Here is a 126,737-nt window from a genome sequence, read left to right on the forward strand (position 1 = left end):
ACATTAATATTCAGCAGCAGGTCGGAAAATGTGCACGAACAGAGTGAAGTTTTAACTTTTATGTTTGAACAGAAACACAGTTTGAGTTTAATATCAAAAAGTTATTAATTGGCAGCTAACAGACTTTAGTCTTATACTTTATACTTTATGGTTAAACTGGAGAATTCAATTATCCTCTACCACTATTTATATTATTGAGAAAGTATCTTACTTTTAACCTTTTGGTTGATGTGAAATGTAGTTTATCCACAGATATAAAGTGAGTTAAGTTAGTAAATCTCAAGAGGAAACATAAGACAGAGCTGTACAGTCCTGTCATCTTACCTGTCATCTCTGAAGTTGATCAACAGAAGTTGGAGCTCATTAAATGAAGTTATATTGTTTTGTTTAATCATGGAGGTTAACATCAGTATATCCACCTGATACTGGTCCTCACACCCTTTGAGCACACGTTTACGTATTTTGTCACATTAAAAGGTTTAGGGTATTTTAAAGCACCGTTTAAAGGAGATTTTACAGTTTAAATATAATATAATAATATTACTTTACACCGTGGACATTTTGCAGACGTCTATAATTTGTATTGGAGGACCCCTGATATGAAGCCTTTATCCCGACTTGCCCTTTTCTACAGATGTGTATGAGACAAAGCCTTCAAAAGCCACATTATCACATTAAAAATGTCTCCAGTCTTTAATCTGATCTTTGATCTTCTGTGCGCTGGGTGTTGGCTTGTTAAGCTTTTTTAGGGTCTGCAGATGTTTCCCATGGGAAGAGCCTCTGCTGACACGTGAGGTGGCTCCGAACTGTGTCGACTGAGAGGGAAAACATCAACTGGATATGAGCACTGCACTGTGAGGGGAACTAATCAAGACAGAGGCCTAAAAGTAAAGATGTGTTTGTCTGAGGTTTTTATGAGTAATTGATTTGTTATTATACACAGATTAAACACTTGACTTAAAATATTCAAAGTAAATCTTTACTAACAATATCCACATTTGTTATCATATAAAATATTATACAGACTGTTGCATTTATCTTTTTCATGCTGTTTATTATTATATACTACATTTACACTATGTGTTAAATAGACTAAAAGTACAGTAGCATGTAGCAGCACACTAAGACTAATGTAGTCCGACAGCACCTGAATGCAGCATGATGTTGTGGGCGGGGCCTCACGGTGCCTCTCTGTGTAGAATATAAAAAGCTGAACTGAACCTTTAAATCTTAATTCTTAGTGACAGGTGGAGACAGAGCAGCAGGTAAACGGTGCTGACAGGTGTTAAGGTGCTTTTCCCAGTGCGCATGTTCAACAGGAGTCCGATCAGAGCTCATGAGGCCACTTTAGAACAGGGTTCAGATCTGAACCACTGTTTTGGGTTTTTATGCTGTTTGAGGGACCACGACTTTTATTTTATCTTTCCCTCAGGTATAATTTAGCACATTTCTAGGAAACTTCTTTCTGTTTTTCTTTCGTGATTCTTACACAAGCTGAAGCCTCTTTTAACTCTGGTGAGACCAAGTTAATAATATTAGTATGAATGTAGTGAAAACACATCTGAAGAGGCTGAATTTAAAAGAAGATGAATGGAAACCTGCAGCAGTGTCTGTTTGCTTTTTATTCCCTGTAGTTTTGCTGTAGCTGTATGTTATACTGTCCTCTTATGACAGAACACAGTAACAGCAGGTGTGACGTGTAGGGATGAATACACTGCCCCTCCAAAATAAAAGTCGCCACCTGGATTTAACTAAGATAATAGGTTAGAGCCTCCCACTGGATAATTACTGCATGGATGATTATTTTTCAGTTATTAAACCCTAGATGAGTCCGTAAGTAGCTTCTTAATTCTTAAACAACCATGTCTAAAGACTCATCCTGTGGTCGTGAAAAAGATCTTAATCTGTGTCAGAAGAGTCGAATTATTGACATGAATCAAAAAAAACATCTGAGGAGATGAAACTACTAAAACTGGGTTAAGAACAGTCCAATGGAAGAAGGTCATGTGGTCTGATGAGTCCAGATTTACCCTGTTCCAGAGTGATGTGAGCATCAGTGTAAGAAGAGAGGAGGTGAAGTGATGCACCCATCATGTCTAGTGTCTGCTGTACCAGCCTGTGGGGGCAGTGCTATGATCTGGGGCTGCTGCAGTTGGTCTGGTCTAGGTTCAGCAACATGATGTGTCCAAAGAATGAGGTCAGTGACTACCTGAATATACTGAACGACCAGGTTATTCCATCAGTGGATTTATTTATTATCTGATGTCACCTCATGTTATTCAAAGACGACAATTTCAGGATCCATTGGGTACAAATTGTGAAGGAGTGGTTCAGGGAGCAGAACACATCATTTTCACACATGGCTTGTTCCACCACAGAGTCCAGACCTTAACCCACTGAGAATCTTTGATCTGTGCAGCCGTCTCTCCGTCTCTCCATCATCAAAACAAGATCTCAGTGAAAAATGAATGCATCTCTGGACGAGAATAAATGTTGAGACATAGCAGAAGCTTTTTGAAATGATGCCATGGTGAATGTGTGCTATAATCAAAGCTAAAGACGATCCAACAAAATATTAGAGTGTGGGACATGGGACATTTTAGACGGGCAGTGTAAATTAACTGTTGGTAAAGAAAAGGATTAGAGACGTTCATTTTAAGTGCACTTTATTGTGTATAGTGACACACACCTGTTTATGTAAAGTCACATCAGGACAGAAAACAATTAAAAAGTCCAAGACGCTCTCAGTAGACCTCCACAATCACATTTTGTGGTCTGTAGAGAGTCATTTCTAAAGTAAGATATGAGTGTTTCCAGGAGCTTGGTGGCCTCAGTCATTGTCTGGAAGTCTTCCCAGAGTCCATCATCCAACTACAAGAAGGACAAGAAGAGTTTTGGTCAGGGAGGTGACCAAGAACCCAATGGTTACTCAACAGAGCTTCAGAGGAGAACTTGGCACCAATCTGGCTTTTATGGTATGGGAGCCACATTCTGTTTGAAGTCTGCAAAATGACATTTAAAGGACTCTATGAGTTTTCTTTGGACAAATCCTAGATCTATGTGTGGTGCACGGCAGGTAAGTTAAGAAATAAATGAATAAATGAGGTCAGAAATGAACAAAGTTCATATATTGTTAGATACAGAAAAATAAATGTCAATAAATTCATGCACTCAGTAAATAATCTCAGCACATTACATTAGTTTTCCTGTGACCATAGAACTTGTCTTAACTTGTCTTGTATTTGGTATTAAAAGGTCTTAAATTATAAATTAAGGGATGAATGCAGCGTTGATATCTTTTATGCTTTAGGTGCCAAAACATAAAGTTGCAATAAAAGTGCAATAATCTGTGTATTAAGCAGAAAGTTTCCATTTCCAAACAGCATCAGGACATTTCCTGTGTGAATGTTCTGGTTTCTGTCACTAGAGGGTGGTGGTTGCAAACAAATCCCGTTCATTCTTGGCCTGTCCCACACAAAGAATTCTCTGTAATTAGTGTTCAAGGATTAATGACTTAAAACAACACACTGTCTTAAACTTGTGCAGATGTTAATAAGCACATCCAGTTATGAACTTTGCTGATTCAGTGTTACAGAAAAAAAACCTCCCAGAATATGAAAGTTTCATCTGGCAAATAGTTCATGTTCATCTTCACTATAAGTCTTGGGCTGGGTTCTTCTCTGTTGTCTGTTTTGATTTAACTCAGTGAACAAGGAGACAGCCCCAGGCCTGTTGTGCTATCAGTCCACACCCACCACCCAGATTATTTAACACTTTAAAGTAACCAGAGGAGCTGAACTCAGTGTAATCCAACAGTGGATCTGATCAACAAGACGTCAGATCCACTGTTGCTGTGGTTTTATTCCTATTTAGGGGAAATTTACCTGCAGGTGCAAGTGGAGACTTGAACACTCTAAGGAGCAGCTAATGACCACCAGGGGGCGCTGAAAACAACTGAAAACTTGGATTCTACATTTCTGTCACATTCAAATTTTCTTATTTTGCTTATTTGTTAAATGAGACAAATTCTAGACTATAACTAATAATCTAATTATTTATTGATCCCGTGGGGAAGTTGCTACTTCGGGGTTTCAGTGTCCTCTCCACATACACCTCCACATGTGTCCAGGAGGATCCAGGATCCAAACCACCAACCCTGAGGTTCATGGACAACTTTCCTACAAAGTTTTGGTTTGGAGTTGCACCTGTAACAGAATTCTGGGTAGCTGCTTAAAAACCATGTTAAATACTACAAGGTTTATTTTCACTTGACTTAGTTTGACAGCCTCAGATTTGCTGGTGTTCAAGTTTCTTTAGTTTTTCTTTGTAAACCAGCTTTTGAGGAGCAGATTAAACAAACTGTGGGATTCTTATAAAAATCCTAAAAGGGTCAGAGGTCAGAGGTGCTACAACTTGTTTTAAGAATAATTTAAGATACTTTAGCAAATCCAGATCTGTGACCACGACAATTTCCTGCCAAACAATTGGATGATACCAAACTTTATGATTTACAATAACAGTCATTGAGCATATGTCCAAGCTGTAATCATGTATACTTTGTACTTTTCTCATATTGTTGGTGAACTGATGCTTATTTTGTTTCTAAAATCCAGCTGAGCATCCCACAAACCTCTGTTCCGTCCCTGAGAACTGGAACGATGCATTAAAAAGGAAAAGTCTGACTGAGATTTAGTTTACTAGACTGTGTAATATTTTCCCATTGATTCACGCATGGATGGGGTCTGAAAGCGTCTGACCCCCCCTTCCGGAAAGCAGATCTGCGCTGCTGTCTCCTTGCGGCCGAGACGCACAGGAGCCCTCCATCACAGGAAAGGAATGCAGAAAGCTATGTAAAAGTTTCCGAGTGTATGTTTGCGCGCGTGTCTGTGTGTGTGCGTGCGTCTCCCAGCACTTTGAGAGGTTACACATCATTTTTTGCTGCGGCTGGATGTCGTAAGAGCCTGCGGCGGGGCAGGCAGAGTTGGGAGCAGCCCCCCTGTTAAGTAGCAGATTGAGTGGAGAGTCTTTCCACTTGGAAAGAGGCTCGCCGACGCGTCTGGGAACCAAAACCCGTTGAGCTCCGTGACACCGGACCATCTCACCCTCCCTTTTCTCAGACTGGAGGTCTACAAAAGAGATTTAATTTGATTTATTTTTTATTTCTTGAACAAAACTAAAGAGTTCCTACAGTCTCCTCTATAGGTCAGTGATGCATGATTCTTGCGGTTTTAAGTAAATTGTTTGGACCTCACATTGATATTGATGATTGATAATTAATTTAATTATGTACAATGCTGCGTTATTTCTACACTGTCCTGTCTTTAATACAATCACACTTTATTTGCAATATTAAAAAAAAAACTTCTTGGCATAAGCGGTGCGTAATTGCGCACGGTGCCAAGACTAGATGCTCGGTTATTGTGACCTGTGGAGAGATTTGGTCTCTGCTAGTGAGGGAGTAATGTCTGCAGCGATATTAGATATTGGACTGGACGCACTGCTGTGAAAATGCAAAGAATTAATCTACAACAAAAAACATAGAAAGATGAATCTATTGCACAGAGAGAAGAGACTCATTTGTCTTTCGGTGCCTTTATTGTCGCAGCGGTTCCATTAAGTTTTAATTCGATCTTAAATATTAATGTTTTTGGACCTTATCCATCACATATGAAGCATTTTTACCATTGAAATGATTGAGGAAAGTTCTAAAATCCAGCTGAGCTGAGTAGATATAAATGCTAATAGCTTTACAGTCAGCGGATGACTGAGGTGTGAGGGTCACACTCAGGTAACAGAATGGTCTTGTGTAGCCCCGAGGCTGCTGCGGGGCTGCGGGGGCTGATGTTGAAGGTTTAACCTCCTCCTCCGCTCCTCTCGCAGCTTCATTCATGTGCTGCTGAGCCAGAGAAGCTGAAGATGAAGAGCAGACTGTGTCTGGCGGCGGCTGCCATCCTGGCACTGCTGCTGTCCTCCTCTCAGGCCCAGAACCAAGGTAAAGCCGCTCCTCCTCCTCCTCCTCTTCCTCCTCCTCCTTCTCCTCCTTCTCCTCCTTCTTCTCCACTCTGTGATCCAACACATCTGAATTCAGCTCCTCTCACTTCTGCCTTTTCTCTTCTTTCTCTGACAAAGTGTAGCTGCATATTTAGTCTGAATAAAAAAAATCACATAGCTAAAGCAACTCTGTGTTTGTGACTTGATTTGTTTGACATGATTTGCCTTTTCAGCCTCTGTCTAACCTTTGATTGATGACAGTCCAATAAATCCCGTTTCCAGCAGGAATTGGCAGGATCTCCTCTTGAGGAGAAAAACAGTCTCCGCTTCAAATATCTGCTTTGAATTTATGAATATGTTTTTTTTTTAATTCTGAACCTCGAGCCACTAATTTATGAATGTAACTTGCTCAGAGGAGCGAATCTAGCTGGTCACATATGACCTCCAGTTAATTAATAAAGAAGAAAAAAAGCTTATTTGATAAGAGTAAGCTAATTATTTTTGTAACTAGCTTTTTATCTCTCAGATGCTTCATTTATGTCATGGGAGACACTAAACTATTGTGAAAATCATCCTAAAAAATGAACTACAGGCCAGTATTTCTAGCTATAGATTAAAATATGTGTTTGAAGTCCTCATACAGATGTAGATCAAGCATTTTTACACCAGGAGGGGCCCTTGCTCAAACTCTCCCTCCGTCTACATTACTGCAGTCGACATTTCACCAGTTTCAAGAGAAAAGAAAAACCCCAGACGGCACGTGGCCAAGTTTCCTCCCTACGTCTTTTCTCCTGATGGAACGGAAAGACAAAATATGAGTTTCACATTATTTTCCAGAGGTTAGGAGAGGAAAGAAGCTGCTTCTCTGGACCTCTGCATTTTCTCTAAGAATAAAAAGAAGAAGAAGGTGCAGTAAAAACTTATTGGATCATTAGGGAAGAATTCTCTTCTCTCTGACCTCCTGTGAACTCTGGACCTTTCCTGGAGTCACAGTTGGGTCATTTATATTCTACCTTGTGGAATAATTTGACAGTTAAAGGCTCAAACATCCTTGAGATAACACAGCAGGATGAATTCCCCTCTAAAGTGTCACATTCGAGGTGAAAAATGACTAAATAAAAACAGTTTATAGAGCTAACGATGATGAAGAAACCTACAAAGAGAAGCTCTAAAGCCTGGATGTGAGTGTGGATGATGTGGATGTCTGTGTGTGCTCCTCTGGAATAAGAGTTGGAGTTTTTGAGGTAGTTTCTAGCTGCATAGACCCATTTGGAACAGAAGCATCAGCCCGTGGCCCTTGATTTGAAGCACCAGGTTGGTGGTTCCTCCATTTTTGACGTCTTGTAACACCTCCCGGTCAAGCCTTGACCTTGAGTCTTGGCTTTACAACAATATTTTTCAATGATATTCTTCACTCCCACACTAACAGATAAACTGGTTGGTGGTCTAGAAAAAAGTCTTTGATATCGTAATCTGTAAACTGTAGCTAGAATATCTGTGGTATCATCTATATTCTGCTTGTTTTGTACTGTGTCTGTTTCTCTGCAGCACTTTAGAAGAATCTGTGCAGCTGCAAAGTTTAATTAAGTGAACACAGACTGTAGAGCTCATTTTACCTGCTGCAGACATGTGTTGTTCCAGCATGAAAAGATTAACAATTAGACACACAGGCTCCACCTGTTTCTCAGATTAAATCAGGAAATCCGAAGTGCTTGGTTTAATTGATTTTGCAAGAACCCTCTCCAGCACAGGGGTGGTCAAACTCTGATTGATGAAGCCTTGTAAGCCTGTTGGAATAAACAGGATTATAGTAGTAGCAGTACTTCTCAGTATGATGTTAGTTATTAGTCTAATCTGTAGTTAGAAACACTTACATCGAGTATAGCCAGTGTGGTTGCATTAAAAGCAATGTACATTATAGCAAGCTAGATTTTCAGGTAGGCGATCCACGATCTGTTTTGCACCCCAACCTGAAGAATATCACTTTAAAATATTAATTTAAAAATTAATCTATCGTCCCTCGTGTACATGGAAATATTTTGTCTATTGCTCCAAGTTGTTGAAAACAACTTTTCATGTACACGTGCATGATCCTGTTTGTCCGTGATCACTATTCAAAACTTCAGTGTGTGTGCACTTTGACCTTGTTTGTTGGTTAACATCACAAAAACCAGTGGTTCTTAAATTATTAATGTCCAGTACATATTCTGTACATTTTAAATACATCAGCCTCGATCTTAAATAGTTTAAGAACCTCTGGTGCTGATTTTTGGAAACATGAGCAGAAAAGATGAACACGTGTCTTCGCTGACACTGTGTCTTCTTTTATTAGGTTTGCAATGGAGATGATGAAAGCAATCAATCAGCTCTTTATCCATTGTATAATCAATACTGGACCGGTTTGTGTCTTTTTGTTGTTTGTCAGTTCGACACCATGAGTCCATGTTGAAGTTTGTTGACAGGGTGGGAAGCTTCACGTCTTTCTTAGGTAGCTGGTGATTTCCAAATTTTACCACAACATTACCATTTGGATACACATTTTTTCTATCCAAAAATATTTGGATACAAAAAATGTGTTAGGTATCTGTCAAAGTCACTTGTATGGAAGCAAAGAAAGACCACAACAATTTAAATTTTATAAGCAACTATGTATAAATGAAAACCACTAGAAAATACTTCAACGTTCAAATGTAAACACTATTCAGTTCCATCCAGATTTATTTATTTCTGCCAGAAGCTTAAATCTTTAAAATGTTTATCTGGTTCAACTAATCACTTCTGGCTCTAAACCTAATATTCACGTAGGGTCTGATCTGTCATCCTGATCTGAGAAGTTTCTTTTTTGTTTTTTCATTCAATAAATTAGATATTTAAAAAATTGGACACTTTCTTTCAGGCTTCGAATGATTAAATCAGAAATACTTTTCTTTTTTTTGCTACAAACCCAGTGTTAGTCAGTAGAGATTACAGTTAAATACTAAACATAATCTGGTATCGGTTGTTCGTAAAATTCAAATTGACGTTTCTTTGCTTCCGTAGACCGGCTCCCAGCAAGTTCATCCTCCTGCCCTGTTCAGTTTTATTCTTCCATGTCCTAAACTGTAGGACGGTATTGGTTTGTTGGTGTGTTTTGTTTGTTTGTTGTCTCACTGTGTTGTTGCCGAACATGGTCGGACGGCTCAAACAGGCCCTTTTTCTCCAAAATGGCTTCTCTCACATGTGTAGTTTAGTTTGTCCTGTGTTTGTTCCAACAGTGAACTTGTTGTACTTCACCCTGGAAGTGTTGACTGTTGGGAAAACCTCTTTATGTTCAACATTTCAATACATTAGCTCCTAAAACTGCAGGATTAACTCTATCAATGCTTTCTCTCCACAGTCAACCCCCCAACAGATCTGAGGTTTAAGATTTTAAATGAGAAAACAGTGCAAATGATCTGGACGCGACCCCAGTCGAGGATACAGGGCTACAGAATACGAGTGAGCTCAGACACAGGTGGGTGCTCATTAAACCTGCCAGTTTGATCCTGTCTAGCTTCTGACGTTCTCCTACAATTATCTCTGCAGACAGATGTTTGGCTCTGGAAACTAATGATAAAAAAAGAAAAACATTATAGCTCATAGGAATAAGAGTAATGATCAGCTGGCTGTTGGACAGATGAACAGCTAGAGTCCTGTCAGCTGACTACAGGGTTAAATGGTGAGTTTATAGTATACAGACTAACATCCACATGATAATGACGATGAAATGAAGATACATCTTGATGCTACAGTATTTAATAATATTAAGACATCAATGTGCTTCAAGTTTCGATTATAAGAAAACAACAAGTTCTAACACATTAGTCTCTAATTAATCTACTGCTAATAATTCAAGCAGTTAGCATGTGTACCTTCAGTAAGGTGTAGTAGTTACTTTTAACACCACTAATGTTAGCTTGCACACATTCACAAACTGCAGTGTGCAACAAACTGACCAAAGTAATGTTAAACTTCATTACCCAACTTTAACTGTTGTATATTGTTAGTTAAGTGAACTAGCTCACTAACACATGCATGATAACAGCCAGCTGTTAGCTAAGTCCTAGCTAACTGACAGCGCTAATGTTAGCTTGAGTTCACGTTTGGATCTGTGTCATTTGAATCATACACATGATGATGGGGGTGCAGGTGACGGAGGGGTTTGATTTCGAACATCTAAAGAGGCTAAAAAAACATTTGTGCTGTGTCAAAACATTTTTACATTGTTCGTGATGTTTAAATCATGAATATTTGCCATTAACTGCCCAAATAAACGTATATTATGATGTCAGACTCCCCTAAAGCGGACCGTACCATGTTCTCTTCCTGACGTGGCAGCTGTCACTCAGTGCTGACTCAGCTTCCGTCAGCTGAGCTGAACATGACTAACCAGAGCGTGTGGGAGGTAATTTAGTTTTAGTTTTAGTCTTAGTCTTAGTCTTAGTTTGAGTTTTAGTTTGAGTTTTAGTTTGAGTTTTAGTCTTAGTCTTAGTTTTAGTTTTAGTCTTAGTCTTAGTTTGAGTTTTAGTTTGAGTTTTAGTTTGAGTTTTAGTCTTAGTCTTAGTTTTAGTTTTAGTCTTAGTCTTAGTTTGAGTTTTAGTTTTAGTTTTAGTTTTAGTTTGAGTTTTAGTTTTATCACGGCTCTGTCACTGTTTACATGGGTTCTTTCATGCACCTGTCTGATAATTGTTCGTGTCACTTACTGGAGAGCAGGGTCCAGCTTGTTAAATGACAAATTAATCAGAAAACAAATTAACAATAGTTATCCAGTTAGCTAGCACCATTACTGTTAGCATGTAACTTTATATCTAAATAAAAAACTACTGCGTGCAACTGTTAAATTGAACCTGGACAACTAAACTAGCTGGTTAACGTTAACGTTAGTGTGCATATTTCAATTCAGTTCGTTAAAGTTAGCTGCAAACTGTTAGCTAGCGTTAACTGCTAGCAAGCTAATTGACACCAACAAGGTTTGCTCGCATTATTAAAAGTTGGTAGACATGGTTAACTGTTAGAAACAGTAAGTTAATGTTAGATAACTCAACTATTTAAATTATTAGCTGACAAAATTAACTGTTAGCTTGCGTGTTTATATTTTGTAGCTGGCAGGTGCAACTGTAAGAAAGTGAAGTAGCTAACTGCTAAAAGTGTTAGCTGGCTAACATTTAGATTAAGATTAAAAACCATATGAGATAATGTAAAATAATTATAATATAATGGGAAATACAATAGATAGAGCTGATTTAACATTAGATTCTAAACTGGGAAGACTTTAAAATCACTACAAAGAACGGCAGTGTGTTTCATTAGATCATTATGTCAGATAAATTGGACTAATTGATCAAATACTTCAGCTGTTTTCTGTCTTCTTTAATAGTTTTTAATGGTTTATTAAAGGAAAAGTCTGACTTTTAACCAGAAAAGCAATTGTATCTCACAATCAAATTTAAGTTTGTACCAGTAAACAGATGTTTACTGGACTTTGTATATAGTAGAGTCAACATATCAACATACAAATAAATGGCTCATAAACCCTGACAATTAGCACCAAGACATTTTAAATAAATAATTACACTTAGGGGAAGATTTGACGGTATTGTTTTGATTCATAGTAATACGGAAAGTTGTCATTAAATTGAATCATACTGTTGTGTGTTTACACAGCTCTTCCACTCCTCAGGTCAATAGTTGGAATCAGGTTTTTCTGAATCCCTGTTTTGACTCTTGGAGAAATGAAGTAATGCAATAGTTTCCTAATGGCTTCCCTGTGACTCTGTGCATTCGTGTAGAAGAACCAACAAAGGAATTTACTCTGCCTGCGTCTGCGACTAAGACCTCCATATCAGACCTGACTCCAGATGTGGATTATGTTGTAACAATATCAGCATATGCAGGACCAGAGGAGAGTCTGCCCATCTCCGGCCAGATCACACGTGAGTCACTGTGTCCCTGAGTGTCTAAATCAGCACCAGACATCAACTGAATCCGGCTGATGTTTGTCTGCAACTGGTCAGTGTTGGCAGGAAATTAGAATGGCAGTCTTCAGTGCTACAGTCTACAAAGCAAACTGACTAGTAAAACACCTAAAGGCCCCATAAAAGTCCCGGAACATGTGGAAATGTAATATAGTCTATCATCTGTACTTCTTTTGTTTTCATGAATTTTCTTTTTAAATAGAGCAAAGAATGAGGGTGACACACCTGAACCTGTTTTTAACTATATGTTGTTAAGTTGAAAAATAAATTATACTTCAGAGTTCATTTAGGAACTGTTGTGGAGCTTTTGATCATATCTCATAGATCATCAGCAGATGGAGTTTGTAGACTTGTTATGCAATTGTAAATGCTCGAAATTCTCAGTTTTTTTTTCTTATCCCAATGTTCTGTTTGTAATTTTATTCTTAACCTTAGAAAAAAAGGTATTTTGCCACAATCCCCAGCCAAAATAGGTTAACCCAGAATTTAGGTATGCAAGGCTGTAGTCTGAAAGTCTGAAAAGTCTGAAAGCCCACCTGGACAGTTGGAAGAACATCCAGCTGTGAAGCTTCAGTCTGACACTGTAAGACCAAAACAAATCTATTGGTTTAGATTTAATCAGTGCAGTTTAATCAGTGTTAAATAAAGTAATTATAAGACTTATTTTGTTGTGTAAAATCTTTTTGGATACAAAGCCAGAATTAATGTCTTTAAAGTTCTAAAATAGAAATTCAATCTTCTGCAATCCTTGACAAAAGGATAAACTCCATCTGCCAATGAGATCATGTAAAACCTCAAAAGTTACTCAATGATCCAAGTAATGAGACTGTTTCTCAACTAGTGTTTTCAAGGCAAACAGCAACATTAAAGCAGTTGGCACATGAAACACAAGACACAAAACTTGATTTCAAATTTTACGTTTATTTTTTAATAAAAGGGGTAAGATGCACTGTCTGCAAAATATTATGCTTAGTTCTTTCATTTTCCTTTCTGTTGCATTATTACATTGAGGCCTCTGAAAATCCTTCATATTTAGAAAAGTAATTATTTGGTTGAACCTTTAACTTTTATGTCATAGAACAGTTTGAGACGAAGGATTACAAATCGAAAGCGTTTCATTTGAAAGGGTTTAAGCTGCAAAAGATGGGATCCACTGATTTTAGTTGCTGGAAAAAAAAAACATTCATTATTCCAACTTAAACATAAGTGCAGTTGCAGTATGAACAAGTCTAGTACAAGTCTCATTTAACTTGAATGAGTCATAAAACAAGTAGCAGTTCAGATTTCCATTATTGAGTGAAATATTTGCTCAATGTCATGGCAGCAGTTTGGTGGCCGACGCCTGCTTTGCAATTCTGCACACATCAACGACACCCTCCGGGCACTGGAGATTCCCTGGAAATCTGTCAGAAACCATGACATCAACCTGTTAATTTCATCTTTTGGGAGCTCATTTTGCATGTTCACCTTATGTACAAAGAATTGTTGCAACAGAAACCCTCAGATCAGAGAACTAATCTCATATATGGAAACAAAAAGAGGACCTTTGGTCCAATGTTGTTGAAAAAAGAAAAAGGTAAACATTACTGACAGGAAATTATTGATAACGTGATATTATGTGATTATTTATTGAGGACACTTTCAACAGATTATATTATTTCACTTTATTTGATATTTTATAATTATATGGTTGTGTCATTGTCTTTCAGTTGAATCAAGCAGCAGAGGCCCTTCCAGAAAGCCAGACCCCTCAGATTCAGTCAGTAAGTCCTATTTTTTAATTTATTTTAAACCTTAATTTAATGTGGGGCCTAGCTTTTCTTTTTTTTGTTTTTTTTTTTTGGTGTGTGCTCAACTTGCTGTTGTACCTTCTTGACTTTTCCACTTTTTACTCTTCACTGTTGGGCGTTGTCCATCAGCATGAGCTCAGCACCAAAGGAAGGGTCTGACCACACAGCATCCCATTGTAAAGCTGTAATCAAAATTAGGCCCACATAAATCTCTGAAGTATTTGGTCATCAGCTTGGTCCCCTGCCGGCCAATTATGCCAATGTGAAGGAAGCTGCACATGCTCAGTGCAGGGGTCGTAGGTGGAGTTGGAGGCTGCTGTAGGAGCTAAGGGAGCGAACTGAGAGGGGCCCAGCCCTGAAGTGCTGAGAGAAGTGGAAACCATTACAGATGCTGATTTACAAGAGTGCTGCTGCTGCTGGTTCCCTGGCCCTCTTACCCTAACGATGACGAACGTATGCTGATTTTTTTGTTTTTTTCCCCTTCTTTTCATGAGAGGAAAGTCATGAAGAAAGTAGGAAAAGGAAGAAAGCCTCTACCTAACACTAAATTTAGATTGTTTTTTTAAAAAGCAAATGTGAACTATCTGCTTTTTAAACAATAAAGGGAATCCAAAAATCCATTAACTAATAAGGTCTAAACCCAGATCCACTTTGGGTAAAATTGGCGATAGTTGTTTTGGGTAGGACAGCTACTAATGACACAACAATCTGTCATTCCACCATTTTCCAGCAGATAACTATTGCCTCAGACTTGGAGGTGTTGATTTTTTATCTCCACCACCTCCAGTGCTGTGTGACAGAAACACAACATCCACAAGTAGCAGAGAAGTGACTCTGAGGTCCCCAAACTGGACACACTCCCCCCCTTGGGTGAACTTTTGTGACAAGAGACAAACCTGGCTGAAAATGTCTTTGATTTCTTGTTAAAAACCTAACCTGTAACAATTCTTCACTCCTAAACTTTTTCCCAGAATGCCCTGTGAGTGCCATTGCAGACATGGTGTTCCTTGTGGACGGCTCCTGGAGTGTGGGCAGGTCAAACTTCAAATACATTCGCAACTTCATCCTTGCGGTGGCTGGCGCCTTTCAGATTGGTGAAGAAAAAACCAGAGTGGGTGTGGTTCAGTACAGCAGCGACAGTCGGACTGAATTCAACCTGAACGAGCATCTGACGCGTCCAGCGCTGCTGCGGGCCATCAGCTCCCTGCCGTACAAAGGAGGCGACACCAAGACAGGTACGTCACGGTCTGTTTATACCTTCAGTCTAGCTTATTAGTTATTGATTATATTTCAGTATTGTTTTATTTTAAACATATTTATTAGAGAAATGTATGTAAATTATGTACCATACTAAATGTAGGTGTGTAACATCCGCCTCCCATACTGGGTTTCAAATCCAGCTATGGCTACCTGTAGGGGTTAGCAAGAACGCTGCCACTGCTACCTTGTAACTGTAATGACTTGGTCGTTTGATAAAGCGTCTGCTAATACTGAATGTAATGTAGTAATTAGCGTGCCCTCAACTACCTCCTGAAAAACACTTTCACTGAGGCGCGGGAGCCGGAGGGTCCTTCCTAACATTGGGCGCACTAGGCAATCGTAGGAAAGTTTCGAGAGCTACTCCAAAACAGCTCGAGTAACAGAGGTGAGATCTTTGTCCTTGGTATGTAGCCAGAACAAGTTTATTGCATTCCACTTCTTACATTTTCCATCAGTATTTAATGCTTTTACCTGCTGTGATGATGTAATAACAGAACAAGGTTAAATTCCTGCATCATTAACATTACAAGCGAGTGATAGCAGGTTTTATGTGTGTTTATGCTCAGTCTTCACTGTCAGACTTTCCACAGAATTAGATGAAGGAAGAGAAGTGGACTGTTGCTATGATGTTGCAGAGGGCTGGTAGTTAAGTAGTAACAGCTGCATACATACATTCTGGTAATAGGTTTATATTTTTTATGTTATAAAACTGTTTTCAGCTAAAAAATAAATAAAGATTTGTAGCATAATACGCAATACGTTATAATTAAATCTAAGCATGTAGGTATTGTTCAATTAATTTAAAACAATTCAATTAGTTGAAAAAAATTCAACTGTTACTGGACCTTATTGCCAGAGGGCATTGTGCTCTCAGCAATTTAAAGACACCACTGACCTGCACTGTGTATTGGCATTAGTGATTTAGCGGTAAATAAAATTGCAACTGTGCTCATGCAAGTGCCAATACTTACCAATGTAAGTATGTGTAACCAATGTGTCTTTTGACAGCACTAGGCTATCTGCAATACTTAATTATCTCAGTCATATTTAATATTAATCACTTTATAAGCAAAAGTATTACAATGAGTCCTATATTCATCTGAAATGTAGACATGGAAATACCAGAGTAAAGCAAAGTGGCCTAAAATAAACTATATTCTGTAAGGGGACACAGCTCTTCTAACAGTATCACACAGAAGATTACAGAATTGTAAAATTCACCACTTTTACAATTGTGCCCGACCACTTTCTTATTTATTGCCCATGCTGTCAGAGTTTCCAGCCAGAGTAGTTGAGTCTTGGCGTTTATGTGTTGTCAATGTTGGTGGTGGGGAATCCAGCTGGAGAACTGTTAATATGCTAAACCTGGAAAACAAATGTTTCCTTCATGTCTTCATGGATTGCTCATTTTGTCCAGTATTTACAGAGTTGGACCAAATGCACTCGTTACCCTGATAGAATAATCCTGACATGATGCCAGTGACTTTACAAGGATGGCGAGGAATTCAGTGGTGTCACCTCTTAGCTCAGAATGAGAAAATGTCCCCTCACTTTAAGTATTATGTAATGTACATTTACAGAAACATATGGTATATTTTATTATTTTTTTATGTTTTTAGGTGTCCAACAGGCAGATGAAGAGGAGATGAAGCTGATGGCCTCCACTTCTTACCAAACTCACGTCTATAGTGTTGCCAACTTTGACGTGATCAAGAATGTTCAGAAAGAGCTCATTACTCAGGTGTGCGCTGGTGTCGATGATCAGCTCAACTCATTTGTCAGCGGAGAAGAAGGTGAGATGGGGCGGAAACCTTTTTTTTACCTTCCATCCTTTGTCCCTGATCTTAAAACAATAATCGTTAGGTAACCGTTTTTATAAAGGCAGTTATTGAAGAATTGGTTGTAACACTGATGTTTGTGTTTCTGTTTGTCAAAGTTGTTTAAAGCATGTATGATTATGTTTTTTCAGTTCAATCAATATCAAGCTATAGGAACACTCTGCACACTAAGTTTCAGATAATCCTATAATTCTGATTCAGACTTTTGTATTTGCAGTTGTTGAGCCAGCCTTTAACATCCAAGTCCTGGAAGTGGCCTCCAAGACTATGCGGATCACCTGGGACGCCTCCATCGGGGATATTTCTGGATACAAGTTGCAGATGATTCCCATGATGACCGGCAGCAAGCGGCAGGAGCTGTATTTGAGCCCGACTCAGACATCAGTGGTGGTCAGAGACCTTTCTCCAGATACAGAGTACCAGATCAGCCTGTTTGCTCTGAAGGGCCTGACACCAAGCGAGCCCATCGTTGCCATGCAGAAGACGGAGCCAGTTAAAGTATCACTGGGTAAGTATGAAATAGTGATTTTTTAAATATATTTTTTAAAAATAACATTACACTCCTTACAAACTTATTTTGACAAGGCACAGATACTAAATCAATTTCTTCCCCTTAACCCAAACATATCAATACCACTATCATCTAAGTAGGGCCAGGAAGTGATGAAGCTCAGGTTAATACAAACATAAATGTATAGTAATCAAAATGCATATTCCAAACTGCATGCATCTTTTTTATGCCTATGGCTCAGTTTTCATTTTACACCCATAAGACCATGCACAGCACTACATGTACTCTCACAGAACCTGTTCTGCAACTATACAGCCATATTTTATTGTCTGATAAAGTGCACACTTGCAAACTGTAAGGAAGTTAACAGTCAGTTACAACTTTTACATTATGTTTTTGCATTTCCCATCTAGAATGCTCTCTTGGTGTGGATGTCCAAGCTGATGTTGTCCTCCTGGTGGATGGTTCCTACAGCATTGGTCTGGCCAACTTTGCTAAAGTGAGGGCTTTCCTGGAGGTGCTGGTGAACAGTTTTGACATTGGGCCTGATAAGGTTCAGATCAGCTTGGTCCAGTACAGCAGGGATCCTCACACCGAGTTCTACCTGAACACTCACCACGACCTTAGCGCCGTGGTCAAAGCTGTGAGGAGTTTCCCGTACAGAGGTGGTTCTACCAACACCGGAAGGGCCATGACCTACGTGAGGGAGAAGATCTTCCAGTCTAACCGAGGTGCTCGCACCAATGTTCCCCGTGTCACCATCCTCATCACTGATGGGAAGTCGTCCGACGCGTTCCAGGAGCCTGCCACTAGACTGAGAAACGCTGACGTGGAGATCTTTGCTGTGGGCGTTAAGGATGCTGTACGAACTGAGCTTGAGGCCATTGCCAATACACCTGCAGAGACCCATGTGTACACTGTGGAGGACTTCGATGCCTTTCAGAGAATTTCCAAAGAACTCACACAGTCCATCTGCCTGAGGATTGAGCAGGAACTTCGCAACATCTTCCAGAGACGTAAGACTGTTTTAATCCTCTATCTATGCTGATGACGGTCTGCTTGGTTTGTAGCAATCTTCTGTTATTTGATTCTGGTTCTTAGAGAAATACCGGTTGTCTTTGTCATCAACTACCTTTTAATTTCACTATATTCCAGTTTGATATTCAGTCGTTGGTTGCTGTTCTTGGTAAAAATATAAATGGATTGCTGTCACTTTCCTTATTGTTAAATGTAAATTGTGGAAATTATGAATCACTTTAAATAGTTTTGAATAGTTTAATTTGTGCATACATAACTTCTGCCATAGGAGTTTGCAGTCAGATGATGAATAAAGGAGGACACAGCAGTATCCTTAAACTACCAGCTGTGTTTTTGATAAAGGGTTTGAACAAGTATGGCAGTAAATATTTTTTTCTCTTACTCAGCCAAAGGAATGTATTTGTGTTAAAGCTACGCTAGCTGTCCCTGCTGCATTTGAAAAAATGACTTACTTTGTCAGGAAACTTAGACACGATCCTACAATTCTGAAACATCTGGTTCGTATCTCAGTTGTGCAACAGCAGATATTTTGCCTTGATGATCAGGATCTGATGCCACAGATCACTATATATGCTTGCAGCTGCACACATTACTCAATACAAATGTTAATTTGCATTATTCATTTGGTAGTTTTCTGATTGGTGGGGGGGGTGATATTGGAGCCAATCAGAGCATGTGAATCATTAAAATTCTAATTTTATGTAAGTAGTTTCCACAACATCTGCTGTATGACAGGGAAATCTGGACTGTTTGGAAAGATGGACTTTTAACAACTTGAAATTTAAATAATTAATTTTTATTTTATATATATATATATATATATATATATATATATATATATATATATATATATATATATATATATATATATATATATATATTAGTAGCAGCTCTATATATTAAGCTGAATTACCCATACTATAATATTGAGTTGTGTAGTGATGAGAATGTGGTTTTCATTTGCAGGGTTGCTGCTATGACTTCCATGAGTTTAAGCAGTGGCTGGTTTGAATTGTTTCATTCAATACTAAGCTAGTCCTACAGTATATAAGCACTGTTTGGAACATCTGTAGCGATCAAAACAACATTTTAACAATTAATTACTACAGCATTGAGATGTAACTCTACCACCCAGTGCAAAACGGTACCAACAGTTGTCCACATGCAGACAATTACTTTCATGTCACTTTTCCAAGCATGTCTTTTTCAGCTGAACCCTCTTTTACTTAAATGTGTGAAACACATGTCCACCTTTTGATCTTTCAAGGGCAGGCAGAGTTCCTGCATGTGGAAACATTAGAACTGGGTCAGAAAGCGTTTGGTCTTTGCATTTGTTTAAACTTGGTTGGGGAACCAGATGACTCCCCTATTATCACATCAGAACAATCCAGACTGTCAGGTGTTTTGTCCGTCATGTATCCATAAACAAATCCTAACTGAAAGGCATTCTTGGTACTGAAATCATCAAACCCACTAAACATCTGGCAGTTTTAAAAAGTGAAGAGTTACTTTCAAATGCTGTTTCAGCCACTTGAAACTAAAAATTAATCACTCTTCGTTACTTTGCCAAGGAACTTCCAGGTTTGCCAGCGCAGAATCTGACTCACCAGCTTTGATTGCCGATTATATAATTCTTATATAATAATGACTTTATGTCAACAAGGAGAGCTGCACAGGAGCCTGACTGAGTAGCCCAGTCACAGCTTCCATCCCATATAATGACTTAAAGAGATCTCATAGTGGGGCGTTTCACAGCAGCCAGCCTTCTGATGTTGTTAAATGACAGAAATGTAAGATGGTTATAGATTTAACCTCTGTATTAGGTGATGCATGTCAGCTCTTTCTGTTGTCATTATTCTTTTGTTCTATAGCATCCCTCTTTAGTTATCTTTATTTTTCTGTCATTCACCTTTAAAGTTCTCTGAATAACATCCTGTGTGTAGAGAGTGGCTTAAAACTGTGTTAAATCTACATACATTTTGGGCTTTCCTCTGAAATGTTAACTGTTAGCCATTATTTTGTTCGTTTGTTTGCTGGTCTGAAAAACAATAACTGAGAGAGAAGTTGCAGACTTCTAGAAGTAAATTAGTGGAAGTATGTGTGGTTAATGTCTAATGACAAATGACTGCTGGAAAACATCTTATCACACCTAGATTGTCATAATTCTAACTTTGCGGATGCTGAAAACGGTATAGAAATAAGTTACTTTATTATCCTATCTTCATAAATAGGAGAAGTTGTTAAACTTCTTAGGTTTTGAGATATTCCACATTTCAAAGCATCTGCTTGTGTTTGACTAAAATTGACTTTTACTTTCCACTCTCTCCAGAACTGATCCAGCCTAAGGACCTTACTTTCTCAGAGGTCGGGCCCAGGAGCTTCAGAGCGATGTGGGAAATCGATGCTGCCAACATAGAGTCATTTTTGGTTCAGTTCAAGCCCGCCGATGACACAGATGGACATTACGTGTCCCTGTCTGTGCCTGGGGATACCCTCACTGCTGTCCTTCCCCACCTCACCCCACTCACCCTTTACGAAGTCAGCATTTATGCTCAGTATGAGAAAGGGGAAAGCTTGCCTTTGAAAGGCTATGAGACCACTTTAGAAGGTAATAATGCTGAGTCATGTTAGGATATTCAGCTTTAGTTTGTACGCTGTTAGATAGCTGGAGTATGACCCTAACACATTCTCATTTATTGCAGAACAAGGCCCAGTGCGCAACCTCAGAGTATCTGAAGAGACAACAGACAGCTTCAGAGTATCATGGCAGCCAGCTCCAGGAGCTGTTGTGCGCTACCGGTTGACCTACGAACCTTTTGGGGATGAAAGATCAAGGTTGGAGGCAACCACTGTCGGCAGTGAGACAACAATTGTGCTCCAAGAGCTTCAGCCTCAAACCACCTACCGTGTCTCTGTCACACCCGAGTACCAGTCCGGTCCTGGAGTGTCACAGCAGACAGATGGAACCACCAAAGAAGGTAACTGGAGCTTCACTTTGTTAGAAATATAAACAACGCTTTTCTTTTTACTTCCTTAGTGCCATACCTAAAGATTTAACATGGTGCAGGTTTTAAAATTGCACAGAGTATTATGAAAAATAAACAGCCTTTTTAAGACTTCATGACGATATATCACCTCCTGTTTGCATAAGCCAGATGATGGGAAATGTAGTGCCAGCAATCAAAGTATCATCAGCACAATCAGTGCTTTATTAAATTAGATACAGAAACACAATGGCTGTGCCAGAATCCATATATTTCAATACAATCTTTTTTTTTCATTGGAACACCTAAATGTCACTTTCCATTTATTTTCAAATATGTGCTGTGCAAATGTGAATTTAATACATACAGTGAACCATTTCACACAGATATTTAAAATGGCATATTATAGCATTCTTCCAACGCATGGTAACAGCAAAAAGCCACGTAATGAGAGACGAGAGCAGCTTTCTTTTGACAAACTCTGCATGAGCTGTTTACCGCCACTTTCATGCAGTGTCAACTATGCTGCTGTGCCGACAAGATACACCAAGGGGCTAGTATTTGCACTGAAAGACTAAGTACAAGAGCATGTAGAGTTGGTACTGTGCCATCAAAAACGTTGTCATATGTAGGATTTTCAAGGACACTTCTAAATAGCTTGACTTTGTTTTTTGGCAATAAGTTGAAACTTTACTGTGATGTTTTCAGTAATGTCAGTGAAGTCATCATCTGCCATTTGGTGTTCACTTGTTGTCTGGGAGTCCACACATTTTTGACCCCAGTGGAAAATGAACTCCCAGCCCTGCAGTATAACGTACAACGTGCCACCCAACAAGCTCCTCATCAGAGCTGTGCAGCCTTACAGGGAAAGGAATGAGAAACAGACAGAAGCATAGACAGATGGGAAATAGAAGTGGGTCAGGATGTACTCAAAGGTGATACAAAGAAGAATAATTTTATTTTTCCTGAGTTAACAACTTTCCAGACTCGGGACAATGCAGTTGCAGTGTCTTTCTTTTAGGGGGGCGGTGGGAATATTAAATTGTCGAGAAACTTCCAGCAAGGGTTGTTGGGTTTAGCACTTTTAGGAAGGGATTACGTATCTTCCAAAGACACTTAAGATTATTGACCTGGACCCAAAATGCAATTGGAAGTAAAAAACAAATTCTATTCATCTCTGCCATCGTAACGCCATTCGTTAACAAGTCAGTCTGTACTGTTCACCTTTTTCCAATGCTACAGCTGCTTGTTGTATTTTGGTGGTTTATGAAAAACAAAAACTGGATTATTCTCAGCTTTTACCTCTTTGACTTGAAACACCCAGCTGGCTCTCAGATGAATTTATGTTTTTCTCCCTCCATATGCCTTAGAACATTTTTCCCATTATGATGTTTATTGCGCCATGACTTTATCTCAGAGCTATGAATTGATGCAATGCCGTGAGGTTTGTGTATGGACTGACCTTGTGCATGTTGTGTTTCCTACCAAGTCCGGCATTTGTGTAGGCGAATTGTACATAATACAGCTTGTACATTTTATACATTTCACTCACAGGTGTTAAGCAGGGTACATGAGTCACTGCTTTATTTAACATTTATTTTTCTAACAACTGTGATTGTAATTGTTCACATACTGTTTACTGCCAAGTTTCCTATTGTGAAGTTTTGCTGCAGAAACCAGGACTTCAGTGTCTTAGTCAAGGGACATTTCAGTGTTTCTCATTAAGTTCTTATGCCATCAAGGACACAAGAGAGGAATAATGGGCCACAAGCTAACTTTAAGGAACCACAAGGCCACTGTTAGATTGGTACCTGTTTGTGTCAAATACTCTCCTCAGCAGCACATAGCCCCATTTGTGATTGTCATGTAATATGCTGACATCCAAGTTACAGAGATAAGCATTAGTATTTCAGAAAACCCAATATGGCACATTGCCGTCTTTGAAATATTTACATATATTGCTTGGTAAAATAATATACTGTAATACTGTATTACGCTTAATTTCTGTGATTCCCCTACACATTTATGGTCAAACTATTTCAACACCCCTGGCACTCTCTGCCCCCTCTCTCTACGAGGGTATGAGCCTCCTCTGCTGTTGCAGCACGTCTCGCAAAGGTACAGTCCGGTTTCAGTGGTAAGAGCTCACAGTGATGAGCAATAGGAAAGAGGAGAGAAAAATAAGAGACAAAAATTAATGGTTAATTTGGAGATGAGCAGCAAAATGCAGCAAGTAACACTGGGGGTCTGTGCATCTTAGAAAGTGGAGTTGTAGTAGTTGTTTTTAAGCCACATGCCAAAATGGTAACAGTGGACACAGCAGCCAGCCACATGCTGAGAGTTAAGATGAGAAATGGCAAGACTGGGCAGGAATGTAACCCAGCTCAGAGCAGGGCTGGAAGGTGAGGAGGAGCAGGGAAGACTGACTCATTCCTGTCTTTTGTCTTCCTCTCTGTTTATGTATCTGTCTCCATGTATCTTCGTTTCTTGCTGCCTCTCTTTCTCACCATTTGTTTCTGCATTTCCTAATAACCCCCCTCCCATTTCTCATTAATTCAGTTTACTCTTTTTGTCTCTATGTCCATTTCCTTCCAGCTCTATTTTGCATTCTTGATCTTTCTGTTTTCCCCCATTCTGTCTTTTTATTTCTTGTTTTCATATCACCTTGTGGGGGCTTGTCTGGTATTTAACAGTGCTGTCCACAGTTCCTGTGTTTGGTCTGCACAATCTCCAGACTCCTCCCTGGTCACGGTGCTATGCAGGTTACACAGCTTTTTCCCTCTTTTTGTTAGTGATGTATCAGGTTGCTGTGCCAGACACACACTGGCACAGCCTGGCACATTTCTTCCACCACGTTGCATTTATGGCCTGGTTCAGTGTCAGGATGTGCACTGGTAAGGCCTGCAGAAAATCCTTGGTCTTGGTCCACATCAGAGGCAGCTGGCAGGAGGTTCTGCTCTTTCATTTTCTTCCACATGCAGGAACAAACCTGCTCAGATCTGCAGTGGAAAACTCAGCTGCAGTTGCACTGAAAGCCTTAAGCTTACGCTTTATTTTTTAAATGCTCTTAGCTTCAGTGCAGTACACATGACATTTATGTTTATGACCAAATGGGAGTTAGACCGGAAAGCCTCTCCTAATGCCAAAATCAGCAAGTGACAATGTTTTGTCATTTTAGGTTGTTTTGTTCTATTGCCATGTTTGTATTAGTTTAAACAATGACACAGTAGATCCCCTGACAAATTAAAAAACCTTTGTATAAATGTGGTTTGTCTCACTCTGTCTGTTCTTCAGTGTTAACGTTCCTTGAGGCTTTTTATTTTTTTGGGACATCCTTTACTTTTAAACATCCATTTGGAAGAACCCCCAAACGTTGACATTATCCAGCATTAACCATCCAGATTCTAGGAGCAGTAAAGGGTGACGCCGTTGTGAGATGGAAAAACTTTTAGAACTGTAGACAGAAGAGGCTACGCTTGATGTCAGATTGATTACTGTGCAGTTCTTACATTATGTAATTAATTTCCATAGACTTTCCATAGGACTCTGGAATAAAATGATGCTGTCCTAAACAGTGAAGAGTTAATTTAAACCTCATGACAATATAGAATTTATTGTCAATCCTAGAACCATAACTGTTTGTCTTTATTCTTTAAAAGTTTAGGTTTTTAACGTTCAAGTTTTAGAGGCCCATTTTAGATTGTTTTCAGTGATTTTAGTTATTGTTATTATCAGTCTTTAAATTCTAAAAGTGGCCCCAGCAGTCATCAGACAATTCATCCTTTTCAGATTTAACCAGTTTTGGTGTTAAGGACTGCTTTAGTTGGTGCAGGTGAAGTAGAGGTTTGCTTAAAGATGTTAGACCTGTACGAATGACTCAGTATTCCTGTGGTGAGTTCAGCTGACAACATTCTCCAAGTTTGGTTGCCAGTTTAGAATTGTGATGGAACAAAATCAATTTTATATCGTCAAAATCTTTATTTGCATGAAGTTGATGAAGTGAAATTTAAACTGGCTGTGAGTAATATTTCCCTGTGGACCTCAGTACGGATTAATAAAAGCTCTGGAACCACTAATCAGAAGAATCTGCTGAAATACTTAGAACAAATTTCTTGTTAGTTTTCCCAAATAATATCTGATGGAAGAAATTTTAATCAATACATCACATCTTCTGTTCACAGGTGTAAAAAGTTACTACTCACTGTATAGAATGCCGTTCAAATACTGTTTTCACTCTGTGCTGTCACAAAGCTTTTATGTGCCACTTTATAAATGTCTACTGGTAATAGAAATTAGATTAAAAGACTGATGGGCAGGCAAAAGGAGACAAATCATGACACTTTGTTCTGCAAGGTATTGTTCACACATGTTAAAAGATAAACGTGTTCTAAATGTCTGCGATTGAAGGTGGAGTAAAAAGCCTGCTATTGTAGCCTCCTGACTGCATTCCACTGCTTCCCTTCATTTTTTCCAAGAACTTGTAGAAAATGCACTTTGAGGCAATATCCTTGAAGGCACTTAGTTGAGCACAAAGTTCAGACCTCATTTTCTTTCACATCTCTACTCTACTCGCCGGGTTTGATTGTTGGATTGTCCGTTTTGGAAAGGTATCTACGTTTTTACATGTTTCAGGGTGTTAGACCAACAAGATCTGACAAGCTCTTTGATTACTTGTGTTAGTTTTTTATCCTGCTGTTGAGTTTGAGAGCTACACAGGGAATAGGAACCATCCACTCTGGCAGTAATACTGGCTTTGTTCGTGCAATAGGATCAAGCCAGAGTGCTTTTTCTTTCCCTCCACCTGGGCAACCATTACAAAAATTGCAGTCACACTCTGCCTTTCTAGGTACTTCAAATGGCTGAAGGTAGATGGAACATGTCACACAGCCAAGTTCATACAAAGTAATAACCCAGTAGACTTTCCACCAGCTGTAAGGCTCAATCTCCTCAAACTTTGTGTCAAAGAGACTCAATCTTAGACACACCACTAAACCTTTTATAAAAAGCAAACAGAAGTACCTGATTGGCATTATAATCATGTGCCCCTAGGCGGGAGAACTCAAGGGATTGGATTTTTAGTTGTGTAATTATTATTATGTGTTCAGGACATCTGTATGTGTTGTAGATCAATCCCCTGAGGTTTAATTCAACTAGTTGGGTCATTTCTGTCTTCTGAGACATGTTTGTATAACTCTGTCAATCATTCTTCTCAGCAGATGAATCCATAATAAAGAATTTTAAACAGTTCCCATATAGGTTATACACATTGACTCCTCTGACTCTTTGGTGGAAATATCTTCAAATGTGCATTAAATCTCCTGTGTCTGTTTTGTTCAGACTTACTTTGTGATGGACTGTGGAAAATAGGTCTGAGTGTTTCAAACAGCATCTGCAGAGTGCCAGATATTCCACACTCCATTCTCCATCTGATGGCTGTCTGTGGTTGTTATTTTCAAAAGCCTCCAGATTCAACTTCCAGCTTTGAGAGACAGCATTCCTTGAAGCAGATTTAAAAAAAAAATGGCTGCAGTCATGGAAAGCTTCCAGCTCTCTGCTAATGGTGTCTGCTGAGCGATGAACACTGAGTGACAGAGTCTGAGCAGCACTTATGAAATAACAGATAATATTAAAATAATAGTAATTGAAAGCCTTGTCAGTCAGTCTGCAACCTTCAAGGTATTTTCTCTGTCACTGAGAAAACATTTTAATTTAAAATCACTATCTTTAATATTATATACTTTTGTCCGGCCACAGAAAGATTAATAGGACAAAATGAAATTTCCGGTATTCCTCTGAAGGAGCAGAAATGGCCTCAGTGACTTATTTTTGAGTGCAGACAGAGAGGCACATATATTTTAAAATGTTGGTGCACTGTCTACAGAGAAAATTTTTAAACTGTCTTGATTCTTGTTGTTCTGAATTAAACCCAGAAACAAATTTTCTGACTGTAAATATTTAGAAAACGTGGTGTTTTAATTCTTATCCCCTTCCTCCAAAGATTTGTAACAACTGGCAGAAATGAAAAGAATATAATTTGTTTCGTGCTGCCTCCCCTGATTATATAGCTGGAGCTGATATTTTGTGATAATTATCACAGTGAGGAAACTTGGCTCCTCAATCTTTCCAGTGCCTCCTCTGGTCATGCTGTCATCCAAATTGAACGATTATAATTTGATATTCACCCTCCTCCTTCTTTCTTTTCCATCATTCACAAATATTTCCAGTGGTCTGCTCTGTGTATAGGAAAGTGAGCATATGTCTGCTTGCAGCAACACAAACCACTGCTTTGGTGTAAATTAGATTTGATCTCAGTCGGTTAAACAAATCAACAAGGGTTTTGGCTTCTGTGTGATTCAGCAGTCAGAAAGTTGAGTTTAGGTCATGAAACCTCCAAGAACACTTTAATACTGTAGTTGGATGATGTTATTGATCTATGATCTGGACTAGTTTCAGAGTAACATCATGTTAAGTGATGTCCTTTAGTCACTCCATCACTTCTGCCATAGTTAAATGTGGGGTTTATGTTGATTGGTTAACAGTAGTATTAACGGTACTGCATCCACAAGGGAGTTATTTCAGTCCCTGCATCCGCTGGACCTGCACATCTATGTTTATGGCTTTGCAATTTGAATTCAGACTCTCAAAGGCTGTAAGAATTTCACAGTATGTTTAGAGGTTCTTATGTTTTTTGGCAGTAACATAATCTCTGTTCAAAACAAACTCTCTCAAAGGGAAATTCACAATCAAAAGCAATAAACTGGTGTCTTATGACCAGATGTGTTACAGAAGTCACAATGGAATTGTTTTATTCGTTTTTTGTTTTACTGGGGGGGCGTTTTCCTTAAAAATTGTTTACTGTGCCTGCACCCGGCCAAGCTGGAGGGGAGATCAGAATCTAAATTCCTTCAAGTAGCTCCTACAGGCTTCAGTGTTCATTACACTCCAAAATGTAAAAATGTTGGATAGGACGTGCAGTGTAATCTCTGTATTTACAGGCTTTAAGAAGTAGCCTGGCTAACTTGGCAACCTGGTGACAACTTGAAAACAGATTACATTGACAAGTAGTACTTTCAGTTCTGATTTACAGTATTACACATATTTATATTGGTAGTTTTGATTTATATCTATTTGTTTGACAGGGATAGTGCTCATTAATCAACAGGAAATTGGGTAATAGACTTACAGGTGGACCAAATATTAAAATCTTATAGTAATTGCATATGCTGTCCCCTCCAAAACTATTGCAATGACAAAGCTGATTCATTAGTTTTTATTTCCTTTAAATTGAAGTAAGGAAGATCACAATTACCCTACCAAAGTAGATAGAAAGGCAAAAGTGTGGAAGGAAAGGATCTCCTCATGATCCAAACCTATGAACCTTGGTGCAGGTAGTGTCATGACTTGGTCTTGCATGGTTGCTACTGGAACAGGCTCACTAGTCTTTATTGATGACATAACTCATGACAGCAGCAGAAGGAATTCAGAGGTGTATAAAAACATTTTGTCTGTCAAATTATAGAAAACTTATTGGTAGGTGCTTCATCATGCATGTAATGATGACAAACACTTCCAGCTCCACATACATTAGAGGTCCACTGGAGGGGATCAGTACAATTATCAAACATTAATAACAAACTGACTCCTGGTTAAAATAAAACGATAGTTAAAGCTACAAAAGTAAGACTAAGATGTAAAAAGACACTTTTCTTTTAAGCTTGGGGGTCATTGGGATTTTTAAGGTTCATAAAACCCTCAAGAAACAGACAGTATGGCACCCAAATGTTTAACTGGAGACTAGCTAGCTAATGCCATGTTTTAGCATGGAGAAGGACTGTGGTAATCATTAGATGAAATAAAGATGTTCAATAAAATACTGTCGAGACTTTCTCTCTGTGCTGTCCCCTTGGCTCAGTAGACACTTTGAGTTCATCTGGTTCCTGAAATGTTTTATGTCTTCCCTCTCCCTTGTCTCATGTTTCCCAATGCTCAGTACTCACTAATGAAGAGGTTATGTCTTAAAATATCCTCAGAAATGTATAAAACCATTCATCCTGGCCTCTCACGTGTTTCTCCGGCCCTTTATAGCTGTGGTGAGCTGTCCACACGATGGCCTTTTAATCGTTCCATTTTAAAAAAATCTGCCAGTAGATCCAAATGGCTGCTTTGTTTTAGAGGCAAGATATAATATGAAAACCTGACAAATACTGGAAACAACATGTGAGCTACCCAGTGACTATGACTTCATACTAACATCATTAGAGTTAAAACACAGGTTTGTGTTGAGATCTGTGCACTTATTGATTCTTCTCTTGGAAATGGTACTTCTACTTTTAGTGAAGTACTTTTTACTTGACTACTGATAGTGTACATCTGCCAGCTCTAGTTAATTGTAGATTTAATCAAATGGACTACAGTAACAAATTATCTTTATAATTTTTTGTTTAGATGTGGGCCCTCCTAAAAACCTGGTCACTAGTGATGTGACAGACACCAGCTTCGCGGCGTCATGGACAGCAGCACCAGGCAATGTGAAGATGTACCGGGTTCGATGGAAGTCCCTGTTTTCTGAAGAAACTGGACAAAAAACGGTGCCTGGGCACATTACGAACACTGTGCTGGAAGGTCTGACTCCAGAGACGCTTTACCAGGTGTCTGTGGTTGCTGCGTACAGTCACAAAGACAGCAGCCCACTCACTGGGGCAGAAACCACTGATGGTAAGAAATGTTCAGTCACAAATAATCACATTGGTTGAGTTCAACTTTGATTAAACTAAATATATCAAAACCAGCCTCACTGTTAAAAGCTTGTTAAGTTAAAGCATGTTTACCTCAATGGTTCAGGGATTTTAGATGACCTCTGCAACCTGGGTAGGGTCAGTACATTTCTTTAACTGTCAGAGGAACTTTTTTATAGCATTCCCAGTGTTAGACATTTGGCAGATCATCTTATGTTTTCATTACAAGTAAAAAGTGTGGCACAAATATGAGCCAAAGTAGATTCAAAATTTCCCTTTATCAGGAAAAACAAAACACAGTGCTGGGCTTGCTCAATCTTACAGTTGGCGTTCTATAAAGATTTTCTGTCTTTCTACTATTTGGAAATATTTGAAAATTAAATTAAGATCTTCATTTTTGATGCTGTTCAAACAGTGATTTAGTAGTGAAACGCCAACCTGATGACAGTTTTCGTGAGTTATAAACTTAGAAATAACACAACTCGTGGATGAGGGGAGTATTGGTACGTGTGTGTCCTGTGAGTGACGCACTGTGAACTGCCTACTGACATATCCCATCAAAGACAAGACACACTCCAAAAAAGTCAATGATGCAAATGGACCTAACAGGCCACCCAAAGCCGAGCAACATGTCGATATACTAACACATCGAGCCATTCTCCTGCAGACCTATTTGTTTAAACCTATCAACATGTTAAAAAGTTGGATGTCGTGTTTCTTTCCTTCCAATAAACCCCCCCAGAGTGAAATCAAGTTGTTTGAAAAACTTTCCTTGGGATCATTAAAAATACACATTATTGCCTTGTCTTGTTTTTTTAAATCAGTTGCAGAATCATCAGAATAAGTTAATTTAATTTTTATACAGCTTTAGTTGTTTCAGAGAGAAAAGGAAAATGTGGTTAGCATTTCCCAATTTATCAATTATGGTTAAATACCTGATTCATAACCAATTAGTTTTGCCATAAAGCTGATGTTATTACTTAACATTTATGCCTGCAGTGATGAATACATCACAGAGACACCACACTTGGCCAGAAAATAGAGATGATTACATGATAGTTTCTAAGTTTCATATGAAACTGAAGATGATTTGTGGTTTTTAAGTGAGCACTAGAAGTCACACTGAAAAAGAAGTATAAAGGGTAGGGGAGAAGGAATAGTGCAGTTCATTGTTTAATCAGTGATTCTGGTGGAGAGGATCTTTTTTATCCTAACAGCTGGACACATGTTTTGTTTATGTCAAACATTTGTTTCCAAACAAAAAAACCCATCTCAAATGTTGAAATGCTGTTTTTGGCTTTGGCCACTGTTTGGTTTTCCAATGTACTGTTTGCTGCAAACTAATATTTAGCCACCATCATCCGGCCAGTGGCATCCATCCCTAGCATGATGAATATGATACAGCCTGTTTAATTACTGGAAATGATGGAAACTGAAGTTGTTTTCAAGTAATGTTTTCCACTTTTGTCTAACTCCTGTTGCTGTCACATCACAAATAAAACTGACAGTAGGAATGTCAGTTTCATTGGAAAGCAATGTTTTATAACATCCAGGGCTTTATTGCTCCTGCAACTGCAGCAACCCCAGATCATAGCATTGCCCCCACAGGCTTGTACGGTAGACACTGGGCATGATGGGAGCATCACTTCACCCTCCTCTCTTCTTACCCTGATGCTCCCATCACTCAGGTTTCATCAATCTCCTTAGATGTTATCTTTGATTGATTAATTCCAATAATTTCACCCTTCTGAAACAGATGAACATCTTTTCCACAACCACAGGATGTGTCTTCAGACATGTTTTTTAGGAAATGAGAAGCTACTCACTGACTCAGTTAGGGTTCAATAACTTGATACAGCTGAAACAGAATCATCCATGCAGTAATTATCCAGTGGGAGGCTCTTACCTATTTGCTTAGTCAAATCCAGGTGGTGACTTTTATTTTGGACGGGCAGTGTATTTCTTTCATGAATTCTGTTTTGAAGATTTACTTTTGTTTTCAGCCTCCGCTGCTGGTAAAAGACTGACTGTGTCTGATGAGACTGAGCGAACCATGAAAGTCAGGTGGACACCAGCACCGGGCAATGTGGTCAACTACCGTCTGAAGTATGTCCCAAGCAGTGGAGGCAGAGAGGTGGCCCTGAAGATCCCCAGCACGTCCACTTCCACCATCATGAAACGTCTGCACCCCTTGACAACGTACAACATCACCGTTCACCCCATCTACAAGCGCGGGGAAGGAAAAGCAAGGCAAGGAGTAGGAACGACACGTACGTTGGTCCATAATTCAACCCTCTGACAGACAGTTCACTGCAGAAACATATCCATCTTAACTAGACGTTTAAACCTGAGTTCATTCTTAAAGTTCTCACTGGTGGCATACATTGTAAAAATACGCTGGTCAGTTAATTGGGCCTTTTTATGAATTGAGTAGGAGTCATAGGGTGTCCTGTAAAAAGTTTCCAGTACTAATGTTGTAATTTCTGTAGAACATTAATTATCTGGGTCAGGTAAAGCTCTTATGAATAAGAATCTGTTAGTTAACATAGCTGCCTGATGCCATAGACGTCCAGAGATGGTGCTCATCAAAGCTCATCTTCTTCTCAACAGGACATCTGAATCTGACGTTAAGTAGGAAATGTTAAAATTCTTCCCCAAACCAAACTATCACTTTAAGACTAGGATAAAGATATGTTGACATCTATCATAAATGACTTCCCAGATGTTCTCCAATTAAATGTCACTGTTGCCAAGCGAATGGAGGAAAATGGCTTGTTTGACAATTGTGTCAGTTGTATCAGGAGAAATGTTAACACAAGTCAAGCTGCACTGGAAACAAATGAGACTCTCGCATCCAGGTTTTTTCTATTGCTCCATCAAAAATAAGGAGTTTAAACAACTTGTTAAGATGAGTATTTCTCACACTTAAAGGTGCTGCTGTGCTGCAAAAAAAGCAGTGTCTTTTCACCACAACATTAAAATCACAGTTAAACACATGTTCAATCACATGCTAATATTACTAACACACAGCATGACACTGGGCTTTTGGCACCAGGTTCAAGGATTTGTATTATGGACTAATGAGAAACTGGCTTCAATATAGTGTGGCTGTTCTTTAAAACCTTTGCCAAGAGTTGAAGTTGTGTCTAAGTAGCTTTAGTGCAAATTTTTCCTGAAGTTCTTGCTTGGTTCTTCTATTTCAGTGTCACAGTACAAGCCTCCCAGGAACCTTCAGACCTCAGAGCCGACCAAGGACAGTTTCAGAGTCTCCTGGGATCCAGCACCTGGGCAAGTTAGGGGCTATAAAGTGACCTTTCACCCCACTGATGATGATGTTGATCTGGGAGAATTACTTGTCGGCCCCTTTGATAACACGGTTGTTCTAGAGGAACTCAGGTAAACAGATATTTACCATCTGGGGACTTACTTACATCTCAAGTATAGTACACATGTTCCAAAGCCACACGAGCCAACAATTTCTTTAACTTATCATCTTAGCAACCATCTACCATCATAGTTTCTTTGTTATTTGTTGGAGCTCTAACAGCAGGTTCTACCTATTTCAAACTGTAATAATCACCTGCACTCGTAAGAGTCTAGAAAAAGTTGTCTTTGGCCTTTACAAGTTCAGCACAGGAGCCTTTTGTAGGGGACATCTCATTTTGTAATGAAGATTGTGAAACACTGATGGTTTTTTACTACTGTTTCCCTAAGGGCACAAACAAAGTACTCTGTGGCCGTGTTTGGGATGTTTGATGGAGGGGAAAGTTTGCCTTTGGCAGGAGAGGAGATGACAACGCTCATGGATGGTCCTGATCCGCCTCCTCTAGATTCTTCTGGTAAAAGCTGATAAATCCATCACACTACAACCCACCCTGCGCTCCATTAGCAGTCCTAAAGAGCAGGCCTGCAGACCAGACGCACTCCGATTCAACTCCCTTCATAACAGAAGTGGTCTAACTTCGAAGTGCCGCCAGATTTGTGCCAGAACATTGAGTTATTTGTTGTCGAGGGGAATTAATGTCAATGTTGAGCTGGAATCGCAGACCGAACATCAATGCAGATGATTCTGATTAGTATAAAATTCTGAGGGGTTGGCTTGCATTTCCTCACTCCCCTCATATCTCATTGGCGTGTGATCTATAACAAATGACACGATATTTAACAGACGTGTGCTGAAGTGTTGACACCAACATTTATAAATTGCCCAGATGGACTTTGTCCAGTTGTTGTGGAGATGCATGTTTTTGTCACACAAGCTCAGTTGCAGCTGTTGTATTAGTCGTATAGTTTTTTTATATGCTGTGGAACTTGAGTTTGGAATTTAAACTTCTACTTCAAAAGTCAAGTATGTGCTTAGATTAGCAGTTCTGTAAGCTTAAGTTCTGTACGTCTACAGTTGTTGGTACATACCACCTGCAAAATTATTTATATCCACTTTTTTAACAAAGCTTATCTTCACCTTTTTTTTATTTTATTCAGAGGTTTCAGGCATTGTCAACTTCTGCCCTGAGCACAAAACAAGTAAAAATTTAGAATTGTTGCAAGTTGTTATTTGCTGAGACTCACACACTGGATCCAGCAGTCGTCTGTGGCATATTAGCTGCATCTTAAAGCTGCCTCTGTTTATGACATCTGTTTTTATTAATGAATGTCAGAGGGACACATGAGCATGTTGTTTACCAGAGGTGGAATAATTCAAACAGACTGTGGCCAAGCAGCCGTCTCGTAGAATCGAGCATCTGTTTCTGCAGCCTGCTGAGAAAGTACTGAGAAATTGAATTGATTGTCTCCTAACCAGTTTTCAATTGCACACACTTTGAAACTGCTCCTTGTCTGCTCTCGTCCTAGAGAAGCGGGCGAGCAGCTATTTTTCACCCCTACAGGTGCCTGGAGCAGAAATGTGCAGTAACTCTGTGGAACAGGAGGCCTCATATATCACCGTGTCACAGTGGCTGACTCCTGCTGGAGGGGACATTCTCACTGTCAGCCAGAAAAGACACAAGCTGAGTCTCCACTGGATATAGAAACCCAAACGACTCGCTGGGCTGGAGGGAGAGAGAGCAAAAGGAGAAAAAAATGGCCCAGAAGAGAGACCAGTTAATCCAGAAATGACAGCTGTTATACAATGTGTTACGAGTGTGAATTATTTGTCTTACATAATGCTGTGTAAAGAACTCCGCTGTATGAACATCCTGCATTTGTGATTGTGAGAAGTTTGTGATATTCTCCTGCTCCCCATCTTTTTCTCTTCCCTGATTTATCCCACAAGAGTTTCCTCTTAACTTTTTTCACCCTTTCTTACACACATTTGTCTGAAATAGGTAAAACTGAATGGGCACTGGTGGTTACTGTCTCTCTTTTACTGTCTCTCTGTAGACACTCAGTGTAAGACCACAGCGAAGGCTGACATTGTGCTGCTGGTCGATGGCTCCTGGAGCATCGGCCGCATCAACTTCAAAACCATCCGCAACTTCATTGCTCGCATGGTCAGCGTCTTCGATATCAACCCCAACCGGGTGCAGATTGGTAATACTAATGATAATGTTATTCCTATTCTGAGACACTGTTTTAGCTGCAACTAGCTATTGAAAATCACTGAAACTCCTAACACTACCATGACTACTACTGCTCTCTATAATGCCTCCAGCACTGTATTATAAATAATGGAAAAGTGCATCAAACCTGTCTAAAAATGCTTTATCATAAATAAAAATTCAGCATTTAAAATCTTCGGCAGGTCTGGCTCAGTACAGTGGAGACCCAAAGACAGAGTGGCACCTCAATGCCCACCCGACCAAGGAATCCCTGCTGAATGCTGTCAGCAACCTGCCATACAAAGGAGGAAACACTATGACAGGTGATTTAACAATGTATTTAGTTTCCTTATTTGGTTCTATTAGTATAACTTATCTTTTTGAGAGTTTAAAGGGTCTGGGGCATTTACCTCGAAGTACCCATCCCTACTGCCTGAATTTTTTATAATGCCTCTCTTTTACATGCAGGATTGGCTCTGAACTACATCCTCCAAAACAACTTCATACCCAGCGTCGGACAGCGACCTGATGCTCGCAAAATCGGTGTTCTGATCACTGACGGAAAGTCTCAAGATGAAATTATTGTCAACTCGCAGAGACTGAGAGACAGCGACATCGAGCTCTACGCCATTGGTGAGTGATTTTCAGGGTGATAATGGCATGAATTAAAATATTTAGTAAGATTGCTGATGATGCTACATCATTGCTTTCACACAATTCAGATGTTTAAGCAACATATTCCAAATCTTTTATATTGATTTCTTAGATTATGAGTACTCAGAAATATTCTGCCACGGAATGAGACGATCAGTTTATGAAATTTCAATGATTTGAAAAATGAAGTAAATATATTTCTAAAACGTAGAATAGTTAAGTTTAGGTAACTAATTAATTTTAGGACTTTATCCAGTCGATTAGTTGGTTGCCATTTGTTCAAATTTAGCCTTTTTTTTATAATCTAGTAAAAAATTGTGGTCTCAGCTTTTAGCTACAGATCTAATGATTGACATTTTTCTCTTAGGTGTGAAGAACGCTGATGAGAATGAGCTGAGGTCCATTGCCTCTGACCCCGATGATATTCACATGTACAATGTCAACGACTTCCAGTTCCTGTTGGACATTGTTGACGACCTCACCGTCAACCTCTGTAACAGCGTCAAAGGTGGTTTAGGTAAGAAAGGAGTAAAATGTAAAATATAAGCACATTTATATCTACAAATAAGCTTGTGGGTCATGATAATCCAACCCATAATGCAAATTCCTGGTTCTAGACCAGAGTTGTGGGATGAGAAAAAAGTTTCATATTTTGAAAAAGTTTAGTCATGAACTAGTTCAAAAAAAGTTCAGATGGAGCTCGTTTGTAGCTCCCTCTCTAAATACCACTTGTTCAGATTTACACCTTCTAGCAATTACTGTTGTTTGAGTTCAGAAAGTTAGACTTTTTCTTAAGAGTGACAACCATGCAATATTTATATTTTACCACAGGCTTTTAGGTGGTTAAAAAGACTCTGGAGCGTGAGAAGTTTCTGTGCTCGTGAAGGCTGACATAAACCTTTAGACTAAGTAAAGGCATGAACGTCAGCAAATCACTTTTCCTTAGTTCAGCTGCTTTTACTCTTTCTAAGTGATGAAGCTAATGACTGTTGACAAGCAGAGTAGAAATAATGCAGTCATTGTAAACAAATCAATTCTACTCATAAATAGAAAAGGAGAAAATCACCATGACTTGGCTGAAAAGATGAAAGCAAAATGCAGAGATGTATTTGCTGATGAATTTGACCTGACAATCTTGATTATTTCAGACCATCATAGGATGTTCCACAGAGATCCAAGCATCTGATGGTAACTTTCAAACTGGAAGTACTTTTTGTGCATAAATCAAATTTTCAGAGGAAATAGAAAAATGAGTTACAGCACAGCAGTGGAAAAACATTTCTGAAGAAAGACTTTGTCGGAGGAGCAGAAATATACAGCGGCCAACAGATTTGTGGCAGCAGGGCTCACACTGTGAAATACTTCACGTCGGATCATATTCCAGCTCTTCTTTGCCCCATTTCAGGAGGTGAACTGGAGTCGCCCACCAACCTGGTGACTTCTGAGGTGACACACCACTCCTTCCGAGCCACCTGGACAGCGCCCGGTGGCCCTGTGGACCAGTATCGCGTCACATACATGACTGTGGCAGGAGGACCTGAACAGGAGGTGAGATAAAACTTCTCAGTCTATGCTGGTGCTGCTGGGATTTCAAGACCTGCAGATGAACACAAGATTTTACCTCATGATCACTTGACATTGGTGGTTTAGTGGGGGGGCGGGGGGGCCGTAGCTGCTTCCTTGATGCTGAAGCCTCATTGTAGATGATGATTGTTAAACAAAACTATTCTAACCTTTTTGCACTGGATGGAATTAAAGGTTTGGGCACTAAGGCATTAGTCTAATGGAAAATCAGGAAAACACAATTAAAATATTCTTTCTTTTTATGTATTAATATTGGAGCATCACTGAGGCAGCAGCGTGACCCACTCAGCACCAGTTCTTTAGGACCTTGACTGGTCCGACAAGTTTATCAGGGAGATACGTGTCTTTGTGGACCGTCACGTATGTGGTGACAACCTTAATGACAATTTAATATTTTATATTTTGACTCATAGTGACCAGTTTCTCTACATAATCTCTAAGTAATCAACAATAGCTTTCTACCACTCTCTGTGACCTAGCATCCTGTTGACATGTCTGTTTGTCACTTTGTCTCATGACTGAATACAACTGAAAGGAATTTTTATAAAGAACATTGACACATATTTACAGTGATTTAAAGTTTAACACAGTTTGAGCTTTTAAGTGGAGAGTGCTATTGTTCTAGATACAAATGGTTATAAATGATCGCTCAGATAATTGGTCTGTTTCATAGAACTTCATTAGAAAAATCTGCTGTGATTCCTTTGTTTACCATTTGTTAGTACTGGACACAATCCTAAATATCAAATACCATCTTGTTTGCTTGTTAATTCCCTTTGGCTCCCATTAGATCTGGTTTAAACTCTAACAGATAAGTCTTCTGTTTGCTTTATTCTGTGAACCAATTATTACTTGATTTACTACTTCCTGTGAATTTTTAGATAATGAGATATTGCCATTTGTGAAAAACAGAATAATTGACACTTAAATCATTTTCCATTGTTTAATAGTCCGGTATGTTTCATCTTTTGTGGTAATTCTCACAAGGCAGGTTAAAAACTGTCTCTTGGAAGTGTCTCCACATACCCAGGTCTGGCCTCTATTCAAGGCCCTGTTTACTTGGCCCTTAGGAACTGAAATCTGGATCCCAGTTGCTTTGATGAACCTGCATCTAGTTTACACTTAACTTCCTGTCTGCCTCATCTTTAAAAACAGAGCACTGAGTCTTTTCCATCCTTTGTGTTTTTTACTGGCCCTGGTCAGATGGAGCCTGTGCGATTTTAATCATGGATCCTTTTAGTTTAACATTATAGACCTCACACTTGGTTGAGCCACCTCCTCCCTTTTCAGCGTGTCTACATAGGACTGCAGTTCCTCTATGAATAAATTGCACGAGGGATCAAGGTTGAGTCTGTGGTATTCTGCCAAGTCCCAAATAAGTCTCAGGACTTGGCTTTGAAATCCAGAGTCACATCTTTTATAAACTGATGCTAAATTTACTGCTATTTTAATCTTTAAACAGGGAACAGTTGATTTAATTTACAGAAATAGAAAATGTTAAATAAATGTATTGCTTTCAGATACACTAAATGATCAGGTTTGCCTCAGTTTCTGTTCTTTGTTCTCAATGTTCCTATCTCTTGTTGGTTTTTTCACCATGATGGAGTGTTGAACTTTTAATATAATAATCTTTCTGTCTGCTTGGCTTCATGGACACCAAACCCCTTTTTTATTTGTGTTCACACAACATGATTGGCTCCAGCCAGACTGATTCAAAGTATACTGTCAGGGACTAATTAAGAGTTTTCTCTCAAGTCGTCCAAGTGAAGTCATGAGTCATTTTAACTTTGTCTGAAGTCATCAGATTCACACTCAGTCAAGGTCATGTGACCCAAATCCAAACCGCCTTAGGTCACTGACAGCAGTTTCTCAGGCTCAGTGAATTTGTTTATTTGCCATTTTCAAAGGTTTGGACATAACGTACATAGGAAATGTTCCACGGTTCCCTTAGTGGGTTTTTACAAGAGAAAAGTGATCTTTGAGTGCTTTCTGGTTTCACTCTAAAACTCAACATGTAGTGGACGAAGTGCATAATTCATCCCGGTGGACTTTACTTTTACAAAAAATACAGCTTTTACATTTTAATTTAATATAATTTTGGTTATCCTGCTGATGTAGCAGCCTTTATATCTGGGGTTGTCCCATCCCTGTTTGTTTTTCACATTTTCCTGCCTTACCCAGTGTTGTGAGGGTGCTGTGCTGCATACGATCAGGACAGGACCGGGCCCTTGAGGGCCAGGAGGAGATCCTTGCTCTAGAACACACCTTTTCTTGATTAGCCAATGATTGAGGCAGGTCCCTCCACTATAATCAAATAAAACCAAACTAGATTTAAGAAGATACTTGATTTGCAATTGGAAACAGATTGAAGTGAAAAAATTACAGACATTACTTGATAAGACGGAGATGTTTTCGCAGATCATACAAAACAATAGCTTGTGAAGTTACAACCGCTGTTTGTAATTTCTCCTCTGGGTTTGATCTTAAGAGCTTAGCTGTCAAGTTGACTGTTCCCACCAGCACATGAACACACCAGGATAGTTTTTCTTCACTTATAACCAAGTGTTAGCAATCAGGACAAAAATGTGTCTGGAACTACAAAAACAGAGCCCTTGACATGCAGGTACCACATGCTAATTCTTCAAAATTTGCCTATAAACATTATTACTATGGTACCGTATATAGTAACATACAGCACTGTTCTCCACCGCAACTTACTGAAGTCAAAGAAACTGAGCCCATTTTAACCCATGGTCTGGACGTAAGGTTTTCATGTGTGAGCAGCCATTTTAGGAAAGTCGCAGTAAATGTTCATCTTGTTCTCTTTATAAGTAGTTAAATACTTTTGGCTCTGAATGACAGAAACGTTCACTTCCAGGACTTCTTTTTTTACCCTGTGTATCTTAACTTACATTACTGTTTTTGACGCAAAATGTGATCAGCTCTTAAAGGTGGCAAATGTGTTATTTGTGTGATTACTGAAAAGGAACATTATATTTTAACCTGCCATACCTTATCTCCTTTACTACGTTGATGATTGGAAACTTTAGACTGGATAATTATCACAACTAGTTTTCAACAGCAGTAATTTTGTGCTATATAGTTTTCAGCTGCTCAAAAATAAAAATGACATTTTTCAGTGAGAGTAGGTACCTTGGGTTCATTTTTGTTTGCATGTCGCATTCCTACAGCTTAGGCAGTGGATTAGTTTAGTACTATTACACAAATCTTGTGTAATAGAAATATTAAATTAGAAATTTTATGATTTATTTTTGGCGATAACTCTTTAAATTTATATGAAAAACAGGGAAAAACAGTATTGTAGGCAAGTTGGTGAATTATAGCCACATCTGTAACTTTTCAGAGTTCCTGCTGGGATGAGTAACTTAAAACGCCTCAGTATCTTCTACCAGTTGATTTGCAAATTAAATTTTAAGCTGTACAAAAAGAATAGTTTTTGATTCCTTACTTTCATAAATATGATCTATTTCTATACAAAGCCCTCTCACATATTCAAATGTGAAATTTCATCCAAAAAGATAAATGTTTCTTTATCATACAATTCTAAACTGGCAAATTTTAAAATTAATATCTGGAACTACCCTTACAGATTCATTGGACTCAGATTTTTGTGTTTTCTGTTATTGAGACTTGTGTTTTGCTACCCCAACAAGATGGAGGTGAAGGAAATTCCATTTTGAGGTTTTTAAAGTGCTGAATAGATGTTTCTCAACAGCAGCTTCTCTTTAAAGAAACGAGGACTGTATTACTTTTGGAAAAGTTGCCCTAACTGTCAACAATTTTCCTTGGAACAGATTTACTACTAAGGCAAAACGTATGGAAACTGTCCACAACATAGTCTTTAGACCAATATAAACATGAAGACATCAATTTGTTTTTTTAATTAATAAGCAGAATTTGGAATCGTAGAGAATTTGGAAACTGCGACACACACACGTCCCACCCATTACTGTTTTTTCATTATTAAAGATTCAGTTTTGTAGTCGGACACTGGCTTCTCACATACTTATATTTACCAATCTATGGGGTTGGGGAGTTGATAGGGAAAAGATTGGGAGGTTTTAACAAATTATATTTTGTGAAACTTAGCATTTTTAAAGATTTCTGGACATGTTATAGACCAAAAGACTAATTACATATTCAGTGACATGCAGTAATATTTGCAGCAGTTCTGCCTCTACAAATATTTCACCGGTTGTGATGGTCCATGGTATCATGAATAAAAGGAATAGAGTGTTAGAAGTGACCGATTTATAGTTTAAAGTGACTGGCTACAGAATGATAAGTAGTTTTTTATCGTTCCAGGTGATGGTTGACGGGTCAGTGACGACTGTAGTGCTGCAGAACCTGACCCCCCTGACTGAATACCTCGTCAATGTTTACGCCATCGCCAGTGAGCAGAGCAGTGAGCCACTGAAGGGCACTGAGACCACCTGTAAGTGGATTTTGTCTTCACCTGTTTGCCTTCATCTTCCTCCTCTTAGGCCACTTACTAGTTTCTGTGCCCAGTGGATTTTTCACAAGACACTGGTTGTTCCTAAGTGTCGGCATTAAGCCTTCAATTTGTTCCTTTTTAGTAAGTGAGATAAATAAATGGGTTTAAGATTTCATTCTCCTGTTGCTTTTATTTGCTAATTATTCCTTTAACGTTTGCTTTATTTGTTCTTAAATGTGCGACTGATTTTACAAAGAACTGCTTCCCTCTGTCACAAAACAATAACCGATTGTTCTCTTGTCCTGTCTCCTGAAAGTGCAGTCTGCAATCTGTCTGAATGGCTGAAAACTAGCCTTTAAAGCTGGAGGCAGTTTGTTTGGCTAGGGGTGTCCATGATTGGTCTGACAGAGCTCAAATACTTGGGAAATACAACTTGTTCTGCAAAATCTTGATTTTAAAAGGCAAAACATCCCATATTTTCTTTGTTAAAGCAAATGTTCGTGTGCTCAGAAAAGTACATCTTTTTGTCAAGTCTGTTAAATTTGGATTTGGTCACTCTGTGCGTGTTTACACTGACCTTGGGAATTGTAGATGATTGTGTGTCTACCATTAGTGTCTGTAAACTAACCGTCCTGCAGTCTACCAAAGGACATTCAACTGAATGTGACACAGGTTACACTGAGCCACTCCTTGTATTTTTGTTCATCAGTGCCGCTTTCAGCAGTGACGAACATGAACGTTTATGACGAGGATGTAACCACCATGAGGGTGAGCTGGGAGGAGGCGGACGGTGCCACGGGCTACATGCTGCTGTACAAGTCCATCAATGCCACTGAGCCTCAGGATGAGAAAGAGGTAAAATGACCTTAAAATGCAATTTGTGAAGTTTCATTTTTAAATTTTAGAAATAGTTTCAAGTTTATTATTAATGTTGAAATAGATTAACTCAGATGTTAGTGTAGTACCTGTCCTTTTTACAGAAGAGATGTAAACTGGACATATTTTGTTTTAAATTTTGCAGTACTTCTTCAGAGAGCAATTCATTTACTGTCCCCTAGTGTGGGAGATAGTGGGTATAGTGATTGTAACCTTCTTGGCGTGGTACCTTTTTATAGTACATGGCTTGTAGATAATAATAATAATAATAATAGTGATAACAACAACAGGGAAACGAATATCAAGGCCTCAGATTTCACAGCTGTTCTGAATTGTGACTCACAAAAACATCTTTAACAACAATTCCATATGACATAAACATGGTATAAGTCCTGAGCTTTGTGCTCCATAAACTAGAGTTTGGTTGCTTGTAGCACAGTTTTACTAATGCTGGATGTGTGGTTGGTTCTTACTGCGACCTTTTACCTCTTTGGTTTAACCCTTGCCCTTTAACTACAACCCAAGTAGTGTTAACAGTAACATTTAAAGGTTTAACTGTAGGCATCAAATGTGAGTCACTGTAATGTGACCACCACAACACTCATGATACTAACACTTAAACAATGGAAGCAGGCACATGGATTCTCAGAGTCCACATCTTAATTCATGTGCTCAGCATTTCCACATCCACTTTATAAGATTTTGCTTCTGCTTGCACCACCTTACTGCTTCCAGATGGCGAAATGACTTTGCAGAGCAGGAAGTGGTAGCTCAGGCCTACAAAAAGCAGAGCCCACTGACACAGTGGGTAATGGGAAAAATTAGCTCATGGCCTGAAGTCATTGGGATGATATAAACGCAGCAGATGCTATATGGATGAAACTGAAAGTCTGTGGTGTTAACCTAAATGTGCAATTATAGAGCACCCTCAGTTTTCTAATAATAACATTAGTGCAGTTGAGACCAGAGTGTGTTTCCAGAGCCACCTCTCACAGGAAGTTCTATCTCTCCCGCTGTCTGTCCTGATCCTCCCTCTCTACATACATCCCACACCCTCTCTCTGTTTTGTTTTTATTTCCTCTAACTCTTCCCAGGTCCGTGTTGGAGGAGATGTAACTAACGTCCAGCTGGTACAGCTGATACCCAACACAGCTTACTCCATCATACTTTATGCCCTGCATGGTGAAGCTGCCAGTGATCCTCTGGAGAGAAGAGGGGTCACATGTATGTAACACTAAACTAATTCTATACTGTACATTACGTTAGATCTTCTTCAGTTGATTAAAACTGTAAATGGCAAAGCAATAGACCTGATGCTCAGTTAGAAATGAGTGGTTAGAGATTTTCATGCTAGAATTATGTCACAGTTGCCGTAGAAACTGCCTAAAACACTTCTGCCTCATGGTACTCGCTCCATTGTCCAGATGAGCAGCAGATGAATGGAATTAACAGTCAAAATGTCATTGATCAAGAACATGTTTGCTTTGTAGCTAATGTGCCCCCTTTATCTACCTGACAAACATGAACTCATCTTATCCAGCACATTTGCCAAGTGTGTGACAAATAAGTACAAACTCCACTGCTAAAGTCACTTTAACAGCTGCAGAACCATTTAGCTGGACACCTGCAGCACATTAAAGAGCACCTGCACGCTCATGTTGTCCTTAGTTTTCCACTGCCAACAGCACACTGTTAGCCACGTGCAATTTATCAAACAAAAATACAAATATTCTCTATTTCCAACTACTTAAATGTGAGAGTGTATGTCAGGGAAAACAAATTTATACATGTAAAGGACGTCAATTTTTCAACCTTTCTACAGTCAATAACGAACATACGGAATTTAACTTAGTTGCAGCTCTAGAATCAACATGAAGCTACACATTATAACAGTAATGACTGTTGAACAGCTTCAGAACTCCTTGTGAGTCACTAAACCTTGTTATTTCAAAGTTATTTCCTCCACAGAATAGATGTGGAGTAGCACATTGTACAGAGGACTCTTCACACTCTACACTACTTCACATTTAATGAGGCCTTGTGTCCTTTATGGAAGCGTCTTCCTCTATAATAAAAACAAAGTTGAGTCATTCTCAACTTCTGAATGCCACCCACAAATCTGCAACATTCATAGATTCATGGGTATTGAGTAAGAAATGGCAAATCTTCAATCTTTGATTGCTCTTAGTAAAAAGTGCCAACAACATTAGGACAAATAAAACAAATCAACCCTCCTCTAGGCTGAGTGAGTGATGTGAGGCTGATCTCAAGTCTTATATCAAGTCCAATGATGAATTCTCTCTTCAGATCACGCTAAAACAGAATTGGTGATAATCAAGAAATATTAGAGAGTATGTGAATACATCCTCTCACACATTAGATTCACTGCATAATGTTTACAAGTTACCAGAACTTCGATAATTTAAAATGTCAAATTTTTCTTTGAAAAGGGATTTTGGAAGTCGAACAGAATTTAAGAGAGTTTCATTTTCATGTCAGAGGCTATTTTATTAGAGCTGGATCACATCTCCCACATGCAGGGGTTTATATTTTGGATTGAAACTTACACAGTAGATAGAAAACAGATGCAGTGAAAACCAGAATATCCAAAGCAGCAGCTGTTAAATGAGCTGCAGTCTGTTTTTCAGCTATTCACTAAGTTTTGGCCCCAACATGTCAGTCAGTATTTTAAGTCTTCACAGAAATGTTGATGGTGACGTTCAGAAATGGTTTCATACTTCAGTTAGGATGGATTAAGGTTTAATGCATGTCCTTCTCCTGTCCTCCCTCAGTGCCCAGGCCTCCTGCTGGAGTCCTGAGGATCTCTGATGTTACTCACAGTGCCATGAGGCTCAAATGGGATGCTGCTCCTGGAGCTGTCCGCAAGTACTTGATCACCTACAAACCAGAGGAAGGAGAAGTGAAAGAGGTGAGTAAGAGGATTTGTTGTCCAGTGCTAAATAAAAAGATGATTTAGATCACTGCGTCGATGAGAGATCCCTTTCATTACAGACTTAAGAAGATGAGAATCCTTTAGATAAAAGTATGTATCCCTACTTCTTTCATTAGTAGTTATGAACAAACTACAGATGCAGGAATAGTAAAATAAATACATTTAGCTTTTAAAGTTTAGGGCTGTCGAAATTAACCAAAAATGATATTTGAATATTTGTTTTCATCCCTTAAAAGGGGCAAACCAATACAAAGAGAGATATGGCTACCTCATATACTTGGGTTAGTGTTATAGAAGAAGTGCTGTGATCGACATGAAACAAAAATGTATTTTGATTAAAATAATAGATTATGAAAATAACCATTGTTCACAGCCCTACAATAACCTTTAACTATTAGAAATGGACAGGGTACAATGATTCACTTAAGACTTACACAGCTCACAAGCTTCACTCTCATCGTCATTATGTCGCCTTTCTTTGATTAAGTGGGTACCTGAAGAGCACTGGTTTCCTGTTTGAATGATACTATGGTTATTGTGTTGGTTTGTTTAGGAAAAGAAAATGTGAATCTCTAACAGCATCCTCATGTGTCCTGGTCGTCCCGTTCAGGCGCTCCTCTGCTTTTGCACTCATAGCTGTGAACTTTTTGCATCGGCAGGTCTCAGTTTTTACTCCCCCACTACAGCTGCAAAAAGTTGTTTGTAAGGTCACTGAAATGTGGCTCTAAAGAATAAAACATCAGAGAACTTGATAAGGGTAAAGCATTAGTCAGCGACGATAAAGTGACCAAGCCGAGAGTTACGGCCGACCTCTCGCTAGCAGCAGTTCCACGTTGTTGGCGGATCTTTATGAGTAAAGGCAGTCTGCTGGAGCGGAGCGCTGGATCAGGCTGTCAGCCCAGCCTGACTAGATCACAGTACGGCTCCGTACTCATTATTTCTTACTTGGATGTCAGCGGACGACAAACGGTCTGGGACAGTGGTGCTGTTGGTGGATACCTGCAAGACGTTTCCAGAAAGTTCTGATGGATGAGACACAGCAGCTCAGCTCCTCTTAAAGTTTCCTGCTGAAGACTTTCTGCTGAAACCCGCACACTGGATCTATACCTGCTGAGAGCAGAGAGTTTGTCTTTTATTCGGCTCTCCCCAGAAACGGAAAAACATGACTAAGATAACAACTCTCAATGTTTTATATGTCAGATTTTAGCCATGATTTGTTTTTCAGCCTGATATTTCCTGGAGCTAGACATATAATTTTATTTACCTTTTTTTTTTGTTTGTTTTTTGCCTGAATGAAAATATTTTAATTCCAGACTAAACAGTTAACAGAAAGATGAGTGTTTGAATAGATTTTAAATACATTAAATACATTTTGTCTAGTTTTTATATTATATTTTTTATATTTGTCCATATAAATTTGAAGCCGTTGTTCTTGTCTAATAACGTTAGTGGAAAATTTGCCCTTTACACTTGTTTATAATCAACTGTAATGATTGTTACAGTGTCTGTGTCACTCAGGTCTGAAGTAATGGAACAACAACAAATTCTTTAACCTGGCAAACAAGCAAGATGTCAAACTGTGCAGAGTTCTGTATTTTCCAGAAATATTCTGGCACCACCTTTGAACACTTTGCAGGTATTGATAATTTAATTTGCCCCGCAGGCCGAAGTCAACGGTGACATCACTACCCTGTTCCTGACCAACCTCATATCTCAGACCGAGTACGATGTAGCTGTCACCCCGATCTACGATGAGGGACCTGGCACCACGATGATTGGAAGCGCCATTACAGGTTTAATCAACTTTTCTTTTTTTGGCTTAATTCAGTGATTTAATTTTTTTGTTAAATGCTTTACACTGGAAATTTTCCACGTCTTTAATTTTTTCAGTTGTTTCCGTTTGTCCCTTCCAGTGATTAGCTGGAAGTACTGTAAACAGCGACTATAATGTTACTAACGAACACCAATATTAAAAATATGAATGTAAATAAGAGCCCCTTATCTTTCATCACCTGGATGACCACAAGAAATCAGTTTAAAAATACCAAGGGACTGAAGAATGGAAGGCCCATCTTTGATGTTATGCATTTCTTTGCCCCTAATGAACTAATAATTACAGTGAGGAGTAGGTTTATTCTCAGCAGTCACTATTTCTTAAAGCAGGAATATTTATGGCAGAGTGGTGGATTGATATATAATATATAATGTATTCACAAGACATGCAAACAAACTGCACACAGCTCAAACACTTATCCAAACACAGTGCACTTTCAAACATTTGTAACTCATGGACTTCAACACCTGTACAAACACAAAGATGCACAGCTTGGCCAACAAAGAGCAGTCAGCTACACACCTGCAGCCACACTAAACAGTCTGCACATGATGTTGCTTCATCTCTCAGACCTCATAAAAACATGCGTTCATTGTCTTCTTCCTCTCTGTGCTGACAGATGTTGTCCCTGCCCCCAAGAACCTGCAGTTCTCTCAGGTGACCCAATCCTCGTTCAGAGCAACGTGGGAGCACGGTGCCCCAGATGTGGCCCTTTACCGCATTGGCTGGGCTAAGCAAGGGGAAACCAACTACCAGTTTGTAAGTCAGCAAGTCTCAGACTGGACTGCTTTCTTAATGCTGTTTGGCAGCGACAGTCTGCACTTACAACGCACATTAATTACACCTATACAACTGAATGTAAACCGTCACAGCGCTGCTGTAACATCTGTCTTCATCAGGGCTGCACGATTCCTTATTTTGATTTAAACTCAGCTCAGATACAGCTGTGAGTTGTAGCAGTGAAGATTTAGGCACACTTTCAGGTTATGGAGTTCACTGCTCAGATTTTTTGCTCTAGTCCAGATTTAAACCAAAAGATGTCCCGTAACGGTCTTGCCTCCCGAACATAGGGGTTTCTTTCCAATTAGCATCGATTAAGCTTTGATTTTCAAACTGAAGATGGTATTGTTCAACCTATTGTACTGTAGAGCTGGGATGTAAGATATTTCTTGTTAGTGAAGTAAAACAGATCCATTGTGGTTTCACTGGTCCCTTAAAACTGCCACGCCTCACAAAACTTAGTTATTCTGTGTTCCAAGACTTTAGTAAAAACAGCCAGTTTAATTCAGCACCACAATACTACTTTGTTCTCATCGTGTTATACTTTGGCCCTGCAGTTGTTTGTGGACTCACTTCTGTCTCCGAACACAACAAAGCTTTACTTAACAATCTGTGAATGAAAATTATACCGTTATTACAGTAACAGAAGAGACCTTTAACTCACCTCTTCCTGTCTCTCTATCTGTTTCCAGGCGATCCTGAATAGCGACGAGAACTCCCACGTTCTGCAGAACTTGGACCCCGACACGGACTACTCAGTCACTGTCACAGCCATCTACCCAGACGAGTCAGAGAGTGAGGACCTGATGGGAAACCAGCGCACATGTAAGTTAGACACTGCACCCTGATCCACTCCCCAGCTGCCAAAACACATCAACCATGTTTTATACTCTCAGATCTGAAATAACATTGTTGTTTTCTCTTTCTAGTGTTAAAGGATCCTGACGGTATGTCATGAGAAGGACTGGTTCCCTTTTAATTGTAATGTTCATGAGTTTGTTTGGGACGGTAGTGTGGATGATAAGGGACATTCATTTCTAACTTGACTTCATTAATGTGCATTTTAGTGCCTCAGTGTTAAAACCAGTGAGGCACTGAAATGTGAAGATCGTGGTGTGAATATTTAAATTCAAACCTTTAGAAGAACAAAGTTTGAAAATTGGCCAATAACACGCCATCCTTCACATCTTTTTAATTCCATTTAGTTTTTAGCCATCATTTTATCAGTGTAACACTTCTACTGTGACATTCATCTCATATTTTAACTTCATTTTGTCATCCTCCATTTGATCAATCTCAGTCATCACATGTTGTTTGCATGTTGTTGCATTGTTATGAGTGTTTCTGTTGTAGGGTTGGGGTTCACTTCTAATTCAACTCAATATGCAATAACAATTATGCTATAATCTAAAACAATGTTAGAATCCTACCAGAACTGTATGTTATAAACCTAGAAATTTGTTAAAGGGACAAAAGTAAATGTATATGCACAGACTGAACCCCTGCCCTGCACTGAACAGCTTCATCCTCCTCATCCTCGTGCTTTCATGCTAATATTGACCCTTCCAGCACCATGACCTATGGGATTGTAGGAGCATCACCATCACTGCCATCACCATCCTCACCATCATCATCTCTCATCCAACACATTATGTCCTCATGTGTTGATTGTTTTTCTCACTGGATTTCTCTCTGTCCTCCCAGTGCCTTCCGGGCCTCCTAGAAACTTAAAGGTTTTCAACGCCACCACCTCATCACTCACAGTGACGTGGGACCCGGCCCCTGGCACAGTCCAGAACTACAGAATCACCTACAGACTTGTTGCTGGAGGAGAGCCTCTCTCGGTACGATTATTTCCCATTTTACTGCATTTGAAATATTTTATTTCCTTTGCTAACACACACAGTTAGTAACAGAGTTAGTATTTATATGAAAAATGCAGATGTCATGGAATTTTCAGTTTCCCTCAACATACCACAGATATGTCCTGGTTACACAAAATTAAATTATGAGGAGTTTTTACCTTTTACTTTAGTTTTAAATCAGAATCTGTTACAGTTGTTTTTTATCTATGTGTGTATAAGGGGCCGCAACCTGCGAGCAAGCTCCTCTGCAGTTATTCAACCACTGTCTGACACTGTGGTGGGGGCTGTGAACTAATCTACAGCAGCACACATTAAGGCTGCTGTAGAAGCAGGAAAAGCCTCCTATGATGGTTCTGTGTTAACAAAAATAATAATTTACAAAGGAATTAACATTATAGTCATGTCACATTGTTCTAATGAATAAATACAGAGGTCTTACAGTTTAGGCAATTTTAGAGATTAGAAAAATGAAACTTCAGAACATTTCTATAACCTCTGTGTGACATCTTCAGTCACTGCTGTATTTTTCTGCAGTTGGTGTGGTGAATCTGCACCAAGTGGCAGAATTCACATAGAGTTCGGTTGTCCTAAAACACATACATAATCACTTGGCACTTTATTTTATCAAGAGACAATAGCTGGAGCTGCTCCACTGACACTGAACAATAGTGAGTGACGTCTGAAATGTTTATTTAAGTTTTTACAACCAAATTGCTTCAGTTCATGCATTCATTTTGTAATTTTGAGTTTTACCAGAAACACAGTGGTGGTTCCCAGCTGTGCTGCGCTTTGACCACTGGGAGCATTTCTAGTCTGCTTCAGCTCCTCGATGACAAATCGATGAATATCTCAATATGATGGAGAGCTTTAAATCTGTCAGTGCAGTTTGGAAATGTTAGATGTGATGGGAAGTTTTCTCTTCCTCTAGAGATACTTCCAGGATGTCTGAAATGAGGAAAGACAGATAATTCATCAGGGAAATAAGCTTAAATCACAATTTCTATTCATTTTGATAAAATAGGTAATTTAAAGTAAGTTATCCTGCAGATGTGTGCAAAATATATAATGAATCCGGTTGTAACAAGGTCAAAAAATGTGTGCTCACATTTCTTGTATCTACTGCATTGATTGCACAGCATGGCAGATAAAGAACACTAGTTCTTCAGTACGAAATCAAAACCTAGAATAACTGAAGTACAAACTGTCTTACTGTTGTTTGACAACTGTCCTCAGCTGTAAATAATGTTAATGTTAGTGTGTATTTTGTTAATTATATTTATTTTCAAAAGTTAAACTCAGTGAAGAAGTGCACTTTAACATCAATCCACAAAAAATATCCTGTAGCTATGAATGAACCAAAATTTACAATTAAAAACTACCCAAAGCTGTCGAATTTTCAATAAAAGTTGTATCTTGTTTCCAAATCTCCTCTCCCATCCGGGATGATCTCAGTACAACTGTGATGACTTTGAGAGAAGCTGATGATTCACAGCTCCTTCAGCATATTTTTATATTTGCTTCATGACAGCGTCCTTCAGCGTGACTGTGTAGTTTGAAGAAACATGAAAAGAAAATGTCCTGCCTTTGGCCTCAATGCTCGCATTCCTGTACAATGACCTAACAAGCGATTAGCACTTGAAATAACTTGAAAGGAAACTGTGGGCTGTACGAAAAGAATTTCAGCCTGTTACGCATTTTATTGTGTCTCTGAGATGTTATGACAGTGCTCCCCCAAACAACATGTCAGGGTCGAATCGAATGATGTCAGCATCTGCCTAATGGATCTCTGATCCCCTCGCTACGTCAGATGTGTATATCAGAAGACTGAGAGCATCTGGTGTCATCAGTCATATGATACAAGACGACGGGATGTGCTCAAGGTTCCTTCTTTGTTCTGAGACAGGCAGAAAAATAGAACAAGTCTAGTTGGGGCTTGTGGTAAAAAATAAAAAAATATATGTGGGTCTGTTTCTGTGCTACTACGACAAAAACACAACAAGATCTAAATGCACTTTTTTACTGTGAACACAGTGTAGTTGGCTTTATAAAACGACTTGAACACTCAATTGTTAAGTATCTGTAAACGGTGACGTTCACAGTAGACATCACAAAGACATTTTTATAGTGGAGAAGTAGAAGTGGTGTTGAAAAGTGTTTGAATTGTGATCAGAACAGTTTGATTCTCCCACACAACGAAAAATTGCTGCGCTTGCTGCAGCAATGGAAAAAAGATTACCACAGTTTACAGTAAATGGTTTTACTGTTTACAGGACACACAATGCTTCTGAATATAAAAACTTCAGACAAAAATAAGGAGAAAACCAAAAGAAGCTACACATTATAAACCAAAGTCTCCCTGAGCTCTTAAATCTTTAATTAAGAAAACAAACTTTCAAATGTTCCCTTGAAAGTGGTTTGAACAAACGTGTGTTTTGATATTTGAAATAAAAAGATAGCGTTCTGATTTAATACTGTAGCTTCTGTTTGGTACATGCGAAGCGTCTGATTGTCTTGTGAGCAGGAAAATGAGTCAGATGAAGTCGGACTGATGTAGATGTCTTTTTTTTTTTCTTAGCTACTAGGCAGTTGTTTAAACCATCTATGAATGTGTTTCCAGTGTTGTATCCATTTCATGATATACTGCAGAGTTGTTTGCTCGGGATTTTCCCAACAGCTGACTTAGATTCTCTTACAGAGAAATAATTACTCCTATAAATGTAAATAGTCAGAAAAGGCGAATCGGTGTCCAAAACATGTCAAACTGTGCATTTTAGCAATTACACATTTAGTAAGATAAACTTATCGTTAACTATCTGGTTGCTCACACCACATTCCTAACCCTAACACATACACAAACTACACCATCATTATGTACGTATACATTGGCAAAAACGGCAAGTAAACCCCTGAACTTAGAGGCATCATCATCCTTTATATTTTGAAAACGCAGCATCTATATTTAATTTTTTTTAAACTTGTTCTTCTCGGTCATGTTCATTTGTCAGCTACTGGAATAAATGGCTGTGTTGCAGTGAAACTGAAAATATTTCTGCCAAATGAGTATTATTGCTCACATGTTTCCTGAGAACAGAAGGAGATCGGAGGGAAGAGGACGAGCATCATCCTGCAGAAGCTTGAATCAGACTCTCCGTACGCCATCACAGTCGCGGCTTTATATCCCAATGGCGTCAGCAAAGACATCTCTGGACAAGGAAGAACCAGTAAGTGAAGAAAAGAAAGGAGCCTTTAAAAACAAAGGGTTGGGGGGGGAAATGGCAATAAAGGTTCACACACATTACGTCACATTAGTGATGTGTTATGTCAAATAATCTTTATATAGTGTAGAAAAAAGTACAACATTCAAAGATCTAATGTAAAATGACAAAACATCTCACATTATATTAATGTTAAGAGCTGGAGGGAAAGTAGAGAGTGACCATCTGTAACACCTGTATTTTCCCTCAGAGCCTCTGGGTGGAGTGAGGAACCTCCAGGTGTTAAACCCGACCATGACCACCTTGAACGTGCGCTGGGAGCCTGCCGAGGGTCGAGTGAAGGAGTACAAAGTCATTTATGTTCCTGCCGCCGGTGGAGCTGAGAGCATGGTAGGACTGGTAGGACAACAACCACTTGCAACCACTTGCGCTGCCCGACAACTGTCGGGCAGCGCTGCGCTAACCCCAAAGTGACTTCACTCAGCTGCGTCTCTGGACTCATTTGTTGCTTTTAAATCTTCTAAGGGTGCTTTCACACTTACAGGCTTTAGTTCGTTTAAATCAAAGTCAAGTTTGTTTTATCTCTTGGTGCGGTTCGTTCGGTCTGAACATTGGAATCACACGACTACACCGAGACCTCTAAAAGAGGTGGTCTTCATCTGTATCATCTCCGGTGCTATCCTCCTGGTGAGACAGCTTACGAAACTAAAACGGGACCAAACACTACGAATCGCATGATTTGGGAGGTTTGGGTAAAGTGTAGATTTCCATTTCTTTGTCTGATCAATCGCAGACAAACGTGGAGACGTGAGGAGGTGTCTCACATGCACCAGGTCTGCTGTAACATAATAAACAATAATAAACAAGATGACCAACCTGCCTTAACATTAATTATGACATCATCTCTCTCCTGTCATACAAACACACAGTAGTCTACTACACTTTTCCTTCTTCCTGTATTTACTTTTCTGTTCCCGCAGCAGACACTCTGACCAATGAGCGGAGAGAACGTTGTCGCGTGATTTGACGTGACACATTTTAGTTCATTTGTATTTTTGTGTGAAAAGAAACTGAACCAAGAGGAAAACGCTCCAAGTTTACAAACTCACCCACTGATTCGGACCACAGCAAACACACTGAGGTGTGAAAACACCTTAAGTCAGTGTCTACTCAAAAATGTCGTCCTAGGGACGAAGTTGGGATGAGGAAGCGGCCAATTTGTGTAATTTATCTATTTTTTTCTGATTTCAGGAAACCGTATCAGCAGGTACAACCAACACCATCCTGCGAGGCCTGCAGCCTGACACCCTCTACTCTGTCTCTCTGGTGCCAGTGTACGCTGATGGAGATGGAAAGAGAATGTCTGAAAATGGAAAGACAAGTAAGAGCATTGAAATACGTTAAAGTTTGTAGATGTTAATGTGCATTCTGGTGCTTAAAAAAAGAGAGAGAGAGAGAGAGAGAGAGAGATATCCTTAATAGTAGAAAATGTATTATTGCACTTTGTTAGTGAGTCAATTCCAGTGTTGGATTCACGATAGCCCTAAGAAGGATCTTGAGATCATGGATCTAAATAACACATGTTGGTATATACAGTACAAATTGTTTTTTTGTTTTTTCAGGAGCTCTGGGAGGAGTGAAGAACATGAGGGTGACTAACCCCACCATGACCTCCCTCACTGTGGATTGGGAACCAGCTGACGGTGCTGTCCGCCTCTATAAGGTCTTCTTTGTGCCAGCGGCTGGTGGACGAGAAGATATGGTGAGTCGTTCGCACCTTAATCTCAGCACACACAGACAAAGACAGTTATAAGAATAAATAAGAAACTTTTTTTTCCATGCTATACAGGAGCAAGTTCCTGCAGGCACCACCTCCATCGTCCTGAGGAACTTGACACCCGACACGCTGTACACGGTGTCGGTGTTACCAGTGTACCCTGCCAGGGAGGGAAAACGCCAGTCTGACAACGGAAAGACATGTAAATCACTCTGTTTCTGCAGCTTTACATTAGTCTTTGAATACAACACATTCTCACAACAATCTTTGCTTCAGTGGAAGTTTTTTTTGGGATTTTGACAAAGTTAAGACAATTTGCATTCACTGGTTTAACAACAATCATTCCATCCTCCCAGTGCCTTTGGGTGGAGTGGGCAACATGAAAGTGACCAACCCAACCATCACCACACTAACAGTAACCTGGAATCCTGCCGATGGCAACGTTCAGGGCTACAAAGTGATTTATGTCCCTGTAGATGGAGGAATGGAAATTGTGGTAAGATCCTTTCACTCTTCGTAGCAAATTAAAATAAAACTTGGTACTTAAATGCTAGTTGTGAGGAAGAAAACTCAGGAAAACGAAATACTTTTACTGTAACAGCTCACATGATAAATCTGTTTTACAGAAATTACAGTAGTTTTCACTAATTAACTAACTCAGTAACAAACAGCAGTAAAGAATAAATTATCAGGCAACACATCAGCAAACTTGTAACTAAAATATAATCAAATATAAAACATGAGTTTAGTGAAGTTGACCAGAGTTAAGTTCAGTTAACCTGCAGTGAGCTGAGTAAACTGGGCCTAACTTGAGCTTCAATTAAATTAACATGGGTAAACTTGATTGTAAAGGTAACTTCAAATTACGACAAGTAAACTTGATTTGAGTAGAGACCTGTTAAGTTTGATTGAATTAACCTAAGCTGAGTCGAGTTAATCTGAGCTGAGTTAACTAAAACTGAGCTTAAACGTTGAGTTATTGGAGCTGACTAGACATGAGTTGGATTAATCGAGTTAACTAAAGTGGAGTTAACTTTGAGAGGAGTCCAGGTGAGTTCATTACAGTAACTGAATCTGAGATGAATTCAGTTAGTTGAGTTGGAATAAATAAACTTAACTTGAGTTGAGCTTAAGCTGAGTTGATTTAAGTAAACCTAAGTGCAGTCGATCTAACTTAGGCTGAGTTAGTTTCAGATGACTTTGTAAACTGATCTGTAAAATATTTTGCTCTGACAAAACCTCTACTTGTCTATTTCTTTCTTACTTTCAAACTCGAACAATCCTGGACCAACAATTGCTCAGTTTTGAAATGCCTCTGGTTCTGTTGCAGAAGTTAATAAAAACCTGTCAGACTGTGTTTGAACCGCTTTTCCTCAAAAGAAACGGAACGGTCAAAGCCCTCAATGGGGATTTAGTGATGTCATGCTTTTTGACAGCATAATCCCATCGTGCAGTTTCCACACAATAGCATCTAAATCCTTTTGGCAGAGTGGATCCCTCATCGTTGCACGACTTGTTTGTGGTGTTTTTATTTCTGGAATGCAGCTTGCAGAGCATTATGTGTAAATCCTGCTAATTAGACGCCTGCCGTCAGCATTCGATGAGCTTCAGAACGTCGTTGGCTGCTACTATTACCCCCAATTACTATGTCATAATACATTTTACTGTACAGAGGGATATTTAACTCCTGTGCCAGAGGATTCTGAAACCTCTTCATGTGGTTTCATATATTGCTTCTTCAGTTAAGAATGAAAATGGCAGAAATAACTGGAATAGTTGGTCTGATACAGTACAAGGACTCACTGTATGACACTGGTGTTGTAAGAGAGTTTTCCAACCTAAAAGGTTCTTTTAATTTTAGTTATTTAAGTTCAAATTTAGATGTTTGGAATATTGTTTCAAAGTATTCTGAACTTCATCTCAGTTCTAAGTAGTTAAATGGTAAATAGTAGTAGTATAGTGGGTTTTTTTACCTGCTATTTCCTTAGGGGTAAGTTTGAGCTTTTCAGGTCAAGTCAGGGCTGGTGCTGCTCGTTTTAGTAAAGGGCAGATCTATGGTCTGTAGAGTTCACCATGTTTGTTTTTGTAGGAGCAAGTATCAGAGAGCACCACCACAACGGTCCTGGATAAACTACTACCTGACACCCGCTACACCATCACTGTGGTCCCCGTCTACGCCGAGGGAGACGGACCCAGCCTGACCGACAACGGCAAGACAAGTGAGTAACTGTGGCTGTGTGTTCACATGCTGTTTGTAGTGTCCTGGTAAAGTTCAAGTGATTCCATGAACCTTGAAAAGCCTCCAAAAAAACATAAAGCAGATCATTTCCTCTCTGGCTGAAACAGAGCGGCTTTAGGAGTGATTCAGCAGGAACAGTGGTGAAGAGAAAGAAGATAAAGAGAGAAACAGAGAGAAGTTATAATAAAGTATACAGAAAAATATGTTTTACTCCATGACTTTTATTTTGATTCCTCTGTCTCTAGAGAATTAGCTATTGGTTTGATTTTGTATTTTAGTAGCTGTTGTTTCCCAGTAGTGTTCATTGTTTTCTAATTTTTAGTTTATAAATGTAGTGAAGTGTGAAATTAAAAAATTAAAGAAGTTAGTTGTTTTTAATTTTGACTAATTATATAGTCAACGCTGCTTTTTATTAATTACTTCGAAATTTGTGGGTCAATAGATCTAAAATAAAATAAGCCAGAAAACAACACTTTCTTGGCACTCGTCATCTGAACACTCTTTTCCCTGGACACCAGTAATCTCTGACTAGACAGCAGCTGTGTGTCTCTGATCCAAGAGCTCAGTGTGTCTTCCGGTTCTGTGTCTCTGCTCAGAGCCACTGGGTTTTGCGAGGAACCTGAAGGTGACCGATCCCACCACCAGCACCCTGAATGTACGCTGGGACCCTGCTGAGGGAAACGTCCGTGAATACATCGTGACCTGGGTGCCGGTTGCTGGAGGGGACCCGGATGTGGTAAGACTGTCTGAGAGAAAGTATATGGGAGAATAGCTGGGTTTACATAACTGTCAAAAGTTGCCAGTTCCAGATGTTGGATTTTGCCCAGAAGCTGGGAACTTCATCCATGCCCCATTACCATTTTGGTTTTCATAACAGCTCAAAATGTAAAGTAAGACATGTTTGTTTTATATTCAAACCACTTTTACCTACCATGAAGTCAAAATGATTCTTCAGTGGCTGCTGAAGGTTTTAAACTTTATTTAAACCGACCAGACTATAGATAGAAAACTTGCTGCTGCTGCTGCTGCTGCTTCTTCTTCTGTTTGTCTTGTATGACTGTAAAGAATTTACATGCTTTTAGCGAGTGAGTGAAGTTTTGTTCTGCAGGACGGAAACTGCAAGAAGTCAGTACAAATGTTATGTTTTAACTAAGAGCAGTTACTGTACTGTGTGAGTAACAACATCGTGGTTTTAGCTTCACATTCAAAATGTGGAGAAAATGCCAGTGGAATGATGGATGACTGCACTTATTTTTGAAGCAATTTCATGAACAACTGTTTTCTCATGTTCTAAAAAGTGAAATATGGAGATATGAGATGGAAATCGCTGAATAATGCTGTTGCATTGAAAATCTACATACACTTAAAACTAATGGGAAAACACTTGACAGTGATGTGCGGCAAACGTCTTTCCAAGTCAGTTTGAACTGTTTTCTATAAAGCGGTGACAATATCTCAAGGGGGTCCGTTTCATTGGCCTGTGTCATGAAAAAGGATGATTTGATTTGGAAACATCTGAAATTATCTCAGCCTACTGGCAGCGGAAAGGACACAATATTAGATTAAATGGACAAAAAGCAGATTTATATTTGAAGATGTCCTCTTTTCTCTGCCAGTTTGGTGCTTCACTCAAGGCCCCAGACTGTCCCTTGCTGAAATCCATCTTTATTTCCGAGTTTCTACTGTTTCTTTTGCTGTGCTGCACAGTTACTGACTGAAGGTGCATCCAAGAAAACTGGGCTCACAGTGCATTAAACTCTGATAATGCTCAGCCTGAGAGTCTTTCTACATCTGCCAAACTCCTCTTTTTTTTGGATTCAGCTTTTCTAACAGTTCTCCAAATCCTAGGAGTTCACTAAGTTCAAAGCTGTTTCCTTTCTCCTCAACCAGGACCAGGTGTCTGGAACCACCACCTCCACTGTTCTGAAGAACCTGCAGCCAAACACAGAGTACACTGTCACTGTGGTGCCTGTGTATCATGAGATGGAGGGCAAAGCGCAGTCTGAAAACGGGAAGACAAGTGAGTCTGTTAGCTGACTTGTAGCTGAAGGACCTGATCTGGCCTTCCAGATGAAGAGCAATGCTTAGCCAAAAGTGATTTTACTGAATTAGTTTTCTTATTTATGTATCCAAAAATCTTTAGCTCATCAAGTACTAATAAAGATGGAAAGATATGAGTTATAGGTTGATGGGGCACTAAAACAACAACATCATTTAAAAAAAACATAAAATACTGAAGGTCTTGCAGTTTTAATGTGCTGATTGTGCTTGAAACACAATGCTTTGTGATAAAGCACCTAACTCACAGCACTGCTAAGGAAACTTTAGCCAGCAGTTAAATCTCAGAATCCAGATGTTTTCCTACATCTTAAATGAGTAAAATAATTGCTTGACAACATTGCTGATTTATCTAATTGGTCGTGTTTGCCTCTCTAAGCAAAGCAAAGTGATGACTCAAAGCTTCTGTTATTTTAGGAAAGTACTAGAGAAGGTAATAAACACGAGCAGGAATTTTGATCTAGAGTCACATTCAGTAAAACAGAAACTCAAACTAAACTCTGATCAGTAATTTTACCACCATTTAATCTGAATCAATCATAGTGCTGTTACTAATCATAGTAACAGCACTGAGGCATGATGCTGCTTTACATACAGAAAGTCACTGTCTTCTCAGAGTTGGATGCAAGTTTTAAAATAGCTTTTTAATTCATGTTAGCAAACTTCGTGAAAACGATAAAAACACAAAAAAATAGATTGTGACTTTCTTTATGAGCTCTAATTGAGGATCTGCTCTTCTTTCTCAGCTCCTTTGGGTGGAGTAAAGAACTTGCAGGTGATCGACTCGACTATCAGCACTTTGAGTGTCCGCTGGGATCCGGCAGTGGGCAACGTCCAAAGCTACAAGGTGTTCTACGCGGCACAACCAGGAGGGGAGGAGCGAATGGTAGAAACCGTTTCAGCTGTTTCATTTACTGGATTCACTCATTTTTACCATAACCAGATAATATTGTTAACTCGCTAACAGAGGTTTTGACATGTTGTGGAACAGGTGGAGGTGTCCACCACCACCACCATCCTGGAGAACCTGGAGTCCAACACAGTCTACAACGTGGCTGTTGTTCCCGTCTACCCAGATGTGGAGGGCATACGGCAGACTGAGAAGGGAAAGACAAGTGAGTGAATCATTCCAGACATTCAGCTCTTCTCCATATGGGCACAGTATGGGTTCACAGAGCTCGCATTCCTGGAAGCATTTGCATATTGTTCCAAAGAAAGTCGAAATAATCAAATCTAAAAATATCCTTCATGCCTTGTTTGGGATTGTTAGTGTCAAGTGGAAGTCAAAACCTTTCTGTAACACTCCTATAGTGGTCGAGTGCTCATAATTTAACAGACACTGAATTATTCTTGGTTTATTCTCTTTAAGGTGGGACATTAAAAATGAAATTATATATTTTCTTACATAATGTGATGCATTTCCTTTTGGCCTTAACTAAACACAAAACTATAAATCAATGGGATATCAGTTTGGCAGAGAGAGGAGCAGCATTACATAATTCATTAGATTTGGTATCATGAAAAAAAGGTTTTCCAGGATTTATAAGATTTTTTTCCTATGCTTTTAAAAACTACTAACTAGTTAAACTACTAAATCTGCTGCACTATTAAAAGGAATGTTTTATGCGTCTTATAATGAAGCTTCCTGCTTGGCTTCTCAATGCAGATGCTGGTATGCTGGTAAATATGAATTAGATCTTAAATTGCACCATCATAAATCTAACACCCTGATTTGCCAAATTAATCTCTATTTATGCAGTTTCTAGTTAAAGATCTAGACAAAACATGGTTTATTCCAAAGCTATGAAACTATAAAACTCCCATTATTCTTTTTCTTTCAAGCCATTGTTGTTGTATTGATGCATAATTTATTTAGTTTCTTGTTCTGTTTGTATTTGAAGTTTCTTTTTTATTACAACTCAGTACACAACAGGAGGAGACAAGTTCTTTACAGAAACCAAAAAAACAATAAAACATTAAAAAACAGCAGAGATTCTATTAATCTTAGGGACATTGTTCTGGCATTGCCGGAGTCCATCTCGTAAATATTTGTGTTCTCGTTGTTGTTTTTAAAATGTTTTGTCCATCATGTCTGTAGAGCGTGCAGGAGAAAGCTAACATAAAAAATGGGAGAGAGACATATAAAGGTCTCGACTCTAACACGAAATGTTGTGATTCTGACAGCTAATGGCAATTTAATGTCGTCATCCATCTTATGTGCAGCTTTTACGCCAGTCAGCCAGGTTTCTCCTACGGTACATAACAGGAAGGTAAAGAGAGCGCGGCCAGCTCTCAGATGGTTTAAAGAGTCCACTCATTCATTGAAAACATGGTCATAATGAATAAATAAATCTTTCCTATAAACTGAATCATTTATGCTATATGATGTGAGTAGAGATACAATCTCTACCACACTGCTACTGCTTGAAATGTTATAGTACATAGTTAACGTGAGACCACCAGGATGCTCTGACCTTAAGTGTTTTGCTGCACTGCTCAGTTTTTGGAGGTTTTGGCTTTAAACAGGAGTCTGTGTGTAGAAGTCTAGAAACAAAATCCCTCAGAGGAAACTGATCTTTTCAGCGGCTGACTCGTGGTTGTTGAAAACGTTCTCTTCCTGAAGCTCTTTTTCCGTAACATACCTTTGGCAAAATGAGATTTTGACAGAGTTCTGACTTGAACTGAAGCCACTGGCTGCATTGAAGTCCATTTGAAAGCCTGCCTTAGGAAGTAATGGGAAGTAAATTAAGTTTGTAGTTAATGGTCAAAAACATGGATAAATAAACACTGGTATAGTCTTTTAAGATTGAGAATGCAGAACTCATTTATATGAACATTTGTTGCTCACAAAAGAACATGATCAGCGCCAGAAAGTTTAGCCAACTTCCGAGACTCTGACACATCTGGACACTCCTGATGTGGTAAACCCACCCATCTGTTACACCCTGCAGCGTAAAGCAAATGCTAAGTATTAAATGCAGCAGTTATTTAAACCTCGTTTTGGGAGGAATTAAGTCTAAAAACCTGGTGTCTAAAAAAACACTTTAATAAGGATGTTTTTGTGTCAAAGAATACCAGAAGGTTTAGTCACAGGAAGTAAAAAAGACTCTTCTGTGATTGACAACATTCTCGATTTGGAGTCATCTGAACAGTCCTGATGGGATGAACTCCACCCTTCTAGTGCACCCTGAAGGATCATACAAACAGCATGAGCCTGATGTGTCCCTTGTCCTTCAGAGCCTATGGGCGGAGTGAAGAATCTCCAGGTGACTGATCCCACCACCAATTCCCTGAGGGTTCGCTGGGAACCAGCCGAGGGCGACGTCAGGCAGTATCAGATCATCTATGTACCAGCTGCTGGGGGAACTGAGAGCATGGTCAGTTTACACCTACAGATCGTTACTCTTGGATAATAAGAGTTCCTCAACCCAGACAAAACAAAAAGACTTTTGGGGCTTAAATATTTAATTCAATATAAACATCACTTAAATGAAGCGGTAAAACAAACCTGATACATACATACGTAAATAAATATAAATATCATATCTCCGGTAGCATCCATCAGAACCAACCTCGTAGATCCAGTCATGTTTTCTTGGCTAATCTTTCGCTGACATGGTGATTTATTACTTTGTCCTTTACAGACTCAGGTATCTGGGATGTCGACCAACACGGTTCTGAGAGAGCTGCGTCCAGACACGGCGTATAAAGTGACACTGGTGCCTATTTATGATGACATGCAGGGAAAACGCGTGTCGGAGAACGGAAAGACAAGTGAGTTCAGCCAGAGCAGAGCATCTGTTGCCTCAAGCGTTTGTCAGTTTTCAGAAGCAAATCCACTTAAGTCAAAAAATTCAAGATTATGATAATTTAATTGTGACATTGTTGTGACTTATCTTCTCAAACATTAAGCTCTGACTGAATATATCACTATATTATTATTACTGACAGTATATCTCATAGAAATTATATCGTTGGTTTTAGGAACTCAAGCAGAAACGTTTTAACTCTCTGTTGACAGAGGCTCTGGGCGGAGTGAAGAATCTGCAGGTCACTGATCCAACCACCAGCTCCCTGAAGGTGCGCTGGGAGCCGGCGGAAGGCAACGTCCGCCAGTACCGCATCTTCTATGTCCCTGCATCTGGCGGTGCAGAAGACATGGTGAGACATCAGACAGACTTTGTTATGTGCTTGTTTTTAGCAGTGATTCAGTAATTTCTGTTGAAAATAGACATGAAGGGGAATTAGTGCTACTGCATGCTGACTAACAGCATCACCCCAGTATGTTTGCAAGCTGTTTGTATGGCTGTAGACTCTTGTGCTGTCCTATGACTGATTACTAAGATTAACTTTATAAGAATATGTGATCATGGTCTTTAATTTTTCTCCACAATAAGAATGTGATAATTGGTATTTAGATTTTTATGAGACATGAAACATTGCATAGTAGTCCTGTTTTACGAAAAGCTGTTTCTGTGTGTGAGCAGGAGCAGGTCTCAGGCGGCACTACCAACACCATACTCAGGAACCTGCTGTCAAACACTCCCTACACTGTAACAGTGATCCCAGTTTACCCGGAGGGAGATGGTCTGCGCCAATCCGACAAAGGAAAGACCCGTAAGTCGAGCCTAAACTCTCAGATCTCCTTGTCCACTTGAAACTGTTTATGCTGCAGCTGAAGAGCTCCGGTCAGATCAGTGCAGAGACTCACTTAAGTCATCTGGTCCGGTGGTAATTTCCACAATGAAAACATCAGGAGAAGGTTTTCACTCATGGAGAAACTATTACTGTTATCGAGTAGATAAGAGGCTTTAAGGTGGGGCTGGAGGTTGGAATCTTGGAGATCTGATGTAAACCTGAATCATCTTCTGCTAAATTTGCTTGTGGTCCTTTTGCAACGTTGATATCTTTATAGCCAAACAGTTTTTCCAAGGTGAGCCCTCAACCTTTCTGGAAAAGCCTGTAAAACTTGCCAAAACCCCTAAATCACAGCAATCCCTGAAATCCTCGTCAGAAGAAGCTGACTGGAACAAAAGAGAAGCTGAAGATCTGGTTCAAAGTGATTAATGGCACAAAATAAAACACACACAATGTGGAATTTTAAACTGCTGTTGGTGACTGAAGTGTTTGGATGAATAGAACTTCTCCCTGACTGGATCCTTTACGTTTAGAAAAGTGTTGAGTTGCTCGTTGTTCTGCTTCTGTGTGGTTGGATGTCCTGTCGTGTGTGTGTGTGTGTTGGTTTTGTTCGTGCCCAGACTGTGTGCCATACTCAGTCAGCAGAAATGCAGCTTGGGGTTTTTAATTGGAAAACTCTTAGTGTGACGCACAAAAACGATTCCACAGACAACTCCAGCGGGCAAAAATTAGCATTTTACTTCGTGTCTGGATGGTTTGGAGGCTTCACGTGTTGTCATCCAGATGTTATGTGATGCACTTTAATTGTAAGTCAGTCTCGAGGACATCTGCGGTCAGTTTATGTCCAACAAAACTATTTTTATTGGTTAGTTGTGAAGCATCACATATGCTGCACATACTTCAGCAGTCATTTGGAATATTTGGCTTCAGACACCAAACTTGAAGCATTTGGAAAATTTTAGGTTCTAATTGCTCAGTCCTTGTGTGTTGTCAGATATCACCTGACACTCACATGCTGGGAATGGGACTGGTTATCTGTTGATGTAGTTTCACATTCTCAGGACATATTTTTGTCTCTTCCACCCACAGACACAGAGTGTCCAAATGTGGTGACCCAGAAATGCCTATGAAAGCTCTGCACATTTAATTAATTTGCTGTCACCTCATAATCAGACCTGAAACAGCTTTTGTGGAGATTTCCAGTTTCCACTAAGTCACAGTCAAATCAGGGCAAGACTCAGTCTTCAAGACCTAACTGAGCCACAGTGTCCCTCCCATATTTGTGACCACCCAACCCAACAAAGTTAGCTTTGTTACGTCCCTTACTAACCTGTATTGGCTACACATTTTCAGGTTCTTTTCCTTAATATGTTAAGTCCGTAAATCACTAAATGAAGATGCTAAAAACAATATAATCAGTGAGATGTTAGTATAGAGAGCTGACATTATTACGGCTGACATTAGGTGATGTTAGACTTTTAGAACTGCCTTATACTGGACACAGACCTCCATCAATATTTACACCCCCAGTTCTTATCTAAAATTTAAATACACCAAAATAGGTGAATGCTTCAAATTGGCTACACAAAGATTCTCTTCAACTGCTTTTATATAGCAGCTGAGAAATCAAAGCAGTCCAGCTCGGTAATCAGTTCTGTTATCACTTGAAGGTCATGTGTAGGCTGATAAAGAAAGAAAATATACAAGACTCAAATTCATTTCAGTGGGGACGCCAGCACAGAGTGTTGAGGGGAAGAAAAAGCTGAACCTGGAACATTGCAACACAAGCTCGTCCAGCAACACACTGTGCTGGCCAATCAGATAACAGCATAAACCACCATTAACCTGGGAATCAATGCAATGAAGAATAAAATGATGTGTTTATCAATCATTAGTATAATGCAATGAATCACAGTGGTGCTTTAGGTGACTGTTAAACGTCAAACTGTGTATTTATTCCTCTAATTTGTCTTAGATCTCACAGCTGTTTACTCTGTGCTTGGGTCAGGTCATGGTTACCCATTGCAGAGGTACTGGTTTGGGTATCTCCAGCTCTGTAGACGACACCAACAACCCTGTGATGTGTTACTATCTCAGATAACTCGGCCACAGAGATCGCAGCTCTAAGCCCCAAGAAGAACAATCGTAAATGCTTCATCAACTAGTGTAGCAGTGACCAGCAGGTTATACTGGACCTCTGTGCGACTCATTCTCAGCGAGTATGAGGCTGTGTGTGATGATAATGAGCTTGTATTACCAGTAGTCCAGTCCAGTTTTACTGTTTTTATCCCTGGAAGAATTTTTCTTCTTGAGCTTACTGCTATGAAATTATTAATAACACAGAGTTGGAGTAAGATTACATAATCTCTCTGAAAGCTAGAAGGTCATCTGGTTCCTGGATGACAAAAGTGAAACCTCCTGACAGACTGTGTCTGATTTTAATGGTATTAAAAGATGTTTTTTTGTTTTGTTTTCTTATACAACATTTGGGAAAAAGGTTTATCTCTTGAAAGAAGTTTACATCTACCTACTGCATCTAGTTTTATTTTATTGGGTAAAGCTCCAAATTCCAGCAGGATAAGCACATCTGGTTCAGTTTAAAAAGGAAGTTAAGGACTTTTGCATAAACCAAAAACTGTGCTACTTCTCTCTACACATTCTCCACATAGACGCTGCAAAATTACAAAATGACTCCTGCTGCCCTCAGCATTTTAGATCAACCTCAAATTTTACTGATACAGTTTGTGCCACTGCAAAGACAATTTATTCCTCTATTAAATGTTTTTCCTTGGTAAAAGCCAGAGGTTTTGTCAGATTGAAGCAATTATTCCAACACAATTCAGCTTGTTTTAATTTGCACCGTTAACTGAATCAGAGCAAAGCAGATAATTCTTAAGTTCACTGAACATTTGGAAGAATTGTATCTCAATCTTTTTAAAAATGTAAAACCTAAACTGACGATCTGAACCTTAGCTTCACATCTGGTCCTGTGCTGTTTAGTGTGTTACTTAACTTTGACATTAATTAATCACTCGTGTTTGTAAATCCTTCAGCATTCGTTGTCAGTTTTAGGTAGTAAAACATGAGAAACTCTTACATAGCTAAGTGGGGGGGGAAGTCAACACTCCCTCCTTTCTCACTTGACTTTTTCTTAACCTCCTTGAACTCTGCAGTCCCACGCACGCCTCCCAGGAACATCCAGGTGTACAACCCCACGCCCAACAGCCTGAACGTGCGCTGGGAGCCCGCCTCAGGCCAGGTTCAACAGTACCGAGTGGCTTATTCTTCCCTGACCGGAGCCAGACCCACCGAGTCGGTGAGTAACTCTCCCCAGGCTGTAAAAAGCAGCAGAATCTGTCTCAGGGGCACAAGAAGGTGGTTTCCCCTGAGATCTCATTGAAGCCAGACAACGAAATTACTCTCGGGCGTGTTGCTTTACCATTAAACAATTATAAGCTATAAGTTATTGTAAAAGGTGCAGGTTTTGGATGTGATAGAAATTCACTAGAAATTACACTGGCAAAAAAAAGTGAATTATCTCATCGGTGTAGCAGTTTTCTTATTGTTTGTTTCAAGATAAAGAAGATATCATTACAGATAATACTGATTTTATCCCTGACTAATCTTTTAATTATTTATATTCTCTCATTATTTTGTATAAAATGTGAAAAACATCATAATTTCTAGAATGGTGTCTTCTTAGATCTTATTTTCAACCAACAGTTCAAAACTCAAAATCAATTTGGCCTGAGATTTATAAGGGAAACCTCTTTGCTGTTTGATTAGATACAGAAAGCAGAGTCAGGACCCAGAGATTCACATTTAAAACACGTGCTGTTAAAATGTTGTCACCGTTTTGGCTCCTCCATTACAACAACTGACTTCAATGTGTTCTGTTTAGTTTGTTGATCTCTCTCAGCAAACATGAAGCTCAGTGCTGTGAAACTGTGATTGTTTTACTCGTGTATAACAAGAAACTAATGTGACAGGACTCATAGAAACAAATCTCACAGAGAGAAGTCAGGACAAGAAATGGAAAAAGTACAAATGTGTGGTGAACTATGTGTTACTAATGAGTCTTATCCATCTCTTCTCTGCATCGGATTTAAACAAGTGAAATCAATGCTGGGTCACTGCTTTCATGTTTCATGGAAACAACAGGTGGTCCCTGTTGGTCGCTCCTATTTGTTTCACCAAACGTCTTTATTCATGTTCCACAGATGTTTTATAATTATGGGAATGCTCTTAAATATGGAAATTATGACTTGTCAGCTTTTTGTATCTCTCCATCAGCACTGATTTCATGCAGCACTGATTTCATGCACCACTGCAATAATTTGAATCACAGGGAGACAAAAAAGAGGCTTTATTTCCCCACAAAGAGTTTGAACTCTGAGTAAAGTTTGAAGAAACTTCTGGACACATGTGCCTGACATTAGTGAAAAGCTCCTATGGTTTGTGTTTAGGGCCATAAAGCTTTAATCTAATGAAGTTGTTTTAATAATCAGAACCTGCTTTGATGGTGATATGAAGCTGTCAGTGTTGTGTCCTTTATTACCCCAGGTATTCAGTTTATTTTCACTGAGGCTTTTTAATTCTAATTAACTTACATTTTTGCTTTAGTCTGAGAGAATGTTGATTTGGCAAAGACGCAGAGATATGTATAGAATTACAAAGCTTTATTTTTTATTCTAGATTGTACTTTATTGTGATGTATGTATGGTCACATTTTGAATATTCTTCTATTTGTAAATTTAAACAAAACAACAAAGCAGTTAAACTAAACTGAGTCTATTTCTGTGATGTCCTCGTTCCAGTTAGCACTGAAACCACCACCACTTTAACTTTAAACTTTAACTCTCTTGTTGTAAGAGGAGTCTTAACATTAGAAATAGACAGTGTCAGCTTCAGCTCTTGTGTGATGTTCAGAGACAGCACAGATTGTGGGCCTTGCATGTTTCGTGTTTTTGTCTTCCAAATTGTGGTGAAGTAGTAGTACTAGTGGTACTAGTGGTACTAGTGGTACTAGTGGTATTAGCCTTGCACCAAACAAACAAAACCTCTTTGTTCGATCTGAACTGAACTGTGGATTCTGTCGAGATTTGTTACGTCTGGCCTGTTTTAAATCATCGAAGCATTCAAACATGGAGCTGAGTGTATGAATAATATCTCATTGGATCATTCAAGTCCACTTAGAAGCTCATTAATTATCAACTACTGCAATGTTTTGGCTTCACTAGCTCAGTAACTTAACAATGTGTTACCCTCGAGAGCTGTGCTGCCTTCAGGAAATGACTGAATGACGAAACCTCTGCTCTAACTGTACTGAACTGTAATTCATCCTGTTTTAAAAGGACGATGGCCAACCCAGACCCGAGTTTACTGGAGGGATTTAACCTTAGGCCTGTATGCGTACGTGTGCTTCCTCTACATCATCACTGAGGAACCTGTTTCATGGTTCAATGTGCCAAAAATCTGCTCTGACCACAACTAAAGCCCTCGATGAGGGTATACTCAATTTCAACTAGCAGATACACTTCCCATGATGTAACAGTGCTGATTTTTTTGTTGGCCCAAGAACCGAGTAAAAAGCAGAGGATAAATGTAGATGATCCCAGTGACAAAAGATGGTCTGCAGTCGTCCCTGTTGTCAGAAAACACGTTGATCTGCATGTTCGAACCTGCGCTCTCCAGCCGCAGCCTAACAGAAACTGTTTATCTGTCAGTCCACTCACTTAATGAATGATTTGTTTGGCATCTAACCTCCCAGGACTTTGTTAGTATTTGAGAAAACTTTGGCAGAAGGATGCCTAAGAGATAACTGGCTGTGGGATGAGCAGTGAGGTCATTATGTACATTATCACTGCCAAATTGTTACGCAGTGCACAAAGAGGTTCATTTGAATAGGCAAAGTGTTCCCGGTGTGGCCATCACGATGATGACGATGCTGTTAATGACATCTATGATTTTTGACCCTTGGGTTTCTTCTCCACAAAGGTCCTGGTTCCAGGAAATAATAACAATGCCTTCCTGGACAACCTTATCCCGGATACCCCCTACTCAATCACTGTCTCAGCTCTGTACGCCGACGGAGAGGGACAGCCGGTGAAAGGCAATGGCAAAACACGTATGTACAACAACAAGCTCACATGCTGACAGTGTATACAATCAAGTGACTGACTAATGCTCATCATGGTTTACAGCTGTGTTGAGTCATAAGCACGGTGCTGAAATGTGATTAAACGATGGTTTCTTAAATATTGAGGTGCTTTGAACATCAGTAGTTCAGTGATAGTGCTGTAAATTTACCAGAAACCAAATAATCAAACTTTACAATTTAACTTTGTCTATGTTTACAGCTGCTTCAGAGAGTTAGAGATGTTCATTAGGGATGAATGTGACTAATCTAATTTTATTTTTAATTACCATTTTTTCCTTCCAGTGGGGAAAAAACAATAAATCATTGTGGCACATTTAGTTTCATGATATTATTTTGTCTTGTGTGACTTACTTTTAGCCACCTTGTGTAGTTTGGTCAAAGAGTCCTAAACTAGAGGTGTTTGGCTCAGTGGGGATTCTTTAGGTCAGTGGTCAACAAGTAGTGTTTAAAAAAACCAAACCAAAAACTAGAGCGACATCCTTTACACTGTTGTTTTGTTTTCGTCTCAGTGCCCCGTGCCGGTCCCAGGAATATGCGAGTGTTTGATGCCACCACCAGCACCCTGACCATCGGCTGGGATCACGCAGAGGGACCTGTCAGACAGTACAGAATCTCCTACGCTCCCTTGACCGGAGACCCCATCACCGAGTTTGTGAGTACACAGCAGAAAACGTCCATGACCAGAGAAGCTACACAAATATGTACTTGTATATATACATGTACATATTTGCAGCTATAATTATAAAACCTTTAAATGGGCATTGGGTGGCTCATGATTGCAACAACCTCAGTGATGCAAACAACTTGATGTTCAAGTGTGTTCAGTGTGATTTAAACTGGGTCAGTGTCCACATCTCTGTAATTCTGGGTGAACTGGAATCAACTTTAAAACCTTTGAGGATGGAAAATTCATTTTTAGTTCAAATTCTTTCTCAGCAAGTAATTTAAGTAAAGTAAGAAACAAATGCACTCAACCATCTTAGTTTTAGCAATAATGGAACCTTAATATCAGCTAATGATGATTTTTGTTTTGGGTAAGTGGACTCTTGATACACTCTCACCATTTACTATTCACCGTGATGTTTCCCTCAAACTATGCGGTGGATTCACGTTTTAGGATTCCCTTGGCTTGTTCAGATTATAAATCACTATCAGTGAGACTTATTACAGGCTCGGTTAAACAAACAGTATAATTTGGGCCATAATACCGGTATTAATAGTCCTAAATGATGTTGATGTTGGATCTGCGGTGGAGGGCGGAGACGACCCAGCTGCGCCTCCCCCTCTGCTTGTTAGCGAAACACCTGTTCTGTATGAGTCAGATAACTGCAGAGGAGGGACGGCGATGAAAGGATTTTTCCACACGAGGGCTGACAGGAAAACTTGTAACCATTTACAAATGCGTGCAGTTATTACAATTTAGCATCTGTGACTAATGGAGAGTGTTTGTGTTGGTACACAGCTTCCAAAACCCAGCTGAACTGCAATTTTCTGCTTCAGGATACTAGCCAAATGATTCCTTCCTGTTTATCAGCGATTACTCTGCTAAAGGAGGGGAGACATGTTTTTAAGATCAAACAGTACAACTTCAACAGGTCTCTTGTAGTTTTCAGTCGCTTCATCCCAACCAGAGCAGAGGAACTGCTCTGAAACGACACATTTAAACTTAAAGGATGTTAAAAGAATTTCTTTGGGGGTAGAATTGTCTGGTTGTTCTAAACCTTGTTTGTCGGTGGAAAAAATTATACACAAACCATATGAGAGTCTCTACAAGAGGCCTGATGTGGCAGTTTTTATAGAGACTAAGGGCACTGGATCCTGATTCCAATCAGCTGACAAGAAAACAACACAGTGTACTGCCGTCGGTGTCTTTCTAAAAATAACCTCCCCACTTGTCTGGATTGGTGAAACATCTGATTCTTCTGTTTTTAACCTCAGACCGTGGTTCCTGGAAACAGGAACAATGCCATGCTGCAGAACCTGCTCCCAGATACCCCGTACAACATCACCGTGGAGGCCATGTATGCCGAGGGCCTTGGGGGGTCACTCAACGGAAACGGACGTACAGGTGAGACAACAAAGATCACAGATGATCCTCTGAACTTTCTGCTGTTGAGAGATGTTGATTAACCTCCTTGTTTGTGAGTCACAACATGTTTCAACAGTTTAAAGGAAGCAGGAGGAGCAGAGGTCTGGGATTTTTCACATCAGTCTTAAACAATATTGACGTGACCAGATGTGCATGAGCAGGTTTTGGTCACCACAACAGAATCAGTTCTTCAACAGCTTCTTAGGCCTCAGTCCTACCAGGCTTCATATCCTATCACTTTTAGAGGACAAGGATCCAGGAGTGGTTCTACATATGGATCTGTTGGGTTTTGGCAAACTCGGAGCCTCACACACAGTAGCTTAACTAAGTGTGTAAAACGAGACATTTCACGTGCGTTTGAATCTAAAAAGATGTTTTCTATGTCGTCCTTTAGACTTGATAAAATAAATGGCACGTTTCTCGCAACACGTCAGATCTTTAATAAGTTTGACTCCTGATCTGTGGTTGAGTTGTAAACAAGGATTAAGTCAATAGATTTAACAGAAAGTGTGGGTTTGTGTTTCCTAGGTCGGCTTTCAAAGTTACAGGTAATAAGAACAAATACTGATTCTGTTTCTTTAACACTTGTCCTGTTTGTCTATATAGTGTAAACACTTACAGTCCAAACTAAAAAATAGTTCCAGTGAAACAGCAGGTAGTACAAGGTAAAGTTCTTAATCTGCGACTGTATCCATATCGTGTGTTGCAGGGATTGAACCTGCGAACTCTGTTACTGCTCACTTTCACGGGGCCTCATGCCGCTGAGTTGAACTATTGAGTTAAACAGACCGACAGCTCACAGCTCTGAGGCCAGTGACCCTGCACTGATGAGTCCATACAGTAAAAATAAATACAGTAGACATAGAATCATCAACAGTGCCGGTGTGTGTTAACTTGACGAGTCCGGAGCACTGACAGTAGCTTTAGTTACACAACCACAGACACTCTGTGAGTGTGAGTGTGAGTGTGAGTGTGTGTGAGGTCAGTCCAGGTCTGAAAACACACACTGCTCAGACTTTTCAACAAGGCTGAGACCCAAATCCAAACATACGCATTACATATAATAAACTTCATAAACAGATGTAGAGGAAACAATCAGCAGCAAATTGCTACTGACGAGGCAGAAACGTGCTTCTAGAAAGTGGTTTTGGTTTTAGCAGTAAAGTAATGGTAGTAATTTTATGAAGATTACAGTAACTGACAAATATTTCTCTTTTAGCAAAAATATTGGTTTCACAGTCATTTTAAATAAGAACCACAGGTATCCGTTAACAGTAAGTTGAGCTGCCTCACAGCCGCAAGAAGGCTCAAAGAGATCAGACTATTAGATAAAACAACTCTAAAAGCTGGTAAATCAAGTTAGATAAATTAGAGCCTAAAATAATTGTTTATAAATTAAGATATGTAGAGATGAAGATGTTGATGCTTCTCTGTCTGTCACAGTTGGACTGCTGAGTCCCAGAAACCTTCGCATCTCTGATGAGTGGTACACCCGTTTCCGAGTGGCCTGGGACCCGGTGCCAGCTCCTGTGCAGGGATACAAGCTGATCTACTCTCCTGCAGGTGATAATACATCCGCACAGTTTGTGATCATGGGGCTTTAAACACACTCACACGTTTTGTTTGGTAAAATGAATCTGTTGACATGTGAGTTCAGTAGCTGTTATGAATTTACTGACTTTAATTTTGGAAATGGTTAAAATATCTGTTTCTGTTTTATTAAGTTTTTCGAATTGTTGTGCTGTTGTGTTTGCAGGCACAGACCAGACCATCGATTTCTTTGTGGGCGATGTGTCCTCTTACACTCTACACAACCTGCAGCCTGGAACCACCTACGACGTCAAAGTGATCGCTCAGTACACTGGCGGCATGAGTGCACCACTCACTGGGCAGGGAACAACACGTACGTACAGTAACATTGTGATGCTTGGAAGAAAAGCTCAAAGGGAACATTAGTGGGGACGGAGCTGATCTGTAAATAAATAGACACACGTAAGATTGACTTATGTAAGATTACTAAATTGCTTAATTTTAGTTAACACTTGATTATCTGAGCTTTCTAAAAACACAGGACAGTGTCTGTGGTCTGCAGTGGGAGACCTAGAACACTTAGTCAAACCCAAACAGACATGTTTGACTTGGCACACGATCCATCGTTTGGCTACAAACGTACAAACACTAAAACTTCCTGTTTGATAAGGTGAAATGTGATTTTTCTGTCCCCTGCAGTCTATCTGAACGTCACCAACATCAAGACCTTCGACATTGGCCACGACAAGTTCTGCATCAAATGGACTCCTCACCGAGCGGCCACATCGTACCGCATCAAACTCAACCCTGTGGACCGTAAGTAACTGATTTTAATAGAGCTACACTGACACTCCAAAGTTTAAACAAACACACTGAACATCATGGCCTTAATCAGCAGCCTTTGGGCTCCGAGTACAGTGGTTCTTTGTTGGTCTAGTATCTGTCAGTGTGATGCACCTCACAACCTGCAGAAAGCTTGATAGTGCTGAAATGAATCTTCAGATTTTAGGATTTGCTGCTTTTCTGTGTCATGTCATTGTAAATTAAAAGTCCTCTGGTTTTGGACAGTTTGTGAGAATGTGTGTCACCTTAGAAGCTCATTTAATAGTTGGACATGATTTGATTTATCAAAAATGGGTCAAATGAGAATGAAAGTAAGTGGATAGTAGCAGCTGTAGCAGCAGTAATACAAACCAGTTGGAGATTGGAAGAACAGTCAAAATACATCCACATTTCTTAAACAGAGCAACACGGTTTAAAAATTTGAAAATTGTTAGCTGTGAAATGTGATTTGTAGGGCTCTCACTGTCAGTTAATTTAGCAGTTTCAACATTGTATGTCTCAATTTTCCAGCCAGAACCCAATGTGAAACAGTCCCGAACCCAGAGATATTCAGAAAGAGAGCCTTGAAACGTGGTGGTGTGGTCCACTTTCACAGTCAGATCCTGATCCGAGTTGACGTGTTTGAGGTGATGTGTCCCAGCAGATGTGTGAAGGAATATCTCCACATGATGTCACCTATGTGACCGTGGATTCTCCAGATCTTCTGTAGGAACATTTAGCCGTGTACGTGGGCTGCTGGGATCATGTCTAGACTTTTTTCTCCTTCTCAGACTGTTTGTCTTCCAGCTGCCTCCTTGTGATTATTACTTGAAGCAGGATGCAAGTTTTGGCTGTGATTAAAAGCATCAGACCACCAAGCTTTAATTGTGTCTCTACACACAAAGAAGACTTCCTTTTCAATTACTGCAGGGTCTTTGATTCCCATCTGGTTCATATTTGCATGTGGACACGGGTTGGTGGTAAATGAGCAGGAAAAACCAAGGAGAGAGCATCAATATGTAAATATCTAGATGGTTGTCATTAGCCATTTGGGCAGTGATGACTAGTTGCGTGAGACAGACGGTGGGTTAACCGTTACCAGAAGATCATAAATCCTCCGCCTGACAATGTGTTGCTCTCAAGTCAACACATCAGTCAACTGTTCAAGTGGAAATGCAAACAGTGGTCGGAGATGGCAGTGAGATGAGTGAGCGAGCGAGTCCTTCTTCTCCATCGACGTTTCCTTCATATTTTAAAAGCCACTAAACTCTGGATAGAGAAGAACATGTGGCTGCCAGTTTTTTAAGACGCAGAATTATCTAATATCCAGCTGAAACATTTCACGGATTATATTTTGTCAACATCAGTCGCTGAACAAATCTGTGTGGATCTCCCGTCTTGATTAATGAGAGCCACTGTTCTGGAGGAGATCTGAAGAAGAGGCACGTGTGTTTTCTCAGAACAATTTATATTAAACGACTTCCATCGTGACTTGTTGATATTACATCACTCTGAAACTGTTGCATCACCAGAGCGGCTGGATCCTGTCATTGGACAGAAGGCGATGAAATCATTCGTATTTAAAGTCAATCACACTGAGAAGTAGCGATCACCGTCTGTGGCAGCTGCCTCTGCAGTAAACATGGTTCACTTTGTTTGTGCTTTCTCGAGCAGCCAGTGTAAATAGGAAACCTTATTATGAATAGATCACTGCCCGGCCACGCAGCAGTGCAAACATTTCACTGGAACCTGTCGGTCGAGGGGTTTGTTCATCAGACGCTGACAAGGATGAGCAACGTAAACTTTAATTAACATAAACTAATCTTTTATTTTCCCCCATTAGCAACAAAACAGAAACACTGAAAACAGCAGTGAGGGGGTTCCCTTACCCACACAACTAACAACTGACACCGTTAAAAAGGAGTCGTAAGACTGCTTCACAACTTAATTCTGTCTTTGTTCCTTGTTACTTAGTTTGTAACTTATGGATCATTGTACATATTTAAAGATCCCTTCAGATAGTTTAAGACATAAGTTAATGTGTCTTGTGAGATGTGTTTTTCTACCTACATCTTTGTTCACCTTCTCTTTAATTAAAACTATGTAGGTAAACGCATTTGTATATCCATGTAGATGGATATACAAATGCGTTTACCTACGTAGATTTTTAGTTTTTGGTTTCCACATCACACTGGACCATGACTGACTTCAAACTAATAATCAGTCAGAGACACAGATTAAAGGTGAGCACATAGAAACTAACAAACTGCAGACAGGTGTGATACTTTTTTTTTTTTTTATTAGTAAATTAAGTACTGATAAATAAAATTTTAGATTTTCAAGTGGAGAAATGCTGAAGAGAAGAAACCAGGCTGTCAGGGCTTTAAATACACCAGATGTGAAATAAACCAAGTCTTAATTAATAAATCCAAACAGACTGTTGAAAATGGAGCAATAAAATAAAAGTTATTTTTCATCATCTACCAACATGGAACACAGACTGATGCTGCCAGCATAATGTGCCGTTGGGCCTGGGTGTTAACTTTAAAAGCCAGAGATGTGAGCACCTGGGGAAGTAATCTCTGAGTCACTGGTGGTAATCATGTATGCTATCAAACCCCCAGACGATGTTAATAATGAGTAAATATGGTAGTTTTCACCACATATATTAATCTTTCATTATGATTCAGAGTTTAAACCATTTATAAAACCCACGGGGGCGAGTTATGAGCTGGGACTGTGCATTTTCAGTCATCTCGAACAAACTCTGGAGTTGCTCCATTTCTTTCGGTGACCTTTAGTTTTTAATGAGTCCAGCTGCTGAATCCCATGAACACTATAACTTCAGTGGTCAGTAGTTCTTCTGTTTGCTTGTTTTAATGCATATATTACATCACTAACAAGGAAATTGTAATTTAGTGATGTAGTGTCTTGTTGAACATGTCACAGGTCTGTTTATCAGAACTACAGGAGCTATGTAAAGGATTTAAGTCCTGACAAAGGAGAGTTTAGCACCTTCCCCTCAACTGAACCGACGTGGATGTCTGAGAATATTCTGAATAAGATCAAATTATTACTATTGGAGAAGTTAAGTGTCTATTCTCCGTCTCTAGCCTCCAGTAGAGGACAACATGAGATCACCATCCCTGCTGGTCTGCCTCAGTACTGCTTTGACGGACTTTCTCCTGACGCCCTGTACACGGCCACAGTCTTTGTTCAGACCCCAAATCTGGAGGGACCGGGAGTCAGCACCCGAGAGAGAACATGTAAGTAAATCAACTTCTTCACTTTTAATTCATATATAATGTTTTTGGATTCATTTTATTTATTCTTTTTATCAATATTTAATTTAAACACAGTAAAAACCTTATTGACCTAGACATTCATTTCTGTTATCAATAGATATTTTTATTTTATTATTATTATAATAAATTATTATTATTATACATTATTATTATTTATTTATTTGTATTTATTTATAACACATTTTGACTAATTTGACCATTAATGCAGTTACCACCTGTGACACACACTGGCAGCATGTTTTATGGAAATCAAACCAGATTGCGTCACCTCAGATTTACTAGAGGAAACGCGATTGTAGAAACAAGTTGCATCACTCCAACACGTCCCGTCAAAACATGAGCTGCGGTGTCTGAGATATGAAGCACAATTCAGACACTCTGCAGTTGCATCATCGCGCAGGATGGATCCAAAACAATGACTTCATCATATGATGTGTTTACTGCTCTGAATTTATTACCAATATCATGATAACAGCTGGTGGTGTTTTCCTTTCCCCTCTTAGTGGTGAAGCCCACTCCAGTTCCAACACTCCCACCAACTCCAACACCTCCACCCACCATTCCCCCTGCATGGGCAGGTAAGCATGTTATGGATGGATGACGGCTCTGTCTGTTTGAACACCCGTCGGTGTGTTTTTGTGAGGCGACATTGTCACCATACAGCGTTTCCATGTTGGTCATGGTCATTTCACAATCATTGGAATGATAGAGTGGAAAACTCCAGTGTTGTGCAAGTAAAGGATCAGAGGTTGCTGAGTGTATGGTCCATTTACGGACACATGGATCTTCACAAAGGTCAGTTAATGGAACCAGGTCATTTATAGAGAGCTGTAGTGAAACATGAACTTTGCATCCCAGAAGTAAGAAACTGTCTTCAGCCTCTAAAAATCCAGCTTTGGACTCAGCAAGTTGATGGGTCTCACATGGATCAGTCATGATCGGTGGGTCTTTCATGTCCACCCACACACAGAACTATGTACATAAGAGGATTTAGTGGAAAGCAGAGTGTAGCGGGTTGTCTTGGGTTGTGTCAGATGTCCGATACTTAACATACTGTCCATAGAGTCCAGTTCACACTCGGCAGGGACGCTGTGTTTGCAGTTGGTATAAACTGCTGAAATGTAGAACAGGATCCACAAGATTTGAATCAGCTAGCACACAAACTTGTAAAGCATAGACTAGCTAGCTGGCTACCTAGCCTTGTTAGCCACGTCTGTGTCCAAGTCCCTCCCTATTATTATCCACAAAGTAAAAAACTAATGGGATTTCACTGGACTTTAATTCACAGGGACAGTTCTGCAGGATGATTCACTGCAGCAGTCAATGCAAATTGAACCATGATATATTCAGTACTCTACTTGGACTGTTTAAACTCCATAATTCTGCACCTCATTCAGGAACTCAGGCTTCAACAAAGCGGATATTCCCATAAAACCTCTTTTGAGGAAATCATGGATTCCGGGCTGAATGGGTCGAGTCTTTTCTGATTGCTGAGTGTTGGCCGAGGTTCGAATGCTGACTGTTTTTGGATCGGACTCGTGCCAGTAGTGGATTAATAGCCACCACATGTGCAGCTGGTCCTGTGGGGTGCATGAAGGGGAACCCTCCTGTTAAGAACCAACAATTTAGGTGTTGAGAAAGAAAAACAGGCCAGTCCAAGGAATCTGTTTGTGTTGTTTGGTTATATGTAAATCATGTTTATAAATCTCATACCAGGAAGAAAAGGATAGAGAAGAGTTCAAAGTGTGCAGCATCACATAAGGCAAAGATTATTCCCCAGTTCTTATCGATCTGAGAAGAACCCATTAACAAGAGTTTTTCTCAACACTTTCCTTCTGGTGACCAAATGTTCTTTACTTGTTGTGCCAGTATTTTTTAAATCAGTGAAACTTTGGTTAATTGGTATATATGGCCCCATCACGCCATTGTTTCTCGGTCGTTTTGTTGCAGACTTTCAGCTTTCATGCTCCTCAGCCCACAAACAATAACTATTTTCTCTGCTGGTGTTTGTAATGCTGCCCGAGATCTGGCCGGTGGACTTTAAAACTCCTTCCTGACTTGTTTTCTTGCCTCAGTTTGCAAAGGTGCCAAAGCAGATGTGGTGTTCGTCATTGACGGCTCCTGGAGCATCGGGGAGGAGAGCTTCACCAAAGTCGTGCACTTTGTGTCCAGTGTTATTGGCGCCTTTGACGTCATCGGACCCTCGGGAATGCAGGTTAGTGTCTCAAACGTAGACTGGATAGTAAGAAGGTGCTTCCATCTGACGACATGCTGCAGTTGATTTTATGTTTTTATGTGTACAATTAAATCTTCCTGGTAGAAGTATAGAGTGATAAAGAAAGGAGGCCAGGAGACTTGTCAAAGCCTAAGAGTATAATCACAACATGAGGTGAAAGACAAAATGATGAGAGGAAAAGAGAGAGATGATTAGTTAAATGTTAATGACTTGATATTTTAGAGCTCTGTATTTAAGAAGATGAATCGAGTTCTGGTTAATGTCAGGAGGACTCTCAAACAAGCTTTTACTTAAGCCTAAACTTAATGTAGTCAAAATATTAACACAATGAAACATTTGTTTTTAAATTTCTATTTGAACTCATTGTGACTTTTAATTAATTAAGATGGATGAGTAGCTGATGATTCTGTTTTTTTATACACATGCTACAGTTTCTACATATTAAATCTTTAGTGGTATATAACTTAAATAAATAACTGAATCCCTGTTCATCTTTGTTAAATCCTGAATGTTGTTCCAGCTGATTTTTTTATGTCCTTCTGGACAGAAAATAGTTTTGTCCACTGAAATATAAAAATGGAATTTTTATTTTATTTCCCAAGTTGCAGCTTCTAATCCTAAACCAAAAACCAAATGTGTTTGGTTTTATCGCATTTTCCATTAACTAGGCACTGACAGTTGTAGGAATCTTTATTTTGCTAATTTTCCTACATAACAACATGTTTATATTTCTCTTGTCACGCAAAACCGTTCTTATGATTCTGCTCTGTGACGTCAGACGTGGTTGTTTACGGTCTTTCTTTTCTGTTGCATGTCTCTGTGTTAATCCCTCCTGACTGTTTCTCTCAGATCCAGTTTGTTGTCGTAAAACCCTTCTGGATTTCGAGCTGCAGAACGAGCCTTGGCTTCTTACTAATGTCAACTATGTCATTTTCTAAACAGGTGTCGTTTGTGCAGTACAGCGATGACGCAAAAACAGAGTTCAAGCTGAGCGCTTATCAAGACAAAGGCGTTGCTCTGTCTTCACTTCATTACATTCGGTATCGAGGAGGAAACACTAAGACAGGTTTGATAAAGTCTCCTGTTGAATTAATTAGATAATTAATGCAAGTTAAAACGCAGTAACAGCAGTTCCCTCTCCTCTGGTGAACAGGTGTGGCTCTGAAACACACCTACGAAAAGGCCTTTTCTGTGGAAAATGGAATGAGAAGAAATGTCCCCAAGGTGGTTGTAGCGATCACAGACGGACAATCTCAGGACGAGGTGAAGAAGCACGCGGCCAAGCTGCAGCACGCAGGTAACGGAGAAGGAGTTCTTTTTTCTTATGGTCGTGTTAAGGTTGAGAATTGAGTTTCTCTTCTCTGTGGACGTTACAGTTTATCCTGGGTGATGTGTTGGTGTTGTTTGTAATGTGTCTGACTCAAGCTGCTGTTAATAAGGGTCCTAAAAAAGAAGGTCCAAGCTTTTTACTGGCTTCTTTATGACTGTTTGATCTGCAGCATTTGTTTTTAGCCATGATTGTTTTCCATGACAACTGAAGTTGAGTGACCACTGTTAGAAAATGGAGCAAGCTCATTTACCAACTAAAGAGAAACAGCTTGTGGTAGTCAGACTAATGCATCTTACTGCAACTGCTGTGGTGAAAGATTATTAAAGATATTTTAATGGTGTTTGTTTTGTTTTACTCTGGGATGATTTGACAGAACCGAGTCCAACCGGAGACTATAAACTTCTTGACCACGTCTTGACCAGTCTGTCTGACATCTGTCAACAGGTTACAGCGTTTTTGCCATCGGTGTTGCCGATGTGGATTTCTCAGAGTTGCAGGAGATCGGCAGCAAACCCATCGACAGGCACGTGTTTGTCGTGGAAGGTTTCGATGCTTTCGACACCATCAAAGAAAACCTGATCACCTTCATCTGCGAAACTGCATCTTCATGTGAGTTTAAATTAATTCTGGTCCAACAGTGTCTGTACAAGTCTTCACTGGTGAAAAGTCGTAATTCTTGTTTCTTCCCACAGCTTGTCCCTTGATCTTCCTGAATGGTTTCACGTCACCTGGTAAGAACAAAGAACGATGTCGGATTCTGGGAAAATTCATCACTTACCCCAAACTGAGTCAGGTGTTTATGTGATGTCCCATTTTAAGACAAAACTCCCATTTGTTGCGTTACAGGGTTCCGGATGCTCGAGGCATTCAACCTGACGGAGAAGACCTACAGTTACATCAAAGGCGTCTCGATGGAGCCCGGCTCCTTCAACAGCTACACGGCATACAGGCTCCACAAGAACGCCTTCCTAACTCAGCCCACAGCGTGAGTGCTAATGTGATGTAACTTCAGTTTAGTCTTTTTAAGTTGAAAATTTTCTCTAGGGTCACCTTCGATGAGGATTTCCAAGTTAGGTTACTCGTGTATAGAGGCAAAGTATATTAGAACAGAACAAAAATATAATTCACAACTTAAATATTATAACAGTTGTAGATTAACATCTCAAATCTCAACAACCAGCTCTTCCTCTGCTTCTTCCCAGCGACAGTTCAGATTTGTTGTCATTTATCTCTCGTGCACTTCCCAGTTGTTCATGTCAGTAACATGAAGCGTCCTGCACAGCTGCATCTAGACTGTAGACGAAGTGGGTCAGCGGGTTTACGATGCTGTGTGAGGTCGGGCTGAGCTGCAGCTCATGAGAGAGTGCAGCCTGCCTTTAAAACCGCTTTGTGGCCTGACAAACAAGACTTTGTCAGGCCACAACACTAGACTGTTAATACTGGCCGCCACCCAACACAGGCATCCCCCATCCAGAATATCACATGCAACACAGAAGAGGTGGAAAACAGCTTGAGTCCTGACTGTTTATCAAGTTTCACTTTCCAGAGTGTGGTGACATCAAAGGGACAAATGGGAAACGTCCGACTCGACACAAAAACTGAGGCAGGATTATAATCACACAATGAATAAACACAGAAACCGGAACAATGGTCTCATTTTAGATCGTTATCGTATCAACAGTATCTTCTCTGGACAGCAGCTAAAGTAAAACACTAATATGACATCATCTCTTCTTGTCTTACAGAGACCTCCACCCTCTCGGTCTTCCCCACGCCTACACCATCATCCTGATGTTCCGCCTCCTCCCCGACTCGCCCACCGAGGCCTTTGACATCTGGCAGGTGTCGAGCAAAGACCACAAGCCAGAGACCGGCGTCACTCTTGACCGTAAATATCATCTTGGTTCTTATGTTGTGGTGGGAGTGAATGGACACGTGTGAGGGGATGTGGAGCAGCTGGGCCTAATTGTATCGTATCTGATCACAAAACGAGCCGAGCGGCTTGTAATGAGCCTGCTCTGCCCTGCGGCTGCTTCAGTCTCAGCTGATAACCGATAACCGACTCTTTTAACCACAAGGATCTTGAGTTCAGCTGGCTCTCGTAAAACCTCAGTTTGAGTCTGTCAGCAGGGGCCTCAGAAATCCTCCAGTGACGACGGGACTGTTACTTGTTCCCGGATTAAAAAGTGAAACTACAAGAAGAAACAAACTCATTTATTAAAGGAAAAGTGGGACAGTTTGGGAAATTTGCTTCTTTGCTTTCTGTCAGAGTTGGACGAGGACAAAGACAGCCACATATAAAACAAACACATGAATTCATTCTTAAATAATGAAGATCAGTTTACTCATCAAGGAATTACTGACCAGCCTGTGGGGCAGGTGGATAACATCTGTAATCTGTAGCAACTTTGAGAAGTTTGTTAAAAAACTTTTAACAGGGCGTTCACCTGTAGCCTGTAATATCTGAAACATGTGAGTCTAATAAAGATGTTAACTGTAGGATTCCGAGCTTTTGGAGCTTATTTCATCCAAACAAACTAAGTCTGGATTATGTTGACTTGCTGCTGAATTTGATCGTTGAACAAAAAGAGTCACAGAAAACTTTCCAAACTGCTCCAGTTTGTTCCTCTCACAGAAACATGTTTTGACTTCTACATAATTACATTGGATTCACAGATTAAAGTCAGAGTTTCTTTTTGGGAGCTTGTTTGCACCACAGCCTCTCAACACTCGAGTCACAGCAGACCTGAGTGCTCCTGATGTGTAATGTCATCCTGTCTCTGCTCAGCCTCCAGCCAGACTGTGTCGTTCTACAACAAAGACGAGACCGGAGAGATCCAGAGAGTCACGTTCGACAGCATGCAAGTGAAGAGGATTTTCCATGGAAGCTTCCACAAGGTAAACTGGAGCGTAGAGTGCAACAGCTCCCTTAGCAAACGTACAGCATCACACATCAGTCAAACCACTCTACTTTGTTCTTGCTGGACGTCCTGAGGTCGTACAGATACAGTGGATGCCTGAAATTCCAAATATGTTGTATATTACAGGTAGAGCTCCTCAAAACACAGCTACAGATGATGTTGAAGAGTTTCTGTCAGCTCAAACGAACAGATGTGGTCCTCTGCAGGCTGTAAAATGAAGAGCATCTTCTGGATGTTAGAGAATGAGTAAAGCCGAGTCTGAAGTGGTTCATTCAGAGATGAAGAGATGTTTATTGCTTTAATTACAGACTCTTCTAACTCCTGAAACTTAGGAAGTTTTTGTTCAGGTCTGTCAAAAAGTTTACAGACTCAGAGACGCTCTAGTTTCTAGTCAGAGGGAAGCTGTTACATACTGTAGTGGAGGACAGAGCTGTGGTGCTGATGGAGGCACTCGAGGCACTGCTGAGGTGGGGCAGTGTGGACAGCTGTGCAGCAATATCACAAGGATCCATAAGCTGTTCCGAGAGGTGGAGACTTAAAATTGCGCTGCAGTTCCTGCTGGGACGCTCGCCTGGAAAATATTGGGTCACTTCTGTTGCTATTAAACAATTACATCACAGCAGCTGACGAGCGCCAGCAGGGAGGTGGGACTTAGCTTCCATCCAGCTCTCTCTGCAGTTTCCCGACCTCTCCCCCCTGGCTGAAGGCAGGTACTCTGTCCTGCCTCCGCTGGCTGGTAGCTGACCGCAGGGGAAATTCTTGCAGCTCTGTGGTTTTCTCTCCCAGCATGCCTCTGTACGCTGCAGCTGATGCAGGCTGTCTGCAGATTAGCTCTTGTCCTCCAGTGACGCCCCCCCCTCCCCAATAATATAGTTCAGCAGTAATTTCTTTCCTTGTCTTCTCCTGAAGCAGAACAGTGGGGTTAGCTGAGGTGTCATGTTAATCCAATCATGGTACAATAAATAATGTTCCTGTCTGACCACAGCTACTTAAAAACAGAAGCTGTGGTCCCTGTAAAAACAAGGAAAAACAATTTCAAATGCTTTTCCATCCTGGATACCAGAACGTTGTTGCTACCAAACAATCACATTTTATAAAATATAGGTCAGTTCATTGACATCCTCTAGGTTTGTTTGTGTTTTTCTTTATTTATATCCATGAACATTCGTTATACCTGCTCGGTTCAACACAGACTGACCCTCCAGGACCAGGGTTTTAAACACAAACTGTTGGACTCATTAGACCTAGTTTTAATGTCCCTTTGTTCCCCGTGTTACTTGCTTCAGGAAATCTTCAATCTGTGTACAACCAGCCGCTCCGCGGCTTTGTAAGAGCAACATTTTCCCTCCGCACAGCTGGACTCATTCCTGATTCATCTGATTCTTTTTATCACAGCCTGTATCTCAGTGGTTAAATGTCTGTAGAAGTCAGTTTTCCATTAGAAACATAGTGAAGAAAGTGAAGTCAGTCTGTCATGTTCTTGTTTTCGAACTTACTGCTATCACTGTGTTTTTTGTGATGACTTACTGATATGTTTTAAATGGTCATTGAACAGCAGTGGAGTCTTTTGCCTCAGAGGAATACGTTTTATCAGACTGTGGAGACAAACAATACTTGTAAATGGATCAAGTCACTATTCGTTTGGGCCTTTTCAGATCTTTTCGACAAACCTCCCTCTAAATACTTCATACTGAGCCAGCTGTTGGTCATAAAGCTCCTTTCTGGTCAAACTGATAAAGAATGTTTGATCAAACCAAAATCAAAAGCTCTCCACATCTGGAACAGCTTGAAAAATGAATGAGATTTTGTATTTGGCACCGGTTTTATTTTGGCAGGTCTGATATTCAGTAATAGCTGATATTATCCACAAGAGAGGGAAATCCACATGTGACTAATACGTGTATCAGAGTTTCCTCTAAATCTCAAGAGGACTGATGAGAACGAGTCTGGGTGAAGCACTTCTGGCATGAACCTGATTACATTTACATATTGGCGGCTTCACTGTGACCATATCAGTGTTGTTCACATCCATATCCTGTGAACTCCAGCATCCAGAGGCTGTTGAAAGCAACACGGTGAAGCTTTAACAGGACCTGCTGACTACAGAAAAGCTGCAGAACATCAGACGAATGGCTGAAGTCTCTGCTGAGCTTCCCTCCCTGAAGTCCTTCTTGGATGTTTCACCATCTCCGTGGTCTGTCGAACATGCCTCTGCATTTCCGCGGATGCTGAGTGACCACGAGCTGCGGCTGCTGGAGCTGCTCCGTGGCTTTGTAAGAGCAACATTTTCCCTCCGCATAGCTGGACTCATTCCGACCGGCCGCTGCCTCAGAGGTGCCAGCTCTGAGGAAAAGTTGTTGTAAAGGCAGCACTTGTGGCTGACCGCAAAATGACATCATGAGATGTGGTGAGGGAGATCTGAGTAAGGAGAATTTATTGTGGTTCTGTGTGTGTAGAACGGAGATGAAGCCACTGCTGCTGGAGCTGTAGCAGTGCAGCAGGGGGCCTTTGAGGAGGTAGATATTCCACATATAGATGTGTGGGATAAGGAACAGGAGGTCTCTCAGCTGGATGATGAACATTATACTCACAGGTGTTTGTTAGTTTTACTGTTCAGTCGCCATCAATATTTGTAGAAAATATATAATCCTGTATCTGACCGAAACTTTCCTACATTGTGCAGCAGTGATTTTGCTGTGATGGAGCTATTCCGTTTAGAAAGGAAGTGGGTTTTCTCTGTGTGAGTTCTCCTACATTCCTGTAGTGTTTCAATAAACAGAACTACAGCGAAGACGATCAGACACGTCCTCCCTCAGCCCAGCCTCTACCGCCAGACTCGGCATGACCTAATAATTTACAGGCCATCAGGATAAAAACCAGACACCAGACTTGGTCGTTGAACAAAGAATGTGCCAATAAAATCTGCTCTGCTCTTCTTCCTTTCTCTTTCTCTCTGAAGCTCCACGTCCTGGTTTCTTCCACCAGCGTCAAACTCAACATCGACTGCCAAGAGGTGGCTGAAAAGCAAATCAAGGCGGCCGGAAACACGTCCAGCGATGGCTACCAGGTTCTGGGCAAGATGTCCAAGGCTATTGGCTCTAAAGGACAATCTGCAACTGTAAGTGAATGAGTTGTAGACAGTGAGGTTCATACTTTGAGGAGGATTATAATGACTTGTATTTACATCTCTGTAAAACTGAGAGGCCTCTGTAAAGACACATTTGATATGTTCTCATCATTTTCTAACTTATAATAATCCTATAATTTAAAATGAGGCACCAAAGTGCTGCACGTCAGAAACACAGCCTCTTGTGACCTTTGTATTAAAATATCACTGTAAACTTATTGATAGTCAAGAGTGGAACATCGAGCTGTGGGGGATTTTACAACAGAATGATATTACACTTTATTAAAATCAGCTCATTCTGTACTTGACTGTACTTCATGTAAAGCCGTCAACAGGGCTGCAATATGAGACATTTGCTTTGTTCCCTTGGGATGATGGATTTGTCTGTGCTGTTTTCTTTGGGAGTTGTGGAGGGCGGTACATCAGAGACACATGTACCACTACACCACTTCCATGTTTTGCCTTTTATTTATTTATTTTTTTTATCCTCTTCCTCTCCACAGTTCCAGCTCCAGATGTTCGACATTATCTGCAGCTTGGCCTGGACCAGCAGGGACAGATGTTGTGACCTCCCATCTACGGTAAGGAAACCCCCACCTCCACAAAACATGGACACGGGGCCTTTTCAGGTTAACCTTCTCTTACAACAGCTGACTGATGCTAATTCTTTGGCTGCAGCTTCAGTGTAAGTAATCAACTGTTGCAAGGAGCATCTTCTCAGCTCTTAACCTCTAGCTGGCTCACGAAAGAAATGTCTGATGGAGGTTTTGGCCTGTAGACCAAAGATTATCCTCCATGATATCATTCTGAATTCATCCCTAAACAATAACCTACATTATTGGCAAAATAAAGCAAAGAGTTGGTGACTTTTCAAGGTCTGATTAGACATATGCTTTCAATACATGTCATGTTTTTTGCAAGTAAAGAAAATGTTGATGCTGTTGCTTATGGCCAAATGGAAAAAGCATTTTCTCTTTATGCTCAAGTCTTAGCCAAGTCCAAAACAACACCTGCCAAGAAAACTCACATCTGCTTGTGTGGAAGTTTCTATATCCCGAGGTAGTTAGTTTTAATGTGTATCTCACTGTGTTGACGGATCCTCGTCTTATAGAAACTTATCAGACCTCCTGTTTTACTCAAACATTCGGAGGTGAGTATGATGAGTCAGGGACAGGATTTGTCTCGGTGTGCGTTGTTTAGTTGTAGTTTAAAGGGGGAACTAATTACAGCCTCCTGATGGTGTTTGTTCTGTAACGCTCCACAACAGCTCTCAGCAGTTACAGCGTGTCCTTGATTTTCTTAGTTGTTTTTCAGACTCAACAGATCAAAGCAGAGATTCAGAGCAACATAATCAGAATCAGAACAGACTCGACGAATAATAAACAGCGTATATGTGATATGCAGGAGTGTGATCCAGCTCATACGTCTGGTCAAAGATGACACAAAGCACAAAATGACTTTGATGAGCTTGGATTCAAACCGTTAACAGTGAGGTTTCACTGCAGTGCTTTACTTTAACCACGATTCATATTGGTAACATGTTGATTAGATTTCACTAACTTCTCTGGCAGTAACTCTACAAAACATGAGGTGGAAATAAAAGAAAAAATCTGACTTCTCACCCAAAGATTCAGATGAAAAAGTCCTTTGACCTACTGACCTTAAATTTAGGAGTCGAACAGGAAAGTTGTTTCTGTTCACGTCCACTCAATTAGCAGTTTTTAAATTAGCTTTTAACACAGGATCTGTAGAAATACTGTAGAACATTTTCCACCATCGAACCTGCTGCAAATTCAAGTGTGCAGAGACCAGAGCAGCATCCAGTCAGTTCTACAGGACTTAATGTCCTGGTTTCAGCCTCACTGGTGAAGCTGGAAACAAATAGTTAGATTAATTTAACTCTGTTGATTAATCACTGCAGCTCTACACGTAACCTTCTGACATGAAGAATTTTCTTATTTAATACACTTCATTAAACTATAAGCAGGTGTTCCAGACATTGCTACAGATCCCGTCTGCCGAGCTGCTCCCTGTTTTTTTTTCTCGTCTCTAAAGAGGCGTTGGGAACTGTAGTCGGATCACAGTTGAGTAATTTGTAGACAACTGAAACACTCGAGGCTCAAACGTCTTTTCAACGTTGCCTATTGTAGAGAAGTTCTTTTTTCTTTATCCTTTAACCCCAGTGGGAAGAAATCTGTTCTTTCTCAAGACCACTGCCAGCCCAGAAAGAGAAGGGTGTTTGTTTCCAAGCTGTTAAATATTTGGGCATCAGCAGCAGCTACAGTATCAGGCTGTTGTTCAGTGGTTGGACTCTGGCCTCTCTGTGTGAAGGTTGTTGACTTCAGTCCCAGCAGTGATCTCCAGAGACCCTGTAACACATAAAGCTTTGTCTGAGCTCAGCACTCTGCAGTCGGACATCGAACAGATTTAAAAAATGATTCAGCTCTAATTATTACCTCAACTGCTGCAGAGCTGAGGCAGCTGCTTGGTTTGTGTGGACGGTTATTAAATAACCCAGATAGAAGCGATCAGGACTCACTGAAAAGTAAATTTACTGCATGTAAATAATTAGTTTTTCATTTTAAGAATAGAAACCAAAGTTTACAACACAACAAGAATAATACAGGTCCTAGACCTCTGGTTCTGTGAGTGCCGGTCGTATATCACCTGTCGAGGCTCAGTGGAGAGATGATAGTTTAGAATAGTCGGACATTCAATGATATGTGGTTCACATGTCTGTTAAACCTGCATGTGACAGTGAAGGCCTCAAATGTTTGGAAATAAATATGAGTTAAATATAAATCAGCCTGGACAAGCTTAGCTTAGCTTAGCATAAAGACTGGCCACTTTAAAAAGCAACTTCAACCATTTGATGTTAAAATGCAGCAGATGAGACTTTGCATTTAGTTTTCATATTGAAGTTGGAGAAGTTATTAGGAGAAATAGAAACTACAACAATTAATTTAAGTTTCTTTCTATAAAATGTATGAAACTGTTCCCAAAGCCCAGAAGTCCTGTTTGTGCAACAGTGGGACAAAAGAAACAGATTCCAAAACTAAAAGACCAAGACAAACATTAAATCCTGATTTTTTTTACCAACTGGACTCAAACACGTGTCTTCTTTAAATAAATAATTCCTCTCTCTACCGTCTTCCATGGAGGCTGATGTTTCAGGTTCAGGAGGTTTTCCTTCTATTAAAGCTCTGGACGCTTGCTCACTAATGAAGTGACACAGACACTGTTGGAATCCAGCCCAGCGCCAGATTTGATTTGATTCGTCTGTCAGTATCTTCATGTTGTTGTTCTAACTGTTGAATGGACTAATGGTCTGTTTGCTTCTCCAACAGAGAGATGAGCTCAAGTGTCCGTCTCTTCCCAACTCCTGCACCTGCACGTCTGAAGCCACAGGGCAGCCTGGGCCTCAGGGACCCGTGGTAAGAACCAACTCCGTCTGTCAGCTTCTGTAGATCTGTCTGTGGTACAGGGTTTTAGGACCTTTTAAAACCACTTTGATCTGGTCTAGATCCAGTGAACAGTGTCAGTCCAGGTCTCTCTAAACACCAGTGATGACAGTTGGATTGAACACTGGTCACAGCACAGACGATCATGGATAAGTAAAACTGTAAATCTGTAGTTTAACAAGCAGAAATCAGTCTTTTGTTATGATTTGTACCAGATGTTCTCACAGCCTCTGTCCTGCTCTACCCCCTACTGGTTACCTGGGTCAGGTGTGTTCAGCTAATCAGCTGTGGGGCACTTGACATTTCCTCCACTATATTTATGTGACGGCTACAAACCAAATACATTTTGGAGGAAATGTGACTGTTATTATGTTCAATGGTATTATTATTATTTTAAATATATTATTATCTTTTCGCATTTTGAACAACACGATCTCACAGAGTCCAAATAAGCCAGTGTGTATGTTCACGGTATTTAAAGATAACGTCAGCGCTGAGGAAAAAGGGTTCTTAGTTTTATGGCTTCATCTCTTTAACTGTTCTCCAACAGCGAGTCAGTCAAGGCATCAGGTGGAGTTTCTTCAAACCGGGGCACAGTCGGCCTTTCTGACCTTCAGAGTTAGTTTTGGTCTTTTCGTGAGGTTTGTTGACAAATTAAAGCTGTAAGTTAGTTGAAAACATAAATTCATTAATTTTACATTTAAGATCAAGATCACTCTACTGGTTCTAGGCAAAACGTATTTTTCAGGGTTCTGGTCTCACATCAGTTGCTCGGAGCGTGTTTTATGAAAGAATAAATCTAGCTGGATCATTCCCACACTCTGTTTTGCTCCCTCCTCTTGTCTTGTCTTTGTTGTGTTAACGTGACAAATGTTCCTCCTCGTCAGGGTGCTCCCGGCAGCAAAGGTCCTCGAGGTGAAAGAGGAGAGGCCGGTTCTGCTGTAAGTACCTTTTTAAAACCCGTCATCTTTCAGACCTGCTGCTTCACCCTGTTATTATCAGAAATTTGAGAGCTGTTCCTGAACTGGACTCTTGGGTTATCTGTCCTCAGTGAAAATAAAAGATTGTTTAAACTATAAAAGCTTTGAAGCGAGTAACATCTGATTCCACTTACCGAATGACTGTTGCTGCCTTTTCTCCCTGATATGAAGGGGAGGTTTGGTTCGGGCCGTGCGGCAGCAGCATTCCTCGTCTCCTGTTGGTCTTTTCCACAGATTACAACAGTAGCATACTTGAACTGGGATGAGAGATATCAGCAGAGATCGCCAACAAACTCCCGCTGTGTTTAAATATTCCTCACCTGACCTCCTTTCTGCATTTCACAGGGACCGGTCGGCCCGCGGGGAGATATTGGACCACCTGGGCCCATGGGTCTTCCCGGCCCTCAAGGACCCAGCGGGCTTTCGATTCCAGGAGAGGCTGTAAGTCTGCAAACACTCCCTGCTCTGAGCCGCGCCCATTTAACAACCAAACATATTCTGACATTTATTATGACAGGAATTTATTAGCTGGGGAGGATCTGTGGCAGAGACTCAAATAACTGAGGGAAAGACCTGATACCACCAAGACCTGAACCCCCAGAACCACTGATTGTTAGTAAATCAGTGTGGATCTCTGTGGGAGGAAACAGAAACAGAGGAGACAGATGGTGATTCACAGTTTTTAGTCAGTTCACATTAATATTATTTTGCTCCATTATCTGACAGCTGTAAAGTTTCTATCAGAACTTGGAATTAATTTAAATCTCAATGAAACTTTCAGCTACCAAGTCGCTCCAGAAAGAAGCTCCTTGATTTAATCTAGTCTAGAACCTTAAAATATGTTTTTACACAGAACCAGGGTCGTGGATTTAGTCTTCAGACTCAATGAAAACAGTTAGAAGGGAAAGGCTCAGTTTTACTGCGACCACTGTGTGTTCAGATTAAATAACTGTCGGTAAAGACAGTTTATTTATCACAGTGTTTTTCTAACCGGTGTTACAGAGTTCTGTTCTGTCCTGTTGTTTCATGACGTTGTTTTCCGCCTTCAGGGACGTCCTGGACCAAAGGGAGACCCCGGTGACTCTGGTTTACCTGGACAGAAAGTAAGTGAAAGCAGTCTGTATAGATGAGGACGATTCAGAGATAAGCAGCAGGTTCAGTTCTAGATTTGAACTCGATGTGCTGCTGTTGGTTATTCAGCCCAGAACCAAATAAAATGTCAGAACTGTGACGTGATGATATTTTTATTATGTTTGAACATGACACTGACTTTGACAGACAGGTTTGCAGCAGAGGTTAAAGGTCAGATCCCATCTAAGATTATATTGCAGTTTGAGAAGGTAAACGATCCCTGAACGCTGGAGGGACTGGAACAAAAACTCGTCTCAGTATCCTCCACTTAAAACCGAGTGACCGACCTGTGCAGATCAGGTTTCTTTAATCCAGAGCTGCAGGCTCAGTCACAGCGTTTGTTTACTTACGTCAGTTCAACCTTCGGCTTTTTACCGTCACGCAACACTACAAAGATTTAAAACTATTTTCTGTGGAATAATTGACAGATTGGAATAATTCCCATCATTCAGAGCCGAACATGTCAATGGGGCTCAGAGCTGTGATACAGTATGTTTGGCCTTCATCGCTCCCTCCTCCTCCTCCTTAAAGCAGCACCGTCATGTATCAGGCTGATTAATTAGCTCAGAGTTTATGTCCACGTGTTGGTGTTGATGGAGCGGCCGGCTGCAGGTGACCGTGTTGGAGCAGATGCTGTAACATGCATTTAATGACTTGCAGACCAAGCAGGCCCCGGTTTATAAAGCCCAATAAAATGGATCTGGAATACATTATAGTGCCAGTAAATCTAATGCCAAAGCATCAAAGACCAGAGAGGACTGACAGTAAAACCTGTGAGCAGGGTTTCAGAGCAAATTAGCACAGAAGGAGATTCACTGTTCGACAAATCTGGCACCAAACTGGAGCAAAGTTTCTGCAGGGAAATTGAGGTGAAATGGTTTTTGACTCAAGTTGTTTTCTCGTGTTCTGCAGGGCCTACCTGGTCCTTCCGGTCCTGCCGGACCAATCGGACCAGCTGGAGTGAGGGTAAGTACAGACAGACAGGTTTAAGAGCAATCAAGCTCTGGATTCTTTCAACATGAACAAGATCAGTCCTGACTTTTTCATTGTAGGGTCCTCAAGGAAAAGAAGGACCAGCTGGCCCCAGAGGACCTGCAGGGCCCATGGTAAGACCTCTAATAGTTTAACACATGTAGGCATGTAAACCCAGGTGAAACAATCGGGGCCAGTGATTTATTCAAAGACAGTCGGGCTTCAGTACTAAATGTGAACGATTGATTTTTCTCTGCGCAGATTTAACTAATACTTAATTTTTATCAGGATCCACGGAGGTGGACTTAAATACTAGATAAAGATATTTTTCTCCTGAGCTCTGCTTCTCATCTTTCACTGGTTTCACCTTCAGGGACCTCCAGGATCTCCTGGAATACCAGGTGCAGCAGGAAAACCAGGAAACCCTGGAGACTCCGGACCTCCTGTAAGTGTCCTAGCAGTGTTGTACGTCCAGCTCACAGAAGGTCTCAGTTTAAAGGTTAAACAGTGTGTTTCTGCTTTTAGGGCGCCATCGGCCTGAAGGGAGACAAGGGCGAGAGAGTGAGTAAATGTTGAACGGCCAGAGATCATTTATTTGATAAGATGAAACTGAAATGTTTTCAGTGTGACAGTAAAAATGAAGTTGCTCCCAGTCCAGGTTCTGTGCTCCAGAACTAAGTTTTATCATTAACAGCTCAGATGTGTCCGATTGTGGAGACTTAATTCATGAAAATACGTTTCTGAGATGCTGTGTTGAGGGTTTTTCCCCATGAGTACACTACACATTAGTATAATCTGTAACTGTAGTTCCCAAAGTCCGAATGGGCCGAACCTAAAGCTGTATCAGTACAGGAAGTGACAGAGGAATCAAAATAAACAAGTATTCAGAGCAGCATCAGTCAGTAGGTGAAGCTCAGATATTCAGAAACAGAATCTATAAATCTTCATCCTTCTTTGTGCCCAGGGCGACTTCGCTCCTCAGAACATGATGCGATCCATTGCCAGACAAGTTTGCGAGCAGCTAGTGAACAGTAAGTACAGCTCTTTACCCCCCCGAACCTTTTGGAAGTGATTCTGGCACCGTTAAGCAGCCAGACTCCAAACTACCTCCCGTCTTTCATGATGCAGCAAGTCTGCCACTTACTGCTGGGGTTTGTTTTAATATTCCCTTTTCTCCTCTGCAGCACAAATGACTCGTATCAACACGGTACTGAACCAGATCCCCAACGGCATGTACCGCAGCAATAACCCGGGCCCTCCAGGGCCTCCCGGAGCTACCGGCAGGCAGGGACCCCGCGGAGAACCAGGCCCCGCAGGACGGAACGGTTTCCCTGGAAGTCCAGGTTTACCTGGGCAGCAAGGAGAGAGAGGTAACTCACAAATATCATCACACAGAAGTAAATGTGCACAGTTTGCTGTTTATTATGCTGCAATATAATAAACACTGAAATCAGTCGAGGGGGTTTGAAGTAAAACACATTAAAGATGATCTTATAATATGAACCGTCACGAAAATGGAATCTTAACATTACACAGTACAAGTGCAGTTTATAATCACACATCACGATTACAATTAAATTAATCAGTGCAGCACTAATGAGAAGTCATAAAAATAAACCTCAACTCAAGTGATTTCAAAACAGTGATTATTTACACTGTTAGGTTTATTTAAAAAGCATAAAACCATCACGGGATGCTAACGAGACTTGGCTCCATCACTAATATCTGATTTTCCCTATTGATTATAATAATAGTAATGTGCTCTGACTTTGTCTCTTTATATAATGAATCAGAAAAAGGTGGCAGACCTTGGCTCCAATGCCAGATTCACAGTAAAACCTGCACCAGAAACTAGATCCACCAAGAAGAACCGTCTGCATTTCATCTTTAACAATAAATAAACGGCACAAATGATCCAGAGTTTATAAAACGTTCTTCCATCATCAGTCTGACTCCTCGTTTCTTTCAGGTCCTCCAGGAGAGAAAGGAGAACGAGGAGCAGCAGGCATCGGACAGAAAGGACAGAGAGGGCCTCCAGGTACGTCGCACATTCCTGTCAGACCTTATCTACACTGTAATATACAGCTCCAACAAAAACACCTCTTTGTCACTGCTGTTGATGGAAGTGTTTTATGAAAGGACTTAAACTGTTGGGCAGAGAGAACCGTGAGGAAATGACGGAGGGAGTCAAAAAAAGATTATCAGTAGTTAATGGGCTGAAATGTGTAAATCCACAGGAGGGAAAAGATATCAAATACTACTAATACGGAGCACGCTAACTGACTAATGTTAAATCTATAAATGTATATTAGAAATACTTTGATGTGACTGACTCATGAATCATCTCAGTAATGTTGCCTGTTTATTCCTAAAAACAGATTAATGGACAAGTTCCAGAGTATGATTACGGCTCCATTGCTGTTGATTTATTCTAGTTTATTTATGAACCAGATTTAGTAAATTACAGCTATAAACTACAAGTATTTAGAACCTGCATCACTTCCCTTTTTAGACAGATTACAGAAATGTAATGCGACTTTACCCAGAACTCTGAATCGAGTTCTTCAAGAGTCCAAACAGAAACTAAATCATGACGTCGTCTTGCCCAGAGGCTCCGAGCAGCCAATCACACGTCCACCTAGTGCTGCTGTAATCCAGCACCCTGACCACAGCCTCACGACTCTGACACGGACGGAAGGAGGAAAAAATCCAAGAATCCAGTTCTCTGAAGCAAACGAGGTCAAGTTGTGGAAACGGGAGTGAAGCAGCGCGGTGGGCAGCAGGGAGTCGCTGCGAACGACGTTCATTCACAACACATGCTGACGGCAACAGGAGACGGCCAGTGAAGAAACTTTCCAAACCGGCTTTGTCCCCGTCTAGACATAACGCAGAGAGGAAAATGGATCAGCAAATCCCACCTCCCCCCTCACAGTTCAGCTTAATGTTCCAAATTCTGTGCCCGAAACTGTCAGCAGCAGTCACAACAGTTTTTTATGTTTCCAGCTGAAACTGGAGCCCGGTGATGATACGGAGCCAGAACTATCTGCTCGGTTCAGAGTTAAATGATTTATAAGACTAGAAGAAACTGAATTCGTCTCGTAATGAATCAGAAATGACAAAACAGTCGCTCCGAGTTTCTGAGAATCAATACATCAGCTACAGGAACATTTGGCCTCAAGTGGGACAAAACCCGCCAAGCTGTGAAAACGGTTTCTGTGTCTGCAGCTCTGAACATGAGCAAATTATGTTTGAGGTGAAAACAAACGAGCGTCGTCATTAATCTGCTCGTTAGTTTTTTATTTAGTTAGTTAAACGTCTACGACCAAATGTCCTTCAGAGGTTTCACTCAAAGCATCTGGTGTTAGATTAATACTCAAAACCCAAAGATGGAAGGTACGGAGAACTGAAGTGGGATCAGTGGAACCAGGTTCTGTTGGTTTGTGGGCAGTTGACTGATCAGTGTGCAGGTTTCTACCAAACCCTGGTCTTCAGTTCTGTAGATATGTCCCTGTTGATGTGTTACTGTACATCTGAGTTTCGCTATTTCACCTCCAGGTCTACAAGGAGAAAGCAGGACAGGACCTCCAGGCCCCTCCGGCTCTGCTGGACCTCGTGGTCCCCCTGGACGTCCAGGCTACGCAGGAGTCCGTGGGCCTCCTGGACCTTCTGGATACTGCGACTCTTCTCAGTGTGTCGGTATTCCTTACAACGGTCAAGGATATTTAGGTACGTACCAGTATAAATAGGATCATGGTGGATGTCACTGATTCAGGAGTTCTGTGAGTAAAAACAAATTTCCTGTTTTCCTGACAGTAAAATAAGAATATAGGTCCACTTCAGAGAGGTTCAGGATCTGATCTGCTGAGCTCCTTCCAACTCCACAGTGTCGGCTAAGAGTCAGCTGTGTGGTTCATGAGTGAAGGAGTTCCGTCACTGAGGCTCAAAGGTGACACTGATTCAGGGACAACGTCCACATTTCTAAAAGTCGGTCCCAGATTTGAATCAGGATTTGTTCACTCAGCCTCAAACACAAAACTCTGAGCTCAGATCAATGAGTTTTTCCTCCATCGGTCCTCGTTACAGTATCTAGATCTGTGTTAACAGTCAAAACGCTTTGGAAGGAGCTCGACTGGCAGTTCTGGGTTTTTCTTTTTGTGCTGTGGTCAGATCCTGGACCGGTCTCTGTTCAGGACTCATGTCCAGTAGTTAAACTGTTCTGATCATACTCTCTATATCTTACTCTAAATATCTGGTCAGATGATAAATAAATGTAGAATCAGGCCTATAAGTGTTTGGACGGTGACACAAGTTTCATCATCTTGAGCAGAAAGTGTCGGATTTAATTTCAGGCCCCAAAATAATCCAGTCAGTTCTAATACTGAGCTGGTTTCCTCGCGTTCGGACTCCAGCTGGTTGGATTCAGAGGAGCTCACTGATTCAACTGTTACAGAACTTTTTACATGTTTTAGGCCAAATGCCATTTTCACACTGGATCCCTGTTCATTACAGTAGGATGAACAGAATTTGGACTCAAAACACAGTGGATATGTGTTGTACAACAAATTAAGAATTATGGTCACAGCAGCGCGTGGTTGATGAGAAACAGACTCGGACCGCTACAACGTGCACATGTGGAGGAGAAAGAGGAATTAGACTGAAGTCTGATGAACACGACCGTTTGGACTGTGTCACCAAAAAATACTGAGCACCTCCATCCAACCATCTGCTCATCGTAGCGGTCCTCTGAGTGTAACACAGTGTACGACAGCCGTGCTTCTTAGTCCAGTTCTGTAGGTTCCTTACAGACCAGGGAGGTGTCGTATTGAGTGGACAGTGTTTAACGGGCTAATGTTTCCTTTTCCAGTCTGAGATGATGAAACTTGTGCATGTGCAGATCCTACAGTCTCGTAGACACTAATCATTAAACAGGGATTAGACGTTGTTTATTCACTGACCTCTGCTTTGACCTGACACCTTCTGTCCCCTTTGGCCTGTTCCAGGTTCACCATAGTAGACTTTCTATGCCGCCTGTGCTGCTTTCACTGACTTCCTGAAAAACACAAAACTCAAAAGCAACTGAAACACTTGCTCACACGCTCTAGAGCTGTTTAAAGGATAGCCGCCAAAGGAAACCATTAACAAACTATTCTGAAAACAACTGGGCAACAAAGAGGGAACGAGTACTAACATCGACTCACAACACCACCAGCAGCAGCGGTGATGGCACCGACCTGTTTATTGGCCTGTTTGCTTCTTGAAGCCAAAGACCAAACAAAGACACCTTCAGTGGAGGAGCATGCACCAAACAACAGCACCGACAAACACCACAAACCAGTACTAACACAGGTGGATTTGTAACCGAGAAAGTGCAACCGCCACAGCAGCAGCAACCGTTAACAACATTTCAACGTGTAAATAAACTAATTTGTGCCTTGTAAATGATGTTTGACTCAAGTCCACTAAATTTAGTTTTTAACATCTGTAGTTTTAAAGCTTGTGCCTTGCAAACAACAACAACCTGCTGCTTGCTGAATGCCGACCATAGAAACGCCTCTTTTGATTATTTTCCTGTCGTGTTTTTAGCTGCTCGGGGTCGTCCTGCATCTCATTTTACCACTCCCTAAACCAGCAACACTACTGGTTCTCAAATACTAACAATACAATCCCAAAGAACTTTCTAGAGGAACCTGTACTTTTATTTTCATGTAGAAATGTTTATTTTGTAAATTGAGTTATGCAGAAATGACTAATCGGACCAACACCTGAACTTCTAACACTTAAAAAAGAGAAAAGATGAATGCACTGAAATGTTCATCGGGGTCCAAGGGGGCGAGTGTGGTCATCTGATGAAATCCAACAACAACTTGTGTGAGACAATCTGCAAATCAAAGATTATTGTCTGACAATGTGTCAGTCATACAACTTTTGATTATTTCACGATCTTCAGCACAGAATTCTGAACTTCGACTATAATTCGTCTTTGTTTCCTTTTTTAAAACAAGCAAACAATAATTCGACCACAGAATCAATGTGCTGCTGAAGATCATTTATCCAGACTCCAGTTCTTCTTTAGCATCAACAAATTAACAAGAACCCTGCTCAACAACTGTTTCCCACTTCCCAAATCTAACTGGACTAACCAGCAGCCAGCTGCAAAATCATTTCTTAGGAAACTTAGTTAGTTGATGCAAACTACAACTTCAGAATCGACCACAATGAAAACTTGAAAATATAAAAGGTCCACTTCAAAGAATCCCACTAGTTCCAGGTGTAATTGACTGAGTACTGACGTCAGGATTAATCTGGGTAGAAATGAAAAAACTACAGAATGAGAAAGATGCACGAACATTAACGAGCCCAGTTTAATATTTACTGCATCACTTCCTGCTAACTGAAATAATTAGGATATTTCCACTAAACTGCATCTGGAACAGGGAGGTGGAGTTTTATTACAGCTGGCTGCTGGTTGAACATATTGAAACTAAACCTGGTTCACGTTGAATCAGAGTAACACAGTGGACTCGCCCCTGTTGTCGACTGACCACCTGTATCAGTGCTTTAACTCACAGACAGACAGAGAAACTAGATTTATCCAGTTCTTTGTGCATGTTGAGACAAACTGAGAAAACTCCAAACACTATCTTCGATCAGGCCAATATCCCCCTGAACCTGAGAGCCGAGTAGTCCCCGTTCCAGAGGAGGATGAGGTGTCGCACAACCAGCGTCGAAAGAGATCACTACCAAGAAAGGCATCCAACAGGCTAACATCATAAGACACGCCGTGCTCATTTCTTTCTTTCTTTTATTTCTCCTTGTTCAACCTGTGTTTGTTGTAGGAATCATGCACATTATACGCAAGAAAACGGGGTTTGACACCTCAGATGTTTGGGAAAATACCATTAAATGCTTTCAAATGTATGTGAATATTAGTTTGGTGGCAGGTGAAGGGTTTGGACCGAGGGAGGGAGCGATAGCCTTTTTATTTCTAATTGAAGAAAATACATGTTAAGAATCCATAAAAAACCTGTGAGATTGTTTTTTCTTTTGCTTGTAACATATTTGCATCGAGTTTGTTGAACAGTGCGCTCAACTTAACGGAGCTAACGATGTTTGAACATCAGATAAGAAACGTCGTTTTGCTTTTGTCGCACTTCTTCCAGTATGTTAAATAGAACCGATCGGTTTCATTACAGCAGTTAAACAAACTTCACCTTGTATCTCTCGACTTGATATTTATCGGTTTTCCTTTATTTCGTCACAGCTAATTTTACCAACGGTGGAATTGCATGTCTGTGGTGTATATTTAGTACATGTTTTTGTTACATTTCATTTTGTTTTAATCAGAATATAGTTGTTGTCATTCTTGTCATTCTCTCAGTATCGAATGCAGTCGAAACCTGCGTGCAAGACTATGCAAATGGTGTTGCTGCCTGATGTTTTAACTGCCGTTTGTGAATTCAACAGCCTTATTTTCTTATTTATTTCTGAAAACCAACGAGGCATTTTTCAATAAAACTACTGAAAATTTACACCTGTGTAGTTTTTTCTTTGTGGTCTTTGATGGACAGAGGGGTGAGAACAGGAGGGGCGGCTCTGCTACGGGGCTGAGATTAATATCAATGTAAACCTAGGACAGACTTAAACTACCTAAACTGGTAGAGACCAACACGTAGTACTGTAGTAGACTTTACTACATGACCACTTCAGATTTGGGATTTCACAGAACAGACGCTGTCTTGCATTATTTTACTGTTACGAACATGTTGAATCAGATTATACAGTATCAGAATAAATGATCATTAAGTGACGATGAATATTTCAATGCTCCAAAATGATAACGACGTACAAAGACATAGACAGTAGTACTGAGAAGAAAGGACTGTATTTTAAAGGTGGAAGAGTTGGACTGAACAGACGTGTTTAAAGTAAGTCCACACTGTACGTCTCATTTTGGACGCGTCTATTACAGCATCTTATATTACACCTGACCAACTTTCCTATATCATGAATATATTTCTTTTGCTATAACACAGCTGTAAACTCAGTGAGCTAAGAAGATTTTAACTGTAGATAAACCTCCATCCTTCATACACATACATGCTTTACAGACGCAGACTCCCTGATCCAACATGGAGGCCGAGTTAACGCGTCAACACCAATGGACAAAAGTGGTTCGATGTACCGTAAATATCTGTAGTCTTTAAGGATCAGGGCTGTAGGTTCATGTTCATTAAACAGACAAACCAGGGCAGCTGGCAAGGACCCAGGATTTCTAGAGGCACAAAGAGGGAACTTTAACTAACTAGGGAGACAACTGTGGACAACTTGGGACAATCAGAGTAGCACCTGGACTTCTGGACCAGCTGAGGGACACTTGATGTTCATCCTTAGTTTCCACTTGACCTTGAGCAGAGACGTCCCCCACAGAAACACTAAACATGACACCAACCTGATTAAATACAAAGGGTTTAGTGCATGAAGCTACTGTGAATTTAAAAGTACTACAACCTACTAAAACCTACTAAAACTACTACAACCCTGGACAGAGTAGAGGTTCCTGAGACTGCTGCTGACTGCAGGGACCAAACAGAGAAGGCACTAGAGGGAAGTGAGGTCGGATCATGAGCTTCTACACTCCGACATGTCATTTAATCCTTAATTTAAAGTCCACAGAGAGTAAAGGTTTAAGAAGAGGATTATCTGCTCCATCCCTCAGCCTGTCTGACTCATCTGCACTTTAACTTCTCAGAGGGAAAGACCTCCATCCTCCAGTGGAAACTTGGAGAGCCCAACATAAACATGGCCATCAGGAAACAGGAGAAAGTGTCTCAAAGTGCTTTTCTCAGCGTCTTCAAACACTTAGATTTTTGCTTTTACGACACAGGAGCTGTTAAGAATTTGCAAACTTCACTGGGCTGATTTGCTGCCTTCTATTTTCTCTTGAGATATTTTCCCCCTGAATCACTGCCACAAACATAAAGCCTAACAGCAGAGCGCATGACGGCGGCTCACTAATCATCTATCAAATCTCCAGCATGGAAACACTTTGTAATCTGTGTTCAGATGAGTTCATCTGTACTCGAGTGAGACTCGCCAGTAGCTACCACTCACAAGGCAGCGATCGCATGAAGACAGTTTAGATTAGCAGAAGACAAAGGAAAACGAGCTGCTGGACGATTCTAAACCTCAACTGGGTTTAATTTACATCAGATATGAAGAATACAAGTGCAAACTGTAACTTCCTAATAATAATAATCATTAAATAGGATCTGGAGTTAACAGAAAACTGTATGTGTGGAGGATGTGTTGTTATTGATTAATAATAATAATAATAATGATCTAAGTCATTTAGTTAAATTAGCTAAAAATCTGCAGTTCCAGCTTCTTAAATATCCTGATTTTCTGTTTGTTGTTGTCAGTTTCTATCTAAACTAAATGATCAAATCTGTTAATGGAGAAAATCACCATCACATCCATCAGTGTCCGTCAGCTGCAGGTCGACTCTAATGTGTGACGACTCTGTGGTTTGAAGAAAGGATGAAAGTTATTGAGACGGTTTGTTGATTCAAGACTAAACAAAGGTTTTCACAGATTTCCCTCAGTTGTTGAGTCAGAAAACAGAGCGCGGACCACAGCACGTCAGTGTAGTACCTGCAGAAATGTGATGTTTTTAATTTGAAACCTCCTGAGGTCTAATTGGAACCGGACGACGAGGGCGGGGAGCCCTGTTCCTCCGAGGGTCGAGCTTATCAGCAGCTTTGAAGTTTCTCCCTCACGAAGGAATACGGACCAAGAAACGACGTCTGATGGCAGAATTCAAAACATATCAGAGCATGATCAAATGTTTTGAAGGTCAGTAGGAGTAAACTGTAGGCTGCATGCACCCCACCCCCACCAGACTGGGCTACATGACCCACTCTATACATTATATATACAGTATATATATATAATGTATCTGATTATATGATCAATATGAATCAAAAAGTCACCGGGAACCAGCAAAAGCATCAGTGCTGCTGATTCAAACCACATTTCCCATAAACGCTGAGGTTTCTAGTGCAGAGAGGACATTTGGTTCTTTGTTTGAGGGGTTTCCGTTTGACAGATAAGTAGTTCTGTCCTCATCTGCAGTAAACTGAACAGCAGCTCCCTCGTCTCAGCACCAACCAGGACAGGACCAGGATCAGGATCAGGATCCCACCGTGGACACTGTAAAGACTTCATCAACAGTCGACTCACAGAGACCACACAGGTACACGTCTGTGATCATCAGTGTTTTAACAGCACTACTGCACTGTACTACAGTACTGACGACTGCACTACTGCGGTGTACTACAGTACCGACGACTGCACTACTGCACTGTACTACAGTACTGACGACTGCACTACTGCGGTGTACTACAGTACCGACGACTGCACTACTGCACTGTACTACAGTACTGACGACTGCACTACTGCGGTGTACTACAGTACCGACGACTGCACTACTGCACTGTACTACAGTACTGACGACAGCATGTGCACACTGAGTACATGCACAGTATAGTATCACAGTATAGGTTCACATGGTCTCATGTACAAGTTAAGAGAGTAGCTGTAACTTTTCATCCTCCAGCTTCTTAGAAATGAGAACCTGGCAAAACGTCCAGAAATGACTTCATGGAAAGTCTGGCAGCAGCAGCAGCAGCAGCAGCAGCAGCAGTTCTCAGTTTGAGGTGTCCCACCAGTCGCCACAGTTCAGAAACAAAACCAGTTTCACTCCAGTCCACATATTTGTGAGAGGAGTTTGTCTCGGTGGGACTGATTCTGTCAGACGCTCACTTGGGAGTTTAGTCTGCTGATATTTATTGGAGGAAGAGTTGATCTCATCGGAGTACGAGTGGATTAAGACTCGGATTCTTTGGCTTCGACCACAAAGGTTTAACTCAGCTGACGACATCAGAGGCCTCAGAAATATGTTTGAGTCGAACTCTTCTCCACAGATTTATGTCTTTATTATAAGCTGATTCCAGTGAAACAGTCTTTGCTGGTTATCAGAATCAGAACCCACACACTGACACACTGTCCACTCACTGTGACTCTAACAAACCTTGACATGCTAACATGGTAAATAACATGATGTGTGTAGCAGGAGCGTGGGCGTCACCATCAGGAAGCATTTTATTTCTATTAGAGAGAAGAACTGACAGGACACACAGGATAAAACTACAAAACAACAGTAGATTAAAGTGGGTTAAAACAAGTTTAAAGAAAATGCACAACGTTTGTGTGAAGCATGAGGAGACCTGCTCGTTTCTACAAACACTGATGATTCACTTTATAATAACTGCATATAAACTAAATATATGCGTATATGTGCTAATTAGATTTTAATACACAGCCAAACAATTCACCTTTTCAAATCAATATTCAAATACAAATGATGAATAATACAATAATTACCGGTAACAGTTTGTTTACTGTCAGTTTTCTAACATAAATGTCTTGTGATATTCTGGTCATCAGGCTTTTATTTTGAAATCTTTAAAGATCCAAACAACAAACTGCTATTAATAATTACATTTATTTTAGGAATAATGTAAAGTGCAGCTGTGATATTTGATTTTAAATTAAACGTATTTTGGGGCCTGTTCTTTAAATATTTTATTGAGCTCCATCATTTTGACCTCATCCTGCTGTTTGATCAGCTTCTCATGATCAACACAAACTCGTTAAACCGTTCGTTAAACTGTTCTCGTGAACAGCAGGTACCAGACGATACAACGTGTTTATCATTTGATTTAAAAAACATGAATCTACCACTCGTCCGTGTTCATTTAAGAGTTACTGCTGCTCAAAGGTATTTTCTGCTAATTTATCAGTGTAATAAAGCTGCTGGAGGTCACATCCAAAGAAAATGTTTCCTGGCGTTTTGCACTGCGACGACTGATAATCCTAAATGAACTTTCACTAAATGAGCTGAATCAGCAGCTGCAACTCGTCCAAAGTAAAGTCAGATGATCGCTACAGGAAATTTAAAAACCTCAGCTCAATGTTTAGATTTACTTTTAAGCAAAAGCACAAATTCTTCCATATCTGATTAACTGGACATCATTCACTGTCACAGTCGACTTCAAATTCAGTTTGTATTCTAACCAGTGCCTGGAGAAATACCCCCCCCCGCCTTTGGAAGTTCTAACCTTTTACTTTTCAGTTGATTTAATTTGGCTTTAAAATATAAAACTGACAATAACTAAGTTTTCATCCTGTTTAAAGCAGCCTGAATGTTCTTTGTAATGATCGTCAGGATCATTTTATCTCCCAGCTTTAGCCCTGTACCCTGGATCAGCAGAGATGTAGTTAAGTTTAATGACTTTACAGCAGTTTAACACACGAACGGAGCTGCAGAGTGTAGTGAATAATCCAGAAAAACTCAACATACTAGATTCTAATTCAATCCCAAACTAAGAAAACGTAGTTTGATCATTTGTAATAATTAACTCTGCATTGTGTGGTTCTTGAAACCTTGAATATTTATTTGAATATTTCAATAAAATGAACAAATCACAACTTTACAAATGACCAAGCAGAATAAATAGTTTGTTCATTTGTGATTTGTTTTTTTAGTCTTCATGTCATTTGGGGAAATTAACTTTGCAGAAGGGTTTATTGTTGATTTCTACAACAAACATTCATCACTGTTGACGTGATGGTGAACTTCATCTGAACCACATCACTTCGATTTATCTGTAACTGAAGCAGACGTCACGCACTCAGACGTGTGTTGGTTAATGTGGAAAAGTTGTTAAAAGTCAAAACACAACAGCGTCTTTGTAAAAATGACTTATTGTTGATCTTTTAACAACTTTCCAAACCTCATATCAGTCAAACTTCATCTGACAGCACAGAAACTTAACACGGACGTTAAACGGTTCTTCATTTTCCTTTAATTTCAACTTCATGAGTCAAAGTTCCTACTAGTAATAGATGTAATACATTATACTTCCAAGATTTATTTTTGTTGTCACTGGAATATTGATTATACTGGAAGGAACCAAGTGTGAAGAAGTCTCTGACATTATGCCCGTGGAAACGTGGAGTCAGACTGTGTAGGTGAGCGTCTACAATCTGGGGAGGAGGAGGAAGGTGGCCTTCATCAACGTCTGGCTTCATCACAGACAGAATTCCTTTTCAACTGGCAGACCAGCAAAAACCTTTTCTGTTTAATTTAAGACAATTTGTTGGTTTGATGGTTTAAAATGTTTTATCCTGATTCAAACAGTTCACTCCACACTGCAGCTCTTTATGTTCACAGGTCTGATCAGATTATGGTCTGTGAAGCTAAAACTCAGGAAAGAAAATAAACATTTTACATTCGAGGACACGCTGAAGAACAAATGAGCACATAAAACAAAAAAAGTCTAAAGTCATGAGAGCAGCTCTGTGAAGCTGAACCTGAATCAAATGATGCTGCAGCACAGTAACATCTGTTTATTATTCACAACACAAAGGATGATGGGAGTCTCTTTATCGCTATCTGCATCTGATGTTTGTGCAAAGACACGTGGAAATATTTGATAAGCAATTTCTTTTTTAAAGAGCTGGACACTGGCTGATCCAAACCAGACCCCTCACCGTTCACTTCATCCTACCTCTACTGTTCCTTTCATTCGCTCCCTGCACTGTCACTATTAAATACCATTAAACATCTGAGTTAAATAACAGTGAATTAACATTAGTCACCCTTTTGTTAAGATAAATATCTGTTATTGGAGGTGAAATCAGGACACATCACACTCAGAGCTCAGCTCGGTGTTGATTAGTTATATATAGTTGTCTGTGGTTCAGCACCATCATGTAGTTTGTTTTGGTATTTAAATGGTTTTTGACTCAAATTACCACAAAATAAATACAATTAAATAAAACCCCAAACCTGTCCTAGGGTGCCAACAGGGTTACTGTCCAGCCCTGATTCTCTCTACACCAACCTTCAGTCTAACAGGATGAAGCAGCAGCCAATCCCTTTTTAAGGAAACTGAATTAAGGTGCAGTCAAAGAGCAAATTCCATATATTGGATATATATATAAGCCATCAGTGCTTCTCCTGCACCACAGAGTGTAAACCTCCTTCAGTATTTAAGGTAAACATCTGGTTCGTCTTCCTGCGGTTTCATAACTCCTATAGGTTTAACACAGCATCTTGAATAAGTGCTGATATTTAACAAACAGGGAGAATTTTATAGTTGTGTATTTTGTCCATTATCATTTATGGCCTCGTGTCATAGTCTGAGGGAAGGCTGACGCATTCCTGCCTGAGACTGTAAATGGACGTGACCGGCTGCAGGTAAACACTCGGGTTTTATTCTCCATATAAAATGTGGTTAAAGTGATTACATTAATGTTTGTTTGTTGTTTTTGACACTAATAGAGTCACACAGCAGCACCGAGGTCTGTTTTAATTCACTCACTAAACTCTCTATTACAGATGTTGACAGATTTCACAAGTGAAGATTTTGACCTTCTGGTGGCACTAAGGGCAAACACAGAGGAACCAAAGTCATGGGACTTGTGGTCTGGGAACTATATATCTGTGCTAAACATCTGAAAGACATTTCTAGAGCCACACCACTAATGTGGCTAAACATATTTAGAAAGTGAAGTGACAGGATTTCAACATGCAGTAGAAACAAAAAACACAAAGCAACAGGCCTGGTTGTGCAACCCTTAAAAATGTGGATTAATGCAGGGACTTTATCGTCTTTAAATCCTTCTGTCAGTTAATATGTTAAATGTTTCAGCGTAACAGAGAACAGACAGCGGTGTAAAAGTTAAACCTAATGCTCCTAAGTAGCCCATTATCCTGATGCTGCAAATGAACACGCATGTTGGCCATGACTAACAGAAAGAGCCATTTCCCTTCTGATTAATGAGCAGTGGAAAACACCCTCCTGAGTCCAAAGATCATTAGTGATTCACTGCTACAAAATAAAAACAACCAAACACAGTGAGGACACTTCACAGCTCCCCTCACAGCTGTTGGCTGATTGTTCCTGGGAATCTCTCACGTGTTCAAGTTTGACCACCATGAGCGCGACCTGACAGGGATATAAATCTTAGTCGTATTTTTAAGTGTAGTCAGATGACTCAAAAGAAGAAACCAACATTATGGTCACGTCAGCGACTTGATGCAGTGTTGTGTGTTTTTTAACATATGGAGGAGTTCATATCATCAAATAAAAGCTGAGCTTCCATCTTTTAATCTTAATGTCTTCAGAGCACAGAAAGAAACGAATTAGCCTTGTTTAGGACAAGATTGCAGATATATTTAAAGAACTCCTGACAACTATAGCTGGAGATGTATGAAAGTTGTGAATGAGAAGCTGCACATCTATGAATCAAACCTGAAAAGTAAGAAGAAAGAAAAATCTTCAAGTGAAAGATTAAAAAGATTCTGAGAAGAGAATGAATTTACTGAACATTCACCAAAAACCAGTGCAATCAGTCCAAACAGCGAAAAGCAGAGTCACGTTAGTCATACTGTTTCCCAGAGTTACACACTATAAAAACCTCATGTTGGACTTCATGGTGTCCAGACTGGGAGAAGTGGGTCAGTGCTGGGAGGCCAGTTTGGTTTAAACATCCAACATGTATTTTTTAAATCTCACTCCAACACTGATGTGGTTCAGGTCTAAAATGTCATCACGGGTGTGTGGGTGCTGAGTGGAGGAGGTGTCACACCACTCTCTGCAGATGTCTTTGGTTTCAGTCCAACTTGTTTTCTGACCCATTTTAACATTTTCTCTTTTGAAAGATAAAAGCAGAAATTTGCAGCAGTAAGTTTTTACCTTTAATACAGTATGTGCAGGCACCCATTTAATTTGATTTGTGTCATTTATGCCAAGACCCCCATACTGTTGGACCCTCATATCTCTTTCCAGTCTTCCTAAACCATGATCAGAATCATTGTCACTGGGTGTGCAGCTGTTTTCACTTACAGCATGGCCTGGTCTCTCCTCTTGTACTGTCATTACGCCTTTTCAGTGGAGCGATTTAGGTAATTAATGTGATTATTCTCTACCATTTGCTGGCTATTATTGATGACTCAAGCTACAGGTTCATCCAGTAACCTGGTAGATATTACCTCAAATGATCTGGACATACTCATTTCAAGAGTTTTGAGCTGTACTGTGAAGTCTCCGGCGGCTAAAAGCATCTGTGGGTTTAAAGCTGAAACTACAGATGATGCTGAGAGAGCTTTATCGCAATCGCCCCCTCACAGTGTCCATTTAGTTGCCATGCATGGTGTGAGAGAAAACAACAACAGTGTGGCTTCCTATCATCCCCATTTCCTCTCCTGAACTTGCTCCCAAAAGCAAACAGCTGACCTCCCAGGAGAAGCCGGCTGCTGAGTCTACAGAGGGGGCTGACAGAGTCCAGACCTCCAGTCTGACGACAGGCTGCAGCCTATAACCTCCTGATAATACTGCTGCATCATGAATTTAACCATGGCTTTATTTTATTGTAACAGACACAGTGTTAAATGTCTGTTAAACAACCACTATGCTACGCTGAATTTTACCATCACCCCCCTCAGTAGGGGTCCTACTGATAACATCACTACAGGGCTACACAATAATTCAATAGATCTCAGTTCATCACCCTGAGAGATTCCATTCTACTGTGATGATTCTGTCGTGTCTGTATTAACCATAGTTTGATCTGTATCATCATAACGGGAAAAGAGGTCAGAACCAACATGCACACAAATGCACACCTTGGCAAAGATGTTAACTTACTGAAATCAACAATACGACAGTCACTACTGCTGCATGCAGTGATTGATCAGCTGTGCAGAGGTGAGAGAGGACACACATGATCATCTGCTGCCTGAGCACTGAGCAGTCTGAGAAACCACCAGGTCTGTGAAGCACATATAATCACACATAAGGATCAATCCATACGAGCACTGGTAGCATCCTCAAAGCAAGCATTTGATACAGCATGCTACAGTATATATACTTATATACTATACCTGTACTTAACTCATATGTTTCCTTTAGCCATATCCTAGATTATTAACCTCTCTGTTTCGCACAGTTCATCATCTTTCTATCTACATGTTGGACTAAAAGATGGAGTTGCGCAACATAATCTGCAACATTTCCACCTAAATACAAGAGACAAACAGATGTAAGCGCCTTGTAAAATGTTGTGCAAAGAGGTTCATTTCAGGTTTACAAGTAATTAGCATCAACAAAAAGTAATTCTAACAATCACTATTTATTATTCAAGTGTTATGATGACAATTGACAGAGCTCAACAGAGGCTAAATCACAGACAGCATGTCCAAACTGCAGGTGCATCAGTCGAAAAGACTCACAGCTAAATGTCGAGAGACCAGGCTGAAAAAGTATGATGACGTCTGCCAAACCAAATACTCCTCATTTTTGGGATGAACATTGTCATATTTAAAGAAACAAAAACTACTGGCAGAACACTCTGCTATCAACTTTATGTTTCATAAACTCAACAGTGCTTAAAGTGTCTTCCACAGATTTAGTCTGAGGTATTTATGTTTTCCTGTTTATCCTGCTCATGGAGGACACATCTGGACATGAATCTTACAAATAAAGACTGAATGAAACCACGACTTCCCACCCGTGTTCTGATTAAAGACTGGATGCATGGGGAAGTTTTTCAAAACGTGTTTCTCCTCGTTACCTCGTTACCGCAGGATGTTACCCTTGTCCACAGACACATGAATTGATTTATGCTTGAGAAAAAAAAATAGCTTTACACTGTGGACCCACAGACAAACTTAACATCAGTGATGGAAACTAAACTGGGGCTGAGCACGAAGTGACAAACAACAAACTGATATAATACACGACAAAAGCTCCACATCAGCCAAGACAGGAAAACACCTTGGTGACTTGATGTTTTTACACAGGCTGTCCCCTGCTGTCGTGGTTTCAGGGTTCAGGAAGAAGAGAAGTCATTTTAAGTTAAGGAGAAGTCGTATTCAGACAGGAAGAGAGACAGAAGGATGAAGGAGTGAGGGTGGTGGGGTGTACATACAAAACCATCTAAAGTGGTTTGTCCTCGACACAGTGATCGGAGCGACATGCTGCAGGTTACAGAGAGAGAAACCAGCCCTCACACTTCAATCTCCTGAAGCTGCAAACCCCAAAGGCCGGTTCACGACAGAAATAATATCGGGAAAATGAACTGAGTTCAATTTTCTGACCTCTGACTAACACTGGCGTGTTTATTCATCAGCTCACCAGCCAACATATTCCTCAAGTCCTCGGTGCAGCAGTCCAGCACCATCTGTTTCATAAGAAGTGCCACTTAAAACCTGCTAATGATTTCTACCCAACACATGAAGTGCAGCAGCAAACGGACCTCACTTTCCAAAGAAACACTGATTCATCTGCTCCGACACTCAAACTTTCACAGTGAGACTTCATTTCAGGTGATTATGTGATTAACATCCTTGAGAAATGAGTTCTCTTTTAAATAAAGCCAGTCTCACTGACATGTGAGGGGCTGCACGCTGTTTTACCAGCTTTTACCAGCTTCATCCTGCATTTGTGACTTTTAATAGACCAGGTTTCCACAGAACAAGGACTTGTATGAGTTTGTATAGATGTACGTGGGCCTACGTGTCCATGTCTGATTTAAAATAATGTCTTCTTTATGCTGCAGGGGTAGATTTACCACAACAGAGAGGAGTTGGTGAGGTGACAATGGCTATTACAGTAGGAAGGAGTGAAAGACATAGGATGGAAATACAGTGGCAGCTCTTTATAGAGGGAATTAAAGTGATAATATAGATATTTGGTGAAATGCAGCTGTAAGTATTTAGAGCAGTGGTTACTGTGTTCAACAGTAACTGAACACAGCCTCTAGCTAAAGAACTAACAGAAAACTCATTAAACTCCCCCTTTTCCATGTCCATAAGGTCCATGTCGATTTATCCATGTTGATCATGATTCAGATTTGTTGTTTGTTTACACAAAGTCTTTTGGTCATTTAACATTATCATTTGTCTCTTTTCTGTATATTTAACTTACTATTTATTTAACACCCTGCTGTTGTCCAGTGTGCTGGTTGGATTTTTTGTTTGATAAGTGAAATTAAACAAAAACACAGTAAACAAGCACATGGTGGAGACCAAACACAAAGCTTAAACAGGATAAATATTGCAGGTATTGCTGCCTTTTTAACATAAATGCAGTGTTGTATGCGATGCAAAGTTCAGTTGCTATAATGATTAGTGATCTCTGTTTATATAGCAGACATCTCTGCAGGAGCACCAAGCTGGTCACGGTTCATTTGGAGCCTTCTTGGCTGCCACATGAAGTTAACTTGAAGTTAAAGATGGTGGAGGGACTGTAGGCGTCTGCAGCCACCAGCTGCTTCAGATTGAACCAGTAAGTGACGCTGATGAAACAAGAAGGCCGTGTCGCGGAGCAGGAGCAGACCCTCTAGTCTGTACCTCCGAAGTGGACATGATGTCAGTGGAAACATTTACTTGTTTAATGAATGCTCCTCTCTGAGAGAGGGGGGGTTCCTCCTCGGCTCCACTGAAAGGTTGTTATGGGCTAATTAATTTGCAGCAGTGGTGAAAATGTCTCTAATCTGTGCAAATTGTTCTGCTATTTGGAAAGAAGAGTTTGTGGTTTTGTGTCTAAGATACCTGCAGCTACACTTTTGTTGCCTCGTGGGTTTAATTTTTGACTGTAGACGTTATTTCTGTTGGTGATAAGACACTGTCCTCATCAATGGAAATGATTAGAACCGTGCCACATGAAAATAAAGTATAAGATAACAAGAAAAATACACACCGAAGCTTGTGTTCACATAAAACACAAGGAGCTTTTGTACAAAGCAGTTAACAATTAATCTTGATTTATTTTCTGACGTGGAAATAGAGTGTAATCTTAAATAGCTCCTTCATTTGAAATGTCCACTTCCACATTCGAATTATTTGCAGGTTTGTGAGAAACATCACGTGATCTCAGACCTTTGGACTCTACTTTAAACACACATGAAGCTAAACTGTTTCAAGTAAAACTACGTGTTATAAAGACTCACTGTGGAACTAATGGTACCTGCTGAAGGTGGAAATAGTTTTAACATGTTTAGGAACTGTCACGGTTCCAGTTCCTCCTTCCTGTCTGACCCTCATTCCCTTATTTGGTCTGTTTCCTGTTTTTTCTCCTTCCTGCCTAATTACCTGCTGATTGCTCATTGACTTCACTTGTGTTACTCCCTCCCTTTATAAGCAGGTCTGTTTGTCTCCTACCCCCACCAGATAGTCTCATGTCGACCTGAGAGGTACACGATCCAGCATTAATCTTTGGGCTGCCTACCTGTTATGAACTCTGCCTGACCTGGAACCTGTCTCTGCTCAGTCCTCTGGTATCGTGAGTGTATTTCTACCTCATCTGTTCTCTCCCTGTACCCAAAGTATCATAAAATGGAAATATTCAAGTAAATTACTTCACAGTAGCCACAGTGCTCGAGTCAGGTACAAACCTGGAGTAACAAGCGATGACAAGAACATCTGACGGTCTAATCGCCTAATTTAACACAGTGGTAGTTGATCAAGTTGACAGATGCTGTGTTGTTTGTAGAATCAGATCAACTTGTACTACAGTACTATGTGAAGCAGTGGACACAGAACCGTTTCTGTTTTTAACCCCTCGGTCTGTTTCAACATCTCCCTTTAACAGTCTGTCAGTTTTAAAGCACTTTACTTTATGAGACTCCTGGAGTCTCTGGGGAACCATCCATCAGACAAACTGCAGAAGATTCCTGAGTAAAAAGCCCTAAAAAATGTTTAGTATTTGCTATTGAAATTTGCAGAAGCACAAAATGTAAACACACAAGATGACTCCAAATTGCACTTAAGTGCTGTACTTAAGTAAATACTTTCCACCATGTATTTATAGGACGTTCTTTAGGAGTTTGACTGTTTTTATTGCAGCATAATTTAGTTTGATATGAAGAATTTGGAGGGGGGTGGTCTCCAAATTTCCATTTTACTTCATCATCCTTTCTAAATGAAACCCTGAGCTGCTGCTGCTGCTGAGTAAACCCCTCACAGACACAGATCAGCTTTTAATCAGCAGGACACAACCTGAAACCCGGTTTTTCCTCTCGCTGCTTCGTGGTGAACAGCATCCATAAGTTTCATTCCCTTGGAGACCAAACCTTCAAAACACTCTCAGAAACACACTACCTGTTCAGAAACATGTGGTCTGACCGTTCTCTGAGTGACTCATCGTTTACTGACGCTGGAAGATTATTCACAGTTTGACCGCGCTCCCAGCACAAATGGTCTTATTGGACAGGACTTCTAAAACACACAGGTTTATGTCAGTCAGGACAAATTCCTATTAAATGCCAGGAAAAGACCTGTTCATGACCTAATTGATGCTCCGGCCATGTCAGAGTGTGTTTATATACAAATGATGTGAATATTGTAAGTAAGAAATTCATATTACTGTAAATGTGTAAATCCTCAGTAGCTTCATTTACAGGACGCAATTCCATGATGGTGTTGTTGTATAATTGTCTTATAGTCAAGACTAAAACCAACATTATGTAGCTTCTCAATAACTCAAACTCACTGCAGACATAAGCATCTCATGAATATATAGATTTATTAAAAACAAGCAGAAAATATTCTAAAATCAAACAACATATAGAGCATTTGTTAGGGACTATGTGTTGGACACAGAATTTCTCAACCAGATATTATTTTACTTTAATTAAAAGCAAGAAAAAGAAAAAAATCTAAATGTGTAAGAAGAATGTAAATGATTAGTTTCATGTTTAAAACGCGTACATGAACGTCAAAATATTTCCCATGATGAAAGAACGTTATACAACACAGTGACCACATTCAATCAATGATTGGATCCAAAACGTAATCCATACCATCTGACGCAGAGGAGAAAAGGCATCTCGAGGAGACCGTTCATAGTTATGCTGTTGATGACAGAAGTCGGTGTTCTGGGGAATTTACAGGAAGAATTTTTGCAATGTGGACGATCTGTCATCATAACGTCTCATAAACAAACACAGCACAGATTCTCCACTGAAACCTGTCGGCACTGGATGAGTAAACCTGGGATTTCCAGCTCGCTAATTTCGTCCACATGTGACACAGGTGCTGCTCACAGACTCCTTAATAATAAGGTAACGGAGTGTGCTGAAGGATTTTATGTACATGTTTAAAACGAGGTTAAAAGTTAGACGTGAGATTTGGTGGAGGTGAAATGATGTGCTAATTGAAATTAAATTAACAACATGAGAAAAGGAAATTGCAGCTATGTGTTTGTTGACTTTTTCCCCCCACAGCATGTGTGTGAATGAGGATGAAAGGAAGATAAAAAATGTCTTACTCATGTGGTGACTTAATGTGTGTATTATTTAGAGCTGTGTTTGTGATGACGTTCAGCAACAGATGGAACAGTGTGACCCGCCTTCATAACATACAACAGCTTTTGTACAATGAAAATAAAAATACATTTTTTAAGTCATTCTTCAGATATTTTCAGTGTTTGACAGGTCTGGACTACAGACATGTCCGTTTAGTATCTGGACTCTTTACCACTTTTTTTTATTTAAAGATTTTAACAACAGATGTAAAATGTGGTGAGACCCTGTTGGTCACTTCATGGTCAGTTGACGTTGTGAAGTCTGGCAGAAGCAGAAGGGTCTCCAGCATTTTCATAGTTCACTTCACCTTCATCTACATGATAATGCACCTGTGAAAAACAACACACTTTATAGTCACAGATAAAACAGAATAAACCACCTTTCTACAGTGTCTCCTCCACTCTCTCATTGAAAACAGTGATTTACAGTTATATTGTGTATATATAACACTCACAGCACGATGATCCATCTGTGTTTTGATGCCTGCAAAGACAAACACGTTGACTTCAGCTTAATCTGTGTAAATGCAGGTTTATCAAAACTTCACTTGTTCATTAAAATTGAACCTGTGGAGGTTTTTACCTTTGGTTTTTATCCATACGTTGACTCCAACAACACTTATTATCAGTACTGTTAAACTCACAGGGACAATAATAATCCTCCACCAACCTGGAAATAAGAAAAACATCGTAATGTATATTTCTTTTATTATATATAATATATTTATTTATTATTATATATTTAAACTGCTGTAGCTAAAAGCCCAGAACAGTCAAATATCACTCTGACATTCAAACTTCATCACAGGCGAACATATGAAAAGAAAACTAAAGCAAGAAAGAAAAGACACAAACTAAAATGATATGTTAAGCTGTAACATTAAATTATAACTGATCCCAGATACAGATGTGATGGTTGTGGACATATATTGTCTGTGTGGTTAGAAGATACCTTCAGTAAACAGTCTGATCTGTTTATACAATAAACATAGAAATATAGGAACCCGTCCACATTGGAGACATGAAAACATGTCAAATAATACACAAACCTTTTAATAATTAGCTTGTTACACAATAATACACCCAGGTACCAGATGTGTTTTCGCTGTTACTTTGTTCTTTGGATGAAGAAAAATTAAAGTAACGTTGTAAAATCTCAAATCAAATCCACTGATGTTATTTTATTCTTTTGGTCTGGATGTAAAATAGATTCCAATGCTTCTGTAGTTTGAAAAGACAAACGTAAAGGATGTTAAGTATTTACATTGCTGTGGTTTTGGGTCATCAATGTGTGCAGATTGGGTTGGGTTCCCAGTGCTTTTTGTGTTTTCCTTTGTTGTACCTGAATATTCAATTAAAGAAAAATAAAATGAGAAAATAATTAGCATTTGTAAAATTAGGTCAACTTGTAACCAAAAATCCATCAAATAAACAAAGCTGTTTTCTTACATGAGGACTGAGGGGTGAAGTTAAACAGGAGCTGCTTTCCACTGGTTTTATCTGTCACTCTGCACTGAAAAGACTTTTTATATTCTGACTTCTGATCAACATGACAAGTTGTAAACGTCACAGTAGCTGAGCAGGAATCCTGTGATGATGTCAGGTCTGTGAAATCATCTTTATTACCCTGATACAGCCACTGCACTGTGTGCTGACACCCCTCATACCCCAACACAGAGCAGCTCAATGTCACTTTATTATCATCGTCCTTATGTTCATGAACTGTTGAGAGAAAGAGTAAAATTAACTTTATCACTGTGATTAGAACTATTGTAACATCAATTTAATATTACAATGGGACGGTTTAAGTTTAAAACAATCTGATACTGTAAATACTCACTGTTAATAACAAAGAGATTAACCAGAACATCTGGACCTTGTTGTTGTCCTGATTTGTTAAACTGTCTGCAGTGGTAATGACCAGAATCATCAACTGTGACCTTCTTTACAACCAGAGAACAGTTCTCTGTAACACTCAGTCTGCTTTGCTTTGACTGAGCTTTTTCACTAATTTTTCCATTGCTACCCAGCTCTACTGCTTGTGAATCTCTGTTCTTACTGAAGAGCCAGGTAGTACCAATACATGTATCCTGATCTGTTCTCCTTTTATCACAAGGCAAAGTGATGTAATTTCCAACTACGGCCGTGAAGGACGAACGATGTCCTGTTATTACTGTTGAGGAGATAAGACAGAAATATTACACAGAATTATATAAAAACTGACTATTCAAGTTTTATCTTTAAAGTTCTCAAAAGGACAGTTTAAAATACAATAGACATGTGTAAATGTGTTTTACCTTCATTGTAGTCTACTAATTTTAAATGTGACTGTTAGAAAACAGAAGTTAATAAACCTTTACTCTTTAATAACTACAACTTTTATAAGTTACATTTTTGTATGTATGACTGTCTCCTTACCTCTAAAGTGAAGAATCAGTATCAGAAATACATTTATTTTAATCCATTTATTCCATTTGAAGTCAACCATCGTGCTTCTTTCTCTCCTTCTTCAACTGTCAGTTTCTAACTGTTGCACAGTTCTTCCTGTTTTTAGTGTCACTAAAAAAACATTCACACCGTGGTCAGCTGCATGATGCATTCATGACAATGATGTCTTTAACACCCTAAAAAAAGAAAAAGTGCTGAAAGTGTTCATTAATCATCTGTTTATTAATAGAATTAAAAATAAACATCAAACATGAGCAGAGAGGTGAATATTCAAACTTTCTTCCTCTGCTTAAAATAAATAACACATTTTACCTTTAACTTCCTTTTCTGAGAATGGAAGTGGAGGTGTGAGTGTGAGTATCAGAAACACAAATAAAGACAGTGTTCCTCCTTCAAATGACTTCTTAAAAGCTAAGACGAGGCTTAAGTTAGAATTTAGTTTAGGTTGAGGTTAGGTCTTTATTTCTGTGTGTGTTCTGTATTGGTGCAGGTCTGACTTTGATTGAGAACCTACATTGGGATCCAAACAACACTGGTTTAACACATTTGTGCTGCTCATTATGATCAGTATGAACCCCAGTTACATGGTTAGGCTTTGTTAGCTTTAGCCTTTGGATAGTTAAGTAGCATCAACTATGTTGTATCCATCCCACTGTAGATGATCATCTTAAACTCACCCACTGAAGGAAGCGATTCTTAGTTCTAGACCAGATCTCTGGTGTTTGAGTCTGTGCTTAGATAAATGGGGGGAAGAGTCGAGTATGAGTCAGAGGAAGAAGGAGAGAAGGTGGAGGAGGAGTGAGACAGGAACCAGAGGAGCTGAGAGGAGAGCGGAAGGAGGAAGACAACATGACGGCCTCCAGTGTCGGTGTCAGCGTGATCACTGAAAGGAAGAGGGACAGGAGAAAGATTACACCGAACCTAGAGAGACAGGGAGAGAGACAGAGAGAGAGAGACAGAGACAGAGACAGAGAGAGAGACAGAGACAGAGAGAGAGACATAGAGAGACAGGTAGAGAGAGAGACAGAGAGACAGAGAGAGAGACAGAGAGAGAGAGAGAGAGAGAGAGAGAGAGAGAGAGAGAGAGAGAGACATAGAGAGACAGGGAGAGAGAGAGAGAGAGAGAGACAGAGACAGAGAGAGAGACAGAGAGAGAGACATAGAGAGAGAGAGAGAGAGAGGGAGAGAGAGAGAGACAGAGAGACAGAGAGAGAGACATAGAGAGACAGGGAGAGAGAGAGAGAGAGAGAGACAGAGACAGAGAGGAGAGAGAGGACGAGAGAGAGAATAGAGAGAGAGAGAGAGAGAGGGAGAGAGAGAGGAGAAGAGAGAGAGAGAGAGGAGAGAGACAGAGGAGAGAGAGAGAGACAGAGAGAGACATAGAGAGAGAGAGACAGAGAGAGAGAGAGAGAGAGAGACGAGAGAGGAGAGGGAGGAGACAGAGAGAGGAGAGAGACAGAGAGAGAGACATAGAGAGAGAGAGACAGAGAGAGACAGAGACAGAGAGAGAGAGAGAGACAGAGAGAGAGAGACAGAGAGAGAGAGAGGGAGAGGAGAGAGAGAGAGAGAGACAGAGAGAGAGAGAGAGACAGAGAGAGACAGAGAGAGAGAGAGAGAGAGACAGAGAGAGAGAGAGACAGAGAGAGAGAGAGAGACAGAGAGAGAGACAGAGAGAGAGAGAGAGAGAGAGAGAGAGAGAGAGAGAGAGAGAGAGAGAGAGAGAGAGAGAGAGAGAGAGAGAGAGAGAGACAGAGAGAGAGACATAGAGAGAGAGAGACAGAGAGAGACAGAGACAGAGAGAGAGACAGAGAGAGAGAGAGACAGAGAATTTTTTTTTTTTTTTTAGAATTTACAAAAGCCTTTATTACAAAATATTCAGAGTAAATAAACCGACAAACAAAAACGTGCCACAGACCAAAACATCATAAACATAACATCAAACAACAAAATAAATAAGGACAGAGATAAATAAACACATCAGTAAATAGAGGGTTCAGCCTCTGGTGAAAATAAACTAATCCCTAAAGAACGGTGTTAAACACAAGATCGTCCTCCACCACAGAGCAGAGGACATCGTCGTAGCACCACTGCTGAACAAAACCCGGCAGATTGTTCATGAACTTATAAAACTTAAAATCCAGCCACAATCGGGCCCGAACCAAAGCCCGGAACACAGAGGTGACCTCCTGACCCTCGGCCTTCCTGGTCTTGTAAATTGCAAGTTTGGCCTGGCCGGACAAGAAGTTCAGCAGTTGCCACTTGGTGGCGTCTGCTCTGCGGTACCCAGCCCCAAAGATAAAAACAGTCGTGGTCCAAGTTTCACTAAAACCTTCAAAAAGCACAGTCAACAACTCAAACAGCTCACGCAGCCGGTCACAGTCCATAAAACAGTGGAAAACAGTCTCCGGTAGACCACAGTGCACACAGGCGCAGGAAACCTCCGGATGGATCCTGCTGGTGAATGAATTCACAGCGATCGCCCCGTGCAAGATCCTCCACTGAAGATCCCCAGTTCTCTTGTTCAGAGGGGGCTTGTAGAGGACCCTCCATGTCGGCTGCAAACCAACAGCGTGGGACAACCTCCTCCTCCACACCGTGTCAGCCCTGACCCCCAGCTGGACTCTATGCAACTCCACGACGCAGCAGGCGTACAGAGTCTTCCCCGTGATGGTGTAGAGGTCAAAGCACCTGGTCGAGTCTCTAAAGTCCAATGTAAAACCAAGTTCAGGAAAGGGATATCGCTCATCCGGACTCTCCACGCCACTGCAATAATCCTGCAGCATCTGCTGTTCATCAGCAGACAGTCTAGACAGAACCAGTCCCAAAATCCTCTCTGAAACCCGGGCCGATCTCAGACCCAAAGCCGAGGCCACGGCCGGTGCGTTTCCCAGGTCAGGACCAGCCACGTGAACCAGGCGCTTCAGCGTCGTCAGTCCAGAAGAGAGCAGAGCAGGAGCCAGACCCGGAGTGGAGCCGTCGTGGACATCTAACCGGGCCCCGCACAGCAGGGGCTCAGCCAGGAGCCAGTGCAGGGAGACCGAAGGCTCCAGCCTCCTCCACCCGAACAGCCGCCAGGATCGAAAAACACTCCGATAAAACACAGGTAAAACCGAAACATCAAAACAAGTGGAGTCCACTAAAAACAGCGCAGAGTCCAGGTGAAGTGCGCCAGCCGTCTGTAGAATGGCAGAGGCCACGGGTCTCCAGACCACATCCTCAGGTCCAGAGAGAAACCTTTGGACAAACTGAAGTCTGAAGGCGGACACTCTGCTGGACAAGTGGATCAGACCTTGACCGCCGTGATCTTTGGGTAAAAACAAAACACACTGTGGCACCCAGTGAAGCCGGTCCCAGAAAAAATTCACAACGATGGACTGAACCCGTTTAAGAAGATCAACAGGGGGGTCCACACAGGCCAGGCGGTGCCAGAGCCCACTGGCCACCAAGTTGTTGATCACCAGAGCCCTCCCCCTGTACGACATCTGTGGCAGTAGCCACCTCCACTTTTGCAACCTCCCCTCCACCTTCTCTACAACACCAGACCAGTTCCTATTCACACTCTCTTCATTCCCCAAATGCACACCCAAGTATTTAAATCCCCCCCTCTGCCAGGTGAGACCCCCCGGTAGAGTGGGAAGCCCACCCCTCCACCTGCCGACAGCCAACGCTGCACTTTTGTGCCAGTTGACCTTAGCAGAGGAGATATTGCCAAAAGCCGTTACTATGTCTTCTAAAGTACGGATCTCTGTTTGTGACTTAACAAGAACAACAACATCATCTGCATAGGCCGACAGCACAGGGTGGGCCGTACAATTGGGTAAAAACAAACCACCAATGGAGGACCGGACCTGACATAAAAGAGGCTCTATGGACAGTGCGTACAACATCCCTGAGAGCGAGCAGCCCTGTCTGATGCCTCGTTGCACTTTAAAAGGAGCGCTCAGCTCACCATTGACCTTCAGTACACTCTCAATGTCCTGGTACAGAACCTTGATCATAGCAGTCAAACCAGGGCTGAGACCAAACCTCTCCAGAGTCTTCCAGAGATACGGGTGCTCAACTCGGTCGAAAGCTTTTTCTTGGTCCAGCGAAATCAGACCCAAGTCTATTCCCAATGAACCAGAGAGGTCCAAAACATCCCGAATTAAAATCACATTGTCAGTGATCAACCTACCGGGCACACAGTAAGTCTGGTCCCGATGGACCACCTGGTCCATCACCTCTCGCAGTCTGTTGGCCAGAGCCTTGGACAGGATCTTATAATCCGTACAAAGCAGTGAGACGGGACGCCAGTTTTTAATGTCCTGAAGATCACCAGTCTTTGGCAGCAGAGTAAGAACTGCTCGTCTGCAGCTGAGGGGCAAGGAGTTCTCCGTTAAGCTTTCAGCAACAACACCGAGCAGATCTTGCCCCAGCTCAGGCCAAAAAGCCTTGAAGAACTCAACAGAGAGACCATCGAGCCCAGGAGCCCGCCCTCCCTTCATACTCTGCAAGGCCACAGACAGCTCCTGCAACGACAGAGGTTCGCCGAGCGTCACGTTAACCTCCTCAGAGGCCTGGGGAAGACCACCACAGAAAGTCTCATAGTGCACCAAGTCCTCAGTGTACTCACTGCTGTACAGGTCTCTGTAGAACTCCACAGCCCTCCCCCTGATGTGACCAGGGTCCGTCAGTACAGCCCCTACAGAGGAGCGCAGGCCGTGGATGTACCGGCTCTGGCCATTCCTCTTTTCCAGACTGAAGAAAAAGCGGGAGGGAGCATCCATCTCTGCGACAGCCTGGAATCTGCACCGGACCAGTGCCCCCTGTGTTCTGGTGCCCAGTAGGCTGGCAAGAAGAGCTTTTGGATTTGAGGACGTCAAGGTGTCCTGTGTTTCCCGTGGAATCTGCCAAAAGTTGCAGTCCACAATATCACTCTCTAGAGCTTTAATCGACCTGGTAACGTCCCTAGTGACATTGAGAGTGTACTGTTGGCAGAATTGCTTAATCTGGACTTTGCCACAATCCCACCACTGTCTAAGATTCATAAAATCAGATTTCTGGGTTTTAAAAGTCTGCCAAAAGAACCTAAAACCATCTTTGAAACACTCATCAAGCAACAGTGAATCATTAAAAATCCAGTATGCGCTCCTGTGCTTAATGTTATTAATAAAAACATGACACAAAACCATGGAGTGATCAGTAAAACCAACAGGTGTGATTGAACAGGACCTGAAAGAACTCATCTGGTGCTTAAAAGAATAAAAACGGTCCAGTCTTGCTAAGGAGATCGAGCCATCTCTCACGTGGGACCACGTGTACTGTCTGTCAGAGCCGTGGAGGCTCCTCCAGACATCGACCAGCTCATGAGCTTCAGTGACCTGTTGCAATACACGCCTAGATGCAGGATGAGGCTCGATGTGGTTCCTGTCTAGATGGTCGTTCTCAGTACAGTTAAAATCACCACCTAAGAACAAATAGTCTTCACAGTTACAGTGAATTAGAACAGAGTTCACTTCATTGAGGAGCAGGAGTCTCTCTGCTCCTGTATTAGGAGCATAAACATTGACCAAGAGTACCTTGGTGCGTTCAAACACTGCTTGGACCACCAGCAGTCTGCCAGGAACCACTTCAGATGTAGTGAAGGAAACTGGGGGGCAGGATCCAGAAAACAGGATACCTACACCCCCACTGCTGCTGCTGCCATGGCTCAGTACCACCTGTCCAGGCCACTCCCTGTGCCAGTCAACCTCATTACTGCTGTCACTGTGGGTTTCTTGCACTAACATCAAGTCAATGTGATTCAGTTTCATGAGTTCATATAAAACCATTCTCTTCTTCAGGTCTCTGGCCCCGTTCAGATTCAAGGTGCCAATTTTAAAAGTAGTCATGGGGAGAGAGAAGAAAAAACAATCACCGAACAGCAGCAAGAAAACCAGGGCAGGGAGTGAGCACTTAGAACAACCCTCCATCATCCTCAGGTTCCTGGCTCAGCTTGAACACTATTTTCTTAAGCCTGTACACCTCCTGGTCCGTGTAGCCCCCTTTACCCTCTGCTCCTCATCTGACCACGGACTGAGGTCACAAACAGTTCCGTATCAGAAAAATAATCCTCAACTTTAACACCCTTTAAGTTCTTAGTACGTAACAGAAACAGTTTGACTCTTTCGACACTGTACGCTTTCAGCCTCTGAGACTGGGAGGAAGTAGAACCGGACATCTCAGCGTCAGTGCCAGGGGAGTCGTCGACTCCACTACAGTCCGACTCGGCTGCCTTCAGGCTCCTCAGGCCTCGACCTCTGACCTTTTTCACAGCCCCAGACTGGTCCTGGGAGCTGCCCACAGTAGTTTTACTCTTCCTTTTTCCCCCTGTTACTGTTGGACAACTGTCCCCTTCGTCCATCACTGCGTCCTGTTCAGACCTCGGCTCCTCAGCACACGGCACCATCTCCCCTTTACTCACTATCTGTACTACTGATGTGTGATCAGCAGCATCAGTCCCCACCACCTCTGCCTGGTCACCCCCCAGGGCACCTGCCTCAGACTCATTCTGCTGCCCTTCACCTCCATCTTGCTCCTGCCCGTCCACCTCTTCCCCTCCTTTGCCCCCTGCTGGCTGCTCCACCCCATCATGGACACCCTCAGACCTGCCTTCGGCCTTCTCAGGACAGGCCCTGATGAGATGTCCTCCCCTCCCACAGCCAAAACACTTCATGGTCTCAGATGTCACAAACAGAACATAATCAAAGTCATCAACCCTCAGCTTCAGCACCAGGTTCAGTTCTTCGTCCTTATTGTTCAGACCATGTAGACCTGACGTCTGTGGGAGACGACGTGACGCAGCTCTGGCTGTGTACATCCCGCGGTAACCTCCGTAAGGAGACACTATCTTCCCGTGTCGGGACAACTCTCTGCACAGCAGCTCGGTCACTGGAGAGATGGTGGAACATTAGACAGAGTCACTTCTCGTAGAGGGGCTGAGTGGAGAGGAGCACACAGAAACAAAGGGAGTGCCACCGATCACACAAACCGACGTTCATTCAACCTAGTTCATCAAAATTGCACCAATTCCAAAAAAACCACTTTCAGCAACAACCACTTTCAATTCAACCCAGACAAACCTAAGGTAGAATTCAAACCAGGCCGGTGAACTTATCAAACGCTGTCGAGGGAAAAAGAACAGAAGAGCGGAGCCGTTTCATGGGAG

The 126,737-nt window shown here is 40.5% G+C and overlaps 2 protein-coding genes across 5 annotated transcripts; one reads left to right on the forward strand and one right to left on the reverse strand.

Annotated features, from left to right (window-relative positions):
* The first annotated feature begins 5,016 nt into the window (after nt 1-5,016).
* Nucleotides 5,017-102,199, forward strand: col12a1b (collagen, type XII, alpha 1b). Of its 4 annotated transcripts, XM_026340826.1 has the most exons (71): nt 15,406-15,437; nt 16,654-16,827; nt 17,090-17,380; nt 17,797-18,399; nt 20,751-21,029; nt 21,124-21,399; nt 29,851-30,120; nt 32,144-32,410; nt 33,344-33,536; nt 33,855-33,979; nt 35,520-35,669; nt 35,881-36,000; nt 36,146-36,310; nt 36,699-36,848; nt 37,737-37,879; nt 42,242-42,371; nt 43,081-43,226; nt 44,342-44,471; nt 46,040-46,176; nt 47,864-47,993; nt 48,654-48,793; nt 49,507-49,639; nt 49,744-49,761; nt 50,519-50,658; nt 53,771-53,900; nt 54,145-54,284; nt 55,146-55,275; nt 55,517-55,656; nt 55,744-55,873; nt 56,028-56,167; nt 57,761-57,890; nt 58,507-58,646; nt 59,801-59,930; nt 60,715-60,854; nt 60,960-61,083; nt 63,206-63,345; nt 63,613-63,742; nt 63,990-64,129; nt 64,456-64,585; nt 67,780-67,922; nt 70,604-70,733; nt 71,276-71,418; nt 72,705-72,834; nt 74,299-74,418; nt 74,612-74,758; nt 75,085-75,201; nt 78,321-78,473; nt 79,016-79,090; nt 80,588-80,727; nt 81,691-81,814; nt 81,902-82,045; nt 82,523-82,687; nt 82,771-82,809; nt 82,925-83,063; nt 83,824-83,966; nt 84,867-84,976; nt 87,959-88,117; nt 88,630-88,707; nt 91,474-91,560; nt 92,475-92,528; nt 92,913-93,008; nt 93,617-93,670; nt 94,611-94,664; nt 94,751-94,804; nt 95,044-95,115; nt 95,196-95,231; nt 95,635-95,701; nt 95,855-96,040; nt 96,640-96,708; nt 98,226-98,396; nt 99,671-100,664. In XM_026340826.1, the coding sequence occupies exons 2-71, from the start codon at nt 16,680-16,682 to the stop codon at nt 99,679-99,681; spliced, it is 9,708 nt and encodes a 3,235-aa protein (XP_026196611.1). In that variant the 5' UTR covers nt 15,406-15,437; nt 16,654-16,679; the 3' UTR covers nt 99,682-100,664. The 4 variants fall into 4 exon arrangements, with proteins under 4 accessions (XP_026196612.1, XP_026196614.1, XP_026196611.1 ...); XM_026340825.1 differs by lacking the exons at nt 49,744-49,761; nt 99,671-100,664 and adding an exon at nt 101,322-102,199; XM_026340827.1 differs by lacking the exons at nt 15,406-15,437; nt 16,654-16,827; nt 17,090-17,380; ... (6 more) ...; nt 33,855-33,979; nt 99,671-100,664 and adding exons at nt 5,017-5,202; nt 5,881-5,992; nt 101,322-102,199.
* Nucleotides 102,200-116,391: 14,192 nt separating this feature from the next.
* Nucleotides 116,392-119,188, reverse strand: LOC113149654. Its single transcript, XM_026341869.1, has 7 exons — nt 119,163-119,188; nt 118,944-119,110; nt 118,553-118,825; nt 118,368-118,445; nt 117,687-117,773; nt 117,559-117,587; nt 116,392-117,433 (listed from the first exon to the last, which is right to left on the reverse strand). Exons 1-7 carry the CDS (start codon nt 119,186-119,188, stop codon nt 117,347-117,349), a joined length of 747 nt encoding a protein of 248 aa, XP_026197654.1. The 3' UTR covers nt 116,392-117,346.
* Nucleotides 119,189-126,737: the final 7,549 nt, after the last annotated feature.

The sequence above is a fragment of the Anabas testudineus genome, chromosome 24, assembly GCF_900324465.2.
Source record: "Anabas testudineus chromosome 24, fAnaTes1.2, whole genome shotgun sequence".
NCBI classification, from domain to species: Eukaryota; Metazoa; Chordata; class Actinopteri; order Anabantiformes; family Anabantidae; genus Anabas; species Anabas testudineus.

Excerpts from the sequence above, each read along its gene's own strand:
- col12a1b (XM_026340825.1), top strand. The coding sequence starts at position 16,680 with ATGAAGCTGATGGCCTCCACTTCTTACCAAACTCACGTCTATAGTGTT. Across the intron at positions 47,994-48,653 it reads GATTGGAAGCGCCATTACAG|ATGTTGTCCCTGCCCCCAAG; the intron begins GTTTAATCAACT and ends CTGTGCTGACAG. Across the intron at positions 54,285-55,145 it reads CCGGTGGAGCTGAGAGCATG|GAAACCGTATCAGCAGGTAC; the intron begins GTAGGACTGGTA and ends TTCTGATTTCAG.
- LOC113149654 (XM_026341869.1), bottom strand. The coding sequence starts at position 119,188 with ATGTATTGGTACTACCTGGCTCTTCA. Across the intron at positions 118,446-118,552 it reads CTTCACCCCTCAGTCCTCAT|GTACAACAAAGGAAAACACA; the intron begins GTAAGAAAACAG and ends TTGAATATTCAG. Across the intron at positions 117,774-118,367 it reads TGACCCAAAACCACAGCAAT|GTTGGTGGAGGATTATTATT; the intron begins GTAAATACTTAA and ends TCTTATTTCCAG.